This window comes from Plectropomus leopardus, chromosome 6, assembly GCF_008729295.1.
Source record: "Plectropomus leopardus isolate mb chromosome 6, YSFRI_Pleo_2.0, whole genome shotgun sequence".
In the NCBI taxonomy this organism is placed as follows: Eukaryota; Metazoa; Chordata; class Actinopteri; order Perciformes; family Serranidae; genus Plectropomus; species Plectropomus leopardus.
Genome location: NC_056468.1, coordinates 15,898,507 through 16,042,685, shown reverse-complemented (window position 1 = coordinate 16,042,685; position 144,179 = coordinate 15,898,507). Strand labels below are relative to the sequence as shown.

At 41.6% G+C, this 144,179-nt stretch overlaps 1 protein-coding gene and 1 long non-coding RNA gene across 10 annotated transcripts; both read right to left on the bottom strand.

The window, feature by feature from the left end:
- Positions 1-9,187: 9,187 nt before the first annotated feature.
- Positions 9,188-45,574, bottom strand: LOC121943937. The gene is made up of 3 exons (XR_006105879.1): positions 45,236-45,574; positions 30,692-30,787; positions 9,188-9,265 (listed from the first exon to the last, which is right to left on the bottom strand). It is a non-coding gene; the product is annotated as an uncharacterized LOC121943937 (long non-coding RNA).
- Positions 45,575-53,240: 7,666 nt separating this feature from the next.
- mef2cb (myocyte enhancer factor 2cb) lies at positions 53,241-128,692 on the bottom strand. Of its 9 annotated transcripts, XM_042488927.1 has the most exons (11): positions 128,599-128,692; positions 119,502-119,619; positions 95,689-95,909; positions 85,630-85,833; positions 70,081-70,224; positions 67,075-67,264; positions 65,593-65,640; positions 60,108-60,280; positions 58,551-58,680; positions 57,428-57,563; positions 53,241-57,136 (listed from the first exon to the last, which is right to left on the bottom strand). In XM_042488927.1, the coding sequence occupies exons 3-11, from the start codon at positions 95,740-95,742 to the stop codon at positions 56,791-56,793; spliced, it is 1,425 nt and encodes a 474-aa protein (XP_042344861.1). In that variant the 5' UTR covers positions 95,743-95,909; positions 119,502-119,619; positions 128,599-128,692; the 3' UTR covers positions 53,241-56,790. The 9 variants fall into 9 exon arrangements, with proteins under 9 accessions (XP_042344861.1, XP_042344863.1, XP_042344866.1 ...); XM_042488929.1 differs by lacking the exons at positions 70,081-70,224; positions 119,502-119,619; positions 128,599-128,692 and adding exons at positions 69,747-69,884; positions 117,354-117,922; XM_042488932.1 differs by lacking the exons at positions 70,081-70,224; positions 119,502-119,619; positions 128,599-128,692 and adding exons at positions 69,747-69,884; positions 117,354-117,922 and having other exon boundaries at positions 67,075-67,261.
- Between the last annotated feature and the right edge of the window lie 15,487 nt (positions 128,693-144,179).

Sequence of the window (144,179 nt, the reverse complement as noted above, 5' to 3'; positions counted from 1 at the left end):
GTTTCCAGATCTTCTTAGGGAATAACCAGAGAGTTAAACACACACCAAAGGTAGTCTCAGTAAGACCTCATTTTTCTCACTGTGAAGTTTCCAGACTTGGAGTTCTGTATCTTGTCGTCTGTTGGGATCATGGGGCGGATAGTACTTGTGAATCTTCTCCCAAACAAAATAAGATAACACAAAGTCCTGCTATCTGTAGATAAAAGTGAAATACTGTGCCGTCTAGTGGAAAAAAAGAGGAGGGAGACAAAGAAAGGAGCAAAAAAGTTCCATCACATAATGGAGTTCAGAAGTTTTATTCTTTACTTTTCATCGCCAGCAGCTTCCAAGGTCATGTTCCTGGGCCAAAAACACCTTAATGTAAAAAAGGATTTTTTTTTCAGAGCTGTGCATCAATAGTAGAATTCATGCATTTATTTTTCATTGCCTTTGGGAGATCAATCCTAAGTAAGTGCCATCTGAGATCTTTGTGGTTCCCAAATGCTCTCGGCTCAAATCAATTGTACTGAAAGATGTAGACAGCTGTATTATGATTCCAGGAAGACCTATTCAAACCAGGATTCAGGTTTTCACGTGTTTGAATCTGTCTCAATTGGATTTTTACTACACATTCATCAGTCAGCCAGTATGATGCAAAATGATCTGTGGTGAACATCTTCTTTCATGGATTAATCGGGTTATTGATGAAATCAAGATACAAAATCACTTGTGAATGTATAGTACAGAATATGTAACACCCTATGAATGTTTTTGCATGTTTTCCAGCCCGGGATCTACATGAGAAATGTACCCCAATGCCAGAATCCTGACTCATTTTAAAACATATTAGTATTCTTGTCATGTCAGGAGAAACAGAAACAGACTTGCAACTTCTTGGGGGGCCTTGCGTTCAAAGAATTAAGCAAGCAATAATCTGGAAGCCTAGAAAGGACAAAGTGGAATTACAGTGATTATATTAATAAATCATAATATAAACCAAAATTCTGAAGGTTACACATAAAGCCTGTAATGTGTGGATATCTGTTTAACCCTTTGATAACTGAGCTAATTGGCTTAATCTCTTTCAAAAACATGGGAGTACAGTGCAGGACTCAGGCTGAGGTCTAGACTCCTGCTTAGGCAACAAATACACTTTGGTTAATGTTAGGGAAAGATTGAATTTTGATTTATTTTAATCATGTTATCTTAAAAAATATTATAATAAACATAATAAAAGCAATAAAAGCATAAATAATGCTGTAGTCACTACGAGTGGAAACTGTATAGCAAGATGGAAGCAGTTTTTTCACAGAGCATCCGTTGCCACTAAACATTTTGCTTATTTATTATCAAAATCTTTGCAACTTGCCAGGTATGTTATCAACATTTCCTCATGATGGAAATAGAGAACGTAATTTGCTCGACATGGTTGTTTCCCCCTCAAAATGTATTTGCTGTTTCAAATTAGTTGATTATAAGCATTTTTGTAGAAGACAGGGCTGTCACACAACGACAAGGGTTGACTTTTGACGTTTAAGCTTTTTCAAGACTTTAGACCCACATAGTGACATACTATTTACACAATAGTAATAAATGGGCTCTTGTTTCTCCATAAACATCTGTGTGCAGGCTTTAGGTATAACTGGTAAAACAAGATTCTGTGAACACCAACAACTGGATATACCATGTACAATTTAGAATCTACTCTATACCATGTATTGTATATATAGCTATACAAATGATGACCTTTTTCAACTTCTTTAATCTTTGCTGCTTTTTGGGAACTGGTGGATAGATTTATCTCTCTGGGCCTCTAAAAAGGATTCAAAGTCTCTCTTTGGTAAAACTGCGCACAACTTATAGAGCTAGTCAAGTCAATCAAGTCAAAAAGGTTGGCAAATCGCAGCTCTACTAAATTACATAAAAGCTTGATAAGCTCCACGATCACACTCATCTTATGGTGAAGCATTTTTGGAGCTAAACATTGTCAGTCATGCATTTTGCCACATTTTCAAACTGCACAAGCACCAATATATACGAACTGTTTCTGGATGTGTCTTAAAAGCTATTTCAATATTCAAATGTGCAGTGCAAAGATTTGTCCATTTGTAAACATTTCATGAATGTCCAAAATTACATGATCATGATTTCCATTTAATGCAATGGAAATGACAGAATTTGAGACTTAAGGAAAAAAGAAATTAAGATTGCGCATCTGTGTGACACTATGCTTGTCAATCAGGGCTCGGTTTGGATGAAAGAAGCCAATTGGAGAACATTAACACAATATAAAGCACATCTTAAAGGCCCCATTATTCCACCATATGGCTAATAGTCACAGTATATTGTTGAAGCATTTTTTTGCCAGCAGCAGCAATGACTGGATATGTTGCACAAGATTTCATGTTGCATCCTTCAAGTTGATGCCAAGACATGTCGGAGCTATTTTAGCACTCCTGAGACACTTTTTGTTGATGTTTCCTTTATTTTGCTAGTTACCTGTAGATGTGACACCGCTGGCTCCAGGGCATCCTTTGTCTCATCACAAAAGCCACTAGCAGTTGATACAAACATCAGTGGACACTCTTGGAATACACACCATCTCACCTGTCACACTTTAACAATCACATCGACAACTCGGTGCAAACACGTTGTGTAAAAATGTACACAGACGCAGCCATCAGCTTGGATTCCTGTCCCACACGACCACTGACGTGTGTTTGTGTGTGTGTGTGTGTGTGTGTGTGTGTGCAAGTCTAACAGTATGTGTGTGTCTGTCTGTCTGTGGGGGGAGAGGTGGAGGCCATCTTTCATCTCTTGCTGTGATCAGATATTCTACATGATATGATATGATGATACAGGCCCAATTAAGGGATGGGGTTGTGTGAAAAATGTGATGACAGGGCAAGCGGAAGAGTAGACTGTGATCTGACATCTGAGAGGGAGAAAAAGACAAGGGAGGGAGAGAGGGAGAGCAAAAGGGAGAGAAAGGTAGCAAGAGTTTGTGTAAGGATGGGGGAAGACAATGGGGGATAGTCGGGACTGAAAGACTGTTGTAGGAAAGAAGGGAAGAGTGATGCTGGTAAAGGAAATGAAGATGGGGTAAGCATGAGAAAAATAGTGCGAATAAATGTTAAGTAGGGAGGGACAGAGAGAATTAATATGATTAGGAAGGAGAAAGGAAAATGGAGAGGCTCATAAAGATGAATGGGGAGTTATGAAAGATAGAAAAGGCAGAAAAATGAGGCTTCTTTCCCATAAGAAACAATTTGTCAAAGATGTTATAGATCCTACTTTGCATCCGTCTTGTTTAAGAGTGAACAGAATTTTAGGGAAACTTTGACAGGGAGACTTAAGTCAGATCTTTTCTTTCAAAAATATAAACTTGACATGCAGCATGGAGAGGAAAAGACAATAAAAGTAGGTGTAGAAAGGGAGAATCATTCTAGTTTTTAATTGTTGTTTCATATTTTGCACATACAGGTACATTTGATTTGACAGACACGCTGTAGTGCACCAAAAACAGCACGCAATGTGAAATGGAGCGGATTTTAAACAGGAAGGCTTCACGGTACTGTCTGAAGCTGTTTCCCAACATTTCGTTAGTCTGTCTGGATAAACTACAACTGTGTCAGGTGTATGATTTTGATCGGGACGCGTGGCGCTTTGATCACCCTGCCAGCTTTTATCAGCACGCATGCTCTTTTCATAACCAAATAGGACCCAATTATGTCAAGCACATTGTTCTTTACCTGGAGTGCCAAAGCACTACACAGAAGGGAGGAAATAACTCATACTAAAACATCACTTAAAGGGAAAAAATGCATTTATTTAGCTGTCAAAAAATATACTTGTTAGACTCAATCAATTACATGAAATAGTTCCAGTGAGGAGAATATTTTCTTATTAAGTACACTTCTATATCAAAATAAAGTATATATAAATACATTCTTATATCAATGTAAGGTCACAGTATCTGACAGTTTGGTCAATAATCTTATACAACCAGTTGAGAGAAATACAGAAATAAAGAGTTCAGTGCAGGTCCAAATGTCATAGAAAGGAATGTGAAGCTCATAGAGCTTGTAAGATTTATGCGTGGACATCCTGCAGCTCGTATCTTGATGAAATCTGGGCTTCTCCCTAGTTGACCACGAGGACTCATTTACCTAAAGAAAGAGAAATATTAAGATTATTATAACAATTCAAAGACATTCCAGCAATCTCAGTTGACCGTTTACCTTAAACCAGAGGTGAGACCAAGTCATTGGTTTGTAGGTCACAAGCAAGTTTCAAGTCTTTGCGCTCAGGTCCCGAGTTGGATCCCAAATCAAGACGGACCAGCCCTAAACTTTGAGTTTTAAGTCCTAAACAAGTCATAATATGTTCTTCGGCAAATGTAATGCCATTTTAACAACAGCTTAATAGTATAATACATTTTAAGAAATCATACATGCTTTTCAAAATTTGTATTTATATGCTCAAACAAATTTGTTGGTAGTTTTTGGATCTCTATAAATGTTTTACTCACTGCAAGTGGGTTTTTTTTGTGACCACAGAGTAGCTGCCATATGTGAGCTAAATAATCTTTTGGATATTTTTTTCAAACCAACCAGTGCTCAGTAACGTAACATTACTTCTGTAGTAAGTCCTGTTCTGTTTTCTCAACTCGATTAGATGCTGTGCGATTGGTTAAGTAGCGTGGTTCTGGGAGATTAACAACAGATGTATAACAAAATCTAGTCTATCCATTCCAATAAAGATGCTCACTTTAAAGTTTCTTGCTTTGGGGTTTACTTTCACAGTATGCAGCCCACTGACTACGTGCAGTAATTTTTCTCCTGCTGGCCCCACCTGCAAGTTCCTACTCAGCTTATAAACTTTACATTGTGATGAGGTCATGGATTTTTAAATCTCTTTTGTCAGATGGAGGGAAGTTTTATAACTATAAAACCACCAAGAATTTATAATAGAAAGAGTCATTATTGACCTTGTTTACAGTCCAAGGTGTTATGTCAACAGGGAATTTTTTGCTGCAATATTGCAAGTGGCCACTGGGAAATATTAGTTGTTAAAGCTGGGCGGCTTTCCTGTGGGCCTGGAATTAGTGTTGGGAATGAGTAGTGATAATGTGATTTGTTTCAGGAAATGGAGGGAGATCTCCAAGTGAAGTCACAAGTTGTTCATGTTTAAGTCCAAGTTGAGTTGCAAGTCTTTTTTTATTTTGTCGAGTCTGAAGTCATTAAATTTGTGACTGGAGTCTGAATGAGTCCAAGTCATGTGACTCGAGTCCATACCTCTGCCTTATGCTACATGCTATGACATCAAAGCATGACCTTTTGACAGAATTACACCACATCCTATGTAACACAACACTTTAAACAGCAAATTTCCTCCATAAGTGTGAGACTAAATCATCACTCCCAGCCAGAGGGGCTCTTACAGCAACCTGTTAGTTACATTGCTAAAGCATGAGGGACAGCGCTTGTTGTAGAGTTTCATCACATCCCAAAGCAAGATCCTTGAATGAAAGGAGTTCAGTGAGCTGTGAGTTCCCGGTGTACTTGACAGTGACAAAGGCCTCAACAATAGCCGCTGACATTAGTCCCCCTCATATCACGCTGCACTTTCCTCCCATTGTTCCCACTGCACTTCTCACATGTATTGTCTTACGTGATATCCTTAGAACCCGATAAGACGCCCGGTGAAAGTTTTTGTAGCTGAGGACACAGGCCTGGGAGTGTCTCAGGGTTACAGCTGCTTATTATTCTCTAATAGAGGAGACTGGGAGACTGCAGGGTCTGGGGAACGCCTTATCGGATCCCTTTTACACCCGGTGTAACCTGGGTTACCTGCACCTCCAGCCCTCCCTCCATTACTTGTCTTGCCATACCTGACAACCCCTTCCTCCAGAAACACATTATGGTATTGCATTTCTCTCAAACTATAGAGCTTGTTGACAAGCATGAAAGGTATTCTGGGGCCCAATTTGAATGTATAGGCTGTGCAGAACAGCTGGGGTCATTTGAGACAGTAAGGATGTCTGACTGGCTCAGTTAAATCTTCAGTGTATGGTGTCATTGTCTGCATCAGACAACAAAAGCACAGCAACACGTCATTTTAGGATCCCATGACTTCAACAGAGGTGTTTCCTAAAGGTTTACTCCATATGTATTTGTTGATTTATCTTGTCAGGAACTTGAAATCTCTTGAAAGTTGCTATAAGTCAGCAACTCCCCTCAGTTTTTTTTTTCTCCAGGATTTCATAAAGTACAAAAGTACTGCTTTGGCCACGCTGTCTCCTTCAACAAATTTCTCTGATGTTTGGCTGACAGTAAAGAACAGTTTGGGGTTGGCAGGGGGTCCCTGGGCCATCAACAGCCAAACTCAGCCCAACTCCAAAAGATGAAGGGAGGTGGATTCAGACAACTCAAGCACACCACCCTGCCTGCACACAGCACCTCAAGGGCACACACTGCCTTCCTGGCCTGCCTGTCTATCTGTGGCAGCTGATCTTAGTCAAAGCTACATGTGCCTCTCTCTGCATCCTCCTCATCTTCTCTGCTGACACTGCACTTTAATGTCTATATATAAGCATGATGTCCGCAGTGTGTGTGTGTGTGTGTGTGTGTGTGTGTGTGTGTGTGTGTGTGTGTGTGTGTGTGTTTATGCCCATGGGTCCAAGCCTTTCCTGATGATTTTCAGTACCTCTGATATTTTGATTACATCAAACAAAGCATCTGACAATCACCAGCTGAACAGGTAGAGCTGGATGTTATAAGGTAAAGTGAAACAGCTGTAACAATGCTGCACAAGAAAAATAACTATAAATGACGCTATACAATTGCAAGGTGGGTACCTCAAAAAAATCAGTTACAATGTAGAATTATTATCTTATTATCTAGCCTTTCTTGCCATTACATGTTTCCTGCACCCCAACCCACCTCACCTAGAATTTTGGACTTCAGTTGCAGATTTTCCTATTGGTGACATAGGCAGCTGCCCAGAGAGGGGGTACCAAAATTGCCCACACCCAAACCCTCACACAAAAAAAAAAAAATCGAATATAAGGCAAAAACGATACAAAAATCAAATGCCAACAGTCTGTCCATAGTATGGCATGTTCTGTTCACCTAGTTTATCACTGAGTGATCATCACATTCAGAGCATGCAAGAGCATGTATGGGTATGGTGGAGGGAAGTTTATTTGGACAGCATTAGAGTAAGACAAAATGAAAAGGCAAAAGCCATTCCAGGGACAGTTTAAAAAAAAGAAATCTGCTAATTTCATTTTAGCTAATTTCATTTTAGCTTATTTTCATTTAGTTAAGTCAGGCTGCCTTTTGTCGGTGCTAGCTCTTTGATCTTAGTTTGGTGTGTCTGGGCTTTACAAGGGAATAAAGCTAACATTAGCAACATTTAACTACAATCACCATTTTCTTTTGTACTCATCAAATGACTACAGAAAACTGTTGATTGCCTTTTATACTCATTTCATTTCTGTGGTTTTGGCCTTCATCCTGTCAGCCATGACAACATTTTATTGACTGATTTTATCATCTGTACTGATAGAATTTCTATCTTTAGACAGAGCTTTACAGCAGACCTACAGGGTATTGCAACATGAATGTTAACAGTTTATGTTTTTTTTCTGGTGATCCAAACCACTTACAATATTTAGAAGGCAAGAATTACTCCAAATTGCCACACTGACCCAGTTTAACTGAATCCTACTTGCAGTGTGCTCCACATACTCTGTGTCTAGCGATGTCATTGTCTTGGGGCCTTTGCAATGAAACTGGTGAAGATATATGCTAATGTAGTAGCCAATAGAAACAATAGCTGAAACATGGAAAATAAAACACAAGTGGTAAGAAAGAAAAAGAATATGCCTTAAAGTGGGGTTATTTTCAACACATCTCTGACTAACTAACCAATCTAGAATTTAAGTATAATTGAAAAAACTATATATTTCTTTTGTCACTCTAATTTGGTGATCTTTTAATACCAGTAGACCCAGATTTTCCCAGACCAGATCTGCAAACATGGATAGCATAGGATGGCATGCTCTCTATCACAATACGCATTTATGCGGAAAAATATAGGATTTTTTTGGGAGTGGTCTCCCCTCATCCACAAAAAAGGATTTCATGTCAAAGTGTCCCTCAGGAAATTTGACAAATGCAGAAAGTAGTGCCTGGTGTTGCCCCAAGTCTGATAACAGGGTGGAAGAGTTGCACGCCTTGCTCTCTTTCTGCTAACTACTCCCAGTAGACTGCAGTCAGATGCCTGCACTCTCCATGAGGAGGCAACTGATGCTGCTGCTGATCTGCAGAGAATAAGACTCGACTGAAGCCTATCAGGTCTGAAAGAGACGACTGATACAGACTCAGTGCAGGAGAAACATGATGCATATACAAGGTAGAAACATGTGCTTGCACTATGTGTATGACAACTTCATTTACATTATATAATCTAGGACTGAGGTAGGTTTGGGCACATACTGTTGTACAGTCCATACAGATGCCAACCAACAGACTGGGGGCAATAAATAGACACACAGGTACACAGACGAACCAAACATGCACAAAGATATGACTGACACACACACAAACACATCTTTCCACCATCCTTTTCCATCCCTCTCCTTCTTTCTCTATATATCTCTGTCCGTGCTTCTGAACCTTAGGGAGACATATTCTTTTTCATCTGTCAGTATGGATGGAAAAAGACATGTTCAAAACACACAACAATGGCCTCGCCAGCACCGAGGAAGCTCTATGTTTTGTATGCTTGAAGCACTGCATTATCTCCTAAGTGTCTAGCAACCCCAGTATAGTAAATAATGGATGCTCCTCTTCCTTCTGAAAAACCCCTCTTTCACTTCAGGGACCAGTCATGGTTTACCTGTATAAATGCCCTTTCTGTGTCTTTGGAGAAATGGATAGCACTAAAGGATGTGGGTCAGACGATTTCATTAGCACAGCATTTCTCTCTGTGTCTCCTTCAATCAGCCGTTTGACAGAAGCAATGTCAATCAAAATGTCTTACAGACACTTCTGTATAGAATTTGCAAAGAAAAAAGGATGCAGAGACTGCTGATCCATAGCAGGGAATTCGTAAAATATAGCCCATATAACAAAATTGCAGAAACAGTAATGCTTGGGAGGAGAGAGAGCGCAGTCACCTTTGAGATCAGCTGAATATCCTTGACATCTTTAGCCTGGAGACTCCAGTCATTATGCCATTTGTTTCTGGGTCATGATCTATGAGGTCTCCATCCAACCTAGAAACACAGGAAGGGAGAAAGGTTTAGTGCTGTAGATGTACATATACACTGAAACAAGCATACAGTGCATGAAAGGTATCATTTTACAGACACTGCATGGAATCAGACTTTATTAGATGACGAGAGTCCTACAAGACTCATTGCTTTTTGACCTACTTGTTTCTCTACCATCAAAACACTAAGCAAGATTGGACTGTGTGCCACTATGCAACTAAATCTCTTAGGTCTACCTCCCCCATTCATTCTGAGGTTACATCGAAAGAGTTTCAACTATAGTGAATTATTTACTTGATTCACCATTCGGCCCTTTAACCCTTCAGCAAATGCACAGGCAGTTGAGGTTAAAAATACACTCCCACAGGATCACAGTTTGACTGCGTGAACGTGTGTGTGCATGTGTGTGGGCAAGGATGTGGGTTAAAAAAAAAGTATATATCACATGACACATAAAGCACCTTACCTTCTCTCTTTTACAGACACACACACACACACACACACACACACACAGAGGAAGTCATCACAGCATCATTATGCGGGTACTTTCTGAGTGAGAATCCAGGCCGTCCCAGATGGGATTATTATAACACAGCTTGATCTGTGCAAGAGCTACTAGTGTGATTGTGTGAGTCTGTATGTGTGTGTGCCACAGTGTGTTACTGTTTGTGAGAGAGTAAGTGAGTCTTGACCTGTGCTTCATGACCTGAGTGAATGTGAGGGTGCACCTCTCTGTGTCTGTGAAAGTATAAAATATATAGTACAAGCATAAAACTGTGCTATGCCGAATCATTAGCAGGAAGGCGCTTTACTTGACAACTGTGTCAAATGGCTTACATTCGCTTACAAGAGAGTATGTATACAGTGGACATATTCATGTTGAGCCTCTGTGTCACAGGACTCTGCGATACATGCCTGTCTTACAGCAAACTGATTGAGGCTGCAGCAGCTTCCCTGTCTGACTGAGTGAATATTAATGTCAGAGATATGTGGGCCTTGGATCTGCGCACACACACACCGACACCAACTCTACATGGCCATGTTGCCGTGGTATGTCCCTGGCATGCAGCAGTGTTGTCATGGATACCCCCAGACACATCCGCCATCCCATAAGCGGGGGGATGCTGAGCGCTTCAGAGGGGCTGGCGCCGAGGCTTCCCCCCTTGCCCCCCAAACCCTCAACCCCCATTCTCTATCCCCTTCCCCCCAAAACTGAATCCCTGTCCCTTATTCTCCCCGAAAAATTGGCTCAGCCTCGAAAAGGCTCTTTGCTTGTCAGCTGGGTAGGAAGCACACAGCTGCTATCTTGTCTCAGCGTTGGGCCTCCATTGCTCTTCACTGGAGTGGGTTGTAATGTAACTGGGACATGGAGGGAACAATGGAGAGAGAGAGAGAGCGAGAGAGAGAGAAAGAAAAAACCTAGTACCAGTTTAAATCTTAAAATTAAAATAGAGTCTAAAATAGATGTTGAACAGGGAAAATGAATGTGGTTTTGTGTGTAAGTGTGTGTATGGATGTGTGTGTCAGCCCTCAGGGCTATGGTTAAGCTAGTAGTTTATCCTGAACTGATCCTTTTCATTAGCCATTATCAATAATTCAACATTGCACTTGCTTTAATGGTTTAATGTGGGCAAACTCTCAATCCGCACACATCCACACTGACACACACGCACACTCCACTTAATAGCACTCACTCTCTTAGCCTGTGCCCAGTGCTGCTGAGGTGAATATAGACGTGTAAACGTGCACATAACACAGTCAGTGCACCTAAACCTTTCAAAGGTAAATACCTATCATTCAGAAAAGAAAAATTCTTCCCCACCAGGCAGTCATAGGATCCCTTGATTTAGAGAAGAAATAATTTAGTATTTCTCCACAAAAGTCTGTTTTACTGTATATCATGTTATATTTGCAATAAAAAGGCACATCAAATCCTTGACTGTGAGATGAGGAAATGAAAGGGTTAATCTTTTATGACGCGTCCCCTCCCATTCGTGCTCTCTTTTGCCCTCCCTTTCATATTCTCCAGTATGGCAGCACTCAGTGCCTTGCACATATGCTGAGAAAAAAAAAAAAGAATCCTCTTTGATTGGAAGGCTAATTTGAAGTGTCAATTATTCTTATGCAAATGAAGGTACAGTTTCTCACGTCTGAAATGGGTTGGGGGGCACAGATGGGTGCGTGGGTGCGCGGGTGTGTGTGTGTGTGTGTGTGTGTGTATGTGTGTATGTGTGTGTGTGCCCACCGCACAAATCTCCCTCCAAAACATACAGCGCCATTCCACCCCCCCTTCCAACTCTTCATCTATACCTCGGCTCTTCGGGAAGAAAGCTGACGTACAAAGACAGCCGGCATAATGGGACGAGGATATTTGCATGCACATTGTCCGCACTGAACGCCAAACAGATCATAAATTGAGAATACAATGCCAAAACAGTAACAAAGGCGCAGAAGTGCAAGGAAGCACCCAAAACATTTGACAATACGGCAGCGTGGTTCTATGTTGTAATGTAAATAATGAGATGATGTTGAGTAAACAGGGACACAACAAGAGCTTACATGTACCACGGGAAGTATTGTGGGCAAACAAAACAATTTACTACAGCTTTTGTCATTTAAACACTTTCCAGTAACGTTCTCTTGTGCTGTCTGAGGTGCAAGCGAGAAATATATAATCCCAGCGTCTGTACAGAGAGGTACAAGAAGATCCTGTTTGAAGGAAAAGGGAGAGAGAAGGGGGGAGGAATGGAGAGCGACAGAGTGTGCCTAAAAGCATATATTCGCATCTAAGTACAGTATGTGAATGAGTGCACGCTCCTCTTTATGGTAATTAAAGCTCTGGACTCAAACCTGAATCTGGATGGGAGATTTAGACTTACAAAAGGGAGACAAAGTGAGGATGAAAAAGGAGAAAGAAGCAGACAGACAGAAGACTCTACAAATAGAGTCTGTTGTCTGAACCTCTCAGCTGATGTGGTGGTTCAAGAAGGGAAAAAAAGGGCTTTTCAGGCCCAAAACAGGATCAAACAACCTGCTGTGGAGTCCGGTTACACCATAACAATGGCTTACATTCACTCTCAGCCTCAACACACAGGCTTTTACCTCAAAGGGTGTAGAGGGAGAGTAAGTCTGGTTTAGAGGGTGGGTGCGTGCGGGTATGGAGGGGAGGGCTATAGCGATATCTTAGACGATAATGGTGTTCAACAGATTAGATGGTATCAGCCTACCATGTTTGTTTTCAACTGTCGGCTTCTGCAGCTCAACTGAGATCTATGGTCAACCCCGCAGGCACTCTAATTCTCAAGGAAACTTCTAAATATTACTGGAGAAAGTGGAGTACTCTGATAGATAGCATTCAAAACTCTTAGATAAAGACAACTGGTGAAGAGAGAGCAGCTAAGGAGAGATCTCTACCTATAAAGTGTGGAGTTGTCATATTGAGTGTTTGATAGACTTTTAATTGACTGGTGAATGAATGAGTCCTTTTCTTTTTAACACTTTCCTTGATTTGCTCAGGATTTTAAACTTAATTGTCGGATTCCTAAAGATATCATATAACCAACTACAACAGCTGTCCCTGTAAGCTCCTCTGTCCACAGCAGACAATCTGATTAATCACAGACGCCACAATAGGCAGCTACTATCTGCTAACCTCTTAAGACCCTGCCTCTCAAGCAATGAAGAGCCGCCCCGGCAATTTGTATTTGTTTTACATTGGTTCAGTAGTTCTGGGGAAATTAGTATGCAGTCAGGGATGGGAGAGCTTGTCAAGATCAGGGGGAAATCTCTACCCACCCACCGGGTGGATCTACACTCATGAACAAGGTTGACAAGAAAGCTGACTAGTGTAAAGACAAGAAGCAAATAAAATGGCGGAGAACACCATGAATATTCTTTTTCATATGAGTGCACTGAGAACACCTTCACAGACAGGCCCTTTCTCCATCCGTCTGTCTCGTGTGTCTGTTCATCTGTCAAGACACTCACTCTCTCTTTTTCTCCCCTCGCACCCTCTAGCCCCTCTTCTCTTTTTCCAAAACTATGTGTCATGCACGTCAAAATGCTAAGGCCAGTCCTTTTTTGAGGGTGTTCTGCTGGACCATAGAGCGAATAAACATCCATGTCAGGAGAAAGCGATCTGGGGCCCTTCTCTCACTGAGCCCGAGCTCTCCTGGGAAACACACAGCTCATACAATGGATAGAGGAGGCCTTTTGTTGAGTCTCTGGGAGCTGCAGGGCTAGCTCTGGATCAAACAGGGGTGTGTGTACATTTCTGCATTTTACACACACACACACACACACACACACACACACACACACACTCACACACTCACACACATAAGAGCAAACCACACTGATACACGAGAGTGAACACACACACACACACACACACACACACACCTTCGCCCACACACACAGACTTTCCTCATCTCCCTAAACTTGGTGTGACTAAGTAAACTTCTTCACCCTTTTGCAGTAGTTACTGAGGGCAGGAAGATGAATTTGAAATAGCCAGCAGGAGAAGAGAGGAGAGACAAAGGGGAGAATGGTGACGTAAATCAGTGTTGGACTGATTTAGACTGGTTTAGTGTCAGTCTAAAGGGGCTATCTGTTGTACTATATACAAATCACAGTTCAAAGCCTGTGACTGGGCTCCCTTCTGGGGTCTGAAGCAGGGAAATCCTGCATGGAGGTGTCTAATGCTTGTGGGCAGCCTGTGCGTGTGTGGCACAGTCATTTATTACATCTGCTTGAGATATTTGTCAAATATATTGGCATGAGATACATGGGGAAGGGGCGGCACAGGAGTATTACATAGCAATTGTATTCAAAAAAATTAAAAACTTCAAGGCAGCAGTTGCATGAGCGCACACTAGATGCACATTTGTAAAACTCTACGGCAATCAGCTAGTTATATCACCATTGTCTGGTTATATTCAGCCATTGTATAATGGCTGAATAGAGTGAACAAATGTGGTGGCAATACAGACACTAGAATAAAAAAAAAACTGCTAACCCTTCTACCCAGAATGCATTTTAATAAATTTCCATTTCAGCCACTGCCTTGCTCCTGGCCGTCTGCCCCTCGTGCATGATCTGTGGGAATTCTCCTCACTGAAATGAACTCACATCGTCTGACCCTATTCATCCCCAAGACTGCACTTTCTCTGGGACTCCCCCTTTTCCAGTCCCCCGGTTTCCCACAGACCCCCTACCTCTTTCTATTCGGTTGCATCCTCCCCATCTTTATCTCTACTTTCCCACCTACTCCCCCCCTTCCTTCTTCCCTCCCAAGTCTCTGCCTTGCTTTCAACTCCAATTTTAGGCACAATGAAGTTGTTCTGGCTGACAGTTTGGCCAGTAGAATAAGTGTTGTTTGAGCCTGCTGTGTGGCCCTGTAGCGGGCCCATTCTCCCCCTTGCCGGCTCAGTTACCGAGAGCCTTGTTGGTGGGACACGGAAGCCATCCGTCCCCACGCTCCCACCCTGACCCAAACAATTAGCCTCAAACTGCATTCAGGCTCACCTGTGCCCTCTTTTCAAATACTTTCTATTTATTACCTTATCCTCCATTTCTCTGCAAATAAATAGCACTTTTGCAACATAAGGATTTGAAAATGTACAAGGTCTTCAAACTTTCATATTCATGTCTGTGTTATGAGTTCCTCAAGATGCCATGTGGTTTTCATCCATATCGCATCTTTTATGGTGCAGTCGCTGCTACACCACAGCCAGGTTGGCCTGATTTACTCACTTACTCCATATCTTGTAGGACGTGTCAGAAAGGATTCTGTATTGGGGTCAGCTGGAAAGACAAAGCCCGGAGCCCTCTCTCTTCTGTCGCTTTCAGTAAGCATCAACTAGCCTATCTTTCTCTCCCCCCTCCTCTGCCCCCGCCCTGTACTCCCTGTGTTTCTTTTCCAGTTCTCTATTTCTCTGTTCCAATGAGTTATCAAACAAGTATGAAAAAAATCACACTATAAATATTCTTCTTGTGTGTATCCCCTCTGACACATGCACACACAAAAGCACACACAGAGAAGCCAGGACATGAGAAAGTGGCTGGGAGAGGCCCTGATGGGGGGACCATATGTCCAGGCGTTGTATATCAGTCGGCTTGCCCTGAGCGCTCTGCCAGACCACCATAACTTAGTTTGTCTTCAGCACAAAGTTTGGTCCAAGCTTGGCTGGCTTCATTAGGAACCTATTCTCTGGAGCCAATGAAGCTCAACAGACCTCCAACAAAGGAGCTAATCACACTCACTGCTGCTGCTCTCTCTCTTTCCCTCACCTTTGCCCTGTCTCTAAGAACTACCAACTTTCACTCCTTTTAATAAACAGAGACCAAATATACGTAATCAGGTAGAGCCAAACAATAACTGTCAACCAAAATTTAGACAATACAGCACAATCTGAAGACTGTAGAGCATGAAGAACAAACACTCATAGCAGAATAGCCAAATGATGACAGAAAAATAGCAATTGTTCAATCGCCATACCTTTCTTTCTCTTGTGTCTAGACAGTCTATGGTACAGAACAAAACTCTGTAATTGTGTCAACACTGAAGATTCACACCTGTGAGTGTTAGTGCATGTAAGTGGACTCACGAAGTGTCATGTTCTCACCTGACAGACACTTTGCCGTCTCGGATGCAAGTTTTAGTGAGATGTGGTGTGTAGAATGAACGCCGACCAACAATGTGTTTGTGCGCGCATTTGTGTGAGCAAAGGGATGTGATGCACTGACAATGGAGAGCCCCGGGCTGCTGAATACTTGAAATGACCTTGAACCTCAGCATTCTCCATTCCCATGGCTGCAGGGACGGTGAGCATGTCTGTATATTTGTGTGTATGTGTGTGTGTTTGAGAAGAAGAACAATGAGGCACTGCACTTTGTCTGTGCACATAATAGCTCCTCCAAAATTCTGTATCACAGTCAGGGTCAAAATATTTCCAAAGAATCTGTAGTGAATAATGCAGGTGAGATTCTATGGCCATTAGATTTATGAAAAAGTTGGCATTGCTCTCTACAAAGCTGGAAAGTTTAGACCTTTTGTAAGACATACTAAGATTTTCATCGTATTGTCCTCATTAGGATAGACTTCATGGCTTCGTACCATCTTATCACATCAGGGTAAGCTATCCACTTTCACCAACATCTCAGCCTGCAGTGACTGTATTTGCTCAACCTGCATCCAGCAGAGACAGAGGCTTGCTCCATACCATGTCCCCTACTGTGCACATAGGCTACTGGCAAGCATGAACGTGGCTGATCTGGACATGACTTAAACACACAGACACTGTACACACAGGATGGTCCCAAAGCACACAAATACACACACAAACAGACATTCGTGCACACCCAGATGACGAGGACTTGGTAGGTTAAGAATGGCGGTAGGGGGTAGGGATGGCGAAGGGAGACCCAGCGAGGGGTGGTAAAGGCCATGTCACTGGGCCCTGCTTGGACATAAATGTCAGCAGCATGACTACCCATACATGGAGACCCAGCAGTGAGAGCACACAGGAGATAATCAACAAGAGACAGATAAAGGGGAGATGAAGAGACATTACTACCCAAATAAATAGGGGTATATAAGGTAGAGCAAAGCTTAAAATGTAAAGAACACATTTTAAACCAGGTTTTAAAAGTTCAGTGTTTAGGAGTTTGGGGGATATATTGGCAGAAATTGAATATAATCTTATAAGTATGTTTTCTTTAGTGTATATAACACCTAAAAATAAGAATTGTTGTGTTTTCATCAGCTTAATGAGCCGTTTACATCCACATAGGGAGCAGGTCCTAGTTCACAGAGTCTGCCATGTTGCACTACAATGTTTCTACAGGAGCCCAGAATGGACAAATAAAAAACAGTCTCTAAATTATGGCATTTGATTTTTTGCGATTTCGCATCAGTCAACGTAGTTTGCAGCCCTTCAGGGACAAACAGCATTGAAAAAACAACACGTTCTTGTGCCAAGTTGTCACGTATCGCCGCTTTATCGGTGGACTTTTGCGTCTACATATTACGCACTAGGTAGCCTCTTTCATCTGCTACTGAAGTTGATGCCACAACCAACGTAGGTGTTTCAACAAAAGGATATGGTTAGGTTTAGGCTGAAAAGGCAGAGGTGTTTAAGTTTAGGCAACAGACACACATAGTTAGGTTTTGGAAAAAACATCATGGTTTGGCTCAACATTCAAACGGGAAGCGAACACTGGACTCCTAGGTGAAAGTCTGGGGTTCGTTGGACCTATCCACTGTTTTTCCAGCCTGCCCTATAGCCACGATAGCTTTTGTCTTGCTGTGTTATCAACTGACACTATCTATCCGCGTATCATATTGCCATGAGAGGTGCAGTCCAGCTGACCGTTGGCGTATCATAACACTCCGAAGGTTTTGTCCCACTGTGTTACAAACTGACATTCCCAGCAGCAGCATATCATAACACAGGAAAGGTGGTATTTGACATTTATATCTTACAATGAAATCACTGACAAAGCAGCAGTATTTTTTTGTAACATGAAACTGCTTTATTCAGTGATTTTGTGAATCAACTGGTCCATTTGTTTTGGTGAGGAAGAGACCTCTGCGAATCATTCAGCTCCCAGTAAAAATATCCTGAAAGACCGTATTTTAAGTTATCCAAGAAAAAAGGTGAGCATACATTAGCAGGTGTTGGGCTAGAGGCCCATCCGTGATAAGCCCAACAGCATCGGAGAAACACTGATATGTAACATCATACTGCTTTACTTAGTGTTTTTTGTTACCAGTTTTAAAGTTTGTTTTGGAGAGGAGGAGACCTCTGGTGAAAACTCGGCTCCTGTTAAAACTCTCCTGAAAATTGAACATAGAGGGACACCTGGGCAGGAGTTCCTGTTTGTCACACAAGAGAAGTTTCAGCTGGTTGCTATCTGCTATCCTCACAGCTAGATACTACTAAATCCTTCATACGGCTCTTTTAAGTAAATTGTTTTACCTTAAACCTAAAATGATTCGTGTTCAGAAAACTGAAGTGAAAGATGTAAAATAGTACAGAATACAAGCTATATCTTTTCATCTTTCAAGTTTTGCGTGGTGTCTAAATTCAGAAAGGGAGAGGGAGTAGTCAGTGTATTATAAAGCTGGCCTGTTTCCATGAAACAGCTTTTAAAAAAATATTTACCCTTAACTCATTTTAACACCAGCGGAATATTAATTGATCTGACTATTTTTCCAAAACCTCACCCTACAGTCAGATGCATTACTCAAACAGATGCAATACTGTGTGCATCCCTCCCTCTCATGCCCTATGTTACCATTCCTGCTCCCCATCCATCCATTAGATGCTGAACATTTCAACTTTCAAAGTGGAGAGAGAACACAATGCCCTCTGCAGCCTAAAACACTGAATACATTATCAACATTTTGCACTCGCACTTGAATATTCCAACAGGTAAAAACAAACAAGCACGCATACAGTATACACTAAGGAAAATGCAATGTTTTTTCCCTCTCTTTTAAAGGTCAACACACAACTCTGCACCATTCAGAGGCACTTTGAAGACCAACATAACACTTTTATGCAAGCACTCAGTGTTAAAAGAGATAAAATCCACTTTACAGGTCCTCAGCAAACAATAGAAAGTATGTACATTGTGATGCATTTTACATTCATCCATTGATCATGCATTAGCAAAGACGGTCTGATAGACAAGTGGACTATAAGCAGGAACCTTGTATTTCATGTTCAGTGTAATCAACATGTATGTGTTTGTGTGTGTGTGTGTGTGTGTGTGTGTGTGTGTGTGTGTGTTGCATAGGTACTATTAGCAAGACTATAGTAGGATTTTACTTGAAAATTGGAAACACATGCACAGACACAACGATGCAAAAACTCACACACAGTCACAAGATTACACACAGCAAGCAGACACACTGGTAGCAACACAAGAGATCCCAAAAGATACTAAAAGGGGAAAATCTAAACTTTTATTACATAAAACAATCAATTTTGTTTTTAGCATTTCATGTGGTGTGGATTTTAGCTCTATATTGTTATATAGAATGAAGGTCTTTCTGTTCTTTTGACAAAAAAAAAAGGTCTTAAATGGGCCAAGAATAAATCCCTCGCAGACAAAGAGGAACCATAGATTATAAGTATTTATAGAATTTTATGATTTCTATTTATACTATACATATTGTAATTGTTACCAAAACACAAAGCATTCACAAGATACACACTGAACAACACAGTGCTCAATGTTTTCGCCTTGTTTTCAAGATAAACAAATGTAGAAAAACCCCAATAATTTTTCTGTTGATGCAAAATGGCACATTTCATACCAAAAAAAAATGCAGGCGTATCCATAACAAATTTACACAGCCAATTTCTATTACTTGTTTAGACACAAAAATTGTTAAAGCATATGGCCTTGGCAGTCATCAGAAGTTAACTGTTCTCTCTGTAAGTTAACAGAGGAAAGCTGCCCATGTAAAATGCACAGGTTGTGTTAAAGGTATACTATGTGTGATTGTCCTTTAAAACAATGCATAGACTAGTACAGGAATAATTTCTCTTAATTATCACTTGTGCCCCACTAGACATGCACAGTGGTGTATTTATTGCAAAGACTCTGCTCTCTCTTTCTAATTTTTTTTTCTTCCAATTATCTAGACGTTTATGGGTGTGTAACCCCTCATCGCTTACATCAGGTTGGGCCTTTATAAAAGGCATCAACCGGGTAACAGACAGTAAGCATCACGCATCCAAGACACACACACCAAAAAAAAAAAAAGAAAGAACACCAATATAGAGAGGTGAAACCACAAACAAGAGTGAATCTGTGTTGGCCTTTATTTCCACTTTCACTAGCGAGTGTGTTCAAATACAGTTGCCAACAATCCTGCATAGTGCATCTTTAAATGTAGTTCTACAAAATTAAATAAAATATAGGGTTAGGACACTGAGGTCAGAGTCATGTGCCTGATTTCTCAAAAAGAGAAAACAATTTAGTAAATGATAGATGTTTTATTGGAACAGCACAAGATAATTAATTTTTTAAAAAAGTGTCACCATGTATACACTGTAAAAAAAACCCTATTTGTTTTAACTTAAAAACTTTAGTGTCTGGGCTGCCTTAAAATATGAGGTTGACTGAATTTGAGAAGACAAGTTGAGATAATTTCGTATTGATTCAAAATTGCCTCTCCTATTCAGTCAACTTAAAAAAAAATTAAGGCAGCGCGAACACTAACTTTTTTTATGCTAATATGGATAGTTGAAAAAAGAATCCAACCTCTGAATTAATTGTTTTTTGTTTTGTTTGTTGTCTGTTTTTTCAGGTCTGATCGGATCACTTTTTACTTTACATGCAATATTTCAGCTTCTAAAAGTATTGGAAAATCATGACAAATATCAAACACCATTCTAAAGGAAATGTGTTTAGATCATATAACACCTTGTGTTTGACACTACATGGCATTATGTTACACAGCATAAAGGAAACTCTCTCTCTCACACATACACACATACACACACACACACACACACACACACACGCTCTCTCCAGATGGTCATAGCATTTAAAACAGCAACAACAGACTCCCTGAACCCAAACCTGAGGCCATCTTCCTCTCAACACGCACTGTCCTCAGAAACAAAAAACAAAACAAAAAAACCCCACAAGTCCTTCACTCTTTATACAATTTAACCTTCCTCTCTTTTATTTTTCCTTCCTCCCCTTCTCCTTCATTTCCTTTTCATCCCTCCATTTCCAACTCTGCCTGGAACTACAGCAAAGTTCCTCAGTGAAAGCAGTGTGTTCTACTCACCACCGACACTTTTACAGATCCCCAGCAAGACAGTGGTGATTTGTGCCTGTGTTAAGGCAGAACTACTTCTTGCCTCTTTCACAATATAGATTGCTGCCATTATCTGGAGCTATTCCTCTAGCTGACACAAAAAAAGACAAGAAGAAAACATGGTGGGGGGAAAAGGATGAAGGAATTTCACCCAGCTGCTGTATGAATTACTGATGGGACCTGAGTGACAATTTGGTATGCAATTGTCAGTGTCAGTCACAGAGACATTGTCATGTCTGATTCTCATCTTGTGGAGCCGAGCTTTACAGTGTGTTGTCAGAGGACAGTTTTCCATGGAGGAAGTCCAATCAGTATCACAACCTTTTATTGGTTTAGCTGGGTCTAAATGGGGTTTGGAGCCTCATTTTTGGTTAATATATGTGCTATTACATATAAACATACATTCAAACACACACATATTGAGCCAGGACCTTTGACTGTAGCGAAATCTGACTAATATTTCAACTAATGTCGAGTGAATGTGGCGGAAATGCAAATTCAACACTGTCCCCTTTCACACAGGGGAATCAAATCAAATCTTTTGTGGCCGCTGGGCATTGAGGGTGGGAAAAATGGCGAGGCAAGGGGAATCCTTGGGCCACTCGTTTGGGCTGTGAATGAGTCTGTGCCCAAGCGGGAGAGATGGTGTGCCAGTGGTGTGCTCTCTGCTAATTGATTGCCTCTACTAACAAGAGCATAATGTATTCTATTGTGGTAATCCTTTGCCCATGTTCATTAAGCCAGGAAGCAGCGTGATCTTTTCGTTTTTGTCTCGCTCCTGCTCCCTTTTCTCTCCCCTGCTCCTCTCACCACCCCCTCTCCCGATCATCTCTTTTTCTTTCTCGCTCCTCTTCTCTCTGCCTCTCTCCCTCCTGCGTCGAATGGGAAAGGTGATGCAAAGGTGGTATGACAGGCAAAGCATCCCTCACCATCCCAAATGCAAAAACGAAGAGGAACAAAGGACAGATGGAAGGAATAGAGTAGGTGGCTGGTAGGATGATGCAGGAAGGAAGTATGGATGAAAGGATGAGAGGGGAAAGATAAGGACGAGAGATGATGGCTGAGAGGGTAGAAGTGGTTGGAAACAAGAGGAAGGTGATAGGAAAAGAAGACACACTGCAAGTGTGAAAAAAGATCTGAGAAGCACCTTTCGCCATCTTCCTCCATTTCTCTCTTTCTCTCCACTTCCCGCTCACACCCCATCCTCTGTTCCTGTCAGGTTCCCACTTGCTCCTGCTCCCCCCCCAACTCTTCCTTTTACCCCCCTCTTGCCCCTTTTTCACCCACCTCCCTTCTCCGCTTCTGCACCCCATCTCTGGTTTGCCTCTTAATAAGAGCTGGCGGGACAATAGTACCATTGTTGCCCGTGTTTGGGAACCCTGGACTGAAACAATCGCTGTTTACCCAAGCAGTGGCACAGTCTGGACCCTCTCCTTCATTACAGCCGGGCCAAGTCTGATTAAGTCTGTTCCGCAAGTGCTCCAATAAGCCACTGAGCCAGCCACTACGACTCATCCGCTCTCCTCCGTTTTCTCACTCTCCCTCCATCTCTTTCCACAACACTTTCTCCCCTGTCTTTCTTCTAAAATCAGAAGTCACAACTTTATTTGGATTTTCTCACTCTGTAAATCCATGCATCCACTTTCTGGCATTGTTGCCTCCTGATTTACATATTATCCATCACCATGAAAACATTTACCATAGAAGGTGTGAAATAAACACTGAGCAAAAACAGAGCAGAGATAGTAGATAAATGATAAAGTATTCCAAAAACCATTAGTTGAATCTGATCTATTTTCAAAATGACCTTCATAATCTAGGACAAAGCTAATTTCTTTATTAAAAAATCCCACTAGGTTTGAATATGCTGCAGGCAGTGGAAATATGACTGACTGCAAGAAATAAGAGAAAACTCTCTTTCCATAATGGTCTCACATCATAAAAAAAAAAAAAAATGGCATGGAGGTAGTGTTATCAAGCTGATGCTTGTGGCGGAGACGCACTGAATCAGTGGATTGAAAGGCTTTTCACTCAACCACATCCCTCAGCTCTGTGGCTTGTAACAGAAGTATGCTACCAGCACTATGCAAAACAGCATCATGAATATGCGTAATTAGGTGGGACTGGTGTAATTTTTCTGGGTTATGGGATGTGACATTTGTGGGCCAGGAGCATACATCAGCGTAAGCACGACTGACAAATGCATAATCCCTTTCTCTGCAATAAGGCGTTTTTACACTTTGCAATACAAAATATACAGTTTGCCTTCATACACTTAACAGCCACCTGCAAAAATGCACAAAGTCATTCAGACAAACATAAACACAGGGGCACATCTGAACAGTAACACATTCACAGGCATGCACACATATGCAGTAAAAGAAACTGTAAAAGCAATGTGCATATGGTACTAAAAGGAAATCTGTGCATTTGTACACAAATATATACTCCAGATCATGGTCCAATATTTTTAAAAAGCTGTGTACAAGTAACACAACAACAGAGAGACGGATAGCCAGGACATTTGTGTTTACTATAGTAAAAGGAGAAAATAAAACATGGGTTGTGTCTAAAAGCAGGAGGATATCAGAGGGACACAATTACTCAATGATGATGGAGGAAACCTGAAATAAATAAAAAAAATCAAAAAAAATCAAATATAGCCTAGACTTGGAAGGCAGGACACAAAGACTGCTATTGCCAAGCAACAAGGTTAAAAGAGGACTGATACGCATGGATGTTTAACATAATATGCTACTAGATATCAGCTGGTAATGAGCTTTAGATGTTGTTTGCGACCAGGAAATGCAGCACAGCTGATGAGAGAGTCCAAGCAAATTTCTCTCCACACTTCACTATGTTGTTGAGAAATACCTGGAAATCTAGGAAGATTTTTTTTTTCTTTTTTTTGGGACATTACCAAGCATCTATTACACTGCATGCTTTTTTCTTTCTCTTTTTTTCTGTATTCAATTTAGATGAACCTTCAAAAGAACTGAACATGTGAATGCACAAATAAGGACAGGGACATGAGCATAGGTACACTGACAAAAGCATCTATTAATAATTGGATCATCTTCTTACACAACCAGATACACACTCACGAATACACACACATATGCATGCACTCTTTCAACACACCTCTCTGGCTCTTCAGAGAGAGCCAATTTATAGATACTGTACTGAACCCCCCCACCACCACCACCACCTCTCGTCTCTCTCTTTGCCTTGCCATGCCCCTTTCCCTTTCCCTATTCACCCACACACACAGGCACAAACACACACACACACACACACACACACACACACACACACACACACACACACACACACACACACACACACACACACACACACACACACACACACACACCGGCACCCTGCCACAATCCACCGCCCTGCCACACATACCGAAGGGGAGGACACATCCCTCATAGCACCCAGGAAATTAACTTGACATTTGATGCAGACAGAAAAAATATATTTCGGTGGGGGTAGGAAAAAAAAAAAACAAAGTGTACTAAAGCAGAGATAGCATAAACCCATCCCTTGTTCACCCTTCCCCACCCAACCCCCCTTAAGCCCAGGGACGCATTCGAGGGGGATTTCAGCGATCTGCAATGCAGACGCCACTGGGTGCCCACGGAAAAATGAGCTTCATCTTTTGCCTGTCCTTCTCAGTGTATGCTATCCGTCCCTCTTTGTTTCTATCTTTTATGATGCCGGCGCTCCATTTTCCTATCCACTTTCCCTCCCTTTGAGTTTGTGTCTTTCTATTTGGGAGGAAGTTGGAAAAAAAAATTGTGCAACAGTATTGGAGGATCACTTGATGGTTCATGCATTTGAAATTAAGGCACACCCTGTAAGCCGCTCCTTGTGAATACAAATATCATTAAGCTAGGATGTTTAAAACTGTTTTTGCCGTGCCATTTCTTTCAATTTAGCATTTATCTTCCAATATCCTGCTCCCTAATGCACACTAATATCCCTCTACTGACTTGTTATATTTAAACAGCTTTGTAAATCTGGGTTAATCCCTCTAAAATTAACCATCATTTTAGGAAACAAACAACAAACATATGTCTACCAGTTGCAATTTTGTACAAAGCAATATCAGCAGCTGCTCCTGTTAGTCAGATTACGGTGCACCTATGATTTCATGCGATCAGACTAGAAAATAAAGTGAAGTGTGATCGTGCATATGTTTGATAAGATTAACGATCGCATCAAAGGCCGCATAGTAACCTCGGCAAGGAGCCCAAACACCACGAGCGAGAGCAGGCCACAATTAATACATCATTATGCACTGCTACAGTTTACACCCGTGAACACACACAACACACAGCAAGACCGCCGACCAGCCAGTGTCTGTCTCAATAACCCCAGCATTAGACATGCAGGAATGTTAACATCATTATGCACAATTGCGAATGTCTGTCTGTCCCCCCCCCCCCCCCCGCCTTTTTAACACCCCTTCACTATTCTGTCTGCGGGTGTGTGCGTGTGTGTGTGTGTGTGTGTGTGTGTGTGTGTGTGTGTGTGTGTGTGTGTCTTGGAAGAGGGTGGCATTATTTAAATATGTTTTATTGTATGCAAGTTGAAACAAATCACCGATTGTTGTATGGCTGTGAGAACCTCTGACTGCGATATTGTTAAACCATGTCTACATATCAGCATTTTGTCGAAGTAAAGCTGCAGGATTCATTTCACGAAAAAAAAAAAAATAAACGTGTTGCAAAAATTATTACATTATTGCATTAGGATTTCATTGCATTTTATTATATAATTCTAGGATTTATCCACAAATCAGGATTGAATACAGAATATGAATTAATCGGTGATGAAAAACACATGTATTTTTTACACCACACACACACTTTGAACACTCTGCAATGCTGTGTTGTATTATAAATTATAAAAATGATGATATATAATTTAAGATGAAAGCAAATAGGCTTTTAACTTTAAAGTGTGAATGTTTTGACACTTTCTGTGCTGATGCATGTCTGAAATTGTCCTGATACAGTATTAAGGTAACCCTACAAGTGTGTTAAATATTCATGCTGAGAACCAAATCAAATATCCAGGGAAATAATTATGATAACATTTTTCTTTTCGTGGCTAAAGGAAAATGCAGACAGACCTAGTTTGTCATTACCTAATCCCCCCAGTTAGTGAACACACGTGAATATGTCACATGTTTGATAAAGTTGAAGTTTTTACTGGGAGGGTGAGGAGGAGAGGACGTTTTCATTAGCGCTGGTGTTACTAATATCTGTTCGGCATTTCTCTGAGGCGGTAGCCTACGGCCAAGATATTGCATCATCCCAACACACACACTGCAATGTTATTTGCAGCCATTGTATCACATTTGCATTCGTTGTGTTTTAAGTGAAAACTATGCATTTTGTTGCCTTTAAAAAAAAGAACAATTTCTAGCAAAAAAAAGAAACAATACAAAGCTACATATTGTTTAGTCACTGGGAGTATAACAGATCTATCCAGTATAGCACCAGGAAACTCCTCAAAGTCTTGTTTTATTGTGCAGAAGATTTAGAATCAGATTCAAAACCAATATATTTTTTGTTATCTGCCACAACTTAAAGGAAGATTGTCCGGCAAGTGTTGTATACAAAGTCCTTGGCATCCCTCTGCTTATACAAACTCCCCTCCTGCCACCTCGCTATTCCTTGCTGCCAGCGATTTGCATTCATTTGCATGATTTTACGATGTGCATATCCTTTGTTCTGACTGTATGATGATGCAGAAGAAACCCTCCCTACGCAGCGCTATTACACAGCCCGCTGAAAGCTACTTGGATATTACATGAAAAAAAAATGAAAAAAAACTGCAGTTTTATCTCTTATAATTAGAAACTGATAAGACAAGATTTCCACAAATACCGGACTCATCCTGTGTTACACCAATGATAATGTAGTGCATCAGAATGAGGGAGAAAAAAAGATGAATATGTTCTAGTTTTGTGGCATTTTTGAACAACCATGGAAAGGACATATTGTGCTATCGCTAAGAGGCATGAGCATCTGCAATATATAGCACGGGGAAGGGATTGCATCCAAGCATGAAATATGGAATTACTTGACAAATAGGAAATAGGAAAAATTATGGATGGAAACTAAATCATTGAAAAGAAAAAAAATACCTCTGACATATTTTACAATATTTCATATTTCGGTTTTAGTCATTAATTGTAATTGTTTTCTATTGTATTACCTCATTTACTTACTATATTTACTGTGCAGAATTGTTTATTTGGATGTTTGTGACCTACTGCAAAGCTTTCCTGTATTCTGGCGTCTTTTGTTCTCGGTTGTTGTTTTATCTGCACACACACACACACACACACACACACACACACACACACACACACACACACACACACACACTTTAGCACTCCTTAATCACGCAGACACATGCAGAAGACTTCATTAATCGCTGTGGGCATGCACTGATGATACAGAAGCCGGCCTTACAACACTGGAGGGTTTACATCCACGATTGCAGGCGCCACATTATAAATACTTACCCCCGCTGGCACCCTAATAGTAAGCAGCTGTACTCCAAATATGCATGTCTGATGGATGATTATGAGTATAGCATAGGAAATGAGGCAATGCAATGTAAACAAACTATACTGTGTAGTAAACACTCTGTGTGTTCATGGGTGCTTATCTTTATGTACTAAGGGAAAAATTTACACCATAACTGTTTTTGTGATATCTTAGCTGTGAAAAATATCAATCACAACCACAGAAATTTTAAAATCCTTCAAAAAAAACAACCCTGTCCTTATTTCAAGTGGTAACATTCCCTAATATTATCACATCTGTATCTGCGATGAAAGGAAGATGAAATGAGGAAAAGCATGAAAATGAAAAGCCGTCCTGGTTTCCTGTTTCAGCTTTAAACCCATGACCCTGCACATAGGTAATGGTTGATGTGGGGTTAGATGTTACTCGTAAAAAAGCCTTCCTCTCTAACTAAATAATGCAGTCCGATATAGGGGTCTAATGACCCTGACACACTTTCAGCTGGGCTTTTAGCTGAGAGAGTGAGGTCTATCTAAGATGACATCTTCGCACGTATAGAAAATGTTTGCAGTTATACTCCACAGATTTACTTTATTTTATCAGATCATCTATTGAAAACCACTGAAACTGAATTCAAAAGTCAGTTTTTAAAGTGTTTGATATTTAAAGCTGTTGACCCACCTCTTTTATGCAGTGACACAATTCTGAAGTCTCACGTATCAACTTCCTCTTTCACAAAGGGCTAGTGGTTTTCACTTCAGCCCTTTAACATCTTTGGTCAAGCTGATTAACACTATCAACAATGATCCTGGCTACACTCAATATTACCTATCATGAAAAAGCAGAACTCCTAAATGCTAAATTATGCTGGCATACCAGTATGTATACAGTACAAACTAAAACAATGTTGAAGATATGAGATATTCCATTTGAAGCAGCACTATGGCTGTAAAAGCATTAATTTTATACAAAAAAGTAATTTGTGGAAATGTACTGCAGAGTTCGCTATAAGACTCCATCTCTCTGTGGGATTGTCTAGATGGCTACAGACTTGAGCACTGACTTTTCCTACCCAGTGACTTGCCCTGCCCTTCTAATTGGCCCTTCTGAGCAGTCCACCAAATGCATGTGAGTATTGGGAGTAATTAGGACGAGTAACACCACCGCACACTGAGGCCCATGGGCGCTGACATACTACCTCTTCTCTTCGGCCACTTATTTGACTTTATTTTTTTCTTTTTTAGCATCACCAAGAAATAAACTTTTGAACTCTGAGAACTCTCAACACAGAACATGGGGAGTCATGGGGGTATTTTTATTTGGTTTAATTTTTGTGGCACTGTGTGGTTTTGTCATACCATCTAGAGTGTAAGTGTGGCATAGGTAAAAAAGTGCTACTGTATATTTTCTGCTGACAATGACATATGTCAATCAATTCAGCTAGTTGGTCACCTAATATCCCAACCCTCTGCACCACCTCAGCCTCTGTAGAGGTCACCCAGTTGTAAGAAAATTGGGTCATAGTTGAAATAGCAAAGACGGTAATCAGCTGCTGCGAACAGCTAATATAATAAATATTTCCTTGTCATGAGAGCGAGCTCAGCTCATTAAAATGTTTGTCTCTCTTCAATAACACAAAATGTCACATGTAATAATGGCTGGAGGTCTAATTGATAGAGGAAGCTGTCCTGCACGCTATGCAAACAATGTGAGGGCGGAGGGCAATTACTGTTCCTGCAAAGATTTCGATGGCTAGAGGAAATTTTTGGAAACACTTCCTGGTTGTAGCTACTGTTGGTTTTTGTGTTGTGTTGTTGTGATGAACAATGAACAGTAACCTCTGTTTCCCCTGTGCTTTTTGTCTTTGGTATGGACCACAGGGCAAAGAATGGGTCATGGGATTTGATATTGCCCACATCGCCTGAGCTCCCTTCAAACCACTGTGATTCTGTTTACTGTGTCCTCTGGACCACTACTAACATCTATGCCTTTATCCAACACACATATGGGCTAACTTTGCTGCAGGCAAACAGACACACACGGACACACACTCACACATCAGCAAAGATAGGCACGGAGGGGTAAAACAAAACTCCTGCCAACAAAGAAATTTGGCTGTGTTGACAACATTTTCAATACATGCTCAAAATGTCTCCCCCAATATATTGATAAAACATTTAAGTAAATAAGTAATATTTTGCTAGAGAGTGTCAGTAACTGCATGTGCTGTGTAGATCGGTAATTACACAAAGGTAAGCAAACATTTTTGCTGAAAATGGGCCATTTACTAGGCGAGTACTAACCAGTCCACCATCACTAATGTTATCTATCATAGCTAACTTACCTGCAGTAAAAGCCATAAATTCACCTTGCAACTAAAAATGGTGCTCAAGGGCAGATTCAACTAATGTCAATGTCTTAATTATGTTATATTTGTCACATAGCCAACGTGAAGTCTGAGTTAAGTGTCCATCGTTTATGATGCGCTACATGTGTAATTTATGTAGACAGTACCCTAGTAGCTCTTGATTACTGCATAGCTGTATAGTATACTGTGCTGTACTTGCTTATGATAAATAATATTAAAGGAAATGTAATTTAAAATGTATCTATTTTACTTTATTTATTGACTACATTGCTACGATCTTGCAGTGCACCCACAAATACCAAATAATACAGTTTAGGTGTGATTACACTGCAAAAAATATCTGAAATTACAGAGAAATATCTGTTTTGACTAAAAAACAAAAACCAACAACTTAATACTTAAATTCTGTTAGCTTAAAATTTTAAGGCAGCCCAGACACTTACTTTTTTAAAGTTAAAACACATAGTTAAAATGCTTTTTTTTCTGCCTGAAACAAAAATGGACAGCACTCAAATGCACAAAAACTAAATATTGCAATGGTATTGCATATGGCAACATGTGGCAAATATGGGCTGTATTGTACACACACACACACACACACACACACACACACACACACACACACACACACACACTCACATTTTGGTTTACTAACCCGAGCTCACCTCATGTGCGTCCGGTGTTGAGCAAAATCCCAGAGATCTTGTGTTGACCTCTACTTCCTGCTGCCTGCAGTTCTCCACAGCTCCATTTCTCCATCACTGCAGCAATGAAAGACACACACACAGGCAGGGAGTGAGTACGTTTACTGAGAGTTAACCTTTACATGTGAATAACTCCTGAGCAAATCGCAATTAGCATGGTTTCCACTAAAAAGAAAGATGGGGAAAGCAAACGCACAGTTATATGGTTGAAAAAGGAAACAGAGGTAGCATTTACCATCTCTAAGTTGACTTGCAGGAATTCAAATTGGCAATAACTTTGTGCAAATGTCTTCTTAACATTTACACTTTGCCACAAATAGCAAGTCAAATGTGTTGCCTTTATTTACACAAGCAGCTGGTTTGTAGATTTGAAGGTCATTGGAGGTATGTTTTTCATATTTTAATAATATTAATATGAAACTTAGGTAAAATGTTACAGGTCTAAAGTTGTATAATTGGCATAAAGATACTCAACTATCTTGTATTTAAACTGAGTATAAGGTCTTCCAAGCTAACTCTCATGTATGCTAATGCTGTTTCAGCAGCCATGTTGTTGAACCCAACAGCCCTTGAACTCTGCCTCCCCTCCCTGGAGTAAGGAGGTCAAAAGTCAAATGTCAAAGCTAAAGGACAAGTCCATTTGAGGTCAAAGGTAACTATAAGAGATTGTTGCAGCCAATAATTAGTTTGAGAGCAAAATTTCTGACCTCACACAGCAACATGCCGATAAACTTAGAGGCATTCCTAAATAACTGGGTGTTTCAGGTTAGGTTTTTTTTTGTTCTATTTTTTTTCTCCTTTTTGGTCCTTTAACTCTGTAAACACATGTGACTGCTGACATTCTCCTTATGTGAAGAAAGGTTTTAGAGAACCATGTCAAAAAACTGGTCAGATGTCATACTGTTGTTGCATAAGAATGACAGAGTACTTTTTATTTTTTTGTTTTTATATATTTATAGATAGCCATATATATGTGTGTGTGTGTGTGTGTGTGTGTGTGTGTATATACACACACACACAAACATATATATATACAGTATATACTGTACATACTTTCTCTCCTCTGGTTTTCTTTCCTGCTGTGTTCCCAAGTGATTGTGAGAGGCTCTTCTAGCATGTCAATATCAAACTGACAGATGCCACGTTTTATTAAAGCTCCATATCAAAGTGTGCGCGCACACACACACACACGCTTGCACTTACACTGGCATGCACACTATCAGGATGCTGCATGGCAATAATCAATAATGTAACCACTCAAGAGTCTTATGATTGCTTGCTTTTATTTATGTTTTTGTTTCATCAAATACAAACTCCAAAAATGCATTAAAACCAAAGATCTTTCAAAGGAAAACATGAACACCAGCTGACCATAATCTTTAGATTTCAAATAACACTTCTGCGTAAAAGGAAGAATCAATAAAACAATTAAGATATCTTTATGCAGGGCATATTCTCATATCCCCCACTGCAATGTTCAACACTTCTGAGTGTGTTTTGCGGTTGTGTGGCAAACCAGAGTGTGTGTATGTGTGTGTGTGTGTTTCTAGCCCTACGGCAGGGTTTAGGGTATACAGCACCCCCCCACCCCCTCCTTCTACCTTCACCCGTTCCCTTTGCGGCTTGTGTGGCTTGTCTCATCCCATCTCCCTCCTGCTCCTCTATCTCCCTCCTCCGCTCCGCTCCCTTCTCTACTACTCTGCTTCTAGCCTGTGTGTGTGTGTGTGTGTGTGTGTAGTGAGTGGGGGACAAGCCGCAAAGGGAACGGGTGAAGGTAGAAGGAGGGGGTGGGGGGCTAAAGTGGCGAAGACAGTGCCAAGAACCATCTCCTACTTTCTCTAAAGCAGCAGTGTGTGTTGATGCTGAGGATGCTAAATCTAACGCAAATTGCATATATACGCATGTATACGCATCACACACAATCACACACTCAGGCAATGTAAGATAACATAAAGAGAGACATATACAAGACCCACAAGGATTCTTTTTATAGTGGGAAAAATAAAAACGATGTTTAAGTGAGCTGCACTGATTTGAATCATAGCGTAAGAAATTCAAAATTGGAAAAACGACATATCTTGGCTTAAGTGATGCAGAACCGACTGTGGCTTTCTCACACTGTGTGACTCCTCACCAATTGCACCTTCCTATATGACAAAAAGAAGTAGTCATAGAACAAAAGCATTTCCTATACGAGAGGTGTGTCTACTCTCCACCCCGGTGGCTTTCAGTGTTTCATTATCCAAAGTCGAGGTCTGCTTTGCCACCCAGCTCCCCCATGCTGCCTGTCTCATTTCCTCCCGGTAACAATCCATTAGCCAACGCCAGGCTCAAACACGCAGCCGCTTAATTATTCTCACTTCTTTGGCAGCACGCCGGGGCGTACCACTCATCAGAGGAAACAGGGGAACAGCTGATATTGTATATATGCTTTATGCATGTAAAAAGGGACAACAGTTTGACTACGACAAGGACACACAGCCCGCACAGATATAATATCCACACTCCCACTTCCACTATATGAACACAATGACTTCTAGACGAATACACGAACAGCAATATCTACAGAAACTAATTTACACATCAAATTAAACCCAAACTCTTATTGTAACAATAGTCAAATACCTCTGATAACATACTTTGTGGTGAGCCGCATGCGTGTGTGTGTGTGTGTGTGTGTGTGTGTGTGTGTGTGTGTGTGTTGATGCCTGAAAAAATGGGGATGATGTGTGGTATAATTCATCTTGAATAATTTCCTGCACATTCTTCCTCATGCTTTGCCTCAGGAGCACTTCAGGATGAAAGGGAATGCTAATGCTGTGTCTGTATCTCACTGAACAATGTGTTTGTGGGCTGTACGTGTGTGTGTGTGTGTGTGTGTGTGTGTGTGTGTGTGTGTGTGTGTGTGTGTGTGTGTGTGTGTGTGTGTGTGTGTGCGTGCGCGTGTGTATGCCGCCTCACTAAGCACATTTATGATAATTAACAGATAGGAGAGGTCAGCTACAGTATGTGTTTGTGACAGCGATAGTGAGTAAGAGAGAAGGAGACAGAAAATGATAGGGGGAACAGTATAGCGCTGATTTACATAAATTGGCAATATTGCTACCGACACCCCTCTTCTGCTCTGAAGCATTTTTATTGTCATTTTTTGTGTGATAGTTTGAAGAAATACTCTCACAAAAAGAGCAAGTTTTATACTGCTCAGAGCAGGTTAAATTCTGCACCTTTATCCTTAAGGTTTAGGTAAGATGATAGTAACGATGATGTATATGTTGACTCTTTTTTCTATGACATGTGGCACTTTAAAGTAGAAACCACTGGTTGAAGATTACAGCAATCAAATAATTTAATTAACACTGCAAATATGCACATCAATACATGTGCCTTGAAATATTTTCAAATAAAAATGCTTTGTGTGTCCCATTATATTTTGTTCAACTGAACAAAATCAAAGCCAACCTACATTTCTTGGCCTGAAAATACATGGTAATGGTAAACTGAAATTCTAAAATATTAGCAGATACCCGTTAAGTTCTGATACCCACGGTGCTAGTATTAGCGCCCGTACCCAATAAATGGCATGCAGTGGAAAGCTAAACACAGGCCGATCTCATAGGTGACAGTAATCGAGGGAATTAATGCAAATGAAACGCTCAGCATGCATAGCTGCCGATGACAGTAATTGAATAATCGACTTTCAGAGCCCCGTGTTCCTGTGCACATACCGCACAGAAATTTGTATGCGTTAATGTGTATGCGTGCGCGTGTCTATGCCAGCGGACATTTTAGGTCTACCCTCCTCACACTCTCACTACTGCCAAACGCCTTAAGATGGTGGCACCTTGAGGCAGAGAGAGACACTCGTAGAGAAAGCCAACCTCCTCCTCCCTTTCCCTCTTCTTCCACCTCGGGTCCTCACGACAACACAGGACAGGCCCCCCTTCCTAACCCTTAGCCCCCCTAATAAATATTTAATTCACCCCTCTCTAATAAGGATATTAGGCGAGTACACCCCAGCCCTGGCGTATATGCATGAGTCCTTTCTCATCAAATTTACATAAAAGGGCCAGATGCTAATGCGAGCGTAGCAACTACTGCTCACTATTCTATATGCACTGGTACTGGCTCCTTAGTCCGAGAGCCCATATAATTTAATTGCCGAACAGCATATATTTTTCAAATGGTTCCCCGTATTCAAATTGCATCTAGGCCTCAATACCATATGCTTTACAAAGAGCGCAAAGGCAGGCATATTTTAATTGTCGTGGCGGCACGACTACAGTATTTATGCTTATTTAATGGTTTCTGAAGCCCCTCCTCTTCTTGGAAATGATAATACGGACGTGCTTATGCATAATATGAAAAAGAAAAAAATGCATGTGTTCAGACAATGAATACAGGTACGTTGGCTTTTACAGAGTCAGAGCTTGTTCAAACATTAATTACTATTTCAACAATAAAAGCCAATTAAGGCTTGGAAACTGCATTACGCTGATAGCGTTTACTAATGGGAAATTGAGAGTGAAGACAGTGAGAGACAATTAGCATTATAATTTACAAACAAGTACCTTGATACTGACAGATCGTGGATGTACATGCGGCGCCCTGTATATAAAAAAAACAACATGCAGACCACTTAAATGCAGAGTATGGCATATAACGTGGTGAGACTGAGCACCCCGATGTTTGTAATTAATAGAGGATGAATAATGCAGTGACACGAAATATATTATTTACACCCTTTCATCTTCGAGGAAGATTCAAAGCATATTTCAGATGCAATTATACTAATTTATTTATAGTGCATAGTATTTGCATAATCAAAAGCCAGCGGAGCACAGATATCCTGGAAGACAGGCTGACAGCCAGCTTCAGACCTGCAGTGCAAAAATAGTATTTATGCACATGGTCTTATTGTGCACTACTGCTGCCACAGTATTGATATCTAATCATGCAGTTACATGGCTGAAAGTATTTTGTACTTGTTGTTAGCGCTGGCATTATAGACACACCATCAAATAACTATATGTATCATCTAAGGACCAATGGCTGGTTATTTTGAATTCTGAGGGACTGCAAACATTATTATGAGCTCACACAGAATTGCTTGCATTACACGTTGTGATTCAACAAATTACCGTAACAACGATGTTACATGTGTATTCAATATAAACATTTTTTTCTTGTCTATAGATGATTATAAATGTGTGTTTCTAAGAGTAAAACAGACAGTTATTCTCCTCAAATCAAAACACTTACAGAACTGGATGGTTTGACTTCCCAAAATCTCCTTTTCTATTCCTTATTTTTCTTTTTAATTTCCTCTAATTTTTTTTCAGTTATCAGTTCTGCGTTCTGTTCTTAAATTTAAGGAAATTTAGGAAGTTGCTGGGGCTGACTATAAACATTCTGAAGGAGGTTTTAGATTAATTAGGCAGGTTTGGATAAAATATAGACTCAGATGTTAGCAATATTTGGGGACAACAGCATCTTGGCTTCACTTTGGTTGCGACTTTCAGCCTGATGGACAATTAAGGGAATAAACACAAGCTCCCAATTTCAAATAGGCTGACTATATTTACAGATAATCATGAAATTAGTCTTGGAGCATCTGTGTCATGAAAGTGGTGCTGCGCTGATAAATTTTCTGGGAATCATTTTTAGTTATAAGCTGAGGTTTCACTTAGTGTTAGAACTGTAAATGTCTGCACCTATTAGATGCATATTATTCTGTGTGTCATAACTACCAAAGAGATCCTATCACACAAGCTGAATACTCAGCACGGCAGACACAGACAGCACAACTTTCAAACACAGTCACATTATGTTACGTATGGAACAGATCTTTGACGGTCGAGGTGGAATGTCGGCCATGCATATCCACGCAGTTAGCTGATGGGGAGGGCCATACAGCGTGGCAGAGCACAGCATGCCTGCTGCTCCCCACAAGACGCTCAAGTGGCCATGCATGATGTCATTAAAAAGGGCCCAACCATGACATTCCTCAGTGGATTATTGGCAAGTTATGGCTGGCTAGTCTGTTATGGAGGGAGGTCGATCAGATCCCTGTTAATCACCAATGACACTATTAATAAAGCCGATGACAGCTTTTGAGTGTTTGTGTGTGTCAGTATGAGTGTAAAAGACTGATGTACAATCTCAAGACTTTGCTCTAGTATATGTGTAGTATATGTACACACAGACTCTCACGATGCATTCAGCGGCTTAGTTGACATCATAACTTCAATTGTTGAAAAAATAAACTAGAGAAACTTACAATAAATCAATTAACCAATGCATGTATGGTTACCTAATAGGAAACACGTTTGAACGCTATAATGTGTCTACACTGCGCTATGGAGCAAGGGGGTGGGTGGCAATCTTTTTTTTGCATAGAGCAATCTACACACACACACACACACACACACACACACACACACACACACACACACACACACACACACACACACAAAAACAGAAACCAGGAATCTGTCCTGCATTGGCAGGGGCTGATGCTGCCATGCGCACGGTGATCTCACCTACCGTTGCCGTGGCGACACCAACCAGAGGGAAAAGCCTTATTGTGTGTGCGCATGCGTGTGTGTGCGTGCGCTTGTGATTGTGACAGAAGCTTGAGCTGGAGGAAGAGAAGAAGGAGAAGGAGGAGGAGGAGGAGGAGGAGAAGGAGGGCCTGCAGGAATTCACATTGTGCCTGGCTTGTTTAAGGTTTATGCCTCATTCACTTACTAGCCTTTATCAGGGGGAATTCTGAACCAGCCCTTTCAATTATCAAGGCAATAAATCCAGCATGGCTGTGTCGTTAAAATAGTGGGCCAATGCGTTAACAGGGAAAGGGTGCGTATATGGGAAACGAAAGGGTGTATGTCAATTAATTTGCATAAGCTATATAGTGAGACAAAGATAAACAGGAAGGAAACCATGAAGGGCGTCATGCATACATGCTCAAACGTTGACATGCATGCATATTGCACGCATGCACGCAAGCTCCACAACCACTGGCACACCACTACTCTTATTTCTCTTTAGGCAAACAGCCAAAATAAACTCCCCTACTACCAGCTGGTATTGTTGAATTCTATTAGTGATGAAGAGCTAACTCAGACTATAGGGGTCATCTGCTCATCAATGGGTGGCGGTGGCCTGGCTTGCTCAACAGCCATGAATGCACTGAATTCATTACCCCTGGTGCACAGATGGTGTCTGGCTGCCTGTCTCAAGTTCAAGTTCATGTCCAGGAGACACAGACACACACACACACACACCACACACACACACACACACACACACACACACACACACACACACTCCCACACACACACACACACACACACACACACACACACTGGAAAAGAGAGAGAGAGAGAGAGACATGGCCCAAGCCAGACAGGCGACGTTGTTGACTGAGACACAGCTATTGTTCCCTTTCATCAACATGATGTAGTGGCCTCACTAGCTATCCGAGACGCCCAGGTCGGTTAATCACACAGCAAAACATACACACATGCAAACGCAGACGTGCATACATAGATGCACATGGAGCCTCTCGCCCCGCCATAAGCCTCAGCAGCGTGAAAGCAGCCCCTGCATGTCTGCTCAGTTAACCTGGAGGAAATCGTTTTGACTGTAGCTGGATAATATAGCAGATGAGGCTTCATGGTAGCTCTGAAAATGACAACTTTTCCGACTGAGAAAAGAAGCCACATATATATATAACCACTTTGTTATTGCAAAACAATCTGGGAGTAGGCCGCAATGAGTAGCAAAAAATACAGCCATGCAACACATACATTAACAAATGGCACCCGCATGACGACTATATTCACGTCCTTTGTCTGGCACAGAAATTACCCTGGGCCGATAAATATTATAAACCTGCTCTTGCACCTGCCATACACAGCACAGAGGCACAGAGGAAGGCACATAAAAACTCCGGGCACGCTCACATAAAATATGCTGATTGCCCATCCAATGAATATGAAAACACCTTCCATGGTCGCCATGGTTTTGTTACTCAACATATCACGTGACAACAATGGCTGCGGTGCACTGTATGTGTGAGCGTGGAAGGAGGGCACAGCCAAGCGCGTAGCCCCCATTTACTGAGGAGAAGGAAAAGGGACCGTCACCACCCATTTCAACACGCATAGTCAAATCACACGGCTATATTTATACATATATATGGAAATGGGGCGCTGTGAAATGAATGGCAGGGCCTTTCTTTCTCACCAACATGCTTGTATGGCAGGGACACTTCTATAAATAATATAAAAGCATACTTTTGGCCAACTCACACACTAGAAGACACAATTTATCCTCATTTACAGAGACACAAGAAGGAATATAGAAATGCACCTTTACACTATCAGGTAAATTTAAATTTTAGAGATACGGAGTCATCGTCACTGATGGAGAATACAGTTCATTATTTTTAAGGACTCGAGGCAGCAGTGGCTGTCAGTGTTCATAAAAAGCACTAATGTGAACCATAGTGGTGAGATTTACTCAATCTCCAGAGACAGGCAGTAAACATCATGCAAACCACTGTCAACCCATACTGCATCTCTCCTCCATGCAGCCCAGGAGAGTGGCTGAGAAGAAAGATGCATGCAAGTGTGATTTGCAGCTGTTTGGGACATGTGATGCTGCTCTCTCCTGGTAACAGCACATCCCAGCATTGCATTGCACTGCACTGCATTGCATTGCATTGCATTTCCTATTGACTGTGTGGACAGAGGTCCTTTTTTTTTACATGATGCTTTGAAGGACGAACCTACAGGTTAGTATTGTGTAAGGATGAATCAAGACAGATATTTAGTTTTTCTCGTGTACACTGTGTTAAACCTTTTAACCTCTAAAATATATACTAGATCTGATAAACATAGGATTAAATATAAAAATCAAAGAGCATGTACGTCTCAATTTCTTGTTTGAAGAACTCATAAAATGAGCCACTGTACTGCTAAAAAATAGCAGAAAGAACTGCACGGTTTTTTTTTTGAGAGGAGCATGCTGTTGTGAAAATCTTAGTGAGTGATATGAGATGTTTAGTCACAGATCCTAAGGTCTTTTTTTCTACTCCTCTGGGTTGACATTTAGTGTGGCCTCCAGACTTGAAAACAGTGTTCCCTTTCATAAAGCTAGACGACTATTTCAGTAGACTTAACCCAGAACAATAAAACTTGTTTTATTCAGCGCTGCTCAACCCAAATTGTGTTCTCAAATTTTCTTTCGGGTAAACGACCTGGTATTGTGTGCCGTCTTTGACAGGGGTCGGGAACAAGAGACACTAGTTTTGTCTGACGGTGTGAGAAAGTCGGCAAGAGACCTTTTCGGTCAAAGGCGGTGTTGAATTCAGCCACTGTGGCTCTGTTTAGCACTGCACTTGAATAATCCCCTCTAAGAAAAAAAAGCCAGCATCACAGATTAATGAACAGAACTTGAACCATGACTTAATGAGATATATTGACACCTCAACAACTTAAAAGACACGAACAATGTTAACTGTAGTGATAACAATTAATTCTCCAATTGTCAAAAGATGTAAAACTATCAGGCCTGTTTTAAACACGTGGTGTACACTGGTGTTTCAGCCTATCATCTGACAGATGCAGCAATCTTCATGTGCCACACAGCACCTCAAGGTGTGTGTGTGAATGCGGTGGGATAAACGTCACTTGTAGATGATAAAATAAGCGCAACTCAGCTATAAGTGCAGAACGTGTTAAAGCATTAATTAAATTTTGCCAGGAAGAACACATCTGTTGCAACTACTATATACGTTTTAATATCTCACATTGGCAATATGTCTTTTGACCCATCAAAATGTGTGTTATATGTGAGTGTCGGTTTATCATTAAAACACTGATCTGTATTCACTTTTATGTTTTCCACCTGCAATTTTATGCTTAGAAATAATATGCTCCTGACAAATATCCCCCCAGCAACCTTGAGCTCAGATGCGTTCACGGTCAAGTTCAAACGCAAACAATGCACCTACATGTCATCTATTCAAACGCCCCAGACTTCTTTATGCAACATTATCTGCGCTGTTCCTAATTCTCAGGAGAAGTACAACGCCTGGATCCGCGCGCTGAAGTGGGGCCACGCAGGATTACAGAGTTGCAGCACATCCCTTTCAAATTCATAAACCCGCATAGTTTTAAGATAATGACCCAAAGTCCTCATTATCAGTACAATTGGCGAGACATTACGCATTCAAGACCGTTACTACTCCAAGTTTAGGAGCGCCGCGTCGGCTGGGGCTGGGAAACGTCGCCTCTTTCTTTGGGGATGCAGATGAGTCTGGTGCACTTGACGTCTTTTCATGACCCCTGTCGCCCCCATCCCCCTCCTCCCAGCCCCTCCAGGCCCTCACGGCGCTGTCTGTCATATTGGGCCTGGGCATGGCATTGCCACTTGCCCCACCGAGCGTGGGAATGGGATCGTCCAGTCGTTCACATCTCCTGCACTGCGGTTAACGGAATCAATTAAGCAGGCCCGACCCCCCCACATTTCCCCAATCCCCTCACACACTCCCTCCCTCCTCTCCTCCCTCTTCTGCCACCTCCCTCCTTCTCCTAACCCCACTCCCCCATCTCTCTCTCTCAGTCTCTCTCCATTTTTTGTCAGTTCAGTATACGTCCTAATTATTGCTGTTTGGGATGCCAGCGCCGTTTCCTGGCCGGACTCGATCATGCTGAAATAAGAAGCAGCGCACACGTGGGTTTCCACACAAGACCTAAATGTCACTCTTTCATTCCCATCAAACAACACTCGAGATGCGCCTGGGTTGAAATTTCATTCAAATTATATAATATCACACGTCATATTATATGATCAAATATGCTAAAAAATATAAGCATGCAATATCAGGCCTGAAGGGAAGTTTAGAGTGTGTGTGTGTGAGTGTGTGAGTGTGTGTCTAAACATGTTAAAATGTGGATAGGTGAGCGCGCGCACGTGTTCACAACAATAATGCACATTATGCTCTCTGAAAAAGTTATTAATCAAATTATAGAAAGTGCACAAGCAAAGCTGTCCTCTCCTGGTGAAAATATCAAACTGATAAACTAGTATGTACATCGTGGGAGAAAAAGACAAAATTTAAAAAATATATAATAGAAAATATCTACAATCTTTGATCCATGGGAAAATTGAGCAATATGTCATGAGTCCTCCACAAGTCCTCGACGAGTCTGGAAGTAGTTTTTACTTTCGGTTATCTAGCTTTATGACGAGCAGAACACTCATACAGCTAGATAACCAAAGATAACAACCCACTTCCTAAATCTTCAGCAATAATCCACATGTAAATTTCCTCTTCTGGTGTCCAAGTTTCCATCTCCCCGAACTCAGATATATTAAGCAAAAGTCATCAGCGTCCTTTTGCAAGTCACATTGTGTATTATATTCCGTATATTCCCTTTTTGCCATTGAGGGCCACTATTGCACAGCCTGAGCTGTTATACACCCGGCATAAAAAGGCGGCAATTCTTGGAAAAAAAATGATATATAATCCCAATGTTAATGTCATATTCACTTGACATTACCCAATATTACCGAGCTGAAGTAGGCCTTGAAAATCGCGGGTAAGGTGCAGTCATCCTTGCACAGGGGCCCTAATTTGCAATGCAAATAGCTCCAATCCCACAAAAGGCTCTTTCGCCTCTATTAAGTCGTTGTGGCAGTAGCAATAGATATCCTGTGAGGCCGGCGGAGAAGAAACAAGGTAGAGAAGGGGGGAAATCCGGTTTCCTGTGGAAAATGCAATAACGGCACGGGGAATTACGACGCAAATGTTTCGGATTATGAAGACAGGAGCTTGTTTTTGTGGCCAAAGAGTGTCAAGTTGTCCGTTCACATCCAGCATGTACTTAAGGAGAGATAAAGCCGATGACTCTGAGCCAAGGGGTCCGTTCTGCAGGCTGCATGGTCGGTCGGTCTGAAAAGAGTGGGGAAATAAGGGCCATCCCCAAACGACAGGGGGGCTGGGGGTGGCCAAAATATGGACCAACCCCGGTGAGGTCAAAGGCCTCGGACCACGACAATGTAACTGCGGTGATGTCATGAAAAAAATCGCAAATGCACCCTCCTATCCATGCACAATCTCCATCCATTACACTGAGCGCGTTGGAATAAGTCCGCCTCGCATCGAGCAGCCTGCTCTCTCTCACACAGGGATGAAAATGGATGGCAGGGACACCATATGTTTTTTTACACAGCAAGAGAGCGATTCAACTGCTTTTGATGGAAGATACGAACAGATTTTGTAGCTGTCTATTAAACAATAAAAATGAGAAAACTGTATGAAGGGAGCATCCCAGGAGCTGCCTGAGCGCCAGCGTCTTCTGTCCATCCAATGAAGGCTTACATTTTCTATTCGCAATAACACGCTTCTAGCTCGCTCATCTCCTTCTCATATAAAAGGAACCACCGTAGGACTTAAATTGCTCTCACGTACTCGGTTTCGCGTCGAAATCCGTACTAGCCCCGTGTGTTTTTTGTCATCGTCGCATCCGAAGGGTAGACTACAATGGTATTCAGGTAGGGAAGCTGTGGCGATGTCGCCTCACGCGGAGTAAAGCCCAAGCGCTTCAGCGTGTACCTACGCGTGTCAGCCCCGCTCACTTTAACCACAGAAATGTAAGTAGTTTTAACCGATAGCTTAGCACAAATGGGTTAATATATAGGATCTTTGGAAGTGGGTCAACAATAACAAGCAGCGGAACATGTGATGGATCATGCGCAGCAGCATGCAGCTGCATGTTACCGAGTCAGTTTATGTGCACAACTTTGATTCTGTTCGGACCACAAAACACTCCCAGTTCAGAAAAAAAGTTAGCCTCTGACTGTAATCGACTCGCGTGTGTCTGCAAGTGAGTGAGAGCTTGTGTGTGTGTGTGTGTGTGTGTGTGTGTGTGTGTGTGTGTGTGAGAGTGTGTGTGTGCGCGCGTGTGTGTGTGCGTGTGTGCTTGTGTGTGACAGGCGGTGACTGAATAACACCGGCGTATTTTTCCATGGCATCATCAGCTTTTTTTTTTCCTTCAGGTGTCCCATTCACTTGCTATAGTTTTAGATCTGGCACAAGTTTACTCTCGTTTGGTTGGTGGGAGGGGCGAGGCAGTGGTGTTTTAATGAGCAAATATGAGTCACAAGGCCTGTGCATTTCAATAAGGCAGCACTTATTATAAACAGCACTTAAACGTTCAACCACAGCTGTTGCATTCTTCTATCGATGTTTCAGTCATTCTTTTCTAAATAGCATATTCCACTTGCAACACACGGCAAAAAAAATGTCCAAATGTCACTTAGAATCGTCTAAATTTACTAATTTACGCATACCTTGCTCATCCCTTTATTTCCACAGATCCACAATCATTCTGTCAGCTTGATGCAGATCTGATGAATAGTAAACTGCAAGGCCAACTTAATATCATTAAGATCAACATTATAAAGCACACCTCATTAGTGTAAAGGAGGCTTCAGAATAGGCCTCCCACACAGAGGCCATGGTTTAATCACAGCACACAATTTTTAAAACTTACAACCTGCTGATCCTCTTGAAATTATAATAAGCTGTATTTCCGTGAGGGTTAATGATACAGTGCTGAGCAGCCACAAAAAAATACCGGAAGGGCGCGATTCTATTCGTATTATTAGCTACATTATTTGAACTAACAAGGCTTTCGTGCGTAATCTTGCATGGATAAACTATACAATGAACGCTTTGTATTCGATACATTGTGTGGCGATTTTGGTGACCTTATTCATTAAGTGTAGCCAAACTTTTGACTTCTGTTTCAGTACATTACTGGAGAAAAAATAAAATTAACGTCGCAATTTCTATGTGATTTGCTGATTTCCTTCTGCGCGTAAATGAGTCGATTTTTATCATTTCTGTTAAATAATCTCGCTCCGAAATCACATTTCTCACACAGCGTCTTCACTGATATAGGCCTAATAATAATGATCATTACAGTCAACACCAGCTTTAACAAGATGTTCGTTTTATTCTGTTTTAAAACTAGAGCAACAAAAGCAGAAAAGCAGTGACGCGTCTTCTGCTTTGGGAATATCGCCGATTTAAGTCTGAATTTAATTGCAGAAGACAGAATAAAACGAGTGAAGCCGACCATAAAGTGCACAATATTGAAGTCATCATTATTGATATAAACACAATTGTGGCAAACTTTACTAAGTTACCCGTCAGTATACAGTTGCTTCCAAAATGTGCCAAAAAAGTCTAATCAGTGCGCCCTAATTCCAAACTGTAAGCAGGCACTCGCAGTCACAAACTTCATATTTCTTTCTAATTACGTGGAATCTCACCACGTTCTGTATTAAACTACTAAAACTATTAAAACAACAACTACACACATTTCCTATCGATAACCTTATATTTAACTTTTACGCACATGGCAAACCTTTACGCACACGACTGCCTCACACGCAGCCTATTAATACAGGCACAAAAGTTGCACTTACTTCCCAAAGGTGGGTCAAATCACTGCAATTGACCAGAAAGCGTCCCAAGCAGGAGAAGAACAGCTGGGTCCGTGTGTACCGTGATGTGGTCCTATATGTTCCCCCTCAAATATCCCAGCCGTATTATATTTGGTGGGGGGGGCATCACTTTAAAATTGCCGCTAACACTCAGTAGCCTGCATTAGGCGTGCTTCGGCTGCTCTGTGCAAAGCATGAGCATATCCCAAGCACATGATAGACGAAGAGAAGCAGGGAGGGAGGGATGGGGAGTGGGAGAGAGATGTAGCGAGAGAGACAACTTTCCCATAACGTCTACAAGCACCAAATAGAAAAGTGCATGCACAGTTGAGCTCTCGGAGTGTGCAAGTTTTTTTCACCCCCCTGTTGGTGGTGGGGTGGGATGAGGAGGGAGGAGGTGATGATGATGAGGAGGAGGGGTGGTGGTGGTGGAGAGGGAGGAGGGGATGTAAAGTCCATCCTTCTGTGTGAGGAGAGGACGTGCTCTGAAATTCAAACAAGTTCCCTCGGTTCTTTTGTTGCACGCACGAACTGAGGCAGCATTGTTCGCGGTTTTGGCGTGGACCTCTCCCTCCTTTTCCCTGACCAGGTTACGAAGTGAGCCTCGCAGTTGGGTGGTAATGAATTTGCTGCAGGCGCTTCGCTAACACGCTTTGACAAACGGAACGCATTTACCGGTTTTCAGACAGAGGGGGAAATGATTTGCTACATGCAATTCCCAAACTAAGTCTAGAATGAGGTCTATAATAAAAAGAAAAGAGAAGGAGAAAAAAAACACAACGCTTTAAACTTCATTGAAAATGTTTTGATTGGATCTGTGTGTACAGTATGGGCCTATACTGGGCTTATGAATTTAACCTTGCTCCCAGTAGCCTAACAAGAGGTAATCTTATAAGACTCACACACAAGCGTGTGCCCCCTCCTAGAGCAGACACACACACACACACACACACACACACACACACACACACACACACACACAGACACAGACACACAGCCTAGAGTTAGAAAAAGGAAAAGACAGATAAGAGAAATCTTTCCACATACAAAAAAAAAGTTAGAATGAGGTGACCTACTTGTCAGTAGCCTACCAGTAGCCTCAGTCTTCAGCTAATTCTCTTGGTGATGACATACTTTTTCTTTTGTTTTTGTGAATATATTATAGACTTTTCTGCAAAACGACTTGGATCGCTTAAACTCTGCAATAACACCACTTCTCCCAGTCTTTGGCGCAAAAGTGTCAGGCTACACCTGCAATTTCCACATATTACAAAAAAAATATTTTTCTACTCCCAATAAAATGTCATTTTTCTGAATGTTTTATGAAAAAAAGCAAATGCCATAAAATCATCATGTGACTGATAAGACAGAAAACTGCAAAGCATCCTCTCTCATTTTACCCCCCTCACCCCTCCCCTTCTCTTTGGCTAATTGCAGGCGTATCCATTAGATTCAACCGGATTCACGTTTTAGTTTAACAGCGAGGGCACGTTCAATGACGTAGACAAGCATATCAGCTACGTGCAGCCATATTTAAATACATCAAGGCAATTAGCGCATCAAAATATGCAAATCCCGCTTACTACATAGTCCGCCCGGCCGCAGTCGGAGTAATTCCCCCCCAGCCACTTTCTTGGGTGTTTGATTGCCGTTTTGAAAGCCAACATAGCCTTGTTTGTTTTTCCAAGAGGCTTCGTTAATGTGAACGGGACAGAAGGGGAGGACATGAAGAGAAGGGGAACCGTGGCTCCTGCGTGGAAAACCGCCCATGCGTAATGAGACGACCAGCTCCGCCATTCTCAGTTCTCCGACGCCGTTGGCTCTGGTGTGCGTATTATTTTTAATATTGATGCATATTCAGTGGAGAGATTTGCATTGCATACTTATCGCTCAGTGTTTATTTTTACATGCTTTTGCGTATACATCGATGTAAAGCCCCTGTTTAGCCTGTTATAGCGATGACATTTATTACCTAAAATCTCGGGATTCAAATTCAAATTATCGCTTAATGTGATGTTGACTGCGGTGACACGATTTCGCGGCGCTGTGGTCTCTATAGTTTAGATTTTCTTTAATCTGAATGATGTAAATCGGCGAAAGCCTTTGAATACTCATATACAGCATGCATGAACAAAGAGCTCTCTGGCGGACAAACAATAGGGGAGATTCAGAGGTAATACAGAGGAGGTGATACTTTAAGATGGACCCAGCTGGCTTATAATAAGAGCGTGACGCTCGGGCTGTGCGAAAACTAATAACCAAAAAGTCTCCTGGCCAGTTTGTAAGGAATCCAGTGACGCAGCGCTGACATTTAGGCTACAATTGCTCAGGCTGTCTCCTCGGTGTCCGTGCACGCGCACCGTGGTGCCAGGGAGGAGCACGCGCATGCAAGTGCAGTGCGCTTAGAGAAATATCACTTAACACAAAATAGGAGACAGTTAAAGTAACTCTAATTTTTCTCTTTTACAAATTCGCACTTTGTGCATCTATGTGATCTCCAAAGCTGCAAATCAAACGTTTCAGCTTACCTCCAATTAACACAATCCAGTGCTGCTGCTAGAACTCGGTGTCTGGTTACGTGCGACGTTCCCATCACGTTTGTGGGACGTTTTCCAGCAGGGCAAACTTTCTGGTGTCAGCCCAAATCAGATGCAGTCCCTATAGGCTACTCCCCTCGTCATTGAACCTTGCTTATATAAAGTGCTCGTGGCTCAACACCACTGGTCAGGCTGGTAAAGAGACGAGGACACCTATGATAGGATCCTTACCCTAAAAAGTCAAATGTACTTTTTTCCTGCAATATTAGAATATTAAGTTGCTTGTAGGTTGCGCCCCGGGAGCTTAAACAGTCTCATCCTGGTCTGTTGTATCACCCACGTTTTTATCACCACCTCCGAAAATAGAGGACACACGCATCTTTTTAGTTTACCTTAAAAAAATGGGAAGTGTGTAAAAGAATTATTCGCGCGTTTGCTGTAGATAAAACAAAATCATAATTCTTTCAATAAGATGCAGTGTGTTTTTAACGATGCGAGATTTTTGAGAAGTTGATTGTGGAAGATTAAATAAAACTAATGTAACCTCTAATTCTTTCGATTGGTGGGTGTCACTCTTTCACTTAAAAAAAAGGTTAACCACGTTTTTCTAGGAAAAGTGGATCGTCCACATTCGCACCTCCTCAACTTTATAAATATATATATATTTTTTAATATTTCTCTTAACAATATAGAATGTACAGATCCAGAGTCTGTAAAGGGAGTTGGTGAGGAGACAAGAGAGCTCCGCTGTGATCCTCCGTTTAATACAGTCACCAGGCCGCATATCGAGTCAAAGCAAAACTTGCACATTCTAAACAGAAGAGTTGATGTGGTTAAAAAAAAGAAAAAGAAAAAGAAAAAGAAAAAAAGGGACGAATCAAATAAGACACATATTCGTATTTATACATGTTTTCTGTCATAAAATGATATGGAGATGAAATGTTGATGAAATATTTTATTTTATACGAGACAAGCAAATGAAGAGTGGGCCGTGCGTAATTTTCTTTCTGTAAAATACCATTAAGACAACGAGACATATATTAAAATAGGCCTATACTTTTGTCCCTCCAATTTGAGGCCAGGCAGGCAAAAGTTGTCTGGCACAGGAAACAATATTTTTAAAACTGATGTAATGAAACACCACCACGTGAAAAAGGCAGCCATGCCATTTATTTCTATGGCATACCTGTAGTCAGTTGTTACGATGTCTCGTGCACTGATGAACGCTTTTCCCGTCTTTAAGTAATAGAGAACAAAATAGAAGTCCATGACTTGTGTATGTATATGCAACCAAATATTTCTTAATATTATTATTGTTATTATTATTATTATTACTATTACTATTATTATTACATGACTGATATTTTTACTCCAGATTCACATTTCAAAGTATCTCTTTAAAACTCGGATCTTAACATGAATGCGTATTGAACTGATGAGATTGGAATAAGCCTATTATATCTCACTCTGACACTTGCCAAAATAAATAAATAAATAAATCAAAAAACTGCGCGTGAAGCTGTTAGTGGAGAGTACACAGCTTATTTATGTGTGGTTGATCTACATGAACAGCCTCGGACACTGAGGATGTAGATGAGGAGGGTGGAGGTTAGGGGGGATTCGACTACACAACTAAATGGTGACATCTAGTGGTGATTTTGGAGAATGTTGATGATGAAAATGTGGCCAGCCTGCACGCTCACTGATGTACACCTGCTGCTGGCCTGCCACCCCACCTTAAATGAATGCGTGTGAAATTTTGTGCACAGTGCATCCACGTGCACAATCTTAAAATTCAATCGTGTTTTGTTTTTTTTTTAAACTGAAAGCATAAATTGTCAGAGCAAAGTTAAATAGGATGTTACATCGAGGCCCGTAATATGCACTTCTGCTGCACTAAGCAAAAACAATTATACTGCCCCTCTATTTGCAATTTATCACAATAGCAATAACACACTAAGCCCAGTATGTCACACACAAAGCAAACAGCAGCAACGACAAAGTGCTTTAACACATACACTTAACACTAATGGTCAGTGCAACTATTACAAAGTGTCAACGATATCAATGTATGCATGACTCATCATGCGGGCATTCCGCGAATCCATCAACAAGTAACCACCGAAAAGATCTTAATAACTTCAGCAGAGCGATGCCTTCAAATAGTTTTTTAATAGGCTTAAAACAATTTCGCCTCTTCAAAGGGAAAACACCAGCGCAAATCTCTCTATACACCACTTTCTCTTTTGCAGTTGGGCACGAAACACTGACTAGAACACTGCAACACTGCAACGACGACAGGCCAAATAAAGCTTACCTTTCAGAAGTGCAGGGTTTTGCGTGACCAAACTTCTGTCCAGCTCTTTCCATTCGTGAAAACTCTGCTCAGCTGATTTTTCATGGGCGCCAAGGAGGCTTGACAAATTTTCCAGTCTTCAACAGTCTCTTGCAAGAGCTTAGCATGTCCCACTTCCAAAAAAAAAATGGTTTACTGCAGAAGCAAAACGTAACGTCCTTGCTTTTGTTGAATAAATTAGCCAAGGCCTTTGCAAAATCAACACAGAAAACTTTCAGTCAGTCAGGAACGTTACCTGCTCCCTTTTGTTTTTTCCCCCCCCGAGGACAGTCAAACCTGATGTCAGTCGGCCAGGCTGCCATTGGCTTGTGAGATCTGGGGGCGGGAGGTGGTGGGGGGAGGAGGCTGCAGGTGCAGCGTGATTGACACACGTCTCACCAATTCATTGTGCTTACTAAAAGCGTAGGGCTAGTATGCTAAGACCCGCAGTTACTGTCATTGGTTACTGCGCGATTTTACGCACCAATAGTTGTCAGACACACATTTCGCCGACCTTCCCGAAGTGCCGCTCTGGGTAACTGCCTAGCTCGCCTGGAGGCGCCGGCTGCGTGTTACAGATCCTGAAACACATGTCGCTAAAAAGGGACATATTCTACAATTTAGCTTCCTGCAGTGTTAAAACATGATCTAGACCTACTTATTATTATTATTATTATTATTATCATTATTATTTTACAATGTATTAGTTAATTTAACATTGTTTTGGTTTGTTTTTAATTTAGATTGAGACATTTTTTTGCTTTCATATTCTCTGACCTTACTCTTGTTGTGTTTTTTTTTTTTTTAATTTGCCTCGTATCTGTAGGGTTTAACAAGAGAGAGTTCAAATTTAAGCAACCCCTTTGCCAGTTCAAACGACGAGGTGTGTTGCATCAGTCTGACCTTTTGAGAAACAGTGAGAACTGTTGTAAAAAGCGATTATTTCTGGCAGATAATGAATTATATTGTGCCTCCGGTGACTCTTTCAGAATTCTTCACCACAGGCTACTGGAATTAACCCTTCGAATTCACCAAAAGCTTAATAAAATGGAGTGCGGCCTAATTAAAACCTGCGAAAACGCATTACAGTAAACCACAAGGCTGTTTTGGAATAACTCATAAACTGCAGGAACACTTTGGAGATTAAAATAAAATAATCTATAAACGATAAAATGATAAAATTCGCTTCTCAGCTGCAGAAACACACAGATCCTTATTGGAGTATTGCATTGATACGCTACAGCAAATAAAATGTACCGTTACAGTGATGTCATACAAACAAACTATTGAGTACCATAAATCAAAGTATTATAGAGCGTTTTGGGGAGGATTATTTCTCAATTGCAGCCTGTTGTATTGACTGTGAAAGGAGGTCATTTGAATTATGATTTATTTATTTTCGATTTTGTGCACAATTGTAATGATAACGGTAGGTGTTTATGTCTATAGTTACAATACTTGTGCGATTAAAAAAATCAATCTAAAGTCTCTATTACTGCATCTTTGAGGCAACGTAATAGCATGACGTTATAACACATTTTCTTTCTTGCGTACTTAAAAAAGAATCAGCTCCAATAGGACGACTCTGATAGGATAGTGAATATATTATATGACTAATAGTTTTTTTTTCCCAAATGAAAAAACGAATTCTAATTTAATAATTTGAAGTAAAAAGACACATACACGCAAGAAAAAAACGGATTTTAAGCGGGATATTTCGATGGAATTACATTTCTACATTGTGTTCATTTTACAATTAACGTTTTAAACGATTCATTAATGATGAAACAAATGTACTGCGTCCTGCAAGTAGGCCTCACAGCCAGCCTGCTGTCAGTAAACGCGTCATATCACACATTTCTTTTTCAGTCATTTAATACAACTGATGAGTACACAGGGATCTCAGGGTGTGTAAATATGTGTTTCCCAAACTGAAATGAATAAAAAGACAAAAGTGTCTTAAAATCAAGCTTGGTTTGATGTTTGAGGGAGTCAGCCTGACAGGAGAATGCCTTGGTTTGAATCCCGGCTTTTAATTACGTAATTGAGCCTGGCCTTTTAATTAAAAGACTACTACACATCCAAAAATCTATCTTTTCGAAAAACGAAACGAAACAATAATCCCGTTAAAAAATTATAGGTATTACAGCCTGCTAAACAAAAATAAGTTTGGTTTAGGAACACTTTGGGAAAACAACGAAAAGCCCTCTAATCGAATTTCAACGACAGTGTGAGTTTCGATATGAAAAAAAAATATTTTAGTTTTGCTGTGTGGTTTTTATTGTTATCCACTATAAGTGCTGAAGAAATAGAAACACTTGATTATTTTAGATAACGAAAAAAAAAAAAAAATAAATAAAAAAACGCGAGCCATTCTGCAGGTGGAAAAAGAAAAGAATAGAAATCCGCGTTACAACCACAGTTGGGATCACGTATGTCTCATTTTTTAAAATCAGTGTTTACGTTTTAACAACGTATTGCAATCAAACCATCAAATCTGAATAAACGTCTTACTGTTGTTTCTGATCATTGTATTTCCAGAAGCCAGAAATGCCTCATCTACCGCCATTATTACTTAATACGCAGTTCTTAACAGCACTACTTTGCGCAAGACTTTGCAACATGTTACAGCGTAACAGGAAAAAAGAAAAGAAAATGAAAACAGAGATTTTACTGATTAAGCTATTCCATCCTTTTTTATTTCTTCTTCTTCTTCTTGTATTCAGGACAGTTCAGGAGTGGGCCCTAGACCATTGGTGTGTGTGTGTGTGTGTGTGTGTGTGTTGTAGGAATTTGTTTTCCTCTTTGATTTGTAGGAGCAGATCACTGTGTTTACATTGTCAATGAATACATGCTTTTCCCTGTAAATGTAAGTACCATGTGCATTGTCTATGAGATAATGTATCACTAAGACAGATGATGCCTCTGTAATGTTAAGCGAGATAAACCTTGGCTTTAAATGTCAAATAAATGTATTCAGTCTGAATCAGAATGCCACAGTTGAAAAAAAAAGTAATAGAAAGAAGTAAATGTGAAAATGATGCTGCTGTCATTATTTCAATGTCAATTAATATTTTGTCTTTATGTAAAGCTGCTATGTGGCACCATGCACTGACTTCCTTTTCATGTTTTGTTATGTTTGTTTTTTAGTCTGCACAGTATGAAAGATGCATGCAGAAACAAGTCAAACACAATGAAATCACACCAAGTCACATCAGGATAACTAAGAAAGCCAGTAACTTTACTGAAATCTCTGCAAAATACAAATAGCCTTTCCCTCCAGCAGAGGAGACTTATATTTCATCCCCATACGTTTTCACTACATACAGCTGAATCAAGTCCCTTGAGTTACAGAGATGTGGATTTAATTTAATACCATCTTAGTCTCAAGTGGCGACAAAGGCCAGCTTATGCCGCTGAAAGCCGCTCTTGCGTTCCAGAAAACATTAGTTCCAAACCTCCCCCATTTTCAGGTTTATACAAGCTACATTTGATACTACAGACTGACTTTTTAAGCATTTTAACATATTACTCTTTTTTTTTTAAAAATTAATTTTTTTCAGCTTTTGAATACAACTTAAATAAACCACAAACACAGTGGAGCAACAAAGAATCCCCATGTGAATGTAGGGACCTTAAGCAAATGGTATTACATGGTTATTACACATGGCTGTACAGGTGTATGGTCTCCCCTTTTTTCACCGCAAGTGACTTATCAAAACATTAGCTGAGGTACTGCTTGGGTCAATTTTGAGGTACCAACATTTAGTCTATTATAATAATGACAAAAGAACAACTGATCAACAGGTGATGAAAAAGAACGCCTTCAAATTTAACAAACACAAGAAGAAAAAAAAAACAAAGTTAAAAAGACAAGTTTTCTCCGTGTCTTTGGTTAAAATTATTGTCAAAAACTACAGCACTCTAATCAACCATCAGTACATGTTGGCATTATTTCAATCAGTGAGCAATAGCATGAGAATTGGTGTGTTTTGATCAAGTGGACAGCAAGCATGCATTTCACATGATCAGGCCTGAATGATTCTGTTGATTCAGGGCGAATAACAAGTTAATGCAAAAAAGATTTTTGCGTCTAACCTTTTCAATGCGCAGGGGGACAAATAAGGAACAAAACAGGTAAACTGCTGTGGTCGGCATCTAAAGCTATTTGACTGACTGAAATTGAAATGTGAAACCAATTGTACATTTGAGCAAATTCTTTTATTGTCTTGTTTCAATGCTTGCAAAAACCATAAATGAATGTGAAAATAAAAGTTGAGTTTACAACACAGAATGCCACTGGCTTTGGTTTCTCCACACGTTTGCTGCCTGAAACATCATGTTTATTTTTTTTTCTCAACCTTTTTGTATTGAATTAAAAAAAAGAGAACACCATTATAGAGGCTCTGCCCCTGTTTGACTACACAGACTGTATACAGTAACAACATAGTGAACCTGCATGAAATATGCACATAGAAATATTATAACACTTAAGTGACAGCAGATACGGGAGTGGGAGGCAGAGAGATATGTGGCTAGTTTCATTGTTTAAAAAAGAGAAAATCAAAACAGCTATTTATTTAAAATAAACAATTGTGCTTCTTCCATACCAGCATGATCAATTTGTCCTCGTGTATCTGACGCTGAACTGTCATGTGACATGTGGTAAATGATGTGGAACCCTGTTTTGAGGAGTGGAACATGAGGAGTCACAGGACGACAGCGAATCACATTAGGTTTGCAAATGATCGGGGATAATTAATCACAATGCAAAATTATATTACATAAATATGACTGGAGAGAAACATTGTAAAGATTGTGTCTGGGCTTGTGCGACATGTTGAACACAAGCTAAGATTGTGGTGAGGATTTGAAATGGAACTGAACATAATGTCAAAAACATGTTTCATGAGATTACTGGCATTAAATTAAATAATTAAGGTTAAAGATGAAATATCTGATGCATTCAAATGCATCTAGACATGGACTGAGGGTCAGTCATATTTCCTCATCAGTATGACAATCATGTACATCATGTAGCAACATTTATTTCTGTGTCGTCCCCTGTTCCAGTCTCATGACATTTTCCACTAACAGCTTGTGTTTCAGCATTCAGGCCTGTCTTCCCTCCATCACACAAACCCTGGCAATGCTTTCCAGCTGGTTTTTAAGGTTAGACTAAATACACGCCCGAACAGCACAGTTCAGGGCTCAAATAAAACAAACCAGACAAGATGTGCAACTGCACATAGAAACTCCACTAAGAAACCAACAAAAATCATTAGTATATATATTTATATATTAGAAAGCTATACACAAGCATGTTAATTTCACAGATTTTTTTTTAAAGAATCTTAATATTACCATTATTATATATAATTAGAAATACACGTTTAAAAACAAACCTCTACAAAGATAAAACAGTTCAGCAAAGCATTGGATCTCAGTCTGTTTTTCATGGCTTAGGGCTGTGAAGTCCTGTCATTTCCCCTCTGGATGAACTATCCATCTCTTATTAGCAAAGCTATCAAAAAACACATTCTGGCTTATAGAAACTACAAAAAGCCACAAAAATGCTTTGCATTGTATTCCTTTCATATGAAAATATAAGCAAGTGTATCGTACAATTGTTTTTTATTTTTCCTTTTTTTGTTTATTAATACTGAATATTAATACTAGATCCAGAGTTTTCTTGATTACACTAACATAGCTCTTAGATCGAAGGGTGGTCCTCGCTCGGCTCCGTTCTTTAAGGGGAGCACTAAAGTCATCAAAGGTTCCACACGTCTAGCATTGGGTCTGCCTGTTTACCTGTACAATCCTTCAAATGTTGCATAATAGCTTTTTCATTTAGTGAGTAAATAAATCTTGTAATGTCTGGCAACTTTTTGACCCCTGCCCTTCCCCCCTTGACCCTCTATTTACATAAATACGTTGAACCTGCAACATGACATCATCTAATGTTAACACACATTTTTGCAAGGGAGAACTGCAGAGAAGGTATATAGCAATGAAACCGACACTGTACACATGTATTGTTTGTCCAACTCAAGTGCTAAGGTGTTTTCCCATTGGACACACTCACTCTCATGTTAATGTTTTTTTTTGTTTTTTTCTTGTCTCTAGTCACTGATATATCGCTGAGGCAAAGTGTAAGTACGTTTTATGAAAAAGAGTACCTGACTATTTTTTTTGTTTATTTGTTGATATGCATATATGTACACATACACACACGTGTAAAGATATATGCATACGTGATTCTTTTTATCCACACACAATACAATTTATGCATAGTTCCCCAACAAAAATACCCCCAGATCCCATCCCAACCAACACCCACCCTCCCAAACCCCCATTACAACACCCCACTGGTTTATAGTAATGTCAATATGTATAGCACACACACTCAGCAAAAAGAAAAAAGGAAATAATAAAAGGAAAAGAAATTACAAACATATTTCTGAAAAGGGCTGTCCCTTTTCCTTCCTTCAGCGTTAAAGAGATAAAAAGGAGAGAGGCCATGGGGTTGGGTGGTGAGTGACTCGTGATATCGAGTGAGAGGAGGAAGAAGAGGGAGCTGACTTGGGGGCATCGTAACGCTGCATTGTCGGGGGAGGGGAGGCTCAGGGCAACTCGGGGCACTGCCGGGGGAGAGGACAGAGCTATCATGTCGCCCATCCTTCTGAAAGGCGCACCCGTTTGATGGAGGGGCTCTCACGCTCGTCAAGGGCGGGCCGGGCCAGTCCCAGAGGTGAGTGGAACTCATTCCTGTGCTCATCGCGGTCGCTGCCCTCGTGGGAGCTGCTACAACTGCTCAGGCTATCAACAGGGGAGCGTCCCGAGTCCTGGCGGGACGAGGGGTTCTGGGGAGGTGGTACTCCACCGTAGCCCCCCGGTGTGCTGCTGGTGCGATCTCTAGGAGGAGAAACAGGTTCGGACTTGATGTGCAGGCTTTGAGCAGAGGGCAGGGAGAGATTTGAACCCTGACATAAGTGAGAGCTAGAGCAATTTCTGTAGGAAGGAAAGGAGACGCAAGGGGGTTACAGAGTTACAGAGCAAGAGACAAAGTCAGTCTGTCGCACGCAAACATGCATGCAAGTACACACACACACACACACACACACACACACACACACACACACACACACATTCATGAAAACAAGGAGGTATGATATTTGTGTCAGACCTTGCAAGTGAAAGTTGAAAACAGTGAAGGTCTTAAAAATATTCTCCGGTGATTTATGTGCTACATCATGCATTTCACAACAACACAACACCTCAAATTAAGTTCAGTGCACTCACCCTAGCTGGCCAAGGGCTGAATGCTGCATGTTCTGAAGGTGTTGCTGTTGCCACCCACTCATTGAGCCGAGGTGAAGGGAGCCGCCACTGTTGAAGCCAGACAGGGAGGACAGGTCTGCACTATTCAGGGAATACTCTGTGGACAAGCACATGCAGGGAGAAAAGGAGGTGGATAAAGATTATGGGTTATTCAAAGAAGTTCAAGCAAAGTTGATGAACACTGCTGTGATGTTACATGACTGCGGTGTGTGTTAGTTGGTGTGACAATAGCACTCTCTGCTGGTAAGACTATTGTACAGCACTTATATTTGGGAAGGATGTTTCAAAAGCAACACATCTACTTGAAATGAGTCCAATCATTTTTACTGATGCACAAAAACTAAAAACAAATTTATTTTGGCATAGTACAGGGCAACTAAAAATATATCACATACCCTAAACCCTAACCCCCAAACTCTATTTTTATTTACCCTTTGAAACCTGAGCAAATTGGCTTGATTTCTTTTAAAAACATGGGAAGAAGGCAATTAGCAACAAATGACTCAAAATAAAGTAAAAGGTACAAGAGGAGTACCTGAAAATTAGATGAAATAAATAAAAGATAAAAAAGGAAATTACCCGCAAAAAAATGTTTAAAAAGTTGTAATTCTGTAGCATAATTTTATATATGAAATCATAATAATTAGCTATGGATATAGTTTTTTTCCCCAGACATTTTTCTCTAATGTTTTACTGTAATTTTCTAAATCTATTAATTTTTTGCAATTTGTGGAACATTTCTTGCCAACTTGCTGACTCCCCTTTTTACCATGTTTTTAAAGAAATCACACCAAATCACTCGGGGCTCAAAGGTTTAAATAATTGTGAAAGCCGTCTGACAGCAGCACAAGAAAACTGATGTTGCACCAGGTTACAAGGGGTTAAGATCTTTTGAGCTATGAATCTACATACAAATATAACTAGTGCCAGTGCATGATAACACCTCTAATAAGGGGGTCTTCTTCCCCCTAACCTAATCCAAAACCAACTATAATCCCTAATCCTATAAAAACATAATGCCATTACAGATAATGTGTTAATGGACAATTGGTAATTTAATGTACAAAGATCACACAGTACATACCGGTACCATAAGAAGTAGAGATGGCAGATGGGTAACCGCCCATGCCTTGTCCGGGTAGAGTGGGAGTTGCTACTGATACCACTGGGGTGGCCAATGACTGAGCAGACTGGGAGTTGTTTATTCTCTGGTTCTGTGACAGAGGAAGGGAAGACAGAGAGCAAGAGAGATGGGAGAGGCTTGAGAACATGAAATCAACTCTCAGACAAAACAAACAAGAAACTGCAATAAACCAAGAAAGTTGTTTTTTTTTTTCTCTTTGATTTTCTTTCATTTCTTTCTTTCACTCAACAGATGCTGAGAGAATGAATGTGATGCCAACTTCTGGGGAAATTAATCACTTGACATGCGGCACGGCTGAACCCTGCCAACCCTATCATTTACCACCCTTTCCGAGGGCCCACTGTCGCTATAGTAACACCATCGGTCTCCAAGGCAACGCAGGGTAGCGACGGCAAGGGAGAGGCACTTTACTGTAGCAGAGGGGAGGGTTTGGCAGGAAATAATGGAGGTTTGATGCAAAATGAAAGAGTACTCTTTTGTTGCCCTTCATTTCTACATACCGAGTAATAAAAGCTGTGAGCTGTACGTGTGCGGCCCAAGACTTTATAGGCAGGCGAAAAGATAAAAAGAAGGAAGGGAGGGAGGAGTAGATAAACAAGGGCTGAGGCAGAAAAGAGGCCAGGCTGCTTTTACTCTACCACACCACTGGATGGCACTATGTGCCCTCACAAAATGTCATGAGAGGTGACATTGGAGCCTTCAGCAGAGTCAGCAACAATAAAGGTGAAAGTTACTCTGGAGTATCAAAAACGCTGCATCTGGCTGTAATAATCTCAGCAGTGATGGCAAAAATTGAACAAAAATCAAGATGTTCTACAAGCCACAATATGCTCTCGAAAACTATCTTAACCACCTTCTTATTAGAAAACCTTTCAATTTTCAGATTCTTACGGCCCTTTTGGGGTTATTTTGATTTCTAAATCTGAGTGGCATTCTGACTTACCAATAGCAGATCAACGTCCTCAGACTGATGGCATTAAAAGGGGAGGGCAATACATTAAAATTAGTGAGTGAGAGTGAGAATATAGGAGACTATGTGTGGATCTAGGGATGGAGCTGCTGTGGGATTGAGCCAACGGACACAGATCTAATGTGCAAGGAAGACGCTAAGAACTACTGTAACTATACTAAATTAACACACCTTACTAGAAAGAGAGGAGAAAGAAATACCAGGCCCTAATGTTTAAGCAACCACATTCACACTCATATACAGAAGACAAAATATATCTGACAGTATATCAGACTTGGGCCAAGAGTCAATTTTAAAGAAGGGTGTTAGTTTAAGAAGCTTCCAAGGCACGAGAGAAAACAACAAAAATGCCATGTGCCTAAAGTCAAGCTTATCACAAGCATAACCTGATCAACCCAAGTGTGATATGAAGAGATGAAAGCAGCAGAGGGGACATGAGAAGAAATCAACAATAGCTAGAGAGCCCCCCCCCAAGATAGAAAGATATACAACAGGGAAATGAAAAGAGGGAGGGAAAGATTACTCACGATGGAGGGCATGTTGTTCTTGGCGCCAGGGGGGATGAGCACACGTAGGTCAGGTTTGCGGTTGTTCATGCCCAAGTTCATGGGCGGGGGGGACTTCGCCTGCATGTTCTTGTTCATGCCACCCGGAGAGACCAGCAGACCTGGTGAGTTGCGGTGGTTCCCGTATCCGTTTCCTGGGAGAGCAAACAAAAGCAAGGGAGAAAGAGAGAGAAACACTGAATATACACTGATGGTATATGTACCTAAGACATAGCTAAACCTGTTTCCAAAGTTAAACGAATCCTGGAAACCCTGCTGTTCACAACAGTGTAGACTAACAAAGAACTACAGGTATCCATTTTCACCTTGTGCTACTTTTTCAGTGATTCTGTTTCATCTCTTCATCCTGTGGTAGATGTTTTATTAGCCCACCAGTATAAAGAAGAGACTTGTAAATGGTAATGGTTTTAAATGGTTTTATAAACGTGCTGCACGCTGGAGGAGCAGAAAGTCAAACAAGCGTAATTTTTTTTTGCCTTGATGATCACCGCTGTTTGCTTGGCAGTCATACAATGAAGGTACCCACTTGAGCGGACCTAACCCTCCACCTCTGTCATTGTCAGTTAAGGGTACATGTGCCCTGCAACAGCCAGTGAATCGTGTAAAAACATCTAATTACGGGTAGCAAGACCACAGAGGGATGGGACCCATCATTTGGCCATCATAGCTAAACACATGTGGTTGTTCCAGACAAAGACCCTGCCTTGGGGTTGCCACTAGATCTGTGTTCCCCTAAATATGGAGGGCCGAGTGCAGCACCCATTTCCTCCTTAAAAACTGGTGGGGCGAAATCCCAGAAACATCATTAAAAAAACTGAGAGTGGAGCATTCTTGCAAGCAACATAGTCTTTGTTTCTAACCCAATCCCGCAGGCTGTTTTCCCCCTTACTTCTCCTCCTTCCAAGGGGTAGAACACAGGGCACTGTGTGGACGTTCCCACTTGAAAGACGGGCAGGAATTATACGTTAGACATAAATGAATTTCCTAATCATATACTCCAGGGGAAAATGAGTCGCAGATGTCTTCCTGGGCAATTTCCCTTGCTGATCTTTGTTTAATTTGAGAGCGAGGTTTTTGTTGTTTGGAAATGAAAAGTCTCAAAAGCTCAATTTGAACAATCTGAAGAGTAAACGACCGCTAGCGGTGAGAGAAAATGAGGCCGTCTGACAGAAAACGGGAAAAACAGTGTGTGTGTGATGGCTGGAGTGTGTGTATGTGTGTGTGTGTGTGTGTGTGTGTGTGTGTGTGTGTGTGCTTGCATGTGTCAGCATGTACAAGTTGATGTTAACAACATAGACTTTGTGTGTTATTGTCTGTTTTGCCGCATATGATTTTGCGTGTGCATGATTCTACATAAGCACCATTTTTCTGCTACGCCGAGTGTACATAAGCACAGTGCGATTTCATGCTGTATGACTGCTTATGCACGAGCCATGCATATGGATGCACGTGTGTGTTTTGTATTGGACCCTCTTAGTTCCAGTGTCAATCTCACATTAGCAAAGAGGCAGCTGCCTCTTCAGTTTTCCCGCTCTCTCATTCTCATGGCTGGCCCTTTGTGAGATTGAGTGGGTGCATGTGGAGATAGATGAATGAGACCTCACACACACATAAAACACACACACCAAACAGGCATACACACACTTTAGTAAATAACCCAGCAGGAAGTACATCAGTGTTTCTGTACAGATGAATCAAAAAAAAGAGACAGAGCTATAGAGAGACATTAATACACACTTTGGTCAAGATGACACAGACTTCATCTTGGTGACAGTTAATCAGACATCTGTGTATTGCCACCCTGTGGAGATGGCTGCAGTCCAGTCAATTATCTGCTAGATGACTATGATCATGAGTGGCATAGGCCAGTCCTTAAGCACTTCAAAAGTAAAATCATTGGCTAATTAAGCTAATGAAGGAAGAACTGTGACTCAAATCTTCCTCTTCTGTAGCTTGATCGCCCTGATTTTAGGACAGATGCATTCAATAAGGACCCGTTGGCGTGACTGTCACATGAGCTGAAGACATGATATCTAGAGTTCATTTCCACTCTCCTCTTCTAATGCTGCTTTGCACAGTCGAGCCGCGGCGCAGGCTGGCGTCAACCATTTAGAGGAAGTACCAAAATTAAACACAGCTCAGCCAGGAGTCTGTTTTGCTGCTGTATAAAACTCACACCTAGAGAACAGCATCTGATCTGAGACCCAGATAAACAGCTTTTTGCTATTTCGGAGGTGTGGAGGGGGCAGCTAAGGTCAAAGCTGAAAGACTGTAATCTGTCAACTATAGGTGCCATGGTTATAAGTTAGCGCACTTTGAGATCCCTGTGTTTGACAAGGCTCCCCTGTAGTGTTCACTCTCTCTATCTTTCTCTGCCTCACTCACTCAACACCAACACACACACACACACACACACACACACACACACACACACACACACACACACACACACACACAAAGGAGAGGTGTGGTTAAACTCATGTACATTTTACTGTTACTGAACAAATTTCTGATGTCCTGTTGTGGTCTAACAGGCGCACTCCATTCTATTCCCCATACGCACACACTCTTCCGTTGCGGTTTGGCCAAACGTGCATTCAACCCTGAATTCTCCAACTGAACTAAGGTGTCACACTCATGTTTACAGCTTGTACAGTTGGTGTGAGGTGCTGCCAAGACTGAGACACACATTGTTTGATCTACCAAACCTTGCCTGTCGTCAGTTCTCGTAGTGTGCTTTTTAGCTTGTATTTTGGCGTGGTTTTGACCAGAGATGTTTTAAAGATGCACCTTGTATGTAACTCATTCGAGGGAGTTATTGGTGTCTGTGATCAAGGTGAGAGGTGACAAGAGTTTCGCGTTAATTCCACGCAGCGCTTTGATGAGCAGAGTGCTGATCGGAGCATAGATGACAGCTACATAATTGCACAAATGGAGGTGGGAGGTTTCTACAAGCTGGGGCCTTGGTCCGGAGCTCCCTTCATCAGCTCTCTTTCTCTCTTTCACATTCTATGTCTTTCCTCACCTCGTGTTTTTTCCCAGCCAGCAAAGGAGTTGACAGATTGAACACATACTGTATATAAATGAGCGAACGTACGGATGCACGTACACACTTCCCACAGCATTTCCATGGAAGAGACATGATGACTCAGCCTTTCAGTAACTTGCCCTATTTGCACCGAACTAGCTGGGGACCTCGTGTGATTCAGACTTCACTATCAAGTCTGATTTCATGCTGCATATTTGCACGGGATAAACAAAAAAAAGTAGGGTTTTCAATTAAATTTACAGGCCAAATCCTGGGAATTAGCTCCAGATATGATTGGAGCATAGAGCATCTTCCTATTTATGTTGCAATAAAAGGGAACTCTCAAGTTTGTGTTTTCTACATGGGAAGACGAATACACGATATGCTTCGAGTTCAGGTAGTGTGAGAAATGACAACAGTGTTGCCAGGCAACTAACAACAAGCACGGACTTTGCCTTGTTCCCTTAAAAATAGTGAAAGTTTTTCAGCTAATTGCAACCTCATAACTGTAATAGTCAGAATCCATTTTGTTTAAAGTAACTCTTCCTGTATTTGGCAATTTCTTACGGATTGAAGGGGCAGTGTGTAACATTTAGGGGAATTTAGTGGCATCTAATGGTGAGGACTACAGATTACAGCCAGCAGAAATTTCTCCTGATAAGAATTTTTTTGGTGTTCATTGTTTAGGAGGTTTTTACCAAGAGCCCCTTTCTCTCCAGAACAAGTGGATCCTGTGATTTAAACCAGTAAAAACACCTAATAAAGCAGTTTCACATTACAAATACGCACCACTTAGGCACAGTTCGGCATGTTGGAAACGTGTGTGCTACTGTGTGCTTCCCTGCCAACATATCTCCCTAAATTCAACACATTGGACCCTCAAGACACAAACGATTTTTGCAGTCCTTCCAAACTACTGGAGGACCCCAGGTAAGGCTAGTTCCATGTGAGAGTGGGCTTTAAAAGCTGTCATTTTCTCTTTTTACAGAGAGCGGAGCCATGACATCAGAGGCACAAGGAGGGGTTGTGTTTATGTGCATGTCGGAGCCACACACACATATACAGAGCACCTTCTCTCTCACTAAGGCCACACCACTTAAGACACTCATGCACAGGCCAGACAGCTACTTGTACAATCAGCTTATCAAAACTTACCGTGAGGAGAAGTGGAACATTAAAACAGCCTTTGTGGTGCCACAGTGGCTGGGCCACCTCACACTGAGTCACTTAGAGGAACATCATTAAAATGGCTGACCAAGTTCACAGAACACTTCCATCTGTGTTCCCCCACTGTTTCTCCTTTGCACACATGCTTCCACCATCAGTGGATATTCATCACTGGGGGCCCCCCCCCCCCTCCTTTGCTCTTTCTCTCTCCCCCTAGATGAGATTTAAGAGAGCTTTGAATGGAATCTTTTAGCTCCCATATGACTCTCTCTCCACGTCGTGTTTTTTGCTGCTGCTGAGCGACGAGCAGCTCTCACAGAACGCCTCTGTTCCTTCAGCGCGGTGACACAAAGACTACATTTGAAGCATGCTCTGCAGCACGCCGTCGACGGAACACACGCCACAACAAATGGTCCTGTTGTGTGTGTGATGAGTGACCAGACAGAGAAACCAGGCATTGACCCCTTGTGATGAAGCCCTAGGGGCCAGACAAGGCTGCCCAGCTGTACCCCCTCTGACCCCCCCCCCACTCTCCATTTTTACATTCTGCACTGTATGTCGAGGCTGTAAAATTTAACCCTTCTCTCGAGTCTCTTTGCCATATACTTGGGCCTGACATGTCCTCGGGGACAAATCCATTGACACACAGAAGCTAGCACATAAGATTCCTTACACATGTTTCTCAAACACGCGTCGCTCCCCTCTCCACGGGATCATTATGGCATGGTGAGCCACTGCAAACATTAAATTAACTTGGTTGCAGACATATGATAGCAGTTACTGTAACAAGTTAGTGTGTGCTCAAAATGGGAGCTATGGGTGTTGTCATTTTGAATTTACATCCAAATCCAGGACGTGGTGGAGGCGAAAAGATGGCTCATCGTACAAACAATCGGACAAAAGCCCCCCATCTCCTCTGACTGGCTGTCAGTCACTCTACTGCCTCAGTATTTAGAGCAATTTTATTTCTGTTTCCTCACACTTGTTGTAGCGTTTTATAGCTGAGCGCAGGCAGGATGTGTCACAGCCCCGGCACTGGGCAAACATTCCCAGATGAACTCCACGACCACTAACATCAACACATCATGGACAAAATCTCCACTCGGGTTTGGGTTACTATTAGTCATGCATTTTATGGCCCAGAGTGGGTGAGTGGGTGCCATGTATGTGTGTGTGTGTGTATGTGTGTGTGTGGGTGTATATGTGTGTGTTAGCAGACAACTGTGAGCGAGAAGAGAAGGCCATTCTTACCAGCACTGGTGCCTGCGCCAGTGGTGAGGTCAGCACCCATGAGGCCACCTGAAAGATGAAAGAGAGAAGAGAGCAAAAGAGAGAAAACCATTAGAGGATAGACACCCACGTAACATCCACTATGCCTCCTGTCTCTTACCTTGCTGGCCTTTCAGAAAGCTAACTCAATTTAATCACAACCCAACTCTGTGTGTGTGTGAGTGTGTGTGTGTGTGTGTATGTCACATGTGTATCGATACCAGAGGTATTGCTGCTTCCCACTCAAACCTTAACACTCTGAGCAACTGGACACTGCGAGTGGATGCATTAAGCCAAGAAAAATGACACATTATTATTTTTAAGCCATGTGAGGTGGAGGAGTGGGAGGGTCCAGAGCGTGTGCGGTTGGTGTGGATGTTGTGAGCGCCAAAACTCATATTTAGTTTGTGCTAGGGCTTCTAGCATCCAGTTGTAATGACAGGGTGAGGGTGTGGGCAGCAGCCTTCAGACCAGAGGGACAGAAAAAGGACTTTAGACAACAATAACAAACCAACAGGCCTGATTTGCTTATGTCACCAGCAGCTCAAAGCCTATACATAGGGCCATGTGTAGAACCTCACACTAAATCAACCAGACTGTGGGCTGGATTTAACTTTGAAGAAAAATCCTGAGCAGGCAATATGTGAATATATTGGGAGGGACTTCTGACTTATTCACTGCCTTTAGATGGAATATTGCGGGGAGCTGCCATAAAATAAATTGTGCATTTAAAGGGAATAATTCATATTTTTTGAAGCGGGGTTGCATGGGGTACTTATCTATTGTCAATTTATTGCCAACAGTAGATGTTGGTTGGTATGCCCCCATTTTGGAGAAGCAGGCTTGAGTTGTACACGAAAGTTAAGCAATGTATTGCTGTGGACTACGTCAGCAAAAAAATGTAATTTAGCCACTTAAGAAAACAACAACAAGGAAACTCAATAACAGTTTAAGTGTACACTATATGGAGAGTATTTTCACCACTTTACCTTTCCATTAGACAGCCCATTCTGACTGGAAAGCCGCTAACGGTTTCAGTTCCCTATCTATGAGAAATATAACAGCTCAGTTTTCCATTTGGAAATCACTGTCTGATGGTAAGATAAAGCAGTGGAAATATTCTAAATATAACATACATTTAAACTGATATTGCTTTTTTAGGTGGTTAAAATACAATTTGTCGCTGACCCCTCCACAGCAGTACATTGCTTAGTTTTTATGCCAGACTCCAGCCTGCTCTCCATCCTGGGGTTGTGCTGACTGACATCTACTGGCTGTAATATACTGGTAATATAATGTCTATCTGTCTATAGATAACTACCCCTTAAAACCTCACTTCAAAAAATGATCCCTTTGATGTGTGTGTCTGCTTAAGTGTGACAGACACACACGCACACAGTTGAGAAGATAGACAGATGGGATAACAGCGTGCGCATGGGTGCATGGGTGCATGTGAGACCCTACCTGTGTTACCTGCACTGGGGGGTCTGTGTGTAACTCCGGGGGACATGCTGTTTCTCTGTAGGCCATGGTGCGCCAGTGGCAACAGGTTGTGGTTGCCTAGGGAACCACCAGGATGGCTGTAAATGAGATTGTTCTGGTTGCTAACGGGAATGGACACAGGCATGTCGTAGTTCGATGGGGGCACGGCCTGCTGAGAGAAAGAGAGAGAGAGGGGAGAAGAGAGACACAAATCTGATGAGACTAAAAATGCTAACAATTGAAGCGAGTGAAGATAATAAAACAAGGCCTTTGAGTAAAGGAATGGACAAAGAGAGAGAGAGAGAGACGTGACAATTCAGAAACACTCCAGGAACACAAAGGAATTTAAAATTGTTTGAGTACAGTCAAAGCAAAAGAAAAGAGACAGAGACAGCCAAGTTCAAAAGGACAAATGGACTAACAATAGACAGCCATGCATAGACGAATGGTACAATTTCTTAAAACAGAAGGCTAAAAATAACAGACAGTATGGATGGTGGAGGGGAGCATTGAAATTAAAGGGTAAGCACCAAGAAATGTCCTCTTAGAGTTACTCAAATTGTCCCCAAGATGATATATGGCTTGGAAATCCTTTCACTCAAACTTGATCCAGCAAGGGGAAGGTTGCTTTGGAGGCTACTTTCTGTAAAACGTTTTGCTGCTGACAAGTTGCGACATTTGTCATCATGAGGGCAAAAGGCTGACCTCAGGAAATATAACGTTGTGGTTGCTGCATTTATATTCCCTGAAACACATTTCTGGTTTATGACATTAAAGAAATAATAAGGTTATGGTTAACTGGGAGGGAAGCCAATGGCATCCCACTGTTCTAAAAGAGCTAAAGATAATTCATTCTGTCTTCACCTCACTACAAAAAGAAGTCTGCAATATTTCTTGCACAAGTAGCTTCAAGACTGGATAACTAAATGCAATTAGGAATAACTTACTTTCTGCCACATGGAGAAAATGCAAAGTATTAAGACTCATATCAGTCAGCAGTCTCATCAGGAACATGAGTAGAGGTAGCCCATCAGCCCCAGGCGACTAGTTTGTCATGTTTATTGTGTCACTTGGCAGAAGGGCTTAACCTTGGGAGTGCCCTGGAAGTGGTTGATCCTGCATGTTAGCTTTAGGAAGTAGAAAATAGGGCCCTAAATTACTGCCATGTGTCCCAGAGCCATGGAGGAAGCGCATCAGGGGGATCATTGGCCTGGCTTACGTGGAAGTGGGACATGTGCCCCAGCAATGCTTTGTCTTCTTCAATTTTCCCCCCTTTTGCTAATGTTCTTTGTGCAGGCCAAATATTATTTCATTGCGGGCCTCTGAACATTTCGCTTTTACTGCAATTTTACACAGGAGCGTGCTCGCCAAAAGCTATGGAAGCTTTCTTTTATAACCAGCGAGGGGATGTCTCTGGTTCAGTTTGATTTTTTTGCTCAGTAATTTCTTCCATCTCGGATTCCTTATTGGAGTTTTTATACCTCTTGACTTCCCTATGTGGTGTTTTTAAGAGTGCGCTCACTTTTACGTGCACACACATCCCTTCACTGGGTGCAAGGGCCCCGACAGTGAGGGGCCCTAAATTACTGCCATGTGTCCCAGAGCCATGGAGGAAGCGCATCAGGGGGATCATTGGCCTGGCTTACGTGGAAGTGGGACATGTGCCCCAGCAATGCTTTGTCTTCTTCAATTTTCCCCCCTTTTGCTAATGTTCTTTGTGCAGGCCAAATATTATTTCATTGCGGGCCTCTGAACATTTCGCTTTTACTGCAATTTTACACAGGAGCGTGCTCGCCAAAAGCTATGGAAGCTTTCTTTTATAACCAGCGAGGGGATGTCTCTGGTTCAGTTTGATTTTTTTGCTCAGTAATTTCTTCCATCTCGGATTCCTTATTGGAGTTTTTATACCTCTTGACTTCCCTATGTGGTGTTTTTAAGAGTGCGCTCACTTTTACGTGCACACACATCCCTTCACTGGGTGCAAGGGCCCCGTCTGTGAGCTGTCCTTTAACTGGTGCCATCCTTCCTGTTTTCACTCATCTTCCTCCTCCACCTCTCTCCCCCCAGCAGCTGACATGTCTTGACACATCTATGTCTATTAATAAAGGTGCTGTTCAGTTACTGAGGACTTTGATTATTTCAGCGAGGAGGAGATATAATTGTGAGTAAGGAGATGTAAGTTTTTACATGTCTGCTGCTGTTTTATTGCCACAGTGCCTGTCCTTGTTGTTGTGGGTGACTGAGCGCTGTGTTTTGGGGGCAGGAAAAAGGAAAAGCGCATGCAGACCACACCTCCCCTGAGAGCCCAGCAAGGCATTATGGGTAACGGGTTCAAGGAGGGAGCCCAGTAAGGTTAAAATTTGTCATCAGAGAAAGTCTGCAATTACTACAGCAAAAAATGCCTGCTACTTATGTTTACAGTTATGTCAAATTAGAGGACCGTTCCTCAACTGTAATCAAGCAAAATCAAAGAACTGTAATTTATTTTTCAGTGTAAGTATACAATATCATTTCACTTTACTCTGGTCTTACTCTCACTCTCGCTCAGTCTAGTGACAAACAATGGTGGTTAGCTGGGTTAGCTCAACAGTTACTGGCCAGTCACATTCAGTTAGCCTGCTGAGAATGCGGCGTAGCGTCAACCCAGTACTTACAGGTATCTTATGAGTTTTAATCATGTGATCAAACTCCTCGTTAATCTGTTTGTATTTCTCCTCAGTGCGTGGGGTGAGGATGAGAGCGGACTCGAGCTCCGGGCTTTCGCCGCCTTTGTTCTCCTTCTTGCTTAATGCCTGCCAGGTCCCACAACCACAGAGATGGACGGATGGAAGGGGGGAGACACAGATGAAGGGACGGGAGAGATGGGTGGTAGGAAAAGGTGGCAAAAACGAGAAGACGAGGACAAAGCGACAGAGAGCATAGGGGAAAAAGGGAGAGAGAGGAAAGACAGGTGAGAGGAAGGTTCAGGGTTTAACAAGAGGTACTTACACACAGTCTCTGTCTGCTGATCATCAGATCAATGTCCTCGTTTATTTTCCTGTACTTGTCCTCAGACTCGGGGCTGTGGCCGACCGAGTCGTCTGCGTCGGGGTCTGGGCTGTCACAGCCGTTTAGGCCCTTCTTTCTCAATGTCTGCAAACAGAGCAGTCGCACAACATAGTTGAAGGGCTTTGGGGTAGGGAACAGTGACCCAGGTGAACAGCTTGGGAAGGACAAATGGTGATGACTGGTGAAAAGGTACCATTTAGAATTGAGCATGACAAGAGACTTATCAGAGGAAACGTGGAAAACAATTTTGAGATTTCTAAATTTATTTCAAACGAGGAGATTGCCAAAGTTTTCTCTCGAGAGAAAATTTAGTCTGTTTCTGACATGTTGTTCTACGTAAGAAATTAATCATTTTGGCAGGCTCCATTCTAACCTCCATCAACACGGGGGGACACGAGGATACACTGGCCACCTTGTGAACGTGCAGTTAAACATTTGACATGGCACACAGGATTTAATCACATCCAATAACGACGAGACATAACAAGTGATCAAACTCTTGACCAAATGACAAATCATGGGACCTTGAAACCTCATAATTACACAGGAAAAGGAAAAGTCATAAAAGTTAAAACATTTTTATAACCATAACCATCAGTGTGTCATGATTCATGAATTAAAATACAGCTGAGGTGCTTGAGTTCATGACTGTGGTGACTGTGTGCTATTAAATGTGGCAGTTTCTGTTTTGGCCACCTGATGGCCACCTGCCCCCATTAGAGTGGCCAGAAAACAGCAGACAGGCAGAAAAGCACACTCGCTCACCACTCCCTCCGAGTGGTGGAGAGACACAGACAAAGAGAGTGTAAGAGGGGGGGAGAGAAAGAGAGAGAGAGAGCTGCCTCTGTCCTTTTTTAGATATTGTTGACAACCATAACAACAGGGATAAGTTTCAGAGCACATTACTGTGCGTGATAGCACGAGGGTATGTTTGCTTGAGCAAGTAGGCTCGTACCGATAGGTGCTGTGTTCATTTGCCTCGTAAAGTGAGAGGCAAAGACAGAGCGGAAGAGAAGAAAAGTACAGTAGCTGACAGTTAGAGATCTCATCAAAGAGACCCCCCCCTCCTCTCCACCCTGCGTGATATTCCCCCCTTGCCTCTCTCCTCCTGGCTTTAATAAAGGGAGATTAGTCTACAGGAGGAATATCACGGGCCTGCTCCTGTCTGTGCAGTCGTCGCTTCACACTGCGCTCTCCTACTTTCATCTGAAGCTCCATATCAGACAGACGTAATTAAATTTACTTTAGCACACCCTGTATTTGATGCTGATCAAGTGTGTGTCTCTCTCTCTGTATATGTTGTCGTGTGCGCACCAGTCTGCTGGTGTGAGTGTGTGTCTGTGTGTGGGAGGGAGGGAAAGAGGGGAATGAGTCTGTGTTTGTGTGTGCATGTGTGGGTGTGCAAGAGTGGGTGTTAGCGTCAAGAAAAGAGAAAGAGAGACTGAGCAGGAGCAAGGAGGAAGATAGATGCTAAGATAAGTTAATCTCAGTGAACTTCTTCCTCTCATTTGTTTGTCTCCGTCAGTACTCACTCACAGAAGAGATACGAGTGCTAGCTACTCCATCACAACCAGCAGTACAAGTGACAGGGAGCGATCTGCCTGCTTAGAAAACAAATAACAATCCAGTCATCTCTCATGTCAGCAAAACAAAGGCCTGTTTTGAGTGTGGTTTTAGTGAACTTAGAGGGCTGCTTTTGTGTGTGTGATAACTGTTTGATTCCTGAGGCGTCTCGTGGCGAGGCAGCTACTGTAAGCGTGTCAACATTTGCTGGCTCTCCTTCTCTCTCTCTGAATCCTCACTTGGCCCCCAGAGTGGAAATCTGGAATTCTGAATTTGAAAGCGTCTCTCACATCTTTGACAGTCTTCAGGAAATCACACCAAACAAATCAACCAAGGCGGTGCAGGAGATCTGACTTCTAAAAGACCTACAGTGAATCAGGCACTCTTGCTCTATCAGAGGTGGATGAGTCAAAAGAACAAAGGGGTTGCAGAGGTTTAGCATGCTGTCTTTTTTGGCAAAGGCGTGAGATGTAAAACTTTTCGCTATTTCTTTTGTGTAGTTTCGTTCTGGACTTGGCGATGCATCATATCGAACTGACAAGAGCTGAACCACTGGCCTTTTTCTGTTCACAAGAGAATGCATGCGAGAGAAAAAAAAAAAACAACAACAACTTTTCTTCCTACTTGCACAGATTTCCACCACCTACCGCCGCCAGCACAGAGTGCATGAGAGATTCACTTCCATTCTAGGAAGAATAGTGGTTGGGCATTGCTGGAAGAGGAGAACGAAGGCTGGGGTAAAGGTGACACCCAAATGGGGAAACTGAGCTGGTGGTCTGGCAGGGGGGCTGGGCAATGGTTGCATTGGGTGTTGATTGGGTGCAGGGAGCCAAGACGGGAGTGTTATATGACATTAAAGCATGTGGCACAGGCTTAGTTTTCCACCAGGGCTCAGCACATTGAGGGTGCGGTACAAGGACGGTATGCCGCTCATCCTAGTTATGCCCACCTGTTTAAAGACATCCCACCTGTTGCCAAAGGCTGACACACAACCCAACAACCAATAAGATCTGTCAGAGCGCTCATAGAGCCATAGAAGGGCCTCTCACACTTGCGCTCACCACCTTACCGCCGCCTACTCTCGTCATCCTATATATTTTCCCCTTCTCTAATAACCCATTGCTTAATCTGTGCCTGAATTTGTTATGCATTTCATGACACCGCGTCATAGAGTTATCGACTGCTGCTCCAAACAAGGCTTGGAGTCTCTTATTCAGTGACATCATTGCTAAATATCAAACGCACATATTTCAAAATGACGGAGAGAATAATGATCATTGGAAAAGTTGCTGCTCCCCTCATATTGAAAGACACAGGAGTGAAGAGCTGGCACGAAAATAGAGTCTTTGGGGAATATGCTAATAGGATGAGGATTAAACAAAAACACTTTGGTGCAGTTCACTTGTGCCAAGAATTCTATGCACACAATATTCACCCGAATTATCGTTCTCATATTAAAATTATTCAATTTCACAAGTAACAGTGATTTTCAGTTCCATAAAGAAATGCTCATTATTTTATTCCACTGGCATAAAATGAAAACTTTTCAGAGGGCGATATTTAAGTGTACAGTAATTGTATTGCCTGTTTAGAACATTTTTCAGCACTATTTAATTTACTTGAATTATATATTTAATTATTATAATTATCAGATGGGCAGCCTATTTTGTAATAAAAAAGACACAAAATAAAATAAAATTTCCTGTAAAACTGCCACACAATACATATTTATGTATTTATTTAGTGTCATACTGTGAGTTTTGACCTTATCCTAATCTTCTATTGATAGCAAAGCATCTAAGCAGGTTTTTTCATGGTTTGTTGGGTTTTGATTTTCGTCAGTGTGTGTTGTAATTTTGAAATGTGTATGGATGGATGCCTTCTTCTTTTTTTTATACTGCTGAACAAATCTACCTACGGGTACAAATAAAGTAACCTGGACCTGAACCTGAACACAACAGGAAAAAAATGACCAAATGGGGGCATGCTATGAAGTGGAACTAAGTTCATATGAGAGAAAGACTGATGAAAAAGGGAAAGAAGGAGAAAAAAGCTACTACAGTGTCACTGGGCATGCTATAGCAAGTGAGTACATTAAATGTGAGAAAGAGAGAGAAGGAGAAAAAGTATGATGTAGAGGAAAGACTGTGAAAAAAGCTGCGTATGCTTGCTTGGCTCTGTGTCTTTCTCTGTGGCCCCTTTGGAGGCTTGCTCCTAATTAAACTCCTTCTTCATGATGCTCCCTCATGACTCGACTTGTCACAGGGCCTGTGTGAAGCAGGCGCAGCATAGACACAGCGTCCTACATATTTAGACACCCGTCTCATCGGTACCCTTCAGCACTGCAACCTCAGCTAGGCTGGCCTAGACTGGGCTGGGCTAAGGTGGACTAGAGCAGAGGTTCTTGACGGGTGGGATGTGGTCCAAAAATGTTTACATTCTGAAAAGACCTCAAGTCACCCGTGAATGTGTCAAATTAAAAAAAAAAAAAAAAAACACTTTATTTGAAGAATAGTCAGTTTCTGCCACAGAGCTTTTATTTTTATTCATGCATTATGATTTATTTCATTGTGTTCTAAGCCAACGTGTTGTTTACCTTTTGTGAAATAAAACTGAATATTTGGTTATCTATTTTATGTGTGGACCTTGAATTAATGACTAAGCTAGATGGCTGGAGTGAGAAAGTTAAGGTGATGCACCCTGGGCTAGATTGTGATCATCTGAGTGAAGCAGACATGAGCTACAAGGGAAATTATCCATATTGTATGTTGCTTTGTGTTAGTACATCTGTCAAAGATTTCAGTTCTCTGATGTTTTAATTGCAGGAAAAAGTCCAGCCTTTTACTCATTTCATAGTTTGGGGTGTGGGTAATAACTTCATGTTGCTCTTGAGAAAAACTGTGGAGGGTATTTGGGTGTGAATTCTGGGTGGCCCCAGGGGGTCTGCTAGGGACAGCTGACGCCTGCCCAGAGCTCCTGCCATACCAGGATCCGTCTGCTCGGCATTCTGCCACCCTGCTCACCCTCTCTATCCCTCTATCCATCTTTCTGCCCCCATCTTTCTGTCTCAGTCTGCTGCTCAGTCTGTCTCTGTCTCTCTACCTTTGTCCTTCCCTTCGTTTTCTGCAACGCTTCCGCGTCTCAACAGAAGCCGAGTCAAAACATAGTTGGCTTGATGGGTACATCTTTATTTCTGATAGACTCAGGCTGGTTTATGGGTTGTGTTTGGAGAGAGCTTCGTTGCTGACCATTCCCCTCTGCAGTCTTGGCAGTGGCTGAGGGGTACGACACATTCAATATTGTGTTTATGGCTATTGGCGACAGCCAGGCCAGTGAATGTTTCTCAATGTCTTCAACCCAATGGCTGACAGCATCAGTGAAAAAACCCTCTACAAAAACAACCAGCTTATAATAGGCCTTTTATATCTTTGCCAACACTGTATGGTCTTCAGAATACACATACTATTGTGAGCAAAACCAAGACTTATGAAAGAAGATAGTATAGTTGCAGAGCACAAAGAGTTTTCCCCAATAAATGCAGCAGTTTATGGCTTTGCACTATATTTTAGCAGTCGGTGGAAAACAAGTCGCTGACAGACGAGCACAATATAAAAGCATTAATAACTGTGCCACTTATGGTTAATCATGTTTGCTGTGCTGTTAAAATATAATAAAATCGTACTGGAATAAACAGCTTTGCCTGGCAGGGTCTCAGCCTCTGTTTGTCACAATGTTAAAAATGGCTGAGAACAGATTGATCACTCTGACTATCAGAGACATGACAGTATGCAAATTATGCAGACCTGTCGTCAGAATGTGTGAGACTGTGTGTAGGATGAGTGTGACCACAGGGTGCAACTACAGTATGTGCTAGTCTTTTCAGTAAGTGGTTTAGGACCCAGAAGTAAAACCCAGTGGAATTTCACCCTTTAAAACCTGAGCAAATTAGCTTGATTTCTTTCAAAAACATGGGAAGAAGGCAATGTGCAATAGAAAGAAATAGACAAAAAAAGAGGCAAGAAATTAGTAAAAGGTTACAAGAAAATTACCTTAAAATCAGCAACAAAAAGAAAAGTTAAAAAACCCCCAAACAATCAAGAAAATGACCTTAAGGAAGTGCTAAGAAATAACAATAATAATATATATTAATATATATTATTATTCATAATACAACTACTTCTACCACCACTACTAATAATAACATTTTTTTAAATCAAGTTTTCTTTGTTTAACACAATTTTAATATATACTTTCAATTTATGAATACAGGACATTTTTCTCTTTTTTTGTCTGTTTTCTTTGATAATATCTAAAAATACCCCCTAGCTATTTTCAGGGCATTTGCTTGTCACCTTTTGCTTTTTTTATTCAAAAGAAAACAAACCAATTTTCTTAGGTTTCGCAGCACAAGAAAACTGAAACTGATATCAATCTAGGGGATCCCAAACAATCTGCAAGAAAATGTAATCTAAAGACAGGGGCTACAATAATTAAACAGGCTTTTTTAAAAGTCTTAATAGAATACAGCAGGTTTAACAAAAAACACAGTAAATTTCCTTTAACTGGTCTGTCACACTAACTTACAAACCCGAGATTCAGATCATATTTTAGGTTAAAAAGGTGACAAAAAAGGAAAACTACAGGACAACAGGGAGCTCCCTTGCTTTTACCAATTGACAAACTCAATTTGTCAGAACAGATTGGTAAAGAGCAATGTGGCCCAGTGTCAGTGGGGGTGAGGCAGCGGGGAGAAACATTGTCCCTTCCCATCACAAATAACAAGATGGAGGTGGTCATGAAGTGGACCCGCTGTGGATTAAGACCCCCCAGCACTACTGCACAATAAGCACACTCAGGGTGGCCTTGCTGGCGGCAGAGATGGGGGTAATAGTATGTTTGAGATGTGCTCTCATTCTCCTTATTTCTATTTCTTTTCCTGTCTGTCTGGCTCATTCTTACTTGCTCTCGTTTTGTGTCTCTCCCCCTCACTCACTCTCTCTGTCTCTCTCACTCACTCTTTCTTTCTCCCTGCTTTTCAGAGTGGAGGGAACATCAGAGGGATCAGGCTGGCTTAGCTTATTGGAAGCAGATGGCAGACCAAAGGCAAGAAGGCCACAGTTTCATGAAGCGTGGTTTGAACATGCCAGGACCATGTCGAGGGGCATGCCCATGGATGATGGTTACATGGTGTGTGTGTGAGTGTGTATGTGTGGGCGACTAAGCATTTGGGGGAGAAGATGGTTGATTTTGTAGGTTACCAATCTGAGGAATGGGACCCCCAAATCACAGCCTGTCCCTGCCTGTTTTTTTTTTTTTTTTCAGTCATCATCTGTGCATCCCTTTGCACTGGTTGAGGCGACGTTTGAAAAACTATGCATCAATGACTTTTCAGTGATTTGGTGGCTTTGAAGCCCCTTACTCCTGGTGCCCTGCTGCACTATAATCAAGAATCAAAGGCTGGCGCCTGGGATCCATCATCCCTGGCAAAGTGGTCGTGTGTTCAGTAATAACGCTGGCTAACTGTGTATGTAATTACTAGCTGTCTAGGGATTCCTAGATTGGCTAAACATTAAAAAGGGGAGTGAGAAGTGGAGCAAAAATTAGAGAAAAGCGTTAAGTGTAAGTGAGAGCGATAAGGCTCCTGCACATTTCTCCAATCTGTGGCATTGCGATGGTGCATGTGCTAAAATCAACCTTAAGAAGAGCCCGCTGCAGACGAGAGCCCACTCACAGACAGACAATCTTAGCTAGCCAGTACACAGCACAATACCAGATGGTGCAGTGTTTCCCATATGGAATAGACAAACACTAAGCACATGTCAGAATCCAACACTGTTTGCTACAGCAGCATCCCGGCCCTGGGAACAAAGTGGTCATTCACACTAGTCACTACACTGTATAATTACCCAGATAGACATTATGAGACACAATGCCAGCTCAGTGAAACTGGATAAAGAGGGCACTTATGTCTGCACCCTCAACCTACCCATCTTTCATCCTGTCTACGCTCCAGTTGCATAATTCGGCTCTATTCAAATCAGAGAAATGAGAATGTGTCTTTATGTATTTCTGATTCAACATAAAAATCAATTCGCAGAGGCTAAATTATGTGGGGGAAACACTCTCATACTTGCTATATGTACTGTGACGCCATATGAGCAGTTTATTCTGGTAATTTACACATCACTATGTGACTGTGCTGTGACATTATTAATAAAGGCTGCCATTAAATATTTCAGATAGTAAAATGTCTCCAGTTTTTCTAGAGTGACAAATTTGTAAAACTTTAAGTCCCCCTCCTGCTGTCCCCTCACCAATCGTCACTTATCGTCTTTTGTCTCTCTGTCTCTTATCGCGTGGTGCCACAGCAGGAAAAGGGAGCCCGAGGGAGGCCTTGAGTAACAATGACCAGCCGCTTGACCTCTATACAGTGACCTTGAGTTTCCACACCCTGTCCAGAGCAGTCGTCACTTATCGTCTTTTGTCTCTCTGTCTCTTATCGCGTGGTGCCACAGCAGGAAAAGGGAGCCCGAGGGAGGCCTTGAGTAACAATGACCAGCCGCTTGACCTCTATACAGTGACCTTGAGTTTCCACACCCTGTCCAGCATCATTTCATCTTAATGGCTGGCGTGAATTGTTTTGGGCTGTGTAGTGGAAAAGCCTTGCCTTTTGGCAGTGCGGCCTCAGAAGTGGCCTGCCTTTTTCACCGCTCCACACCACAGGGACCACATATTGGCACATTTCAAACAGTCTATTTTTAAAACTCTCTTCTTGTTGTTGTGTGAGTACCTCAGACTTCCGCTTCAGCATATTGACCTTAAAAAACACCTCTTACAGAGATCCAAGTGCTACTTAGTTTCTTGTCTGGGGTTCTGCTTTTCTGGGCAGCGGGTGTCTGATGTGGAATAAAATGCTGAGCCCGTAGATCATATACATTATCTGTCATCTTGCTTTTAGCCACTCTTAAGAAGTGGAAGAGGAATATAGTCTATAAAATAGGAACTCAGTAAACTTGCTCTCTTTATGTCTGAGCCTGGCGCCGCAGACAGATGTGTTCTAGCGTGCCAGCCCAAAACTTAGAGCAGACTGTGTGAGGAGACTAAGTCGTTTGTGTGAGGGTGACACTTCTTAGGGTTTTATCAGAGGTAGACCGGCTGATTAGAATGCACTTAATTTTAGTGACAAAGTTAATATAACTCTCTAGAAACTTTTTCAAAAACACCCAGACAGGAAGCCTCTGTTTGGTAAAGTGTGGGGGCAGGAAAACCAGTAAATTAAATAATAGACTTCTTTATAAGAGGGATCAAATGTTTACAGGCACAGCAGGGTGTCAGATCAATGGTCTTATGCATGTGGTCGCCGAGGGCAAGTCTTCACGGTCCGTTTTCAGAAAGAGAGACAGAGACTGAATGAATACTCTGACACTTTGCTTACTCACGCCTCTGTTTCAAAAACAACCCCCATCCACCCTGATTCAAACACAATGGGGGAGGGGTGGGGGGGGTCAGGGAGAGGGGGAGAGGGAGGGAGAGGGAGAGAGAGAGAGAGAGAGGGAGAGGGAGAGGGAGAGAGAGAGAGAGAGAGAAATTCCATGCCTATTCTTCTACCCTCTCCCAGCAAGGACCGCCAGCAAGGCAACTATTTTTAGCTTCACCACACACTATTTTTAGACCACTACCACGTTTTGAGCCATTTATTAGAAAAAATAAGTACATCAAATAAAAGAGCGTGATGGTGGTTGTTTTGGGGGTGGTACTTCATTTTAAACATCTAAAGAACTCACTTTTATGTGGAAGTGTGAGGGAAGTGTAGAGACAAAACATGGATATTTGTTGTTTTGTTTTTTTGTCACGCCACCCTTTTCTATGCATTACGACAAACAGTTTCTATCTCTAGTCCACACAGATGAGGACAGAGACGGGTGTAGACAGGAAAAGGAGGAGGACAAAGGCGCGCTGCAGTTTGTGGAATTCAGCGGAAAGATGTTTCACATGTGCATCATATGTGGTAGCTTGTTTATTTTTTCCACCAACCTCAGAGCTTGTCTGTCTTTTAGAGCCAACTTTACCAGTGTTATTTACGTGTAAGGTGTGTAGAAAGTAACTGACAATTCCCCTCGCCCACTCTTCAACATGTAATTCTCCATATTAACTAGCCTCTTATCTTTTATGAAGATGTGCTGTAGCATTTAAACAAAATGTCATCAGTGTCTTTGTTTTAACAAACTGTGATACTGTTAGCTTTCCAATGTCACAAGGTTAATTTACTTAGTCAGTCAAAGCAGCTTCAGACCTAAATCCTCAGCTCACAAGGAAAAACAAGCCATGTTGCCGATCTCCTCGTCACTAGTAAACACTGAGGCACTGTGATCGCTGTGACAACCCCGCCCCTCACCTCCACCCCATGTTGCACCACATGTACCCTATTTGAAAAACCTCCAAACGACTCCAAACAAAATTACTGTGGACAACTGTGGGACAGGAGATATGATATGACTCCCTTATTTCTCTTGGATGCTGACACATGTCAGAGTCGTACAGGATAAATTAGTGAAGGCGTAATTATACAGTATTTGAGAGCCATGAGAAGAAGTCATTCAGAGAGGCTGATCAACACAGAAAACTCCTTAAGGCTAATGTTCTCCATGCTGTTTAGAAACCAAATAAGCACATAGAATAGCACACATGCTAGAAAATATTTTCACAAGAGCAAGGCAGAACATGAGCACACTGGCACTTCAGAGAGGGAGATCACATGTCCTGTTGACTTGCGAGAATATTATGAGAAAGCAGGGAAAGAAGGCGCTTGAATTAATAAAGAAGGGAATTTTTGAGGTGAATGACAGTGAATTGTGCCAAATTAGTCTCTGTAGTATTTAGAATGTGTGGAAAATTGTGTTTTATTGCCAGCTGAAACATTGTGCAAGGGATGCAGTGAATTATATGCTGCATTCGCTCGTTTTCTTTTTGCCATCTCCCAGCATACCTACGTGATTTACTTTCTCTTTATGTTTCTTCATTTCCACCTCGACTCCCCTACCCTCCTTACTTTCACTCCCTCCCTCCCTCCCTCCATTGGACTGTCACTGGGCTGAAATCACACCTGTGCTTCTCACACATCTCGGCACACGGGTGAAACATACGCAGGGTGAAACATGGTGAGGGAGCTTTGCTGAATCTCATTAGCCAAGCGGGTAGTCATTAACAGAATGACCTTTGGAAATAATTACCAGCCTTCCTCCCTCCATCCCTCTTTCCCTCCCTCCTTCTCTTCTCGCACTTATCCATCCCTCTGTCCCTCCCCTTCCCCCTCTCTCATTCAATAGTTCCGTATAGGTGAGGACGGAGGGAGAGAAAGGAGAAAAGACGGGATAGAAATGAGTTAAGGACGAGTGGTGAGGCAGGTCCCTGCTGCTGCTGTTTAAGATTACAGGGTGATCTGAACTTGCAGATTAGGTTAATCTGCTGGAAATGGGATTGGCCAACGGCCCTTCCTCTGGCAGGCAGGCAGGTCAGCACAGCACCAAGAGGCATGTGCCACTCCATGTGATAGTTGAGCCAATGGCATCAGAGTGTGCTGTGCTGGCTGAGGTCATCACAATGCCGTCAGCTCTGCAGGGTTCGAGCCAATTGTCACCGTGTATGTACACACGCATACACCCATGCAGTGCAGCCATTGCGAGCACACGATTGGGCCAAACACACTTTGGTTCATGTGCATATGAGCACAATATATGCACATATAGCACATGCAAATATCAAAGCACCCTTGTCTCCTTCCACGTAGGTATGTCCAGGTATTGAGGGGATATAGCTCCCTATCACAGCTCACTCACTAACCCTTTAGTTGTTTCACAAACCTGTGTTCTTTGTTTCAACAGAGGCGAAAACAAACACATTGTGGAACAGGGATTTGGCACGGCCCAAGTGTGTTGTTGGATTTGGGGCCGTTCAATCACAGCAAGACCCAGCCAGCACCGCTTAGGTTTGGGCTTGATCTGCAATCATCAGGAGGGGAAAGAAAGGACTCTTTCATGTGCTATTGCAATTAACAACCCCCATACTGGCATTATAAATCACCAATAAGAGCTGAAAGTGATTGTTCTTGTGCAGAAATAAAAAAGAGAGGAAGAAGGAGAGATAGATCTATTCTCTTGTCATTTCCCAACACGGCTTCCCGTTTCTCCTCTAATACTGTTCGCATGTCCAGGAAACCGGTCTGGCAGACAGCAAGTATAGGAAATCTATCTGCGTGTTTGACTGTTTTATCTGGAGCCAGGCTCGGAGTGTACTGTAGACCTGCCAGGACGACACATTTGGACCCAGCTTGGACATCCAATGATGGGAGGATCCGCCTTAGTGTTTGCTTTCATCAAGCTACGAGAGCCATGAGCTTACATGTCTCTTTGAACAATTAGCAAGTAATTAAGTGGACCTCCCCACTTGTTTATGTGACAGCTGATAGCACTGCGTAGTACATGTTTTATTACGATCTCTTGGGGGAGTCTCAGCCATTGTAGACATCACTGTATCCTTCATGACAATACATGTGGCTTTGGATTGACTGGAAGCTTTCAGAACATTAAAAATCCTACATTTTTTTCAAATTGTCACTGTTTTTATGTCATTATTACAGGTTTCTGGGTGTCATGCATTGTTGATTGTGACAATAACAACTTGTAGCCATTTTGATTAGCAATGCTTCTTTTGTTTTACCACTTGTGCTCCGAAGAGGGTTAGCTTTGGTTTCTTGGTCTTTTGCTTTCACAGATATTTGTGGAAGTGTCATTCCCAGCTGAGACTGTTTTCAAGTGAGTCATCAAGACCCTCTTTACCACTCTTCTCTCTCTCGCTTACACTCTCTCTATTTCTTTCAACCCCCCCTATTTCGGTCTCTCACATTCATTGACCCATACAAAGATCCAACCTAATGCAGAAAAAAATCTCAGAGATAATGTATGTTCAATGAAAAACTGGATGAAAAAAGAAGAAAAAGAGCGAGGGAGCGGTAGAAAAAAGCCCTCCAGCCTCTTGTAAACATGCTGTAGCTAGAGAGGCTGTGCAACGCTCTCAGTGCCACTCTCTCAACAACGCTAATTATCAACCAAAGACATGCTAATTACATAGAGCTTTATTGCTAATGTAGCAGGCCTCTATGCCAGCCGCCCACACTCTGAGCTCCGCTCCCCTACCTCTGCCTCTCCTCCCACTACACCTTCAGGCGCAGCAGCAACAGAGGAAGAGAGATGCGTGCAGTTTGTGTACTTCTAAAGACAAGAGCTTTCCACAAATTTGAATTTTTAACGTGTCACATATCAGATGTCATATTTAAAAGACTTATTGTGCCTCTGTGGGGGGAACCTAGGTTTAATCTATACCCCTAAATCCAGCCCTTCATCTTGTTTTTGACCTCCTCCTCATCATCCTGCCATCTCAACAGGAAGTCCGCTTCACTCCCCCAAACTCAACAACCCACCCACGTTCCTGCACCTGTGACGTAGCCTAGCAGCAGCACACAAGGCTCGGTGGGAGAGATCCAATCCCCCCCCCCGACACGGACAGCCCCCGTCGCCGCACACCCTCCTCCCACCCATGCTAAACGTGCTAGTGTCAGCCCTGTGGCCAATCCCGTTAGCACGCCGCAGCTAAGGCTGAAGGCCTCTTCAGATCGATTTCTCCCGCTGTGAGTCGCTCCGAGTCCTCCAGGGATCACAGTGTAGGTAGTGCTCCACAGCACTCTCCCCCACTAGGCTCTTTAGCGTCTTCCCCTGACACGGCTGTTTACACGTTAGCCATCCTCTGCTCTCTAATGGAGACACAGTTAAAGAGAGAGCTTCAAAGCAGCGAGCTCTCGTCACAGGCACTTGCTGAAACATGTGACAACTCTCTTCATGGGTTCAGCTGGGGCAGGATAATTCACTGACTATACAGTGGCTGAAGGGCTTGGTGCATAAAGGATATCTGTGCTTACAGGCACACTGGGGATATGAGCGGATGCTAAATGGGTTAATGTAAATGATATAATGCATAGAGGATTACTTTTTATCCCTTCTGATATACTTGGATACGATTAATTTTGCACAAACTGTGGCAATTCATTTAATCAGAATAAGCTTTGGGGACACTGCATAGATGTAAACAGCTTTACTGATTATTTAATGTTTTTGAGTTGCACATGATATTATAACTTTGACAAAACTGATTTAAAAAAGAATCTAAGCTTCAAAGTTATAGCCTCAGCCACATTACCAATTCAAAAAAGGCTCAATAATATGAATTATAGAGGGGGAATAAAAGCACATACTGCACTTGGAAAAATAATAGCTGTTATGCTGTGTCTTGTGGATTTATTTGTGCTTCTAAATACTGTCCGTGATAATGCACCCAGTCAATCTTCTTTATTTTCGCAACTACAGTAAGCCATATGTTGAGTGCTGCATCCCTTGATGTATGAGCTACATTAACACACTACATATCTGACTGCACTGAACGAAAAAGGTGATGGAACAAAAGCAATAATGACATCAGCAAACCATATTTATTTATGCTGCTTTTTTTAACCTCCAAACAAGATATGCAGGGAGAGGTAATTATATAAAGGATGGGAATAATGTCAATTTCTTGCAAAGCAAAAGACATTTGATATCAATGTGTAAATGTAAAAGGTTTGTAGTCAGGTGCAGAGTGCCATCTGGAATAACAGGACTGTTCCCGGTGGGCCTGTCCACCCGTGGGCGGGCGACAAGCCCAGCAACACCCATATGATATAAAAACATGTCCCATGCTGTTCGCTCCTGTGTTAGACTGTCCAACCAGCTCCATAGGTACATGTGTTAAGGGTAAACATGCATTACATCTCGCCAGGTCCCCACTTTTCCTTTCGGTCTTTTTAAATCCTGATCTTACAATGACTTTTGTAATGCAAATGAACAGGGACCAAGTCAGTCTAAGAAATTAACATTATGTTGCCATTAGGTGCCTGTTGAATTACAATGTAAGCATGTGTAGGCTACACAATAAAAACAAAAGACATATGGACACAGTTGAAGTTTTCTTTGACCTCTAAGCTGCCAAAATGATACATGTTGGATTGATTATTATTTGTCATGCATTCTTAACTGTATGTGATGTTTTCACACAGTTGAAAACGACTTTATATTCAACATTACTTTGTGGGACAGGTGCAGCTTAATCTGCAAACACTGTGTGAGTGTAAATGTGTGTGTGCAAGAGAACGGGATAAACTCTGCATGAATACATGCAGGTCTGTGTGTGTGTGTGTGGCCCACCGGGTTTGCCTGAGCTACAGTGTGAATGTTGCATAACAGGTTCACGTTGAGAGCTTAAGGATCCTGGAGGGTGCCAGCGTCATTTCCTGCTTTATCTACCTGCCTACTGGCTGCCCCAACAGCGCTGGTTAACATCGCCTTGAGCCACACTAGCGTCATGTGTCCAAAGCAAGTGAGATCAACATCCTCATCTAAGAGGCACATCAGTGGTGACATGACACCAAGGGCATGGGTTGGGGTTTGCACACCACAGGGGGATAGTCTGAAAGGTCCAGATCAATGACAGGCTACCACTTTTATGTCACAAAGTACACACAACACAAAGAGGCAATTTAAATAAACACATTTTGCTGAAATTATTTGTATACTGTGAGTCTTAAAATACCTTAAATGTGATTTAAATTGGGAATGAACCCTTGGGGAAGACTGACAAACTTTGGGAGCAATTATTTCTAACACTGTGTTCGGTGTAAAGTCCAAAAGAGAGAAGTAAGGGTTGCTGAATGAGTCACAAATGCTGCAACCATCTGTCTGCTTGTGCGTTTCTGTGTGTTTGCATGTGTCTGTGCAAGCGTGCGTGCTCCCGTGCATCTGTGCGCGCGTGCATGTGTGCCGTCTGCATTTTCTTGTAACTTACCTCCACAATATCGGAGTTGGTCCTGCTCTCGTGGGGCTCGTTGTACTCAGTGTATTTAAGCAGGACCTTGTCCATGTCTGTGCTGGCGTACTGGAACAGCTTGTTGGTGCTATTGAAGATGATCAGGGCAATCTCACAGTCACACAGCACACTCAGCTCATACGCCTTCTTCATCAGGCCAAACTTTCGCTTTGTAAATGTCACCTGCGTAAAAGAGGGAGATGAAAAAAATATTCACAGTGAGGCATTGAAGCTTTACGTTCACACATAGACCGACCTATCAGGAAATCAATCTATTTGTCTAACTTGTAGTCATCATTTAATTATAGCAAAAAAACTCCCCCACCCCAACATAAATAGGAGATTGACACAACTTTTCCTCTCAAAATGACTAGTTTTCAGGAAAACAGAATTAAAGGGAAAGTAAAGTCTGCTGATGGTGCGACGCCCCCTGACTGTAACAGCCCATACCAGGAAAAAGAAAAAAAGCTGGGCTTGCATTTAAGGAACTGAAAATACTGTGTCTCAGACAGATAACGGTAAAGAAGATCAGTTATTGCTTGTACATCAAAGCACATAGAGGTTTATCATGGAACAAATGTCATGCTAAAAGGTCCCTTTCATATGGCCTTGAATGTGCTCGCCCTCCCAACCCCCCTTTTATACAAAAGAATAACACATACCTATAACTATTTTAATCTAAGACAAAAAAAGCTGAGGCATACTATTTTCTGAGAGTGACATTAACACACATTGCTCAGTTGTTTTGTTGCCCAATTAACTGCCTCTCATAGTGAATAACAAGCGATTGATATAAATAACAGTTGGGTTCCCTGACTGTGCTTGAAGCTATTTGTGAGTGCTCAAATAGTGACAATGCACTCAAGTTAAACCACAGAAATTGTTTTCTCTAATGGGGCCTTTCTCTCTCTCTCTCTTTCTCTCTCTCTCTCTCTCTCTCTCTCTCTGGGTATCTTTAAGTGCATGTGTGTGTGGCCCAAGACTGGTAACTTTAATAACACACACATACAAGTGCCCACATTGTCAAAATAGAGCAGCTTCTATTCCTCTATTGTTTGGATCAAAACTAGAGCAATGAAAGTGAGTTAATTCCAGTGAGCTGCACCTGGTTTCTCTTCCAAGCCATGTGTGCGAGCTCTTCGGCTGTATGGGAAAATTAGAAAATGTGCCACTGCCAGCTTCCTTTCTCTGAGCAACGCCGCTTTTCTGTTTTTTTTTTTTTATATTGAACTTTCTTTCATTTCCTTCTGTGACTGTGTGTATTATTTACATTGGAGATCTGTATTGACAAAGCTTTTTTTTTATACCAAGAGGAAATACTGCCAGAACTGTGCCCAGCTGGTAGCTAATGATCTCAGTTTGTTGATTAACTGCATGTTTGTCTATTCTCTTCTGACACTTAAGTGGGCCAAAAAACACAGAATGAAAACCTCCCAACACTCAGTTAAACACGCTCTGAATACAATTATAAAGGCTTTAACCGTAGGCTATAAAAACCTTTACAAAGAAAGCCTGTGTGTGTGGCAGATCAGCGTAATGCATGAATAGATTTGCGGCATTAATCTATCATGCATTGCCCTTCACATTTTCTCTTTACAACTCCGAGGTCTGAAAGGGGAGATAGGACTGAATGGATATTGATAGATAGTTTTGGATTTCCTGAAATCATATATCCCAGGATGCACCAGGGAAACTGAATATCAAACTAAACCTGTCTTTCTCCCTGTCTCCCTCTCTACTGAGAGTGGGCAAAACCTTGCATGAACTGCCGTATCCTGGACCAGCGCCCCCCCCCAAAAGTTTTCCAGTGATGTCATCGCGTCACGCCGAGCCGTGTGTTAGACAGCAGAGGCTGAAACCAGAGACACGGACGGCATTCTAACTCCTTACAAACCAGCGTGTGCAATGTCAGGTTCTGTACCCTGGCACAAACACGCATCTGATTCACTGACGACATCAGGAGAGAAAACTCCCCTGGGCTCTAAATACCATGCTGACATTTACACAGTCACACTGAAATGTGAAAAAAATAAGGCTTATTCTTAATGCTGCAAGATCAAAAGGCATCTTGTGACAATAAGATTAATTGTCATATCCAACCCGCTCTGAGCTGTGTTGTCCAAAACTGAAGCATGTGCACCTTAAAGGGGTCTGCCAGCCTTTCAGCCGCAGAGCTGCAGTACAAATCGTACGTGAGCGAGTGAATAAGATGACAGGGCTGTAGGACATAAGGTCAAAGCAGACTGTTCAGGAACAGGACATGTGGAGTGTTGTCTTCCCCAGGTGTTTTGATGCAAGGGGCACCGGGGCAAACGCAGGACACAGCTAGCTGCCGGCCCAGCTCCGTTATCACCCACTCGCTCAGTCACACACTCTGCTGGGGCCATTAATGTTTCAAAAGGTGGCACGTGGTGCACACAGCGGGCTAGGTGTGAGTCCCAGAGGTCCAGAGCTGCCAGTCTCTAAGGGGAGGTCCACATGCTGGCTCACATATTAGTGGACCACTCGCAAACATCAGCACAACCACACACACATAGCAAAGTTTTACTTGGAAGACACTCATTCGCTGCTTCTCGTTTATAAAAAAAAAAGAAACGCAGAATCCAGTCAAAGTTGTCTTGAGCCTCACACTTTAAATGAGGAACTTTGCGTTCCCACATATTATGATTCGCACATAGACTGACTTTAACAACACCACAGGAAGAGAATGAGTGTGATTATGAAAAGCCTTAACTGACCAAACAATAACACCTACATAAATATCACACTGCACCCCCACATCTCAATCTGACACATACAACCTGCTACCTCCAAATCACATATATTACCAACGCTATGCACATACATCCATAAATACACAAGCGCACATATAACAACTACACACATTTTAAACGACAGTTGGCTTGCACATAAATGCTGTCCTGATGGTAAATACCGGTGCAAAACATCATGTGGGATGTGCTAATTTGTGCTGTACATCAGCGATGCAATTTTTCTGTTCAGTGTTCAATTTCACTGCTTGAAGTTAACTCTGTCGTGACATTATTGCCTCACATGATGCCGTCATGTGACCCTTTCAGCCCATCCACATTCAAGCTCATGCTGTCACTGCTGGCCTGTGCGAGCTCGATACAGCTTTCGGCCCACACAGCAGCTGTAAACTGCTGTAGTGTGCTAGACCCGCATTCGAGGAGCGACTGCTCTGCACTCTGAGTGGGTAAAAACAGATGCTATGAATGGCACACCTGATCCACAAACATTTACAGATATCTGACAGTGAAACAATCTGGATATCTTTACCAGCAGAAAAATGCTAATGACCAGAATACTGAGAAAGCTGAACATTAGTAAAAAGATTATGTTCACTAAACAAGAAAAATATTATAATAATAAACTTATTTTGTAAACAGAGTGAGTAGAGGTCCACAAAAAGTTTTACTGTGTCCCAGTATTTCTGAAATTGTGGAACAAATTTTTATGTTTATTGTTTATATCTTAAATCTAACTTGTCATGTACTTTTATGATATGGCTTTTTAATTGTCATGCTGGTGTATGGCCTTAAGATTTAGCTGGACAAAATCCTCATCTTTCACCGAAGGAGGCCTCTGTCCTTGTTGTTAAACCAAAAAAAAAAAAAAAAAACAACAAAACTTCATAAACCACCCGTATGTCAGTGTGGGTGTAATCTTCCAGTTTCCTTGGTCGGTGGGTGCTGTTAACCACACCACTATGTTAATAACAGAGAACATGACGTTACAGCACATGTGCAACTGTGCGTACTGGTAATAGGGACCAGTGTAAGTGCGTTAGTGTGAAATCAACTGTGTCTTTTCACAGTAAATTGGTAACCAGGGTGTGAAACCTATCTTCACACGCACAGAGAAAAATTTTGTAGACCGTTTTTGGCAGACGTTGAGGTAAAGACTAAGTCATGACATAAATGGGACACTTCACATTGTAACAGACATTGCATGCTCATAGGACAGTCTCTGTGTTTGCCTGTGAAGTGGACACAATCAAAAATTCTCAGCCTAACACCCGTTCTTCATGTAAAGAAGATGCTATTCGTGTTTAACACGATGCATTCTGGCTCTGCATCTACAGCAGGAGAATCGGTAAGAATTTTGGCCTGAATTTCTCAAAGTGTCCTTGGGTATTTGTGCTAGGAAACCTCTTAACTATCAACACAAAACAATTTTCACAACAACAGCTTAACCTTCGAAAAGATTACTCAGTTATGGAAAAGCTTAATGCAACAATAAGAAATAAAACAAAATTCCCTTTAAAAAAATGAATATTGAGATCTTTTCTTAAACTCTATGAAGGAGATAAAAACACAGCCACCCTGCCATCACCACATATCTGCTTATAATATATATAAATACTAACCTTCACATGCTACATAGTGTAACTCTCAATTACTTTGACACATAATGAGCATTCACTCATAAGCAGAAGCATCGAGAACATACACTGTAGACTCACAGTGACACAAAAGCCCTCTTTGTTCACCCTTATCCTCCTCCACAACCCCATCCCAAGAGACTCATGCACACTCAAATGCATTCAGGCACACACCCCTGTAAACACCTAAACCTGTTTTCATCACATCTCCTTTCAGAGCTTATTTGTCTCTTTTGTAAGTTTTCATTTAACCCTCTTTTAATACATTTCTTTTTCTTCTTTCTACATACGTATTTCTGTGTGTTTATATGTAATTATATGTATGCTATCACTGGAAAATGACCAATACAAATTATTTATAAAAATCTAATGATCAGTTTTACTCTGCTCAATAGACCTGTCACATTTCCTCTGGCAACAAAAAAGGAGAAAAACGCCCAGGATAAACAGAGAGTGAAAAGAAAGGAGGGATAGTGGCTGATTCTCTGCCACATGGGTGAGAGGGGAGAGAAAAAGAGGGGAGGGAGGAGGAGGAGGGAGGGAGAAGAGAGGGGGCGGACGCACAGGAAGCACATTTGTATGCATTTCCTCTCATAACAGGAAGAGGCCAGTGGCTTCCCCTTCACAATGGCTTCGCTTCTGCTTCCCACCTCCTGCCTGCTTCCCTGGGGGAGGAGGAGGTAGAGGAAGAGGAGGAGTGGAGAGACAGGCACCAAAAAACTGCTGGTTAGCAAACCAAACATGGCTGTGCGGGGACAACACACACGCAAACACACACACACACGTCGATGTCAGTCAGCTATGGAGCGGCACGGTTTGTCTTGAGACAAACACTTATCCCATTGTCAGGGGCCAAGCAGGAAGACACGGGCTTACGCAAAAGGAATAAGAGGAGCCCAAGACCTGGGCCTGAACTCTGCATCGCAGCCAAAGAAGCTGTTAAGAGGGGCATTACGACAAAAGAGGCTTTGTCCCACCTCTAATATATGCTATGCTCTTCTCTCTCCTCAAAACCCCACTTATCATCCTTTTTCAAGGCGCCTTCATTATACAGTAGGAACAGGAGGCAGCAGACGCCAAACATTTCTCCATCCAGTGTCAGAACTCAAAGTGTCCACTTTGAGGAGTAAAAAGCTGTCCAACTGATTGAGTGGTGTCTTAATTGAGCCAATTTTAGTTATAGGTGTCCTAAAATACAGTTTAGATTGTTCTCCTTACCAGAACTTGTAATTACATTTCAGGACAGCACTGTAATAGCTGGCTACACTCCTTCTCTGTATGTTTATGCTGTAAAACCACAACTGGAAAAGGATATGCCCACTGACTAGAGAAAAAAGTGCATGTTACATTGCAAGGCCGAAGTTAGTGGCTTGAATGACAAAAATAACTTTGTTGTCAGTCATTTGAGGTGGATTCACTTTTGTCGTGGCACCGAGGCTGACACTGTATATTTAAGGCACATCTTTTTTTTTTTTTTTTTACTTTTTAACAATTTCACTTAAAAAAACAAGAGCAGATTGGTTTAAACTGATTTTAACACGGATTGCATGTCCCCACACATCTAATTGTTTTCTGTGGCAGGAAGACCCCATTAACCTCACTTTTCACTAAATGAAGTCTTCTTATGACAAGCACAGCTCTGAATTAGTCTCCAGTAGGTAAGGGAAGAGAAATATGGAGGGAAGGCGTAAATGAACTGATTCTGAGCCAGTCTACAGCTTGTATGTGTGACAAACATACGTTAAAAATGTTTCGGGGGAAAAAAAACCCAAAACTTTTTTTTAATCATATAAATAAATAGACTTTTACTTTTGAAATAAAAAAACAAAACATAATGAGCACTACACAAAAGAAAGAAACAAGAGGAACCTATACAAACCTATAAGACTTTCTAGTGTGTGAAAATTATAGAGGTGAGGTGAAAGTGCTAAATGAACCATGTGAGGAACATGTGAACGTGAAACGAAACAAGAGGTAAGTTGAGAAGACAAAAGAGAACAAAACTACAGCAGAGAGAAGGTGAGAGCTTTGTGAGCCTTTTTCAGGTGAGGTCTTGAAGTACTGAACATATGACAGAGGAGCGCCATGTGCTGTGGTAAAAGAGGGAGACGGTAGAAGGTGGGAAACAGGGAATTAGAGGAGGGGTGCAGGGGTGAGGGAGCTACCCTGTGGGCCTCATTATTTTCCTGCTGTTAATTTCACTCGCACATTTTCTCACCCTGGTGCTGTTGATTGGAGAGAAGAATGCTTTGTCGTAGAAACAAAAAGATCCCTTTTTTTCAGCTGCAGCATTGCAGTTAACATGGTGAAGGAAGAGAAGCGGCACATGCAGGAAGATATAAAAAAACATGCCTTTTTTCATCTCTCCCAGCCAAGTGTGTGTTAGTGTGACTGTTGTTGGTGGGAGCTGGGAGATCCTGTTGTTTTACTTCCTGTCACTGATGACCTGATCCATGTTTAACCTTTAACCCTGGGTCCCTTCCCCGTTGGAAACCACATGTCCCACACAAAAACACACACATACACACACATTCTCACAAACAAGTCATCCTAAATTAGGCCCACTGAGCGTACTGGCTGGAGAGGTAACACTAATTAGAGCCAATTGCAGTAAATTAGTCGATCCCCAAGACCGACTCCAGAGAGTTAGATGCGTTTTAGATGTGTACATGTGTTTACAAGCACGCATTTGTCTATGCTGTACATTGCTGACACTAAATACACCATCTAAGTATGTGTCTGAGTGTATAATCTGCTATGTCTCAAATCTATGCCAGTGTGCACACACACACAGACACACACACCTGTGCATGCATCTTGTACTGTAGGTGTGTGTGCCTATCTGTGTGTGTGTGTGTGTGTGAGCTGGGGCAGGAGAGTCTGCTCTCTGTGTGCAGCCCATGAGTTTATGGCACAGGAGGCTCTTTCATGTGCCCGAGGCTGGGAGAGGGTCTGAGTGGTCGGGGGGCTTGGAGCCAGGGCTCACACACTGCTGCCCACTGTCCAGAGCTCCGGGCAGCCAGTCAACGCCAGGGAGGCCTGGCCCTTCTGCCCCTGCTCTGGGGAAGTGTTTCGGGGCCTGGGGGTGGCAGCCCAAAGTGGCCGCCCAGAGAGAGCCAGGCCCTGTGCCCACTATGATACTGCTGCTGCAAGAAGGGCAGGGCTGGGGAGACGGTGTAGCCCTGTAGGTGGCAAGGTAGCGTTGACAGCCACACAGAGTGGTGCCACTCCAAAGAGGACTGATGTATGAAGTGTGTATGCAGATGTGTAGGAATCAGGGGAAATGTTACAATAGCTTTAGACAGATATTTTGGGCTGAGACAGGACCATTTTCTATTTTACACAACTTTATGTTGGATACTCATGTCAAATAACTATCACTATATGGGACATTTTGTACAAATCATAAAAGCCATATCACACAAGGAGGCCATAGAGGAGCTTTAAGGGAGACTTGGAGCAAACCTTTTTAAACATAAAACTGTAAAAGTATGTTAAGAATGTGAGGTTGAAAGCAACATTATACAAATTCCTCCTGTGTTTATTTGGCCTGGGCTTTGGGACATTTCCTCAAAAAGGAAGTGAAAATATGCAAAGCCAAAGCTTCCGTTTTTTGTTTTTTTTTTCTTTTAAGAAGAAAATTTTAGTTTCTGTGTCTGTCTTGTGATATCCGCCTTTACAAAATGCGGTGATGTCATATATTTGGGCCGTAGGTTGAATGACACTGAATGGCATATGTTCGGCGTGCATGCGGTGCTTTCCACATGACCGGATGACATCATATCAGTGGGGGATTGCTCTTCCACTCAAACAAACAACTAAATGAGTAATCTATCATATCAGAGATCAAAACAACAAAATCCAGTGATATATTGATTTTCCCTTCCCTGAACCCTTTCTCCCGTCTCTGCTCTCCTCTCCTCCCCTCCTCCCCCTCCCTCTGTAAGTAAAGCCCGGATATCTCAGGCATCGATTCCCCTCAGGTGTCCTTCCTGTCTCCCTCTTTCCCTCCTTATCCGCAGGAGCCGGAGTGCCTGGTGCAACTGGCGGGGCCCAGTCTAAGGTGGGATGAGAGAGAAGGGTTGAGATAACAGTAAGGAGGAAGTGTGGGTGCTGCAGCAACACGATAGCTTTAGTCCTCATCTGAAACTCTGTGACCTCCTCCTTGCTCTTGTCTCTGTGTCTCTCTGTAGGCCTGTCTCTCTTTCAATAACAGATACATAAACCTGAATGCAGAGCGCATAGATGCCTGCCTGTCTACTAAATATTTCTCCCTATGTATCTTCCTCACTCTCTTCTTGTTGTGCTGCAGCTGTGACTCCAAAGGCACTCTGTTTTCAAGATGAACTCGCCGTGTATCCCAGACAGTCAAATCATGATTACTAGAAGTTTCCTCTTTATCTCAGGTACACTCACATCCTCACTCCCCTCTCTCACTATCCTCTTGTTACTTGCAATCACACTCATTGAGATCAGTCATGACAGGGGTCGCAATCTGCTTCAATTACTCCTCCAGTACTGCCCGATCGATTCCTCCAGCCTTTTTATGTCACTTTACTGCGGCTGCAAATGACTAGTGTTTGATAAAGCACACTGCGAGAAGCTGTTGTGGACTATTCTTGTGGACGATAAAGAAAGCGATGAAGTGGGTCTGTGTGTGCAGACAAGGTGTGTGTGTCTGCGTGTTTGACCTGTGATCCAGGGGCCACGTTAGCAGCGTATGGATCCAATTGGGCTGCCAGGAAACTGACAAAGTGTCAGTGGTCAGTCGTGCCACAGGAAGTGATCAATTGTGGGCCTCGGGGGCAGTGAGAGAGCTCTGTCTCTATCTATTTCCTGCCATAGACGGTGGTGTCTGCTCAAATCACGCTGTCCACAATTTATTATGTCTCTTTCTCTCTCAAGTAAAGCCAGCTGTTGTTAAAAAATGTCTTGCAAGAATTCCATTGTTGCTTTTTGATGGGGAATTTTGTACAGTATCGCCAGTTTAAACATGTATCTCTTGTGTTATGCAGAGGAAAGCTACAGCACTCCTACTGTTACTGATTTAGCTCAAGAAAAATACTGTTGCAGTGTTTGTCTCCCAGGCTGCCCTTCATCTCCGCCCTGTTGGTCACTATAGACCATCCCATCTCTGTTTGGTTGTTTGTTTATGTTTTTTCCCACCCTGACTCTCCGGTGCTACCACCCTCTTCCCGGTAATATTCCACTGCCAGTGAGCTAAACTGGGTGGCATGATGTGAAAGGTTGGGTGTGTGAAGGGTGCTACAGTTGCGTGTACGCCGCAGCCCTCAAAGCGGGCAGTGATATGCAGAATGGTTTTGGAGAATTACAAATGTTCTCATGCAAATCCAGTTTTGGAAAAATCCCAGTGCCCTCACACTGGTTTGTTAGATTGAGGGGGAAACAAACCTGCCATTATAACCCAATGGAACTCTTCCACCCAAAGCAATAACTGTGCCATCCCCGCACACACCTCTCTGTCGCCCAGTTCACATATTGCCCAGACTCCCAGAAGACCTTCATTGTTGAGGGTTGTGTGGGGTGTAGGGTGTTTCTCCTTCCTCCATCCTCCACCCCCTCCTCTCCCCCACCCTCATACTCATCCATCCTCCCATCCCCCAGGGACTTACCTGTCTGTTGCGTTCATCCATAATCCGCGTGATCTGAATCTTTTTCCTCCCCATCGTCCCCGTCTCTTTCTTTCTCTCCTCTTTCTAAAGAACTTTATGCTTTCTTCGCTCTCCTCTTTCTTCTTCTTCTTCTTTCTCTTCACTCTTCTGCTCTTCCTTTATCTGTCTTTTTCTCTGCTTTCTATTTGTTCCAATCAACTCAAAGATTCAAGCATCCGTACCTGCAAGAAAGAAACAGAGAGGGGGGAGGGAGAGGAGAGGATAAGCATTAAATGAAATGAAATATGGCAAAATACTGAGAGAAAAAAAAATAAAAGTGGCATCATGGCAGCCACAAGGGAGGGTGAAGAAAGACAAAGAATCTGTCAACAATGTTGTGAGAACCGCTGTGTTTTTCACTGTCGATATCATGCAAATCAGTTTTTGCATTTTTTTTTTCCCAGGCACCGACTATGAGAGGAGACAGCGCTGTCAGGATCTCGCTTCGTTCACAGAGAGTTTGACAGTGTTTTGGAAGTGCCGCTAACTTAAACGCTCTAATCACCAACACTGTAACATTACCTCCAGACTGAGAAATACATTTTGTTTCTTCCCACGAACTGCACTGTATTGACAGTGGAACTGCCAGACACAGCTTTTTCTACTCTATCTGCTGCTCATCTCCAAAATGGCAGACAAGAGTCGGAGGATAGAATACAGATGTAAAACCGAGCTCAGTCTTGCCATGTTCTCGCAAAACAAAGCTGGAAAACAAAAGAAGAAGAAAAGAAGACAAGGTGCCAAGAGTGATCTTTTGAAACACGGTAAAAGGACGTTTCTTAGAGACGGAAATCAAACAAAATTCCAACATGAACTTAATCCAGCTGGAGACATTGCATGTCAATGAGAGCATCTGAGGAGCATCTGAATGAATGCACTTGCTTGCGAGTGCATGACAGTGTCTCTCTCGCTCTGTGTGTGTGTGCGTGTGTGTGTGTACCCGTATTGGAGGAGTTTGGGCCAGCCGCTGATGAGCTGGACTGCATGTGCGAAAGAAGAAAGCTGCGCTCCAAAAAGTTTGCGTGAGTGAGTGACTATGTGTCCGTGTGTGCGTGCATGTGTGTGTAAGTGTGTGCATATGTGTGTGAGTGTGCACATGTGTGTGTGTGTGTGTGTGTGTGTTCTTGTGTGAGCTTGGCTAAGCCAGAGCTCCAGTGCATCTCTCCAGAGTGCTAAAGTAGGCCAACCCAATCTATCTCAGGGAGGAGCAGAAGAACTGTTGTTGTGTTTTCTTTTGACAGTAGAGGTGATAACGTCCCTCGTTATGCAAATGAGCATCCCATTATTTAAGCTCAGTGCAATGCAGGGGAGCTGTCAGCGCCGTCACATAAAAAAAAAAAAAAATCCTCCATCTACCCTGCCTTTTTTTCTCTACTTTCCCCTTCTTCTCTCTTCTCTCCTTTCTGAACCAGATTTCCGGCACCTGGCAGCACAAGCATCAGACATTGATGTGGAAGACGACACCGCTTCACCAAAAGACATGTCAGTCTCAGTCTCTCTCTCTATCACTCTCTCTCTCTTTTCTCTCATACACCCATGCTCTCTTCCTCACTCTCTCATATTTTCTCCCGCACACATACATGCACATTGTAATGCACTTCCCCATCTTTTCTTTTTTTTTTTATCTTCCCCTAACCTGAATCCATGTATTTATTGAGTAACATGCATGAGAAAGCACAAGAAAGCTCCAAACCCCTGAGGTGAGCACAGCACATTGCTATGCACTTGACCTCTTTGTGCTAGAGAGTAGGACATTGATAATGAAAGCGCGTAATAGGGACAGCCAGGGATACTGTGTCTCTTAGTGACAGACGGAGGCCTGTAGCAGTAGTGCATAACTGCAGATCTTTTTATTTGCAACAGATAACACAGGCTGTGGACTACCTGCTTGGTTCTTTAAAAAAGTAGGGTACAGTAGTGTTAAGTTTAGTTAGGGTTAAGATGATGTGAGTCTTCGAAGTCCATATGTATAACACAGATTTAGTCAAAATTAGAGCTGTCAGCGTTAGTGCGTTAATCGCGACCCGATTAAGATGCGTTTAACTTTTCTTTTTTTTTATTATGCTAGTCGCCGGCCCATATTCCTGTCATTAAGGCTGTACCTGCTTGCTTTACTTTGATAATATGGACTTCAAATCTGTTTTGAAATGCAAAATAATGGAATCAAAAACGTGATTAAAAAAATGTCCAATTATTCACAATTAACTTCTGAAATTCTGTGATTAATCATTATAGAAAATTAATTGGTTGAAAGCCCTAGCAAAAAATGTTAAAACTTTAAGGCTAACGTCACATCAGTTATTGTGTACATTATAAGATTCTGTGCCAAAAACTTCCATCATGCACAAAATGAAAACAAAGTGAGACAATAAAATCTGAACAATGATGAAATACATGACAGAAAACTTCCTGAGCTGATGGTTTGGAATACGCCCACCTCATGGAAGAAATGAAATACAAACATAAATGCATCATTTGGCAGTTAGGACAACAGCCGGACTGCACCATCATAATAATAACAAGATCCAAAATAACTCTGTGGCAGCTCTGAAGAGGCTATCCAAAACATTTTAGCATTGCTCTGCGCAAACACACCCATCCATAGACAGAAAAACAAAGAGCTGCCCTCTGGAAGAAAACAAAGAAGGATGTTGTCAGACAAACTAGGATTACAAGCCAATACTAAGGCGCTTGGCACAAGACAGCCAGACAAGGATATCAATCAAGCCGGCATACTTCAATCACGGCCTGACAGCATCATCCCCTCCCAGTCTTTGTGCTCAACACTACCCAGCCCGGGCATCGCTCCAAACAAGGAGGCGTTACCTTCGTGATCCCTGCCTCCTGGCCTCCACCTCCTCCTCGTTCCTCCCACAGCCCACTGAGCAGAGCTGAACCTCTCAATGTCAACAACCGCTGGGGCAACACCTTAGGCCTTACGTAACATTAACGCTAAGTCTAAGCCCGTGTCCTGAACATTTAATCCCTGCTTTTGGCTCCCAGCACCAGCCAACGCTCCCTGAGGTGAGGCTCTGCTGCCGCTTAGCCCTGTGTCGGCGCCTCCCCCCGCCTTCCCCATCCCTTCTCACTCTTGCCTCCTCTACCTCCTCCTACACAACAAACCAAGTTCCCTTCCCTCCAACCCCCCCTCCCGCCGACACCCCTCCACTTCTCCTCACACCCGCCCCCGTCCCATATGAGTGCCAGGCGGCTTCTGGATAAGAACTGAGTGCCCACCTCCTCATCGGGCTCCCTTCCCTCTCCTTCCCTCGTGGTGGATAGAGCATCAGTTAACTTAACAGATTACCATTGAATCACTCAATCCAATTTAGCTTCATGCGCCAAGATGGCAAAATGGGAGGGAAATGCAGGAAACAAGCACTGCTTAGTGGTCAAGTGGCACCGCTCGGTAATCCTCAGCAGGAATTTTTCACAGGGGACTGACACTGACACTTGACCTTGAGAGAGCAAATGAGGTGAGGAGGATACGAGAGGAAAAACGAAGATGCACAGGAGAAAAGAACTAACAAAACTTGTGAACACTAAGCCAATTTACTAATCCCAAAGTAAGGCACAGGGGGGAGAGGGAATGAGCTGTGGAAAATGAAGAATACACAAAAGAGTTTATTTATCTTCTCTGTGGGGTCTGACTAATGGTATGCCTGCATTCACATGAGCCTGGTAACTGGAAGGAGGCAGGAGCGAGCAACTGCGAGGGTCAGAGGGCGCGCTGGCACCAAGCAGACAGAAGGACAACGGTTGCTCCTCTGCTTGTTTCATATCTCGGGTCCCAACTCTGGGTGCTCAGAGTTGAAGAGGTGACAATGAAAGAGAAGGATAGAGGAGAGACGGAAATAGAGAAATCGAGAGAAGAGAGGGAAATGGAGTGAAGCATAAAGAGGGATCTTTTGAACAGGCACCAGGCCTCTCCAGGGGGAGGGGAAGAACTGTACCCACGACCCTCCCATCTGTTAAGCAGACGGACGGAGAGAGAGAGAGAGAGAGAGAGAGAGAGAAAGAGAGAGAGAGAGAGGGATGAAGGTTGGGGGAGGATAGGAGAGCTGGAGAGGGAGCAGCGATTCAGCACATAGATCTAATGAGCATTCTCTCTCTCTCTCTGAGTCTCAGAAGTGGAGCTGAGAGGACGATGAGAACATATACACTCAGTGCACCACAAGGCTTGATTCTAGGTCGCCTCTCTCCCAAGTGTTTAGTCACTAAAAACTAATATACAGCACATGGCGCTTTTTCACATTCTAATAGACGGTCTGTGGGGTGCTTGTTAATATGGCTTTGTTATTGAGGACAGACGCTAAAGACGACTCCTCTGAATCAAGGAGGGGGCGATGAAAAGAGGAACTTTACCTTGACTCATGCTCAGGACTCATTTGTCACTTTGAAAGACAGCTGTGGGGTTTTGTTTGTGAGCGTACAAAAAATGTATCCACGGTCCAAGAACATAAAGTTTTGCAAAATCATCTATAAGATTATTTCTACAAAATTGGAATGAGAGGAACTGTTCAATGAAACTCCTGCAACGTGTGTAAAATTCTGCTGATGCCAGTGTTCTCGCAAATTGGGGAAGGTGATTTATCATGACAGGATTGGCGATGTTTTTCCAAGAAGCCCCACCTCGCCAGCGCAGCCTCGGCTCATGGTACATCTGCAACACATTTGGTAATAGCATGTGTCCTGAAAAGAAAAAAAAAAAAAAAAATATATATAAAAAAAAAATATATATATATATATATATATATATATATAACGCCAGTATCCCCTATCCTCCTAGGAAATGTGGTTGTGAGGATTTGAAATAACATATTACACTGCAGTAAGTAAACCTTTTAGGAGGTGTATGGTACATTAAATAAACGCTCTCTCTTTTTAAATAAACTCCCATTTCCTTGAAGAGGAGGACGAAAAAAAGTGCTTTAATATGGTTTCCCAAATACAATCTGAATGTCAGTACACACTCACAGTGCTCCATTTTTACTTGAGCATTTCTGTCATGTAGAAGATTTTTTTTTCCTCGAGAACATTTAAGTTTTTTTTTTTCAGATGTGTAGATTTTCGGAGGCTTCTTCTTTGTGTTTTTGATGTAGCTATTTACGCGTGTGCCGGTGCAAATGTGAATGTGAGCGCATTCATGTGCTTTATTTGGATATAGTGGTACACAGCACTTTATCTCCTGTCAGGATGGATGGAGATGTACCAGCAGGAATGAGAGGAGGGGAAGGATCAAGCAAAGGAGCGAGTCGATGGCCAGGCAGGATGGGAACAGAAAAAAAATGTGTATCAGGTCTCATTGTGCCTCTAATGTCATTACAGGCAGTGACTCCTCTATGTGGCACGCTGCACTCCCCATCTGTCAGAGCGAGATAGGCAGGGTGACGAATGGCTATCACTGCTACTTCCCTCAGCCCCCACCGCCCCCACCCCCTACTCTAATGTCTGTATCTTTGTCGAGTGCTGGGGGAGAAGAGTGACCTAAACCTGGGCGGTAGCCCATGCGTAGGTGGGCCTCTATGGCTCTGAATCTCAGCAGATATTAGGGCTAATTTAACATGTTAGCGGCTAAAGAGATTAGCAACATGTACATCTGGGGATTAGAGTGATAGTGGTGGATCATCTCATAATGTGTTCATTCCTTTTTTTTTTTTCTTCCAGTGAGCGTTCTCGCTAAACTTGAATTTGAGAGGCTGTAGTGTGTGTGTGTGTGTGTGTATTCTTATGTGTGTGTGTGTTGGAAGATATGTCTTCACCTGTCTCTCTCTATTAGCTCATGATTTAGTTGGATCATTAGTGAGACAGAGACGGTTTTACATGTATTCTATTTTCAATCTGTATGTGCCTTAGAACTGAGACACCTGTCTATTGATGAGGAGGAAAGTGAGCCAATAGCCCGTGGTTGGCACAAGTTTCATACACTCTGTCAAGGACTCATAAGTCTGATTGACATCATGGAACAATGTATATTGTTATAAGTAGCAGCTCAAGCACAGCGAGATGTGCTGTAAATTTCTAGCCAAGCCCAGTTCAACCAATTTCTCAAACTTAAAACTTGATACTTCAACTTTAAGCTTAATTGATTTTCATACTAATGAGACTCTGGCAGCACTTTCCCCTCTTATCCTTCAATCCAGCAGCTCTGCCCCGGGGGTCTTGGAGGACAGAAAGACAGGAAACACACACACGCATGCACATACACACACACACACAGCTCAGCGGAAGGATGTGACATCAGCAGGCATAGACAATCAAAGGTGCTAAAGGTGCTTCCTTCCCTAAATCACTCTGTTCAGAGAGCAGAAATAAGGAATCAAAATACAATCAGCAGCAGCAGATGATGAGTGCAAATAAACAAAAGCAGAGCAATTACTCCAGTTCACTAAAATGTTGCTTTTGCTTTATGTGGCCTGAAACTGATAGAAATGTATTAATAAATGTAGGTGTATACCATGAAAAACGTATCTTTTTCATACGTGTATATATATATATATATATATATATATATATAGAATAAACTTAAGAAATTGAACACAGTATGAGGCATATTTTGGGGTGAATATATCCATGTTTTTTCATACTTTTACTTTACTACAAATCATTCAGCACCTTAGCTGCACTAGCGTACCATCAAAACAGCAGTCAAACTGAAAAAGGATGAACATCTCAGAACCAAACTACATTGCTTCTATTTAAGACGCATAACAATCAAAATGCACAGAAATAGATGCACTTATGCAGGGAAGATTAAGTTTTTACAATTACTCATGATGCGTCAGCTTATCATGTAAAATGTGATGTAAGATTATACAACATTGATGTATGCATAGCATATGTATTTTTTAACTGTGAATTCAAACAGTCCAACAGCTTTTTTAAAGTTAGTTGTTTAAAATTTGAGTGTTTGCATTTTTCCTCACTCGGCCTCTGTGGCAAAACCTATTTTCTATAAAAGGTCCTGTCTGGATGCAGCTGCTGTTTTACAGAGCAAATGTTGCCTTTTAATTTCCTGTTGTTGATGTAAAACACTTTCCATTAAATTTTATATTATTAATTTAGGGTCTGTATTTTTGAATTCAAACATTTTTTATGAAGAGTTTTGCCAACTATAGTGTGAGAGTATAAGGTAGTAATGAGTGGGTAGAGATGGAGGTAGAGGTGGTATTGAGCCCTGCCCTTCGTTTGGGCAGCTGCACATCTCACTCAGCACCAGCAAACAGGGGCCTTGGGCCATCAGAGCCGCAATGGAGGCAGGTAGCCATCCGTCAGAGCGAGTATGGAGACAGGTGAGAGCCATCTTTCCATAGCCCATTGCTGGCTTCCCCAAGGACAGAATGACTTGACACAATGCGTCAACCCCCCTCTTTGAAAGGAGGCCAAGGGCTGTAAAGCCGCAGCTGCTTGGCCAAAGGCAGACGAGCAAGAGGGCACGCGTAAAAAGCAAGGCGAAGCTTAACAGACATGGATAGGGAGGAAGAGTAGCCACTGTGGTTAAAAAGACATTCCCTGACGATTGTCAGCAGCTTTGTGTTGTGACAGTGGCTTATAGCCATAAGTGATAAACAAATAAACTTTGAGGACCGCAATGACAAACTTGCCACACACATAACACTTGTGCCAAGCTGGAAAAAATGGTATCAGAAAAAAGGAGAAGAGAAGAAAAAGCAGAAGCATAAGTAACCACAATTTGGAGAGGCCCCGGAAAGGCTGGAATGAATCACCATTTAGTGCATTCAGTCTTTCCATGGCATGCGCATAAGGAGGAGCTTTATTCAAGTATAACGTAGAGATAGAAAAGATGATACAGAGAAAAAAAAAGAAGCAGCTTAATAGAGGTGACAGAGTGCAAGGTGGAGACAAAGTAAAGTTAGGCAGATTAGTAAAAAAAAAAAAGATTGAAATGGTTTTGAATATGGAAGTGGCGCAGATTGTGGTGATACGCACATCTGATGTTTAAACGCAAATAACTTCAGTTAAGTTTCACTTTATCAACACTGCCACAATTTCTTTCACTTCTCCCCCCTCTCTCTTTCTCTCTCTCTCTTTCCAGTCATTGTAAAGTCATTTACAAAGCTCTGCCGCAGGTCATGTTTTCCAGTGAGTGTAAACCACTGTCTGAATTTACATGTTGTCCCGTGCGCCACAGGACCCAGGTGTGACCGACTGAAGGGCGGGAACAGAAAATGAACACATATACGTACTTCAAGTGTGTATCTGTCTTACAGATCACTCATCCTTTGCTTATCTATTATGTTCATAAAACAAGGGAGCAAAAAACAACACTGTAATGAACAATGAATGTAGTGGAATCACAGAATAAACCCTTCAATGAGTGTACCCAGCCCCCACAGGAACAGCCGGGAGTCATGTCACTAAGAACACAAAGCACTGACATATTCACCCAATTATGTTCCCTGCCGAGTATGACAATGTCTCAGGATGTTAGCAATGTTCTCCAGTGGGGGGAGAAGGGCAGGGAGTGTGTGTATGCATGTGTGTTTGTGTCAGAGGTTTTGAAATAGAGGCTAAGGGCTCATTGCTGCAAGGGCCACGCTTACTTATGTTCGAGCACAGCAAACTTCCCAGTAGTCGTGTGCCCCTGTTCCCCCCCACCACCCCACACTGTATCAACACCAGACATCATGGTTAAGATGATCCGCTGATGATTTCATCACACCCCCCCACCCCGTACTCTTTCTCTTTGCCACAGCATTCTAATCACCCTAATTAAAAGCTTTGTTCATTTAGAAATCTCTGATGACAATTTGTTTCACTCTACCCTACAGCAGTGGTGGCTGTGAAGAGAGGAGAATTAAATTTGATCTTCTGACAGCAATTATTAAATGCTCCCTCCTGGCCTCAATTAAGGCCTGCAGGCTCATGCTAACATGGCTAACCCTAATGCAACCACGCGATGCTGGCGCACTTCCTTTTTCTTCATCAGCTTCGTTTTGTCACCCTTTTCAGCATGTATGTGTGTGTGTGTGTGTGCATCTGTGCGTGTCTATCATTTTGGTGGGTATGGAAATGCAAACTTGCTTATGGGTCTATCTGTTTGCATACATGCTAATGGGAAGAGATAGATATAATGATTTCCTATTTTTTGGCTGTTTGTGGTAACTAAGTCAGCATGTGGGGACGGGCAGCTCTATGTGGAAGTTGTGGAATTTACTATTTTTCCTTGTCTCGCTTCATCAGCAAATTGGAAATCCACAATGAAACTATTAAGTGAAGTTTTTAAGTTGTGACCGTAACAAGCTGCAAGTGATTTCTGCTTCTCTATTGTTAAGAGTGAAGTTCAGTGGGCCAAGGACGTTGACTTTCACATGTTAAAAAAAAAATCTTTAAAACAGACACTTGTCATAATTAGCATAAATCATAACTCTGCACTGGGCACGCACATTTTTAGGTTTGCATGTCTTGAAGGGAAACAAATTAACCTTTAAGAAAAAAACCCTACAAATTACAAATCAACACTTTGAAGAAGTCTGCCCAGTCTCCCTGTAGTTGTGACACTCCAACAGTATTATGTGTCATGGTCGCAGCCTTGCTGAGCTGAAGTGAGAGCCACAGCACTGCTTTGAGTCTATGCACAGCGTGTGGGTAATTTGCAGAGAAGGTTGCACACTTCAACAAGGATGTCCTTCATAGATTCGACCTTCTGTTTTTTTTTCTCTCTCTTCCTCCGGTCCCTGTGCTCTGCTAGGAAACCGAGTAACCTAGATCGTAGAGTATAGGGAGAGAGAGGGACTGTGACAGAGAAAGAAAGACAGAACGGAGAGACAGAGGTGGAGAGAGAGACTGAGCAAGAGAAGCAGTAGGACAGATTGAAAGTAGACAGGATTTGACACCCAAACCAGCATTTAAAAAAAAATCGACAAAGATGATGTCAGGTTCGCTTCTCTTTTTTTCTGGTTACTGCAAGCTGATTGTGCTGATTACTGGTGAGCATTGTTTCCCTGTTGACGCTGCGCATCATTAAACAGAGATTGTTCCACTGTGAGTGTTTGTTTAAGCAAGGCTGGTATAATGTTTCCAGGCACTGTCTCTTCACCACACACACACACACACACACACACACACACACACACACACACACACACACACACACACACACAATGTAAACTTGAGACACAACTTGTATGCATTGCATCTATAATTTATATTATTCCTGTGCTTTGTTCTAAGTCAAACAGAAAGCAAATTTAATCAAAGAGCAACATATACTGAAAACTTTTCCAATATCCATGAAAAAATTGACATTCACATGGGCCTTAAAAATATGAATCTTTTTCTGTACGCAGCCTGAACTTCTCTCACAGCGCTTTACAGTTCCCAGAGGAAAGCTGCTGGTGGGGTGCATGAGGAGAAAGGTTGTATGGAGTGTGGCGGGTGTGTGTGGCGGCATACGGTACCTACAGATCAGCCTCTGTTTAGGGGAGTGGCCCCACCAAGGCTAGAGCCGGGCCAGACCCAGTCCAAGCCTCTCATTAGTCATCGGCTGGGTGCCGCGCTCCTTTTTGGAGTGGTTAAGGGGGAACCGGCGAGGGTCTGGCAGTTCTACTATACTCCACTCCCAGCACCATCACAACCCGACCTCATCAAAGCGAACGCTCGTAATTTGTCACAGAAAGCAGCCAATTAACATATGTTAAGGGAGGAGGGACGACGTGAAGAAGGGAGGAGAGGAGGGGAGGGCGAGTGAAAAAAGATAGCGTATGATTAAAGAGTCTGCACAGCTGCACAAAATCAAGATGGCAAAGAGAGGTTTGAAAGAGACCTCAGACCCAGTAATCTGATAAAGCTTACTGTTACTTAACCCCCATAAGCAAGGGAGAGAGGGAGAAGAAGAGAGGGGGAGAATGAAATAATAGAGACAAACAAATATTAAATTACTGCTGTGAAGCTACATGCTTTGGCAGAGTGCCTCTGCTCTCAATATGTGGCTACAGTGAAGGCCACTGTATCATATGGAGATGACCCTCCTGCCAAAGCTCCACTGCTGTTTGACCACGTTCTATTTTTAGCCCAGCACTCACCATTGTGCGTAACATAGTTCACAGTTATGCTAAAATCTGCTTGGAACTTTTTTTTAAATTCCAAAATTTAAATGCCTAGTGCACCACAGCAATTTAGCTGCCTCTCTCATGAAACAAAAAGGTGTTTTTTCATTTTTCATTTATTTTTCTGTCACAAAGTCTCAGACAAGTTGCTTACATTCTGACTTGTTTGTTTGCTTTCAAATTCTTGTTCCTCATGGTTGGTTTTTAGCATGCTGTGTGTGGTTATTTATGCATGTGTGCACGGCTGCGTGCGACTGTGTGCCTGCCTGCCTTTACGTGCGCGTGCATTTATGTGTCTGCTATTGTTGATGTTGTTGTTGTAGGAACATCTTGTGAAGTGAGTTGTGTGATATTTTGCCTTGTTGTTGGATATGGTGGCAGGCTGAATGCATTAGCAGTGCACGCCGGTGCCATTCTGTGTTCTGTCGTCTCTCAGCCACCCCTGCCTTGTCTCTCTACAGCGACTGATCACACGGGCTGACAAGCAAGTTTGGGTCTTCGTCTGCCGCGCCATCCTTCGCTACGTGGGCTTCGACTCTTTCAGCGAGCAAAATAAGAGAGGCGGGGAGGAAGCTTTAAACAAATTTGAGTGATTTTGGAATTGTGCGTCAAGTCATGGGGAAATCCCCCCAAACAAAAACTGCAAACTTGAACAACAATTCTGTATCGCTAATACAGTTACTTGAAAATTATTATTATTAACAGATTTAAATGTTATTTTGTCAGAAATCAGAGATGAAAATGGACAGTTGAACCACAAATGGTCATCAGAAAAGCATACCCTACACTATATATAAATCATGACTGTTTCTTTTTTCCTCCTCTTCCTCTCTCTCTTGCACTCTTATCCTTGCCATCAAGCATCAATCGTTATTTATTTATTTTTCCTATTTGGGAAGTAAAGGGCTAGAGTGGAGGAGCGGAGGAGTGAAAGAGTGGGGGATGGAGGGATGGCGGACAGAGGGGGCGGCGGCGAGTTGTGTTTGGTTCACAAGGCTCGCTGCTTCGGCTGAATTTCTCTCTTCTCTCCTCCTCTGTGTTGCGAGCTGGTGGTTCAGTGAAGGACCTGGCTGCCTGGAGTTCCCCCCCTCCCCTCCACTCAAATCCCTCTGCTGCGAGCACAGCTGCACCGTTCACATAACCTCGCCTGCCCCCTCCTACTTCCCCCACCACCACCCCCCAGCTAATGATAGCAGAGCACGTCCCCTCCACAAGGCAACAGCTTTTTCCACTTCATGTACATACACACAAAGTTGACGCGCGCACGCACACAAGAGCATCGGACACACGCAGCAGACGAGCGGGCACAACATATCTCTTTGCCTTCTCTTGGTTCCTTCCCTTCATTTTTTCTCATATCAGTCAATTTCTTCCCCTTCTCTTCACCCTGAGAAAAATCCCCTGGCCTTATGACCCAATGAAGGCCTGAGAACGTTGCCCCCCCCCCCCCCCCCCCCCCACCCCACCCACACACCAGACACACACACTAAACCCACCCCTTCAACTCCAAACTCCCAGTTTTTCTCCCTCTGCACAGCAAGTGACCTGCATCACAGCTGTGTGTGGAAATTTGTGTGGGTGTGTATGTGAGAGTGTGCGAATGTATGTATTTGCACATACCTGCGCACGTCAACGTTCACACCGTGTGTGCTGTTACACATTGACTTAACGTGGATTTTTCTGTTGTGCGTGTGTGAACGCAGGAGAGGAGGGAGGTGAGGGCAGCTGTGGGCTTCTGCTGCACCTACTGTGCATTATCCCAAATAAACAACTCATTACACGTGTACTTAACCAAGGGGAGTTGGCGAGCGGTGGAAGCTAATCCCCGTTATCGTTCCTAGCGTTTCTCTTCCGATTAGGCTACAGGGAAGAGGAGCGCGAGAAGGTAGGCTGCTCAGTGCAGGAGGAAGAAGAAATGAGGAGGAGGCGAGAGGGAGAGAGAAGAAAGAAAAGCATTTGAGTTAACTTCCCACAAGTGCCTTTCTTACTTATAGTATCCCTCCTCACTCTATCTTTCTCTCTCCCTCTCCCGCTACCCTCTCGCCTTCTCTCCTTTCTTTTCCCCTGTGGATTTTGCACTGCTCTTCCTTGTTTTCGACCATCTCTCAGAACTGGGTCATCGACAGACTGTGCGGCAGCATTTTGAAGAACATGGGAGGGAAAAAAAGCGTGTTCTTTCTATGAGAACAATCCAAGGCTTCTTTAACAAGTAGCCCGCTTATCAAATTAAGCTGTCAAAAGCACATTAATAACAGGCAGCACAATTCCCTTCACAGAGGAAGCACATTCAGGGGAGAGAAAAAAAGGGAAAAGGAATGATTTCTCTTTTGCCGTGTAAAGAGACAGTCCACCAAGGGCAGTATAAGCTTTTCAAAGATTTCTCCCTCTCTCTAACTCTCTATCTATATGTCTCTCTCTGTGTCCCTTCCTTAATATGATTATTGGGCCCCTGTTATGAGGGGCCAAGATGTAGAGTGCCACTCATTAAGAGGGTGAACAATAACTCCGGTCGGGATGCAGCAGGGATGATGCTCATGTCTAATGGAATTACAAGCTTAACATGCGCTGTTTTTCCACTTTCTGTGAGACAGACTCCACTTGTGCTGCAGTTAAACAGATAAAAGAGCATCTCTCGGGGTGATAATGTGGATGCAAGACCAAATTATTAGATGGCTCAATGGAGAACTATGACGCTCTATAAAGAATAATATGAATAAACAATAAGATGTTATCTGACCACATATCTGAGACATTAAATAGGAGTTTGACCCGAATTATCTGAACCTCTTCATAAATAAATAACTGATGGATTGCAATGCGTAAACCGCCTGTAATAACTCAATTCTGGCTTCAAACATTGTCAATAAAACTTTGTTCACAAAATATTTTTTTTATTGAGCACCCCATCATTTCAAAACACTGAATGTACCCTCAAAAAATGTTGAAGCAGATTATCCTGTAAGTGAGAGCAGAATGTGAGGGAAACAGTGTATATCAACGCAAAGAGAGAAAGTTAACACTCTCAGTGCTCTTCACATGGCATATGCCTGAGACGCAGAAATGAAATTAACAAGACACCTCAGCTTACAGATGGCAGAGAGGAGAGAAAACCACCCTATGACCTTACACTCGTAGACTAAGTGTCGAAAAAACACACTTCTCATTTTGAGGACGTTCATTGTGTTGCCATCTTGACACTCCTCTTAAAGCCTTATACCCTGCTCAGTGTTTGTGAAAATAAATTAACTTGCAGTTTTTTCATTTTAATCCGTACTTTACAAAGTCTGACAGCGTCAGCTAGGCTGCTCATGCTGAACTGCGAGCCCTTTTGTGTTTTTACTCCAGAGACTGATTTTCTCACACCCTCAATTTGAGTCCCATCCTGTTTGCTCGGCCCCCGAGAGGGCTGCTCTGCCGTAGCCCAGAGTGGGCCGGCGGTGGATGGATGTGACGTGAAGGCACCAGGACTCTGCTGCTGGAGGGAGCGTGGAGCCACGACAGGTATCCCCCACACTTCCTCAGCTATTTATAAAACCATGAGTCCAGCACAGGGCCAAAAATAAGACGGAGGCCATTTTTATCCCAGTATAATAAAGGCTGCTCGCTGCTTTACTCACACACTTTTTTAAGCTCTCTCTCTCACACACACACACACACACCAGTAGCATAAAAACATCGAGCAACACTGGACACGAATTAACAACAGATACTAACAAAATGAAAAACTCCTCACTAGACAATGAAACCATCTCTGTCCTCCTATTGAGCATGCACACACACACACACACACACACACACACACACACACACACACACACACACACCAGACAAAAGTCAATATCAAGGCTGAGCTATTTCTGTAGAGAGCACTATTTAGGAAGTGTGGGCTGGGTGCCAGTATTCTCCTCAGTATCGTCTGGGCGTCATTGCACTGCTGCTGTTATACAAACTCACCTCTTTCCTCTCTCACCCGCTCCTCACCCTTTCCACCCAACCTTTTGCTCCATTGTCAGTGCTCCCTCTCTGTGTTTCTCTTATACACACACAAGGTTATTTGTTTTTCCACTGGGTCGAACCACAGTGCCAGGTGAAAGCATCTATTGGCAGGATAAAGAGAGTGGCTGGTGTGAGATCACAAGGCCCCACTCTGCCCAGCAAACCTTGAAGTGAAGCGCCGGGCTGGAGTTTCAAACAAAGTGCCCCCTCATTCATTATACATGCAACTGCACTGAAAATCTCCTTCCGCAACACCATCTCTTCTCCCTCTCCCTCACTCTGCCTCTCTCTTTCTCTCTATCTTTCTCCCTCTCTCCCTTCACATCGTCCCTCTCCTTTTTCGCTCATTTTTTTCCAGACAGAGCATCCATAAAGTATGAATAAAATTAATGACATCACGAGCTGCACTTTGGAAGAGCCACTGTAGGAAAAAGCCATACATCACGGGGCAGAAGGAGCTGGGATAAAAAAAAAAAAAAAAAAAATTGACAGAGAGAGAGAAAAGGGGTGTGTGTGGCAGGGGGGTGTTGCTTCACCCCTCTCCACCCCCGGGGCACTTCATATTACTCTGTGTTATTGTGTGTTATTAAGTTTGATTTCAGGCGCACTTTAGTTAAAAAGTTTGAGCACAATTCATTCTTTCTCTCTTTTTCAATTTTCTTCATGTAGCAGCAACACGCCATTTTCTTTTTCTACATCTCTTTGTCCTGTTTTCTCCTGACTTTTTGGTCAGCTGAGTAATGCAAGTGTTCAAAACAGTCCTGTGCTGTGCATTCTTTTACGGGCTGGCCTTTGGTGTGGGAATGGCACAGATGACAGTGGAAAGGAACACTGGTGTGGACTTTGGCAGGACACCGCCTGGTTAGGCTGTGTGCTCTGGAGAAGAGGGGAGAGAGCACTGAGCGTGGATTCTTCTATAGCTGTTTCTCGACTTAGACAGTGTTAACAGCATTTTCAACAGCACGGTCCCCTCGGAGTTGAGCAGACTTTGCCCAGATATCTGAGACTCGAAAATGAAAAATAAGCACTGCATTTAAGACTGTAATATTCTTCCTTGGAGCAGAAAAAGGAGATAGATTTATCAATCGCGCTGCCTATTAGTGGCAATTTAGTGTGACACTGTTCCATTACAAGAGCAACATCACACAAAAGCCTGACTGGGTAAAAATTCGAGAACTTATTCCTCTGAATCTAGTGTGAACACTAGATCTACTAGAAATCCGGGATAGCAATGTGAGGCTCGGCCGCGCGGCTGGGGAGCAGTGGCGGCAGCGGCGCAGATTGTGGCAGCCGAGTGAGCAGGGGTTTCAGATGGATGTGAGCTTGTGTGAGGGCCAAGGCACAGAGCTACCTCTGTGTGTCTCGCCGGACTTCGTTGCAGAATGACTCGGCTATGTTGCAGTCGTGACAAAGATAAATTACAGCCACTGGAAAACATTTCGACATTTTTTTCTCACTCTCTCCCCTTCTCCACACCTCTTTTCTTTTTCTTGGCATTGGGTGAAGTCCAAATGTGTGCCACACTAAAAGGAGATGGTGAAGGAGGGGGGGGGTCTCTCTCTGAAAATATATTAGGGGGTAAAAAGTTGCCCCTCACCGTTCACAGGTCAGGTACTGTTTTTTATGATGGAACATGCGCTGTTGCCAGATTTATGCACATGGATGGCAAACACCTCTACCTTGAAGTAAAACTCACTAAAAAGGATTCCCAGTTAATTCTGGATTTAATGCACAACATGTTTTGAGCAGGTATTACATATATACACTCTATACTAGGCTGTCTGGATTCTGTCTGTTACACTGATACTGAATAAAGAATAAAAATCTTGCAAGAAGGCAACTGAATCAAGTGTCTGCCGGGGAAGTTAATGGACTCATTTATAAATGAATTCCCATTTTAAGATTTAAGTCTTGATGCTGAGACATTTAGCCTGTTCTGAACTATCAAATGTTTAGACAAAGAAATCCAACCTCTGTTCCACTCTAAATGTTTCTCTCTGTCTTATCATTCAAAGTCCTCTGCTCCCTGCACTCCTCCTGCCTTCTCGCCTCCCAGGACTCTCTCGCTGTCCAAATATTTCAGGGAGCAGGCCTCAAGTATGGTGAGGTGTTTTGGGTGTCTCTTTAGGTGGGCCGCAGCTGACGATATGATTGTGTGGTCAGCACTACTGAGCAAAGACCACCCAGCAGGCAGCTGCTGCCATAATGACCAACAGGCCCGGGCAGGAAACAGGAAACAGGAAGAAGAAGGCAGGACATCCTGTTCATCTAGATCCGCGTGTTAAGCATGACATCACGAAAGCATCACTCTTTAATGAAGAATACCTGATCACAGGCTGAACGCTCTGTCGCCATGCTCTTAAGTCATCTAAGCTCAAACGCATTTCTATCTACGTTTTCTCTCTGTGTTTCTGCGCATCTGTCTTCTCAGTTTGCCTTTTCAGCCCTCACACTGACACTGTTTTCCAGACTGCTCCATCATCCCAGACATCAAATCCTACCCTCCTCAGTGTGAGAATAAAGGAGAAAAAGAAAAACACATGCATTTTCATTTGAATATACACCAGCGACAACCTCACAAAAACTCAGACGAAAAACACAAAAGCTCAAACATTCCAACGCGCAAACAGACGGAGACAAGACACAAACTTGAACGCGCGCGCGCACACACGCACACGCATACACACACACATACACACACACACACACACACACCACCCAGACACACAGCACATACTGACAGACAAACACACAAAGAAACAGCAAACACAAAGCACAGCACAGCCAGAAGTCTACTTTATGCAGAAATATTCTAAAGTGTGTTTTACAATACAATTAAACATCAAAGGCTGATATATTCCTCTGTGATCTTTAACACCCCAGTGAACAAACCCCATACACCCCCATCCACTTACAGCGTACAGAGAAAGTTGCTGAACGTCACCGCTAATTACTAGATAGAGACAGAAGAAGACTTTGCATCATTATGCAAAAACCAGGACATATTCAAATATATGCATTCAATCCGCCATAAACCATTCAAGGACTGTGTTATTTACTTTAGATTATTATCTTTTTTTTTTTTTTTAAAGTTTCAAGAGTAATTGCAGCTCTTATGAAGATATACAGACAGTGCTCCTAAGGCAAAGAAACATTTGGGTAAACATTTCGAACATGCACAACAGTTAGGACAAAGAAAGGGAGATCTGTTCGAAATGAGTAAATAAACACATGGTGAGGTTGAGCCCTGCACTTTTCATTAGTTCTATAAAAATGTATGAAAACAAAAGTAAGAGACTTTTCCTCCCATGTTGCAAAAGAGGGAACACCTGCCTTGTGCAATAAACAGGAATACAACAAGCCCTTGAGTTATTATAAAAGTTAAGTATTTTCATCTGCTTATAAACAGGCAAGAAAAATGTCATTTTTAAGGCAAATGGCTTAACATTTCAACACAGTTTGTGTCAGATAAATTTGTTAAAAAAAAAAAGATCTTTATTCTACCACATCTGGATTTTTAGTGTTGTTTGTAACGTTTATTTGAAAGAACGTAAACTGCGTTATTTACAGGCATGTCTCTTGACAGTTTAAGATATTATATACTCCTTATATATGAGGTAAATAGGATTCTCTACAATTGACTCTTATATTACCTTCTTATTTGAGCCAAAGGGCATGAAGTCCAATTACAGTTCCTTCAATATCTACCTGCAGATCTTGCCAACCTGCAATCTGCAAATGAGTGTTTTACTGATGTTTAACTGAGCAAACGCTGCAAACCCCTTCCAAAATATTTGAAACCATTAGTGAAAAAAAAACTTTAAAGCATAGCAAAAGGGGCCATTAAATTATTTGCTTAAACATAAATGCTTCTGATGTTTCCATTAAAAATAATGTTTTCATAGAAGGAGGGAATCTCAAAATGTGCCTTCTGTGCAGTATTAAATGTCTATGCTCTGAGGCAGCACAGTGGTATACTTTACTCCTTTTTAAAAAAAAAAGGCTTGATGGCACAGATTTTCACAGCACTCAGATAAGCATTCACACATTAAACAGGCATAATATTATATGATTAAAGATAGCAGCAACAGTCCATCCTATGCTGATTTTGTCGGAGCACTTTTGAAACACATGGCAAAACCCTGACCATGGCACACAATGTGTCCCTTCCCTTCACTTAAATAAAGCTCTACTGAGCCCCTGGTGTACAGCAAAGTGCCCTGACAATCGGCTCAATGCCCCGGCCAATCACAGGGACACGTGACCTTCTAATCCCTCTCTGTGTGAGGGGGTAAGAGTTTGTTGTCAGTGTTGGTTTTGTGAATCAGCGCCCAAAATCCCAAATGATTTGTCAAGAGGGAGAGGTCTTAAGAGAATAAGAGAAACAAAAGCAGCGCAGGCCAGATAGTGTGGGTGTCGCTGTGTGTGCATGTGTGTGTGTGTGTGTGCATAGCAGAGAGACACTGAAAGAGGGAGAGAAAGGAGGCAGACCATGCTTTCGCCTAGGCATTTGTGTGAGTTTGCGTGCGACTGCATACGTGCATGCATGTGTGTGTGTGTTTGTGCAGGGTCTCTGAGATTACAGAGCTTGGCTGACAGAGTCCTCTGTGTGTAATCGTGGGTCCACATGCGAGCGCTCACCTTCCTCTGAGCGGATTAACCTAACGCTAAATCCCAAGAGAGCAACAGGCCAGACAGGCCACACAGAACAACTTCATTGACGATGGGCAGGAGAGGGAAGGCCATGTGTTAAATCATTTTATAGACTTATACACTTTTATATTTAATTTTTTTCATGAGTAATTAACTCATAGAAAACAGCATAAAGGATTATAAAAAGTAACGGGACAATCCACAGGACACAACATCTCCTTTAAGTGTAAAAATGTATCTCAAATGTTACATTTACTTTATAGAGCCTTTTATTTTTCAAATTCAGCAAACTGAAATGCAATCAAGCAGTAAGTTACTGAGTGTGTGATATACGCTTTTCACAGAGTCACAAATTAGGTTGATATGTTGTAGAAGGCAGCAACACTTAATCACTTTAAAAAATGCCTTCAAAATATCTCACTGATAGAGTATTTCAAATGTAATAGTTCCTTTATATCTCAAAATGTGCTGTGATTATATCAGTTTTATTAATTTTGAGAAACTGCAGCCATCTCTACATTAATAGCAGTTTTTTAATTTTTAAAATGGACTATATTTATTTTAGTATTTAAATTGGTCTTGAACTTCATAAGAAATTCACAAGAGTGGGTACAGAAATGAACTGTAGTTTATATTAATGGACGTGAGCTCAATGCACACAGTCCAGTCAGTTTCACAATCTGTCTTAATTAAAATGAAGTGTGCTGTGGTAAATTTTAAATATCACAACAACGTTTAGTTCATGTGCAAATTTCATCAGCGGGCCTTGCATCCAACCTTTAAAACAAATAAATCCAATTGGGTTTCTAAAGCTGCAACCTGTGAAAGTCGCTACAGGTTAATTATGGTGCCATTATTAATCCTCTCACTGCAACAGGTTCAATTGAGCCACACGAGACTGAACTAAACTCACTGTACAAATATATCAGTCTCGCTGTAGAGTGGAATAAGTTTAAACAATCTCATGGCAAAGTCACAGAGGAGAAATTAAAATTCAGCCTGAATACGCCAAACCCTCTCGAAAACTCTGATTTACAGTAACACTGTGAGTCTGGTCTGCATGAATTCACGTTCAAATAAGTCTGGAAAAGTGGGTTCTCGTGTATTGTGGTTTGGAAATTATAAATGTTTATTTCATTCAGTATTTTCTAATATATTTAAGAAAGTTGTCAATGCACAGGTTATTCTAATTTAATGTGAAATAACAGGATAATGGTGATCATTAGGGCACATCAGTTTAGCATTGAATTTTATCACAAAGTAAGTGCATCTTATACGTAGTGAGTTTTCCTATATTTTGTTGCTTTAATGAAGCTAATTATCAAAGATTTTAAAACTTCTGAGCTGCTTGTATTTTTCAAATTTGTCCTGTTTGAGTTTTTCGAGTTTCTTCTTATATTATTTTGTAAAAATAAATAAATAAATAAAATAAAAAACACACATCAGGTAGATTAAACGCTACATTTTAAACTAACTACAACTTTTCATGTGCCATCCCACAGCGCAGAAAAGATCATACTGTATTATGTTATATTAAAGAGAGGAGCGTATTCAGTAGCTGTGGCTTTGGGTGCTGTGCGCCTGCATGTGGACACGAGAAAGCTCCACAAGGTCGACACAAGACAGCAACACTACCTAAAACACGAGACAGACCCCGACTCTCCTAATAGACCATAACCAGCTATTTGATGTCAGCCTGTAATTATGTGACATAGTTGTCACCGGCATAAGTCGATCAGGGTAACAACAAATCAATAGACGCAGTTCCTGTACTTTGTTGAGGAGGAAGCGCGCGCGTCAAAATAGACCCTCAAGTTTCCCTCTGGAAGATTAAAAATACGGATCATATGATGCATAGTGTCTTGTTGTGGATGTTTTTGCGAGTGAAGCGTGGAGCGCGGTACTTACTTTATTTCGCATGAAATCTTGTCCGGGTTGAAGTGAAAGACACAACAAACGGTCCGCCGGTTGTTTGGTCCGGCCGATTGACAGGAAGGCTGAAAGCTGCTGCTTGATGGGGACGGACTTCGCCAAGACGCACTTAAAATCCAGGAGCGCAACTTAGCTGAGGACGTCGCCGGGAGGAAAAAAAAGTAACCTACAGTACGTGGTAGGAGTCTCTATAATGTCAGAGACAACTACTCTCTCTCTCTCTCTCTCTCTCTCTCTCTGACTCTCTCCCTCCCTCTTTCTCTCTCTCTCTGTCTCTCTCTCTCTCTCTGATCGGACAGTGTCTGCTCAGGAGGCGGCGAGGACGCGTCGCCTGGTCTCTCTGCGCGGTGCCGGTGAGCGGAGAGGGACCCGGTGGAGCGGCGATGGTGTTGGTTGGAGGTGGTGCTGGTGTACTGCTGGACGTCTGGAGCTTGATGGTGATGTTGAGAGGCTGTTTCTGTTCCTTCCCACAATCCTGACCGAGTCTTTCCCCAAGCCCTCTCCTCTCCCAGCGCGAGGAGAAATAATCGATTTTTTTTCCTCTTTTTTTTTGACTCCTGAAAGGGGCGGGCTCACATTTCCCAACTCTACTTTAATGAAAGAGGCACGGCTCTTAATGCTTTATTATCGCGCCAGCCCCGATAGAGTGGACGCACAATTAACTGCTCAGAGAGGACCACTAGAGGAAGATGATGAGGAGTGTGTGCTTTAACTAATGAACCAACGGAGAGCACCTTAAGCATCTTTAGCCGACTTTAGACAGCTAAATCCATCTGCCAAAGTTGATATTTTTGCTGTGGCCTGTTGTTTCATGTATGCCACATCAGAAAAAGACAAAACATGTAAATATGTCGATTCAAGAAATGGCAGAAAGAACATATTATTTTAAGAAAACTTAGATTTTAAGACTTTTTACTACAAAACATCATATGCTTCTTGCAATAAACACTAGGATCAACTCATATGTCCTATTCAGTAATCCCAGAATGACACCATCATCATCAGTTCTCAACAGATTTCCTCCATGTCTGAAGGCTGCCTCCTCTGAGTTACTTCCAAACTTTCCACCTACTGCATGCCGCCAATCATTCTCCAGGACCCCGCTATCTGCTGCAGATAAGCCCGTGACACAGACAGTAAGCATGGGGGAATTACCAAGCCTTTATCCACCCAACCAAATGATTTCAAAACATCCACTCTATTAGTGTGAAGATAACAATTAGAACAGCAAGTTTGCCACTTCAGATAACACACAGACAGGCAGTCTGTACAGAGATGAATCCCAGATAGGCCTTGTAATACTGCGCTTCTATTATACTCGCATTATATGGGTGCTGTATCAGTTTAAAGAGTGGTTGTCTTATATGGAGCCTGTTATACTCTAATATACGATCAGGTCTCACTCTTGAGATTCATTTTCAGGAAAAGAAAATCTTGTGTTTGACGTTCATTGACAATAATTTGGGATGGTGAAAGTTTTATATATAGTTGATAAACTTTAGCATTTCCATGCTAGAAAATATAAATCATCTAAGTCTAGACTCTATCCCCACATATTTAACTTAACATTTCTCTCATGAGCTTCACAGTAATGTCTGTCACTAGACTGCATGAAGTGTAAGTGGACACCGAGAGGCATCCTAATCTTTCCCTTCCTTTGAAGCTCACCTGTGAAGCATGAGCCATGTATGCAGCCAGTCACCCACTCAGTCAGTCAGTCACCCAGTCAGTCAAGGTAGGAAATGGCGGGACATGAAATCAGTTAATAAATAAATCAAGCTGGCTAATCTGCTTGACGGGCGGACATTACAGCCTGTAACTGAAGCCGCGGGTGTCTGATGACTCGGGATACCACCTTCACATCACCTGACCCTTTAATCTTTAATAGCATTTCCTCTGGCCCCCAGACCTCCATAAGAATCAATAAGATGTAGTCTGTTAGACTCAGTGGGTTCATAAATGCAACATGGCAGATATCAATGGCATCACATATCAGCGTGTATGAAACACACAGATCTGACACCCCTTAACAGAAAATTTCCTCTGTTCAGACCTCTTAGCACTGGCAATTGCATCAAATACTGACACATGGACACCTATGGGTGCCTGCATGAGTGTACATACCACGTTCAATGTTCCTTCGTCTGCCGTCTTGCGTGCCCTCAGTCTTGTAGCTTTCTGTGCTGCCTGTCAGCGATTCATCGGTTCTTTCACAATGCTTGAGGGTGTCTTTGCTTGGCACCTGGGAGGAGAAGGAGCATGGGGAGGAGAAGAGAGAGTGAACCTGCCAGTAAAATGGTAATTGTTTGCATGCACATTGCACATAGTGAGCAGGATCAGTGTTAACATCTTTGTGTGAGTGTGTTTAATGTCCACATGAAGCACAGAGAAATAAATGGGGGGAGGTGGATTGAATATATTTGAATGGTGAAAAATCATTAAACGAGGCAAACACTGGCTCATGCATATTCATAAATGACTGTCTGACTTGTCTACAGGGATAAACTTATAGTGAAGGCATACTTAAAGCCTCGTTCTGTGCTCACACATTTAATGCTAAGTAGGGAAGACCTACTGTATATTTTGCTCTTGAGACTACCAAGTGTATGGCTCAATCTGAATATGACAGAAACAAGTTAAAGCATTATAACCAGATTATTGTTACATTATATTATGTTTTTCAGACTGCGTCCCATTATGCCTGATGAATTCAGACTTGGGTACATAATAAGTCTTTGCAAACAAGCAGAGTGTGTTTCAGGTTAAATATTGTACGTTATGGCATTTAAGCAGAATTATTTTCTCCTTCATTAAAACAAACTAGATTATTACTCTGTTGCCATCTGAAACTTTTTTTTACTCAACTCATTAGCCATTGTCCCTCTCTCCTACTCTCAGAACATGCAATCCTGAACTTGTGTTTTGGTGTGTGTGTGTGTGTGTTCAAGTGTGGGTTGACAGTCTCATCAAAGCTTGGTGGAGAAAAATCAACAGTTTGCCAAAACAATTATGTAATTTCAAATATGTCACAGTGTGTACACACACACTTTAGGCTTTTGGGTAAATGCAATTTCGTGAGGTTTGGCATCGGCTGTGCATAAAAAGAGAAGAGGGGAAACTGCGACTGCATGTTAAGTCAAACACATAAGTGCGGTTTGCTGATATTGATCTTGCTCGGATTGTTTCTTAAGCCTCTCCTGGCAGTCACTTCGCAGCGTGTGTCACACACACACACACACACACACACATGCAAAACAGCTCGCCTGAAAATGTGTGCCTTTTTTGTAACGGAGGGAGAAAGAAAGGAATGCCTCTCTCAAGCAAAAGATAAACACTAACACATTTCCAGGGCAAACAGGAACAGCCCGGGCTCAGTGCAATCTGTTGTCGATCACGCTCACGTGAAAACACAATCTGCCTGTCACAGTAGATGATGTTGTCAAGCACTCTGCCTCACTGCTCCTGAGAATTAGCCAGCTATTACAGAAGCACTACGAGACACATGGAGTACTTTGTTGTGTGTCAGATATGTCTGAGGATGCTTCCAGCTTTATTTGGTATTTACTGCTTTCAGTCACTCTTCCTGCGTCCGCTCCCCGATGAATCTGAGAGACATTTGGTGTTTTGACACCAGATTGATGCCACATGATGTGACGACCAAGCTTCACAGGGGGTACAGAAAGACCTGCAGGCCAATTTAACTCACAGGCTCAGCTGGGGATCTATAGATCTTACTTTGTGTGTGTGTGTGTGTGTGTGTGTGTGTGTGTGTGTGAGGGTCAGTCCCAATACCAAAATTTTTCCACTTGAGTCTTAATACACTATGCTACAACTAAACTGGAATATTCAGATTTTTTTTTCTTCTGAAACGTTATTACAGAATTTACACTGCCAATTATCATTTATTTCTGCTACACATATTTAGTTATAGAAAATACTGGGGAAAATGACATAACCCTGGGGAATTAACCAAGAAGTAGAATGAAGAAATATTTACAAAAAGTTACAAATGTAACATATTATTATTAGGGCTGGGTGATATATAGATATTTTATCATTATCAGGATATAAGACTAGATATCGTCTTAAATTTTGGGTATTGCAATAACATAGGTGTTGTCTTTTCTTGTTTTTTTAAGGCTGCATTACAGTAAATTGATAAAATTTTCTATACTTACTAGACTATTCTAGATTCTTTTTTTTGCCTTAACCAACAAAGTCATTCTATCCACATTACTGATGAGTATAAATCAAAAATCTCATTGTGTAAATATTTTGTCAAAGCAGCAACAGTCAATCCTACAATATAATCACAATATGGATACCAAGGTATTTGGTAAAAAATATTATGATATTTCATTTTAGCCATATTGTCCAGCTCACATAACAATTAATGCATTTATAAAATGTCATATAAGCACTATATGAAACTTACTGGTCTATATCCATATTTTTAAAGGCCAGCATCAGGCTGATAAATCATGTTTAATGTGTAATCTACAAGTGTGTCATGTGTGTTTGGGGGTATAACATATGACACATTTTTGATAATTTATAGCTTTTAAAAAAGACAACATTTAAACCTCTCTGTCTCTTATTTATTCTTTGTTCATGTTAACAGATGACATCTATACTGAAAAGGATGCAAGCAGCCTGAACATCTGGGCTCTGTTCTCAGGGAAAACATACCTACTTTAAAAGTAATCTCACACTCTGTAGGAGAGATGTGAGGCATTTCCCTTCCGATCCACCGTTTGGTCTTTGTATAAGTTATTCAAAGCGTTATATTGCACATGATTCAGAGCTCCTTATTAATAAGGCTTATAATGAAACTCAGAGGGCAATATCATCAGTAATTATAGTCACAGGAGTTGTACCACTGTACAGTATAATTAGGGGAGCAAAGGTGGGAAAATCACTTTTAATTAACTGAAATCGTATGTCCTATTATTACAAAATATATAAAACAAAGAATTTCAGGATATGGGGGAGGTATTTATTTGTACACTCAAATGAGCTTTTGTAATATAAAGGTGACGTTGCCCTTCCTCTATTTGTATTGCAGGCGATATTACCTTAATAATTCCACCACTGAAAGATTGCAGTTAAGCAGTGCGTTCATACTGATTTTGACTTAAAACCCTACATATTAGTGTTTTGTAATAATTATATAGCAAAAATGTGCAATATGTATATGCTGTAGGTAAATGAGTTACCTTGAAAATTGCTTTCAATTACTCAGTCTTGTATGACAGTTTATTAAATACAGTAGTTTCACTTATTTCTCAGCATCACTTTAACAAAGTAAAGACATCACTCTACAATTAACAGATTTCTGACTTGGACATTAAATGATGCCACTTATCTCATTAAGCCACCTAAGTAATTGTATCCATTATGCTTTGGTGAGCGGTAATTCTTCTACTTTTCTAAGTAAGAAAAAAAGCAAAGAAAAAAGTTCTGTCTGCTTATCATTAGCTCATGTGTTCTATAATGGCATGACTCATTTCTCAGTGAAACCATACAGAGCCTTATTTTCAATAACACGCTTTTGCTGTGTGGTTTGGCCATTAACCGTGTCTGGCCAGCAGTAAATTCACTGTACCATTTCATATATTTCCTTGTTCTTACAGTTCACTTTCAGAACAGCACCCTGTAGGATCAAATCAAACAGAACAGACTCAAATGCACAATAACAAACTCAGACGGCCTCTGAAACTGTAGCGGCCACATAACGACCCCTTACCGAGCAGTGTCAAAACGAGACACAGCGCTGGTGATTTGCATGTGTCGTGTTTAACCAACAGTATTCTGTCTGTACACCTTTTATGCATTATGGATGAGGCACAAGCTGAACAACAAGCTCTCCCTTTGTTCTGCCTGATGCTCCAGTTACATCATAGGAAAAGCCCCATGGTCCTGTGACTGTGCCGACTGGCTGAGACACAGTGCCGCTGGCCGAGCTGCTGATCAGACCTGTTGCTTCTTCACTATGTTATATACTACCACGTATATGTGCACATCTAGATACACGCGCTCACACTTACAGTGGTGCCTGTTGAAAAAAGTAACAGCCATCTATGCGCTGGATATATGAATCTTCACTTTAACAACCACACAATGCCGCCTCTTGAATTTAATAAATGATGATAAATTATTTCTATGAGACAACACTCAAATAACATTTTGGTATTTACAAGAGAGAACAGCTGTTGACTACATATATTATTTGATCATTGAGGCCTGATACATGCAGATTAATTAACTTAATGAAGATGTCAAAACTACTTACTGATTTTACAATCAGAATGTTTTAATATCATTTATGTCATAAAATGTAAACGTGACAGGTGCCATCAGTGTGCCACCTGCTACATGCAAAAAGCATATTTTGCTTGTCGAGGTGCATTCAGGCAGTGCTGTGTAATTAAATGTGCTGCCTGCAGGGGAGCTCTGCATCTTTCTTAGCAGAGACCTAATTGGTTTACCACATGGGTTATCCCCTATAAAAAGTTTTTTTTTATTATTATTTATTTATTTTTTTAGATTTGGTGAATAGCATAGTAGCATTTTCATTGGAAGGAATCATGTAAACAATCGGTTGTTTTATTGTAACAGAAATTAAATATCAGTGACTGTTACCCTTCAAACAAATATTGTAATTATTTTTATTTCAATTTACTTACTTTTTTTTATTCTAATCCCTGAAACTGGTACTCCCCTCTCCCTTCCTCCTCTCCCTGTGTCTTCTCTGTGTTTCAGCAAGTGTAATTGGCGGACTTTCTGTCTGTATATCAGGGGCTCAAAGTTCTCTTTGTCTGCACTAGATTGCTTCATGTGAGTGGAAAAAAAGAAACTCACTTTCTGCTAATGATTTTTCCTCCTTTTCAACGGTTGGAAAGTAATTCTCTATGAACTGCTTCAACGCAGGCACAGTTATTTCATTGTTCTCGCTGCCCTTTCTCTAATTGTGCCCATAAAGAGGATATGCCAATGTTAGATTTTTTTGTCTCTGTCCAAGGGGGTGCCCACCGGTGTTTCCTGAAGTGTTGCAAAAGCTGAAACATTATAAGTGTTCAATATGCAGATATGGGATAGATCCAAAACTCCATGATCAACATGTGAGAGTTTAAATGATATGAACTGATATGTCACAGTGCAAAAATAAGGTCACCAAAGTATCAGATAAAGTTTGGATCACAGCTACATCAGCAGAAAAATGACAGGATTGGTTGTTTGTTTAAACCCCCGAAAACGACCCTCTGTTTCATCTACCTAACAAGGACCTATGTAGCAGGTGACTTTGACATTGGAGACTTCTGTTTGTTTCCCATTTCCTATAACTGTCATCATTGGTTTCCTTTAACCATGACAACGACAGTTCCCGAAATTTAAGCAGCAGTTTTTAAATTGAAACCACCATCTTTCCCTAACCTGAACCACGTATGTTTTGTGAATAAACCAAATCTTTCAAAGTGGTTGCCGTTTAAAAAGCAGTCAAATGAATTTTTTTTTTCTGACATGCATTTAGGAGAGCACTAACAAACTCATACCAGACCAGAAAATGCTAATATGTTGTTTTGGTTTTTTTTATTTTTTAAAAAAAAGGTATTTGCATTGTAATCAGTCATTTAGTTTGCAGGATATAGTTTATCATCTGTCAATTTACTTATCAGTCATTTTCAACTGCTTTAAAAAAATAAATAAATAAAGTAGATGTTTTGGTACGTTCTCTTCACATTATCAGACTTCCCTTAATCAATATTCATTGAAATACATAGGACCATCTCTTTGAAACAACCTACGTTCATCACTACAATCATCATCTCAAATTTTATTATTCAAAAAATCTAAAAAGAACTTTTAAAACTTCCCTGATTCCTTTGTAACACATCTTAACTTGTCTATGTAAACCTTTCTGTTATTCCACAATGCTATCAATTCAGTATCACTGCTAAACCTTAAAAGTATGATCAATTATGCAATCTTTAGTATTAACTTTTCCTTTTTATTAATGATTGTTGTCATTTATGAGGAGGAATTTTCATTTGCAGTTTTGGGCTTCTCATCTCTCCTGCACAATGTACTAACTTTTTAAAATATTAAAGTAATTTTTACACACATGTATGAGCAAATAAACCAAACTCAATTATTTCATTTTGGAGCTGTTGAAAAGAACCATCAACCAAATTAATCATATCGTAAGATTTTTAGCTGTTACTACAGGAAGCTCCATTCTCTGCGAAGATATTGGAAAGACAGGATTTTAAACTACATCAGACTGAAACTGTTACAAAATTAAACAAAAATAAACATTCTGTAAGTTGAGGCCAGTAGGGCGGTCTCTATGTTTTCAGACCAGGATTTACAATTAAGATCAGTGTGGGTGATCTTTTAATCACTATCTGACTGATAATGTGTTACGCTGACAGGGGCCCAACTCATAAGCTGTAATACATTCAGCTGTAGCACAAACGTCTACAGTCATCACTGTTTCCAATTCCCATAGTAACCATTACACAGCAGAAGTCCCTCCTGCAGCTGTTGACCTCAACCAATTCCCTTGACAATTAAAGATCACTCAGCATGGCTATGCAACTTCTCCCACACTCTCAACAAGCAGCTGATAGCATCTCACTGTGAGGAAAGCAAGTGGAGCGGAATCTAATGTGTGTCTAAATGAGGGTTTCCCAGCTCTGATGTGTGATAGCGAGGCCTAGCGACCATCGGCACGGGCCCACGTTACACAGTGGAGCTCAGCAGACAAGCGGCAGCGTCTAAAGCTCTTTGTGCCTCCAGGATCACCCCGACTCATTCTTATTCAGACATGATCAGAGGGGAGGCAGGCAACTGAGATTAGCTGCAGATCAAAGGAGCTGCCTCGCGCCAGCACTCGTGTTTTGTAGATTTAGGCGGCCCCGGCGCACAGGCGTTGTATAGTGGCGGCAGAGCGTCATACTGTTTTCTGGCCTCGACAGTGCTCAGGGGGGTAGATGGAAAGAGAGAGTTTTCATACAGGAGGCTGGACTGGTGTTGGAAATCTTCCAGAGTTAAATAATAAAGACAATAGAAGAGGATGAAAAGGAAAAATAAGAGCAAAAATACTGCCATTACTGTAAGCCATTACAGTGAAACTAACTTTCATGCCTTCGCAAATGAAACTGCTTCCATATGTGCAATAGGTCTTGGTTCAGTGATAATTTGTTTTAAAAATGAAATGCGCTTTCTACAGTAACATACTTAGGTAACTCAAGAGCATCTGGATCAGTGGTGCCCACCAAATAACCATGGAAACTAACTACTACTCCAGCTACTGCTGTGCTTTCTGTCAGTGGCTGTTGCAGAATAAACAAACAGCAAATTACCCCTGTGCTGTATCTTAACCTCTGTATTCATTTAGACAAAAACACCAGCAGAAACCTCAAAAAGCATATCTGCATTGAATTATATTCTACGAAAAAGTGAACAAGCTGAAACCAAAAATCTCTTTGTCTTTGATACATTTCTCCAGGTTTCACATTTTACATGAAGACATTGAATGTACGGCTATTCCCTTAACTGTTTCGTTTACATTCACATTTTAGACATTACCAGTGAGGATCAACACGCACCTTTCCTTACTTACTCATGCTGGAGCAGCAACAATGAAACTGATAGCAGAGTGTGAAGGTGAAGTGACAGGATGAGGAGAGTTTCAAAGTCAGAGAGGCAACTGCGTAAGAGCGCTCGCCACCCCACAGAGAACGAAAACAGTACGTTTCCTCAACTCCACTGACCATCAAAGCCATGGAATTCAGGGGCAGAAAAGCTAATAAGTGAGGACTGAGCGGTTCCTGTAAACTGGGTCAAAGTTTCTCAGGTCCTGCCTCTTTGGGGTAATAACAAGAGGACAGTATCTCTCCCCAGGTATGAAATAAGGGACATGAGTTCTTATATACTTCTCTACCTACATCCAACTCTGTTTGAACCTGTTAATTTCCTCTATTCTAGCTGGTTACAGTTGTGTTTGTTCAGAAAGGGTGGATTACACTGTTTTCATTTTCATTATTACAGTAGAACTAATTGCAGTTGTGGTAGCAGATTGTACAATAAAGATATGGGGTGTATAAAAGCAAAAATCAGAAATAAAATTAACTCCAAATACAAGGATATCAAACTCAGGAATAATATTACTTTTCTTGTTTTATCCAAAAGCTACAGTTAAATCAAATGTTGAAGGAAAATGTCCAACAGAGTCATTCACCACTCATTAAAATCAAACAAAGCCTTTGCTTTAGTATGAAATTCCATTCGGTTGTTTTGGGACAAGTGCCCTATACAGTAGAGTGCTTTCCTAATGCCTCCATAACCCATTTGGTTAAGAATAAAACCCTCTCTATTCACTTAATATGACAAAAGTTTTCTCCTTTGTTTCAAAAGTTTGTCCAATATGTCTTACTTAAACAGCGAACTATGTGACACATATTGCTACTGAAGTGCGTGTTTGCCACTTAGGTTGAGGTTACCTTGAGGGAATGAGTCATTTCTAAAGCAAACAGCATGTTAAGGCCGTGCTCTTTTCTCTCGCTGATAATTCCAGATTGTGCAATGAGATGTTCTAAGCAATTACCCTTAAAAGTACCAGTAACCTAAACTGACTGTGAAGAATTAGAAGCAGAGAAACAACACAATATAAAGTTCCACTTTAGCGACTGAAACCATTTGTCTTGCCTTGGAGAAATAAAAACGTAGACTTTTAGAAGTTAAACACACACCGTTCCAGGAGACTCAATGAGCTATTCCCCAAGTGCTCCGCAGAGGTGATTGGCAACAGCTGGGACCTGACTCCTCCTTCAACAGTGTTAGAGCTTCTCTGGTGTCTTTCTGCTTTGTCGCGAGCAGGAAAAACTCAAAGTAAACACCAATTATGTCTATCTTTTGGCCTTGTTCATACGGGTTTAGTCTTTTCTGTATTGAGCTACATGACAAAGACATCATTCACGAAATCCAGCAGGGTTATAATAAAACAATTAGGCAACAGCACTTCAAAATAAATTTCAGAACTGTTCAAATTGAGCAGCTCAAATATTAAAATTATGGTTTAATCTGTTAAACATGTCATGACCCACTGTGTGGAGTATGGTTTGAAATCCTAACAGACAGGTTTTCCACCGACAGAATGAGATCCAGAGGAGAGGGGGGGAGGGAAAGGGAAAGGAATAGGTGTACTGTGAAAACTCACCCGTGCCGTGTCTCTGCTTCCCCAGGAAGTTACACCCTGCAGCACCAGCAAAGGCCCAGCTCAATCAAATAAAAAAAACCTTCAAAAAAGAAAGGCAAACAAAAGAGATAGTTGACCAAAAGAAAACAAAAAACACAAACAAATTGCTTAAAATAAATGTCCTGCATGTGATAAAGCCAGACCAGCTGGCTTTGAATAGAAACCCCCGATTTGGGTTGTGTGTTTGCCCCCGATCTCTGTCTGAACTGAAACCGGGTCTGGTGCTTTCCAACCACCCCCCCCACAACCCCCTACCCCACTGTACCAGCTGAAATCCACCTGCCCCCATCACTCATGGGTAAATTTAGCCTTGTGAGGGATCAGTGACACCCCCCCCCCCCTCCCACACCCACACACACACACACACACACACACACACACACACACACACACACACACACACACACACACACACACACACACACACACACCAGGCCTTTGTCAGCACTGGCATATAGCCCTGGATTATTGCCCCCCCAAGAATGCTGCCATCTTTACAGTGGTGCAAAAAGCCCCCAACCCCCCCCACACACCTTTTTTATTTACCCCCTTCACACATCCACAACTCAAAATTGCAGACAAAATTCTTCTTTTGGATTTCAGCTGCTATAGGTGGAACTTGTATCCATACATTACACATCTTTCAATGTGTTTTCTTAACCTTTCTGTAAACATCTGACTGAATAATCCATATTAAATGGGCCAGATCTCCAAGATTTGTATAATGGACAATCGCAGATTAAGAGCTCCTTAAAAAGGCTGTTATTTCTTTAATTTGATGACCTAAGAGGAAAGCCATATGAAATGAACTCGCTGTACAAATACCGTTATCCCTTTTATAACAAGCATCAGCTTAATCTATGTGAATCATAAATAAATTACCCAAAAGGAAGAGATTAAGCAGCATTGATAGCATCTTGTCAAATGTCAAAATACCAGGTGCAATGGTATACTCCTATAATTTGGTAATTATAAGCTCATTTAACTAGGTATGACTAAAATCCGCCTACAGTCTTGTTTTTTCAAAGAACCACAATCCTCAGGAAATGTCAGTTTTTCATTAATACCTGATAAAAATCATACATCTCCATCCAAGAGAAAAGTTTTCCTAAGCTGCTGGCATCCTGACTGTAAACCATTTCTCCTTCTAAATGATACGTTCAGGAGAATGTAAGTATCAACAAGCTTAAATCGTAATATCCTCTGTGACTGCTTTCACATTCGTTACGTGGGGGTGGCACAGGGGTAATTGTATTTTTATCAAGTATTTTCCAGTCAGGGTCTTATACCTGAAGCCAAAATGTAATGTAGATAATGACACTGAATCATACACCCAAATTAGTGTTTTATATATCCCTCTTAAATCAACCAATTTACGAATGTGGAGATTGATGATTTGAAGGAAAGATGAGTAGAATATAGATTGGTATTTTCCCAGAATACATCCGAAAGAGGAAATCCAACGCGAGAGGAGATAAAACAGTGGTGTTCCCTTGATGATAGGTGTTCACACTCTTCTGACAGTGAAATATATTTTGTATTGATCCAGTTGTATTGTTTACATGTTTCTGGGCACAGGTAATCAACTAATCTGTTTATTTTTGGAATTTTCTGACGCCATGGCTACCTGCACTCCTATACATTGAGGAATCAGTGTCTGGCCAGTCTGGTACTTGTGATGACTTCATGGACAGGAATTCAGGGGTCTTTTTGGGTGGGGGTGGGGAGCTTTTGATGGATGTTAGTGGGAGTTCATTTAATTATGACATCCCTAGATGTCCCTCGTGACATGATCAAAGCTTTACGCCCAATCCCAATATACCCCTTGCCCCTTCCACTTAGCCCTTACCCCTCTGTTTTTCACATTTAGGCCTAGGGTGTGCCAACTGTTGTTGGGGCTCATTTAGAGTCCAAAGTTTCGGTAAACAGCAAACAAGGCTGGAGGTGGAGGAAGTTATATTGAGTTATATTATATATTATATTATATTGTGTTATATTATCATTACTTATTATATAAGTAATGCTGTATTTTTTTTTTAAAAGAGGTAGATGTGGACGGCAAATTCTTTTTACTATATTACTATATACTAACAAAAAAACAAATGCCTGCGTCTAAGTAGCTATACATCCATGGTTATGGGCCTGATAATAAAGCAGTGTTCTTTTCTTTTTAATTTGATGACTTCTTGATTGATTGACAGTGTAAAACTTAAATTGTGAACGAATTGTGATTGTTCAATCTCCATCAGATAAATGACAAATGTTACTTTGATAATGCTATAATTGCCATAATCCCATAAATTGTGAGGACAGTAGTAGTATCATCCAGGTCTTTAAGGGTTGTCCCATTTTATGAAGGAAGATTTCAATCACTTTCTCTTGAAAAGAAAATGGTATTAAAAAATTAGGGTGTGGGGAAAAAGTAAGAAGTGGGAATGGGCGTTATTACTGATCTATGCTGTACCCACAAGACCAACTTTTTACTTTTGATACAAAGAAGCCTGAATAAAATGCAGTCATTTGTATGTAAACACACAGATCCACATTGTGCTGCGTTCGTTTTTATTGGCTTGTGTATTTTGACTAAGGACTTCCTCTGAATACACTGCCTTGCCAGTAGGGGCCTGGTGAGGGGCATTTTTAGCTCTGTCTCTCTTTTAATGGGGCTTGTGGACAGACTATGTAAAGGGACAGAGGACTAAAGCGTGGCTGTCTTTTTATGAGTGCGGCAGGGTCAAGAAGGGGAAAAACAGCGAGCAGCATGGCAGCCTGTGGCACACTGTCGACCACAAGAACCAAAGAGGCTGCAGTACAGTCCGTAAACTTTAAGAGTACATCCTGTCCTAATCAAACGAGGACCAGCCAGTCCACACACACTCTGTTTAGTTTGGATGTAAGGATTTTGTGTTACCTTTATGTGTGTGGTCATGCATGTGCATATGAAATCATTAGTGTACATATGTGTGTTCTTGCGCATATTAGTGTGTGTCCCTGAGGGGGTGGGGCCGTGCGTCCGTGCTGTGGCTCACAACACTGTAGGCTATGCCAGCGGAGAAACACAAAGTGTTCTGTCAGCTGAGAGGTGACAAGAGCTCAACAGGAAACGTGGCATGGCGTCTCCTCTGAAAACTCCTTTCACTCTGTTTTATTTTCTCTCGTTTTTTCTGTTGCTTTATCATTAAATCATCAACAGAAAATTAAAGTAATTATTGTAATGAACCCACTGACAGGTTTATGTAACTCTGGGTGGATTTATGAGCGCCTCTATAACAACTCTACAGTAGTCCAGGGCAGCCCTTACAGTCTGGCTCGGAGCTGAGGGTTATGAGAATCATGCATGTGTATGTCAGTCTTCTAAGTTATTTATCTATTTATGTTTAAAATGACAATAATATGTAATATTTGTAGAAGTTATGCTTTTTTGGTAAAAATTTGTGTGTATATGTAATGTAGAAGGATAATTTCTTCTTTTGCCTACAGTGCACTGCATGGCGTGAGCTGACTTCAGCGTGTCTGCCCAGCCCTCCGCTCCACACAAGGTTGCTCTGTGTGTGTTCGGCCTCGGAGAATGAGGGGAGGCCACGGTGCACAATCACCACTAAGCACATACCTTTCTGCCCCACAGCCCCACCAGTCCAGACACAAACCCAGGGGCTGTATGTTTATCAAGTGTCTCAGGGTAAGACTGCTGATTTAGGACCACTGCTCGGGACCCTTTAACCATAGTTTTCATTGTGAATCTCAATGAAAAGAATCTCAAGCGCTGACTTAAAATTGACACTCAAAATCTGATATGCTCAGTAAATACCAGGCGAGGCCTTAACCCAACCAGGGCCGTAGTAGATTAACGAGGGTTGACCGAACCGGTCCTCTAGAGCTCTGTCCTGATGAGCTCTGTTGGTTTTATAAGAGGCCCCCTGTGACAGGATCTGATAAAACACAGCAGGAGGAGGGTTTGAAAGAGAGCTGGAGAGTACAAGAGAAAAAGATTGAGAGAGACAAGGACATAGAGAGATTGAGAGAGCGCGAGAGTGAGAGAGCAAGTACACACCTCAATCCAAAAACAATATTTTGACTGAAACCTTACCCTCTCCATCTGGCTCTTTTGAAGGGTGGATTATGACTGGTGCCATGGCTAACTCTTCATCCCACACTGTTCCTTCTGTAAGTCCACTCTGACATTTTTCCCTAAAGGACAGTTGTACAGGAAATACATGAGTCCTGTGACTACTATCAGTCATACAGAATATAACAGAAAATTGTGCCAAATTTTAAATTGAATGTAAAATAAATACAGACAATATACTCAGTATTCCAATTTTCATGGGGCAAAATTTAAAAAAAAAACCCTCTTTTTTAAGGACACATAGTAAAATATCCATTTTGGAAAAGCCCGTGCTTCACTTTGTTTGCAGCACTTGCCAGCGATGTTACGATATTTTTCTACACATATTTTTCTTAAAGCAGCCACACTATGTCACATATAAACGTAACCTGTCTTAAGGCACAAGACCTACCCGATATTAGTCATGGAAAATGAGAACCATGCGAATTTTCCATGTGTATCAAGCAGTGAATAAGTTGTTTGAGGTAATATGCCTTACTTGACATCGCATGTCCTTCAGTGTGACTATTGTGCATCTCAGTGTCGATACTGAAACATTATATTGTGCAGCCCTAAATCGCTGAATATTAGAGTTAGTTATATCAACAGCTCACTTACAGAAAATAAATTAGTCATTATGTCACATTATGTGGAATATTATCCCTAGAAGATTACTGGAACAATTAATTTCATTATGCACAACAAAATTCCTGTATACTACAACTTTACTGTATAGAAGTATGATAAAAATGATAAAACATATATAATATGGTACTTTCTGAACTCATAAGAGGATTCTGAGTGGCAGCAGAGGCGATCCTGTCCTCTCTTCTCATACTGTGATTCAAACTGTAGCCTAAGGCACCATCTTTAAAGTGGCGGGCGGTCCAATTGAAACTTTAGCCCCATATCTGCAATTTAGGGGAAACGTCAAAGACATTAGCAAAAGAGAAAGAAAGGGCAAAAATAGGATGACTTCTTGATTAGCCACATCTCATAAGCTTTGGAACAAACTCACAATTTTAAAAAATGAACACTTGATTAATATTCACGCTTCAAGTTTTAATCACTGACGCTGGATAAAGTGCGACCACATCATTCAATTAAATCTCAAATGCTTTAACTCTCATTTTCTTCTCATATGAGGGCTCCCCCCCCGAGTAAACCTCCGTGGCAGATGTTTTGACTTGAAAGCCAATAGGAACTGAGACAGTGATGAACTTGTGATGCCATTTGAACCTAACTTAACTACATACTGTACCATATTCAATAATGTCATATTAACTCAGTATATGATCCCGACTTCCTTTGAATGCACGCCAAGCAAGAAATTGCCTATTAGTGTATTTTTCAAAGTAAGGCTATATTTAGCATCAACGCATAAAGAGTTGATCCTTAGCTTGTTGAATCAGAGCATTGCGTACAGCACCATTACCAGATATATATATTTGTCATGTCAGTGCATTAAGCTATGTAGCGCATCTTTGTATAATAAATCATTCATTTTTTAAATGTAAACACCTGCTGTAGGTCACAGAAATGAAACAAGATAACAGCACTGAGAAAGCATTTAGCAGTGTATTTACCCTAATGGGCTGTGCATTAATGCTATATTACATACATTATCATGTACTGCGCAGTACTTTGGTGTCTCATGATTGCTGCTGCTCCACATGGTAAACCACATGAAGAACCCTAAAATGTATGGAAAATCCCATTCTCGAAAATGAATCCATGGTTTTGCATTTTAAACAAGATTGAGGAGTCACATGTAATTAGAGATTATGGGTCTTTTCACTGCCTCTATGAACATAACATCCCATGTCTGTTATGTGTACATTTTTATGTGTTTAGAGTGAGGGGAAATTGAACCATTGGTGATGTCTGATGTCTCATATCATACGTCATAGGCCACTGACATCCTCTATGGGGAGGGAAAATCATTTGCGCTCTTCATTTCTCGTTCTTAAAGACCCTGCAAGAATCCACACTTTAGTTTTTATTTGGTTTTTTAAATATGTGAGCAAACCGCCAACACCACATCCACTTATCAGCTAAGGTTGTTATAGTTTTCTCTTATTATTTATTTCATGATAAATCTAAAAGCTTGTTCAAACATGGGAAAAAGTTCATCTGCATCTCTGAAAAGAGTTTCTGAAATGTTGATTTTGTAAATAAATGTTTAGTTAAGTTTACAAGAATTCAAATACAGCGGTAAACAAAAAAAAAAAAAAAAATACAGGCATGTGTGACATTGTCAGGGATAACACGATAAAGTTCAGGAGCTATTTCCATCACGGTCCCTGATGTTCCTTCCAGACTACAAAACACGATGGAGACAGTCATTCAACGGCCAAAAGGGAAAATGCTCAACCACATTACGCCACATCCCAACACTACAACCCACCTACAGATATACACACAGGAAGATGTGTAGAAGTGAATAGAGTGAAAAATCCAAAGTTTCAGTGGTGATTTCCAGATGTAATTTTCAATGACCCACTGGAACATTTGAATGTTAATAAGCAACAAAGAGATATGATGACATTTCTATTCTTGTCTTGCACACACCTTGTAATATCCTTTGAAAATTTCAAGAAGCTATTGTCAGTACGGTGTGTGCAGTGATAAAAAAGTATGACAGCTGAGGTATATCATATTTGGCTACACCCTCTAAGATTATGATGACAAAGGAGTGTTACCCTCGCTTATGTTAAATGTATGACATGAGAGAGTACAGTGAAGCAGCCACAGCCCGCAGCTCACAGCAGACTAAAGCCTGAGGGAGTACAGTGCTTTGGTGCCCAGGGAAAACAAAGTCTCAGGCCAGAGGTTTAGGGTGTTGCCTGGCTCCTCTGTCAACTGCATTTAACATGACAGAACACAACTCTGACTCAGACCACATAGATAGAAAACTTCTGACTATGTCAGGGGAAAAAGTGATATGTCAGTCGTTTCATTGCGGCATATTCTGTATGACTGCCACGCATGCAATGGAGTGAAAGTCGCAACTTGGTTAAGAAATACAGGACACATTTAGAAAAAGCCATTGTTCATATACTATACACCCAAATTCACTAGAACAGGGTAAGAAGAGTTAAAAAAAAAACCCCACCTTTGGTCTTTATGTTGTGGTGAACTATCTGCTGAAAAGTGTAAAATGCAAGTATGCATATATTTCTCTCAGAAAATTATAGAAATATAACCTAAAGATCTGCAAGCACAGATATGGACATATGCATTGCATAGAAACAATCTATAAGTAATTTATTATTTTTTCAAGGTTACTAAATTACTCTTACCCTTGCGTATATGCTTCTAGAGACATAGTTAAAAGTCAAGTGTGTGAGGTTTGAGGGATTTATTGGCATCTAGGGGTGAAGATTACAGATTGCGACTGACTGAAACTTCTCCTGGTTAGAATTCCTTCAATTTTCATTGTTCAGGAGGTTTTTACAGGAAACCAAATTATCCACAAAGGTCTTTACCTCTCCAACATAAATGGGCCAACTGATAAAAACCGGTAAAAACACTGAAAGAAGCAGTTTCCAGTTACAAATCAGCATTTCTCCAGCGCTGTTTGGTATGTTGTAGACAGGCCCTTAGCTTGGCACCTGCTAGTCTGTGTTAATCTTTTTCGATTCAGACGTTTAGGAGATTTTTACCGGAAGCTGAAGTATCCGCAAAGGTCTCTTTGCATCCAGTGATTTGAACCACTGAATTTAGCAGTTTCAAGTTTGAAAAACTGGTGTCTTTCCTATGCTCTCGTCAAGGACAGGCTGCTTACCACGGTGGCAGATGCAAAAATGCAAATGGCCCTTCCTAAGAGACAGTGTTTGGTTTGTTTTGCTACAATAGAAACATGGCTATCTCCTTAAAAAAGGACATGCTCCCTCTGTAAATATAAAAAGCTAAGGAAACAAAAAGATAAATATTTTTATTTTCATGTGATTATATGCTAAAGAAAACTTACTATATTATATTCCATTTCTGCCAATATATCCCCTTACATCCTTCACATTGGACTTTAAATTCATTATGATTATGAACTTGTTTTTTTTTTGTTTTAAAGAAAAGTAATCATTTAAAAGGAGAAAAAAACGTTCTTGTATTGAATACAACTAAATAAGGTGGGACATCCCTGTGTCAGGCCATGTCTTCCTTCCACTGTTGCATCTCTGTCTGATTTATATTTACATTAATGATTTATATTTCAGAGCACAGTGTGATATTTCTTAAATTAGCGTCTTCATTAAAAGGTGTCTTGTTTTTTCCATTAGATGCTGTCATGGTTGCAGTGCTGTAATCTGTCTGATGTAAATCCTCTCTGCTTTGTTGTGGCTCTGAGTAAGGAACTCCGCAGGGCTTATACGCATGCCCGCCAGTCATATCACACGCGCATTCACGCATCCTGCAAAGACACACACAGAAGTTTGCAATGAGCACACAAACACATACACAGTGAGTACAAGCACACACACACACACACACACACACGCATACATTGACACTGTATGCATAGGTTCACGGAAAGAAAAAGAGAGCGAGAGTTGTCATCCACCTGTCAGGAGCAGTAATCATTTCAAAGTGTTTCTCTCTGTGGCCTGTGCTTCACGCCCTCCATGTTGAACACTAGAGAATAATCATTTAAATGTCTCCCAATCAGCCCTTTTGCCATCTTCAATTACACCTTTCCACCCCTACATTTGTATAATTTTCTAATCTAGCCGAGGCGTGGGGCTGTCAAATGTGCCAGAGAAAGCAGCATAGCACCGCCAAAGACTGACAGATGGATCCACCAAGATGGTGAGGCATGTCTCTGGATCTTCCATATGCCCTGGCACTGCTGGTGGATTATGGTCACATCCGGCTGGATTTTAGCTATCATTATTGGAAGGACGAGTGGTTGTTTTCTGTCTGTTGACAACCATGTATATCTTTATAAAATAAAAGCAGAAATACAAGCTTTTGGAAAGAACAAAGCTCAGGATAAGAAAAAGCATGTTATCGTTTTGAATTAAAAGTGACAGAAAATAAAGCTTAAGTCTTACTAGGTTTAACGGTAGTTTAGCACTGCACAAGTTGACGAGTTATCCTGACCTAAGTAGTACAGAGTGATTACTTGTATTTGCAGAAGCTGTGATTCTACTCGATATTGATTTTCTGCCATTTCTCAAGTCCAGAACATACTGCCTTTGTGAAGAGCTACTGAGGGGTAAAAGCATTTTGAAAGGGCAGCTCTTGGTTGAGCCTAGGTTCTGGTAGTGCTGTTCTGAGTGGATGAATGTGGAGTGCCAGTATAACCCTGAGTCGTCACCCATTACAGTGTTTTAGGTTAAAGTGCCCAACTGCCCACCACTCTCCTAACTGAAAAAAGAACCTAAAAGGACAGTAAATGGTGCATTGCAGTCCCTGCTTTCATTCTTTTTCCACTTTTATTTCTGGACCTGGAATTAATTGGAAAGTACGCGACACGACTTGATGCTCTATAGCCACATTTGCTCTCTTTCTCACATTGAATAGTATTTAAATTCATATACTAACCCATTCTCTGCAAAAATAGGAAACACTGTTAAAATAGGCAATATACCCCTTTCCCATTGCCAGGAGACCACAGGCATGTTCAGGTTCTGCAGTTAATGAGTAATTCCTTCTTGTTTGTTTGTGTGTTTGTTTGTTTTCTGGTTTGTCACACTCCGAGTCACGAATGGGCAGAAAATCAGTTAAACAGTAGCACTTTTGTTGCCTAAAGTAAAAGAAATAACCCTAAAAAATGTTTCACCTATGTTATAAGTTTATTTTGGAAAACGACTGTACGCATTAAACGAGCAGAAACTGTATATTTCCAGCGAAAATGGAAGTTTGTTTTGAAAAAACACAATGCATTTAATGAAACTGACATGCCATCACTGAGCATTCAAAACTGACACGAGGGTACCTAGTGAATCGCATTTTGATGTTTAAAGGGCCTCTGACCAAATATTGGCATTTGACGAGTTGGGATGAGAATGTATTAGGATGCCTTGAAAAATTCTACTTCCTTTTTATACCTGTTACTTATTCAGTCTCTCCTTTAACTTATTACTGACTAAATTTTGAAAGTTTAAGCACTGCTGTGATGGAGAAAGACGGCATTTTGTGGCAGCTTGTCATTGTATTGCAATGGAAAAGGGGCTTAAATTAACACATCCACAATTTGTTGTGTTTCCATCACTGCAAATCAGAGCTGAGTGAAGCTAGAGCAGATAAATACAGCATATATAATACTACTGCAGGGTCATTTGTGGCTTGAAACCTCTTCAATTAAATTCAAAAGCCATACATTAGTGGGTGTTAGTGGGTTTTTTTATTTAGTGGGAAAGGGGCTATACTGTATCATGTCTATGTTATGTATATTATATATTCACAGCTAAGAAGTAGAACTTACACGTTTTTAATGACTGCATCTTAAGTAGTTACCTTCAAAAAGTTAAACTTTCAAAAGCGTCATTAGGTGGAATTAAAATGTAATCAGTGTCACTGCCAGGCAATGGCGATGTACATAAATAACATTTTAAATGCTTCTCTGAGGACAGAAATAAGAGATCATTGGCAATCACTGCCACAGTCAAAGACTGGTCAAACACACACACACACACACACACACACACACACACACACACAGACACACACACACACACACACACACACACACACACACACACACACACAGACACACACGCACACACACTAAGATGTACACGCAGGGACTGATTAGTAAATGAAGCTCTATTATGAACAAATGTGATGCTTCAGTTCTCCTGGCAAATTAAACAGCTTTGGCGTGTGGTTTCTGACTCATTAGAATAGATTTAAGAGATCTATTAAAATGGAACATGTGTCCTTGATTTTGACTCAAATACCTGATCCAATCCATCAGCTCTCAAACTGAGCCAGGGCCAAGGCCGATACATCAAGACACATTCATCAGCTCTAAAAGTGTGAATGGACAAACATACAAAAGGCTTTTTCAAATAGAAATGATGCAACACTTTCTTTGGATCAAATATCAGTAAAATGATATCTGCACATTGCATAATGATGAATGTAATACATAAAACAAGATGTATAAAACCTCAATAAAAACTTTCTGAAAGACATAAGGCACTGTAACTATGCACTCCTATAGTCCTGCTTCCCACAGAATGAGAAACAAAGCTCATTGCAGTTCATTTTGGGTTTCTCCAAGCAGTAAAAGCTATTAAGTGTCAATTGTGGTCTCGACCCGTCTCATAGGAGTTACATCTGTATGGTACTAAACTGCATTCTTAATAACGTTGTTGTAGCAACGTAATCACTGCCCGGCTTATGTTCAGACACATTTCTATCACTTAACTAAAAACACTCCTGTATCCCATCACATTCATGTACCACATAAGCTTCAGAAAAAGGTGGTTAGGGAGGATTGGGGGCGTACAGAGTGCAGGCCATGGACACCAAAACATTGGGTTCTCTAACAGACTCCTGTCGTAGATTTAGGCAATGAAAGCAGTGCAGTTAAGGTAAGGGAAAGACTGTGATTTTGGTTAAATGATGTAAAACTGTTCAATGAAAACAAAACAAAACAAACAAACAAACAAGAATGCTTTGGTCACCATGAGTGGATACTGTTTTGCAGGATTGCTTATTTTTGGCGGAAAACAACTGAAATACATGTTTTCAGTGAACACTTTTCGATACATTCAGAATGACCTCAGGATTCCAGGGTTCTATCTGCGCTCTGGTTTTGAGATATTGAGCTTCAAAGCTTTGCATTCCAAATAGCAAAAATGATGTGAAACTTTTTGTTTTCTAAATAAATAGTGAAAAAAATGCATATCGCTTTTGAAAAACTCCTCACACAATGTTAATAAGGAGAATAATTGTCACAGAGTAAGAATATATGAATAACTAAATTTTGACAAAAATGTCATATAGAAGCTTTAAATTCCAAGGTACAGACTTGCCAGATGTTTTTTTATTACCAACATTTTCTAATTATGTTAATAAGAAAACATAATATGCCCAACATGGAGTTTCCCTCGAGCGGCAAACTCGGGTCAGAAAAACAAAGTCAACACAGAAGAGCCCAAAACTGCAGTTCTTTGAACAGCTACTTGAGGCTGACTTCAGAAGCCAGTCAATTCCCGTAGACCACCATGTTAAAATGCCTAACTTTACAGCAGAAATAAACATGATTACAGGCCGGTAAAAAAAAATGGTTTTGGTCTTTATAGCTAATTTTTCCCTTCATGACAACTGTATGGGGGTTGTAACTTCATAAAAGTCCTGTTTACATTTTTTTAAGACTTTAAGTTACGCATAACCAAGGGCAGGCCGCTTTGAAAGACAGGCCTTCTGCCGATCTACAGCTCGTCGGCTGTCCTCAACTTCTCAGTCAGATCCACCCATCTCTCATCCACAGCGCCAACCACTCACCCAAATATGGTCACCTCTGGCTCCAAAAACCAAGATGCTGACAGCTAAAATGCCAAAAAGTATTTGCTGTTTCAAATGAGTTTTATGTAAATGGAAGTTCCTGCAGAGAGATCTGCAAAGTTTTAACATGGGCTCTTGTGCAAAGATTAACAAATGTTTAGATGACCATGGCCGATCATATCCTTATGACTGAATTAATTTATGCAGTGCTGCTAACTACTTAAAACATGCTACAGAAAGAAGGATGCAAACATGTCATGCTCTATTTGTATGTGTCAAAATGTATACCAGATACAAACCTGACAAATTAATCAAACAACACCTTGATGAGAAGTTGTTAGCAAAATATGAGCTTAGTTAAACACCATAAACATAGGCAGCTGTCATCTGCATTCATCCGTCATGTCAAAATAAATTAATTGTGCACAAATGCATTTTCAGAACTTACAATTTTATCACCTATATTGTGTAATTAAAAAGTGCTATTTTTTTTTAGGATTGCTACCATTTGACTGACTTGCCCTCAATAATAATTATCACAGAGCCACTGTAGCTACAGCAATGGACAACCTAAACTTAGAATCTGCCTTTTGTAAACATGTATTTTTTCTCTTTTATTCAGTGGGATTCGTGTATTCCTCTGAAAGTGGAGGACATCCACTGATATTCCTTCGTCTTTCATTTTCTCCCTCTGAACTCCATTTCCTTCAGCGTTTGATTAGATTCCAAGGAGCACGTTTGGCTGCAGCTTTACAACACAGATGTGACAATTTAATAAGACGAACGCGTGGTCTCCCCATCAGAAAACAGTCCTTCCTTTGTAACCATCTGTTTAGAGCAGTTTAAACCAATGCTCCATGTTATATTTAGTGTCATTCCTTATTTCTCACAGGCAGTTTCATATTGCTGAGTGACGAGTAGAATTTGGCCGAGGTCTGTGTTTTGGCTGAAAAGCAAACAAAATGAGGTGTATCTTTACTTTTGGCTCAAAATAAAAGGTAGAATAGGAATGAATGAATGGAAACAGTAATTTGTTAACAACACGCATTTTCAGCAGCTATATAAAAGGCGTCTGCGGCCTACAAAAGAGAGACAGAAAGAGACAAACACTGCCTTGGGCCATTTTGCACCAAGCCTAGGACTTCATTGATCTCATCCTCATCAACACTTTTTCTCACAGTACTCTCGTCCTAACATCCCGTACACATGCAGGCTTGAGTTATCAGATAAATAATGCTTCCTGTAATAAGCCTTGCATGTTGAACAGCTTTCTGTTTGAGAACAAGCGTGGCTGTTCAGATTTTCCCAACTGGACTTCTGACAGACACTTACACAAACAGAAATGCAACACCTCTGCATCAGATTCCTCACCACGGCTGAAGGAGGAGTGAGAGGGAGGGAGAGGGAAAAACAGACATAGTGTGGGCATTAATACGTATATACTATATATATAAACTAATATAAGATAATGTTGTTACCTGTCTATTCAGAAAACACACTGAATCAGTGCAGTGATAAACATTTTGTTCTCACATGGTTCAAAACACCCTCTCTGACTGGCTATGAATAATAGTCATCTGTCAACACTATTTTCAGACTCAATCTCCAGTGAGTATCAAAACTAAACCGGGCTTTCCTCTAAGAAACTGGGAGAGAAAGTCGACACAAATCACACAATATAATCTTTATGTTTAAAGACAGCTGTTCTAAATCCTTAATTGAAAGTAGGAACCAAATGAACCATGAACATGAGCACACAGAAATGTGAAGTAATCCAGTGGAGCTGTTTTATGTGTTAAGGCGTAGCGAGGCACTTTTATGCTTTTCCAATAATGTAAAATGACACTAAAACAGCAAAACCAATGTTTAACACTGACGTGTGGAGGCAGAATATTGTTCCTTACATGAATTCTGCATTGCAGGGTAGTCAGAGTGACTCATCGAGCAACTCGGTCTCCTGCTGTTTAGCACAAAACCTGTCAAGTGGTGAGTGCGTGTTTTTTTTAATCCAATATTCTTAAATCTAGTTTATACTTCTGCGGCTGTGCACCTATGAGTTTTGTGCGGGCTGGTGTGGGCACCTCGCATGCGCGTGCGCCATGCATATATAGTATTGTGGCTAATTGTGCTTAGCATGTAATTTCACACATATTTACACATGCTACATATTTAAGCTCCATAAGTGTGCTCTTTTTCCATATGCTTGATGAAAGGGAGAAGCCAGGACAACATTAAATTAAAGACCATTATCTTGTATCCCCCACTGCACCATTTTTTTGTTGTTAAGGTCTTGGTTTTTGTTGGGTTTTATTCAAATTTGTCTCTCAGAAGCTTTTATTTTTTAGTACACTCTCTGAAATTAAACTCCAGGTCTTCAGCGATCTTCCAAGCATTCTGACGGTAGTTTAGGAGTGGGATCATACAAACGCTCTCTCATACCTAATTAAGTCAATTTCAACTCACTTTCAAAATGGCTTACATTTACTGGCCCTAAAATAACATTTATTTCTGCTCTAATGGTCGCAGTTTTAAACACATCCTTAACGTTGTTCGTCGCAGTCCCACTCTAAAACTACCTGGTTAGGTTTAGGAAAAGCATCACAGTTTGGCATTAAAAATTACCTTTGTCACCCATGTAACATGAATTATTTGGCATGATATATGTCACATACGACACATCACATCACTGGCATGCTACATACACTAGCATCTCAGGCTATCTTTTTACTAATAGAAGTCAACGCTGACTTCAAGACACAAACTCCAGTCCTGTGATTGTTTTAAATTGCTTTTATCAACCTTTCAGTCCACCCTTGTTGTAACAGATGTGCAGTCTTACGGAAATCTGACCTCTAAAGTCCAATCCAAACTCTATGACATCTGCCACACAGTCACGTTCCTCCTCAAGATCACGGCCCCTCACCAACTACAAAGAGGTTTTAACGGTGACCCTGTGGCTAAAACATAGGATATACTAATT

Coding starts and splice junctions, on each gene's coding strand:
- mef2cb (XM_042488927.1), bottom strand. CDS start 95,742: ATGGGGAGGAAAAAGATTCAGATCACGCGGATTATGGATGAACGCAAC. Junction 58,681..60,107: donor AGAACAACATGCCCTCCATC/GTGAGTAATCTT, acceptor CCTCTGTCACAG/AACCAGAGAATAAACAACTC. Junction 57,137..57,427: donor TCAGCCCTTGGCCAGCTAGG/GTGAGTGCACTG, acceptor TCCTTCCTACAG/AAATTGCTCTAGCTCTCACT.